Raw genomic sequence first — 104,175 nt, 5'->3', positions numbered from 1 at the left:
AAAAAAAAAAAAAAAAAAAAAAGACTTGGGGCTTTACTGTGAGTGAAATGGGAAGCTTTTGCAGTGGTTTAGGCGAAGGAGGAACATAATCCTTTTGATGTTTTTTAGACATCTGCCTGGCCCTGCTGGGGAGAGAAAGGACAAGAAAAGAAAGGTCAGATCAATAAGCTATCACAACAATCCAGGAGAGGCATGATGGAGTTTTGGAACATGGTGGCAGATGTGGAAGTCAGTTAACATTTAATTTAGTTGTGGTATTAAGTATGGCTTGCATCAAACGCATCGGTAATACGCTTCTGCAGTAATTTTTTTTTTTTTTTTTTCACATTGAATTTCAGGGAATGGTAGTTACAGGAGGAAGGTGAGGGAAGATTTGAGGTTGCCAAGGAGACAGAGCCGCATAGACTTGAAAACCTGAGAGGGTTCTAGGCCTGCAAGCCTCTGGCGCAGCAATAATTCTGCAGCTAAGCCCCCCAGTCGCTTTCCACTATCCATGCGCAACAGGCCAGGTGGGAGCCTATGGAAAACACAGGACTTTTGGAAAGTGGAACAAACGCACTCCGGGAAACGTAGTTCAGAGTCGCTGCGCAGGCGCAGTGACTTCCGCGGGCTTGCGCGCGCAGCCGCTGCGGGACAAGCTTCTGGAAGCTCATTGCGGTGGTGCTGGAGCTGGCTGCGGATGCTGGTGCAGGTACTGGTGGTCCTGGGACCCTAGTTTGGGAGCTGCGGCAAGTCACCGGCCGAGCGCGCACCTGGGGACAGAGTGGGGCTGAGAGCAGCCGGCGGACCTGGCTGTGCCCTGCGGCTGCCGCTGCTGCTCTTGCGGGACAGAGCCGTCCGCTTCCCTGCATCCCTCCCTGCGCCCAGGGGTTCGAAACTTCGGCACTGTTGGTATTTTGGGCGGGATAATTCCTTGGTGTGTGTGTGTGTGTGTGTGTGTGTCCCCGTGTGTCCGTGTCCCCGTTTTGCCAGCACCCCTGGCTTTACCCCCTAGATAACAGTTGTGGCATCCTTCCCCCCTGGTCCGGATAACCAAAAATGTGCCCAGGCATTGCCAAATAACCCTTTTAGGGCAAAATAGTCTCTTCCTTTCTCCTCCTTGGCTGAGAATCTCTGCCTGCGTCACATTTTCACCCAGCTCTATTGTAACCTCCAGGGAGATGAAGTCGAGCGTCTTAGTCACAGCGGAGTCCCAGGTGGCCAGCACGGCGCCGGTGGTAGATAGGTGGGCGCCTAGTATTTGGCAAAGGAATAAATGACGTTATGCGTGCTGCGTTCTGTGCCCAGAGATGAGTACGGAATTGGGTGCGCGAAATTGTTAATGGTATGGTAATTGCAGGAGGAGACGCACATCCTCTCCCTTACCTCACAGTGGTTCATCCTTAGGTTGTGTTGTTTATTTCCTGAACCCTCCGGAGAGTGGGGTCTCCCGCCTGACCTATTCATGCCTGTCTCTACAATGCCTATTCCCAGCTCATTGTGGATGCTCAGTCATTTGTAGAATGAATGAATGAATGCAACACAGCAGGCTGTGTGCGTTTGGGGATCAAAGAGAATTTCACACAACAGGTGACAATTGAAAGGAGTCAGTTTTTAAAGAAAGAATTAAAGTTTGGTAGGAGACTTGAAGGAGGAAGAACTCCAAGGAGAGGGAATAACCGAGATGCCTAGGATAGTAAAGCATAAACTGGGAATGGGGGACTATTTCTTTATGAGTGCTTTGTCAATCTGGTAGCTAGAGCTGGAGAGATGAGGTCAGCCAGGCATGTTTCTAGGTGGTTGTGTGCACCCTCTGCATTGAACTTTATCTGAGACAGCTGGCCAGCGAGGGAGTATAAAGGGGGAGTGACAGGATCAACTTCTGTGTATTAGAAGAAATCCCTTGGCTATGGTGTGAGACTAGACTGAAGAAGCCTGTTCTTGGGCAGTTCCAATGCAATTGAATGGAAAGGATCTTAGCAAATAAAGTTACCAGGACTTGTTTATTAGTGGATGTAAAAAGTAAAGAGGAAGAGAGATTTGGTAGTCAAATGTGAGATCAGCCTTCTGAGTTAGGCAACTGGTGGGAAACGGGTCTCTGCTCACTGGGAGAGGGCAGGAGTAGTTAGGTTTGTGACGTCATCCCCTTGGCACAGTGAGCCTTCTCTGATAAATTTTGTTTATGAGGAGTATTAAGAAGTCTGAAGTTGGGGCTCAGATTGTGGCTCAGTGCTAGCATTTGCCTAGCGTGTGTGAGGCACTGAGTTCGATTCTCAGCACCACATACAAATAAAGATTCATCAACAACTAATAAAATATTTAAAAAAAAAAAGTCTGAAGTTGGAGGGTATCTTTAATTATCCTTAAGTAAATCCTCAGCTTTTGACCGATAAAGAAAATTGTCCTTTTTTTTTTTTTTTTGGGTGCTGGGGATCGAACCCAGGGCCTTATGCTTGCAAGGCAAGCACTCTACCGACTGAGCTATCTCCCCAGCCCCAAGAAAATTGTCCTTTTAATAGAATAGTTGGGCACGACTGTTCTAGACCTCTCAGGGTATGTATATGACTGTATGTCTTTGAACCAAACCAATGTTTTCAGGATTAACAACAATTCATTTTTTTTATGTCTTATGTTTCTTCTTGGCAGTTTCTGCAAGACTGTCAACTGGATCCCTGGAGTCCTTGATATTTTGCTGTGTACAGTGCCTGTTGGTGGACTGTGCTGATACTTAAATAGTCCAAAGGGGACTGGATTCCTGCTTGTGATTCACTATGCAAACTGTAGTGCCCCTGAACAAGATGACAGCCATCTCCCCAGACCCTGTGACTCTGGCCTCAAGTGAACACGACAAAGTCCCAGGAGCAGAAACTCCTGAGGACCAAGAAGCTATCTCAAAAGGAGACAGGGCTGACCTAGAGTCTTTCAGACAGAAGTTCAGGTGGTTTTGTTACTCAGAAGAGGCTGGACCAAGGAAAACCCTGAATCAGCTCTGGGAGCTCTGCCTTCAGTGGCTAAGACCTGACATTCACACAAAGGAACAGATTTTAGAGCTATTAGTATTTGAGCAGTTCTTTGCCATTTTGCCTGGGGAGATCAGGATTTGGGTAAAGTCACAACGTCCTGGGAGTAGTGAGGAGATGGTGACCCTGATAGAAGATTTGGCCCAAGTACTTGGAGAAAAGGAAGATGAGATTCTTGAAGAAAAGGAAGGTGAGATTTATAGATGGAGGGAGGAAGTGGGGAATTTCCTCAAGGTATGATAATAAACTCCTCAAAGGAGGCAATTTACTGCTAAGGAGAAGTGTTAAGACAAAAAATTAAGAATTAGAACCATGTAATCAAAGGTGAGGGCTTAACATCAGGAACCCTTTAAACCTTACAGAATGTGGGCAATCAGTTCTTTGTGCAGAGACCTTCCCTTAGGGGCCCTAATTTTGAAAATATACTGTGTTGCAGTAACAGACAAATCAGAAGTCAGGAAACCCACATTTTGGACACACCAGTTAGCTGCATGACAATAAATAGGTCTGTGGTGGTAAACACTATTTCCTTAAGTATCTCAGAACTCACGGTAGGATAAATTCTACCTGTCTGTCACTGCAGCACAGTGCTTCTCCAAAATTAGGGCCGCTCTGTGGAGGCCCCTGAAACAAAGAATTGATTGCTGGCATTTCATAAGGAAGAACAATTTCCTTAAATTACAACTACCTCTTTTGATTTCATAATTCTAATTCTTAATTTTTTTTTTCTGGCTGTCTAATCGGTAAAGCTGCTGAAAAAAATCTTTTCACAAGAAGAGAAGGGTATGATTTGAAAAAATACATCAAATGTGAAAAATACTGTTGACACCTGAAGGCAGTTTAATACACTTGGTTCCTGTGAGTTCAGTTTCCTCTTTTCAGTCTGTAGGAATCTGCTGGGGATTCCACAGGTGGAATCCGTTCTTGAGACCAGTTTGCTGCCTTCACTCAATAAACAGCTTTGGGACACACTTGCGCCATGCGCATTGTGCTTGGATTATGAAGTAAACACAGTAGCAGAAAAAAAGGAAAATGCCCTTTACCTTAATACATCTTTCAGTTTAAAACTATTCAGAGACTCATTATTGTGCAAATTAAATATTTTGAAACTGAGGGTTTGTGGAACAAAGGAAATCAGTTTTTGTGGAATTAAGAATTGAAAGGATATTTTGATAAGGTAGGGGAAAAAGCCGGGGTTCTTATAAGGTACTATAAGAACCTGTCTCTAACTATTTGTTAAATAACTTGTTTAAACTTGTTTCAAGAGTGGGAAAACGTTCATTCCTTTTTTCTAGAGAGAATTGAAACCTTGTAATATTATGAAATATATTTATGAGTTTTCATCCACAGTCCCTGGCTCACAGTTCCTATAACCTTGTCATTTCCTAAGTGACTGGCACAGTAAGTATCTTTTGTTAAAATATTTGTCCTTTGTTCCTGGGTTCCTGAAACTTGTTCCCTGTTCCGGAACAACTGCAGAGCTCTCGAGGTAAAATGCAGTCTTTTTGTTATTTATAACAAGCACCTTTCAGTCACACCTGAGTTTGTCAATGAAGTGATTTTTGCAAAGTCCCTAAGTAACAGATTACCAACCTGCCCCCCGGAGGGGGAGGGGGCAGGGGAGGGTTGGAACTCGGGGCCTCATCCTCCACCCCTGGAGAGGAGCTGAAGGTTGAACCAGTCATCAGCAACTGGTGATTTGATCAGTGATGCCTGTATGATGTAGCCTCCTGAAAACCCCTAGGGGCCTGGATTCTCAGCCTTTGGTAAGCTAAACATGTGGACATTCCTGGGGGTAATACACCTGAAGAGGGCATAGAAATTTGGGCATGTCCAGGCCTTAGCTGCTCTCATAGGCCACGAGCCTCTTAGTGCTTGACCCGAAGCATCTCTTCTATCTGGGTGTTCATTTATATCCTTTGTAATATCCTAAGTGGTAATTGGGATTACCCTAAGTTCTGTGAGCCATTCTAACAAGCAGGGGGTTGTGGGAACTCTGAATTATTGTTATTGGTCAGAAGTACCCAGAGGCTAAGACTGGCATCTGAAGTGGGGGACAGTGTCATGGGACTGAGTCTTCAACCTGTGGAATCTGGTGCCATCTCCAGGTAGATAGTGTCAGATTGAATTGAATTAAAGGACACTGAGCTGATGTCCACTGGAGTATGCACAACAGAACTGCGTGGTTGGTGTGGGGAACCCTCCTCCCCATACACACACCTCTGGGGTCACAGACGAGTTCTGTGTTGTATAGTAGGAGAAATGGACCTGCCCCCCACCCCCCGCCACAACCCTTGGGAACATATAAGAATGTTTAATCTGAAGAATCCACTAGAAAGACCAGATGTTTTTCCCCCTTCCTAGATCCAGTTACTCAAGATTCGGCTCTTTGCCAAGAGGAAAACTCAGGAGAAGATAAAATGGTTGCAGTTCTTTCAAATACTGAGTCATGTGTAAGTTTCCTTTCACTGGTTTTCATTCTTAAGTGAATACCTAACTGGACTCTTAAGTGGTATAAATATACAAAAATAATTCAGATAAAAAAAAATTCAGACAAGGAACTTAAAATTCACTTTTCACATGCTATTTATTTGAGTTCACAGATTGTGACTCTAAATAAAAACATTTACTAACATTCAACAGTTAATCCTGTAGAAATGAGTCAGGTGGAAATAGAATTGTATTTCCTTTATATGCTCAAGAGGATCTCCAGTGAGTAATGTTGAAAAGTAGAAAGCAATCTTCACAATATCAATAAAAGGTAAGGAATCACTACTGGTGCACTCCTGTAATCCCAGCTACTCATGAAGCTGAGGCAAGGGGATCATGGATTCAAGGTTAGCCTTGACAACTTAGCAAGATGCTGTCTCAAAAAGTAAAGCCAGGTCTGGGGTTGTAGCTCAGTGGTAGAGCACTTACCTAGCATGTGTAGGGCCCTGGGTTGTATCCTCAGCACCACACAAAGATAAATAAATTCAAAATAAAGGTATTGTGTCCATCTGCAACTACAAAAAAAAAAAAAAAAGTAAAGCCAGGCAACTCAGGAATCTTAAGGCAGGAGAATTGCAAGTTCGAGACCAATTTCAGCAACTTAGGGAGACCCTTGCCTCAAAATTAAAAGAAAAAAAGGTGGGGATCGGAGGTGGGGATGTTGCTCAGCATGCACAAGGCTCTAGATTCAGTCCCCATTACCAAAAAGAAAAGAAATCACTGCTATTAACCAGTGTTTTCTGAATATTCTAGCCAAGGCAGCAAGCACTGGTATTAAAGAGGCAAATGTGTATTCTCAGACATTATCTATTTTCAAAACCCCAAATAAACAACTGAAAAAGTATTGAAACTCGTAATATCTGGAAAAGTAGCTGGTTACAAATCATTAAGTTTCCTATAAAGCAGTAATCACCAGTTAGGAGGAAAAATCCCTTTATATTTTATTTTTCTAGTACTGGGTATTACCCAGAGGGGCTTAACCTCTAAGCCACATCCCTAGTTCTTTTTTTATTTTGAGATAGTCTTTCCAAGTTGCTTAGGACCTTGCAGAGTTGCTGACGCTGGCTTTGAACTTAAGATCTTCATGCCTGTCTTTCAGGTCACACCACCACACCCAGCGGTGGGCGGGAGGGGGGGCGGGGGGATTCTCATTCACAAGAATGAATTAACAGTGCTGTAGTAGGCCAGTGATAACTTCAAAATGTATGTCTGCTTTCCAATTCCTGGAACTTGTGAATGTTGCTTCCTTTGGAGGAAGATCTTTGCAGGTGTGATTAAATTAAAGATTTTAAAATGAGTTAATCCTGGATTATATGAGCAGGCCCTAAATGCCATTGTAAGTGTCCTAATAGAGTCTGAGGGAGATTAAATATACTAGAAGATGATGATATAAAAAGGGAGGTGGTTTCAGCTGACAGAGCCACAAGCCAAGGAATGCTGGCATCCACCAAAAACTAGAAGAGATAAGGAACAAGCGCTCCCCTAGAGCCTCTCAAGAGAGTGCAGTCCTGTGAACACTGTGAACTCTGATTTCTGGCTCCAGCACTGTGAGAGAATACATTTCTGTTGTTCAAAGCCACCAAAGTCATGGTAATTGGTTACATGGTATTACATCAGCAGGAAGCTGATACAAGTGATAATAGGCCCTCTGTTATACTGCCTCTCAAAGTGTCATGCAAAGGTTGCTATAGAAAATGAATTTAGTGAGTCAGTACACTTGTTTATAAATGTGGAGCAATTAGAGGTGTGAGTGTGTTATTGAATACAGATTCTGTAAGAGGATATAGAAAACAGTTACTGCATATAACTGGAAGTTAAAATTTGACATGCAATTGCTAGTACTGTTATTATGTATTTAATTACTACCTATAGTTAGCTTACATTAATTCTGCATATTTGGGGTTTGGAAATGTAAATCATAACCTTTACTCATAATTTTCCTTTTTTTTCCTAGGAATCAGTGTTAGAATTAACCTGACTAATCTTAGACATTCTAGAGAATTCTCATACAGCATTTAACAACAGGCTGGATGGGAGAGGCAGGGGTTATGCAATACTGTCACTCGTATTAATCATATAATAGCTAATCCACATAAAAACTTGAATACTGTCAAAGCCATTTCTTTATATGCTATATGCTAACTACTTCTCTGAATCCTTAGAGTCTGGCTGGGAATAATACAGTGCAAAATGACTATCTTTGGTGTTCTAGGAAACCATAACATTCAAGGATGTGACTGTGAACTTTTCCAGAGGAGAATGGAAGAAGCTGGAGCCCTTTCAGAAGGAGCTATATAAGGATGTGCTACTGGAAAACTTACATAACCTAGAGTTTCTGGGTAAACACATTCTCTTTATGATTTGGCATCTAAGCTAGGTGTCTTTTGTCCCCTGTTACAGAAAAATAAATACTGTACTTATGTAAAATATGTTAATTTTGTTGTGACTGAGCAGTCAGGGATTAATATGACTAATCCTAAAAATGGATTACAATATTATACTTTTATGCAAAATTATCTCCAAAAGAAGGTCTTCGCTTCATTGAATTGGAAATGGGGAGCATCATTTTGCTATAAGTGCACTCCCTTCCCCCATTTTCTCCTTGATTTCTAATATTGATGTCTGTATTTTATAGCATCGTTTATCTTTCTAGACAAAAGAACCAGAGGTTTGAGAATGAATGTTGGAATGTCTTTCTTCTATGCATAAGGTCATTTTCTATTCTTTTCTCTGTGAGCAGGCTATTCAGTTTCCCAGTTAGATTTGATTTCCCAGCTAAAGTGGATTGAATTGCCAAGGCTGCTGGAAAAAGAAATCTCAAAAGACTCCAGACCTGGTGAGTTGGTGAAAGGTAGGTAAAAACCTTAAATACAGTTGCTCACCAAGTCAGTTGGGAAGAGCCTTTGAAATGCTGGGCAGCCTATATACTAAAACGTAAAGATGCAAAGATGTAGAAGAGAGCCCTTGCCTTCCTGGAATGTTCTTTTTAGTGGGAGAAACTGTTGGTTTGGGTCCTTTGAGATACAGATGCCAAGAATGATTTGCCATGCAAGAGATTTATGTTGGGAAATTCCAGTGAACACAAATGGAAAGGGAGCTGGAAGAAGCCAGAGAGCCCTTAGAGCATAATGCACGTTGAACCTCTGTGAATGAGGCGGGGAAGGGCGGGGAGGTTGGGGAGGAAGAATCTTGAACTGAAAAGAAGTTCTGAGAAAGTTTAGGGAGGGCCAAAAGGGAATCTTATGTCTCACAGAAATGGGTCTAGCTATCTCTGTCCTTCGTCACTGTTGGGGAATAGCCTGTGGGCAGGTGGCCTTGCTGTGCAGGTGGCCTTGCTGTGAGTACAGTGGTGGATCTCAGCATCAGTAGGGGCCATCAGGCAGTCTCCCCACAGGAAGAGATCTGAGAGACATATCTTCATAATCCTGAAAAGATGTGGTATGGGGTATAGCTTATTGATGGAGCACTTGCCTAGCATGCTCAAGGCCTTGGGTTTTATCCCCAGCACTGCCAAAAAAAAAGTGTTAGTAATGTGATAAATGCTATAATGAGGGCACATACAAGAAGCTGTGGGAATGGAGATCATCCTGGATCTTACAGTGGCTTGTCTTATGACTTTTGACTTGTTTTTTTTTTTTTTTTTTTTTTTTTTTTTTTCCTATCAGGGATTGAATGCAGGGATGCTTAACCATTGAGCTACATCCCCAGCCCTTTTTATTTTTTATTGTGAGACAGGGTCTCACTAAGTTGCTTAGGGCCTCACTAAGTTGCTGAGGCTAGCCTTATGCTTGTGATCCTGAGTCACTGGGATTACAGGCATACGCCACCATGCCTGGTACTTTTTGACTTTACCATTTTGCAGAAATGATACACACTCAGTAGAAATCCTACTTTGAATTCTAAATTTCTCTTTTCCCTGACTAGCAATATGAGGCCCGGTACTCTTGCAACGCTGGGTGGTGGCAGTAAGCCGTAACTTTCCATCAGCCAAACAGTCATGCAGGGAAACAACTGACGTTTCAGTGTGTGTTGCTGAGCTGTGATGTTCAGTAGGTCAGGTGTATTAAGTGCCTTTTCACCTTAATGATATTTACAGCTTATAATGGGATGTAACCCCATTTTAAGTCAGGGAGCATCAGTCTAAAGGAGCAAGGACTTGTTTAGCATTTGAAGTAAATCTTGAAGGAGACATAGGAATTCATCCAGTAGACAGCATGTTAAAGGGGAAAAAATGTACATATATACATACATGTCAAATATATAGCTACATGTAGATTTTTTAATATTTAGAAAACATGTTACCTCTGGTTATGTTTAGGGGGTTAGCTTTTTTCCCCTTTATCTTTCCCTAGCTCTTCCTAAAATTTACTAAATTTGCATTTTAAAAAATTAGAAAAAAGGAGCTGGGGATATAGCACAGTTGGTAGAGTGCTTACCTTACAAGCACAATCCCCAGCACTGCAAAAAAAAAAAAAAAAAAAAAAAAAAAAAAAAGACCTAGAAATCAGACCAGAGACCCTGCATCTTATAGAAGAAAAAGTAGTTTCAAATCTTCAACCTGTTGACTGAGGATCAGACTTCCTTAACAGGACTCCCAAAGCATAAGAAATAAAAGCAAGAATCAATAACTGGGATAGATTCAAACTAAATAGCTTTCTCTCAGCAAAGGAAACTATCAGCAATGCGAAGAGAGAGCCTACAGAGTGGGAGAATATCTTTGCCACTCATACTTCAGATAGAGCACTAATTTCCAGAATATATAAAGAACTCAAAAAACTCTACACCAAGAATACAAATAATCCAATCAACAAATGGGCTAAAGAAATGAACAGACACTTCACAGAAGATCTACAAGCAATCAACAGATATATGAAAAAATGTTCACCATCTTTAGTAATAAGAGAAATGCAAATCAAAACTACACTAAGATTCCATCTCATCCCAGTTTAGAATGGTGATTATCAAGAATACAAGCAACAATAGGTGTTGGAGAGGATGTGGGGAAAAAGGTACACTCATACATTGCTGGTGGGGCTGCAAATTCGTGCAGCCACTCTGGAAAGCAGTGTGGAGATTCCTTAGAAAACTTGGAATGGACCCACCATTTGACCCAGCTATCCCACTCCTCGGCCTATACCCAAAGGACTTAAAATCAGCATACTACAGAGATACAGCCACATCAGTGTTCATGGCTGCTCAATTCACAATAGCCAGACTGTGGAACCAACTTAGATGTCCTTCAATTGATGAATGGATAAAGAAACTGTGGTATATATATACAATGGAATATTACTCAGCCATAAAGAATAATAAAATTATGGCATTTGCAGGCAAATGGATGAAATTGGAGAATATCATGCCAAGTGAGATAAGCCAATCTCAAAAAACCAAAGGATGATTGATCTTGCTGATAAGCGGATGATGACACATAATGGGGCATGGGGGGGGCAAGAATGGAGGAAGGAAGGACTGTATAGAGGGAAAAGAGGGGTGGGAGGAAGGAAAAAATAACAATCAAAAAAAAAAAAAAAGAATCATGTATCAATACTTCCATTTGTTTTAAAGAAGAAAAACAGTACTCCATCTCATACTGTTCTATCTCCTAGACCACACATTTTATTTTACTGAGGGTTGAATCTGGGAGCATTCTACCACTGAGCTACATTTCCAGCCCTGTTTTTATTTATTATTTGAGACAGGGTCTCATCAAGTTGCCAAGGCTTGGCTTGAACTAGCAGTCCTCCTGCTTTAGCCCTCTAGCTGCTGGGATTGCAGGTATGCACCACCGTGCCTGACTTCCAGGTAGTAGGAAGTTTTAAGACCAAACAAATAGGGTTGAAAGATGTCTGATTAGAGCGTCCTTAAGGTTGATGAGGTCAACCTTTGAGAGTCTAGCACACATGGTACTGCTTATCTGTGATATGATTAACATTTTCTATAAAATTAGTGCTATGTGTCTGTCTTGAGGAGTCTATGGATTAGGGATCCAAAGCATGGGCCTTGGTGTCAGATTGAAATTTTTGACTTTACCACTTATAATACACGTGACCTTCAGCAAGCTGCGTATGTTTTACGTACCCATTTGTCACATTCATGAAACGGGGATATGAGTAGGGCCTGCTTCATTGGGTTGTTGTGAAGATTAATTGAAATAATGCAACTAAAGTGTTCAGTGTGGCACGTGGTACTTGGTATTAGGCAATAAATATTTGTGTTCTTATTATTCGAAAAGAGAGAGAGAAGTTTGGATGTAGGAAGGATAGGTGTAAGCCTGTTAGAGAAATGTGGGTAAGAATTTGCATCTCTATGCATAATGCACTGACTTTTCATCTTCCTCCATATTTGTCCTAACCCTTATTTTCATCTTGCTTTGGTAAATTGCCTTTCTCCTTCCTGTTTTATGACTCTGTTTGAGAATTATCCAAGCCAGATTCCTTATTATTACTGTCTGTGTTCCTATTTTTATTCCAAATACAGTAGCTTCCTTTATTGCAAACAGAAAATATTCTATTTGTGATCTGTTTTAGAGAGTGAGCCTAGGGATGAATCGGAGTCATCTGTTCGAAAGCACGATGTTCTTATGGAAGGATCAACTTTAGAAGAAGTAATAGAAAAATGCTTCAAGGATGATGGTTATGATTTAACAGTAGAATTAAGGAAACGTTATGGCAGACCTGATGAGGGTCACGGCAAACGACATTCAAAAGGAACACACAAGAAAGGTCATCGGCGAGGCAGTAAGGGTGAAGAATTTGACTCAGAAAGGGGCTCTGGTGCAAAGCACTTCAAACGAACTTCTGACTTAATGAAACATCTGAGAGCATACTTAAGGAAGAAGTCTCGGCGGTATAATGAATCCAAGAAACCCTTCAGTTTTCACTCAGATCTTGTTCTGAACCGTAAAGAACATTCTTCAGAGAAGTCACGGAAATGCGGAGAAGGTGGGAAGGGCCTGAGTCATTCTTCATCTCTTAGTGAACATCACAAACATCAGAAAATGCATTTGGGAGGTAAGTCCCAGAAGTGCAGTAAATGTGGGGTGGCCTTTACCCAAAGCTCATCCCATTCTGAGAGAGAAAACTCAACGTGTGAAAAATGTCGGAAGGATTCACGTCAAGATACAACCGTAAATAAAAACGAGGGAACTGAGACTGGAGGAAAAACTCATAAATGTAGTAAATGTGGAAAAACCTTTAGCTATAATGCCTCACTCACCAAACCTCATAGAGTTCACACTGGAGAGAAACCCCACATGTGTAATGAATGTGAAAAAGCTTTCGGTGATAGTTCATCGGTCAAACCACGTCACAGAACTCACAATAGAGAAAAGCCCTACAAATGTGATGATTGTGGAAAAGGTTTCACCCTGAGCGCTCACCTCATCAAACATCAGCGAATTCATACTGGAGAAAAACCCTATATATGTAAAGACTGTGGGAGACCCTTCAGTGACAGTTCTTCTCTTGTTCAACATCAGCGAATTCATACTGGAGAAAAACCCTATAAATGTAATGATTGTGGGAAGTCCTTTAGTCATAGCTCTTCCCTTTCCAAACATCAGAGGATTCACACTGGAGAGAAACCCTACAAATGTGACGAATGTGGAAAAGCCTTTAGACAGAATTCTTGCCTTACTCGACATCAGAGAATTCACACTGGAGAAAAACCATATTTGTGTAATGATTGTGGAATGACTTTTAGCCATTTTACATCTGTCATTTATCATCAAAGACTTCATTCAGGAGAGAAACCCTACAAATGTAACCAGTGTGAGAAAGCCTTTCCTACCCATTCCCTCCTCAGTCGTCATCAGAGAATTCATACTGGTGTGAAACCTTACAAATGTAAAGACTGTGGGAAATCCTTCAGTCAGAGTTCATCTCTTAATGAACATCACCGAATTCACACTGGAGAGAAACCTTATGAATGTGACTTTTGTGGCGCAACCTTTAGTCGGAGCTCAATCCTCGTAGAGCACGTAAAAATTCATACTGGCAGTAGAGAATATGAATGCAACAAATGTGATAAGATATTTAAAAGTAATTCTGGCCTTATCAGACATCGGTTGTTTCACTCTGCAGAGTAATTCTGGGAATATAGTAAGGCAGGGGAAATTCATTCCAAAATGTCCCCTTATAATATCCCCTTATCTACACCTGGATTTCAACTACCATAACATTTATGAGTAGCTGCAACGTGAATGGGTTTGCAGCTATAAAGAATGTGCACCTTCATTCATCCCTCTTTTCAGTTGCTGGTTGGTAAAGTTATGTGGAAAGAGAAGAAGACATGTGATGTGAAATGCTTCTAAAAAGCCAAACTTAAGTTTGAAAAGTTCTTTTCTTTAGTGTATTTCTCTTTCTTTTGCTCTTCTTCCACTGCCATGTAGCATCATGGAAAGAGAACTTGACTGGACTCAGATAACTTGGGTTCTGTCCCCATTTGCCAACAGCTCACCATATAACTTTGCACTAATCATTTGACCCTTCTGATGCTTCTTTGTTTCTTTGCCCGTGAAATGAAGAGATGGGACTATTGATTTCTAAGTTTCACTTTGTATCTATGATATTCTCTGATGCTATGGGAATAATTTAAACATTTTTTTCATCCACTATAATTTTCTCATTTGTCTAGTAGAAAACTACTCAGTTGCAGGATACTGGACGTACGATAATGTGATATACTTTTTGAATACTTGATGCAGGAATCCCTAGAATGTGATAAATAGGAACAGATCAGGGAAGCTCAAATAAGTTTGCCTTCAGGGAATGTTCTAATCACACAATGCACCCCAACCTTTTTTCTTTTGGGTATTGGCTAAAGGAGTTGAGAATGTAAGAACTTGCACCTGAGCCAATTTAGCCACAAATCCTAGGAAAATAGATTGAGGGTGATGGAAAAGAAACACATGCTTAAAACAGCTATTCTGGATGGATTTTCTTTTGCAAAATAGAATTATATTTTTAAAAAACTTTGTAGCAAGCACAGCCTACTGCAATTACAGTGTAAGCATTCTGTGTAGCAAAGGTTACAAGCAGTTAGATTGGGTCAGATTGGGCCCTTGGACATGTTTTTGGTGTACATGATGGTAGTCTGTGTGTGTGTGTGTGTGTGTGTGTGTGTGTGTGTGTGTGTGTGACTATTTTAAAATTAGGGAATTCCACGTTGAATAAGGAAAACCAATAGTCTGTCTTAAAAAATTATAAGGGTGGATCACACTGGGCCCTGCCCTTATTTCTGGGGAGCACTCAGCTGGTTCTGAGTAACAGCTGCCACCTTTAGATAGGAAACCTACTGTTATTTGCCATGTTCTCTCATGTATATAACCTGACTTTCCCTCTGAAGGAATTTGATATTTTGATCCCGTTTCCCTCTGGAAAATACATATCCTAAAATCTAAAGCTAGTAAAATTTAGGAAAAGAATGTAGAGTTGATAAGAATTATTATTATATTTTCTGTTGTGAGATTAGACCTTAAAGGAAGGGACTATACGGGTATTGGTGGATATTCTTTAAAAATTTCATTAAGGAGTCTGAATAATAATTTCTAACTGAAAAAGGAACTAAAGATCCTGAGTGAGTTAGATTTGGGTGTCAGGTCACTAGGTTGCGGAGGAGCCCCACTAACTCAACAGTGGTACACAATTGAGTTCCTAACGTTGGAATTTGAAGCGGTTCCAGTAAAAAGAGAACTGAACGAGAAAACTCCACATTTACGGAAATAAAGAGATCTTAATGCTGATCAGAGACTCAGGAACGTTTGCTGTAATGTAATGCATTTAGGTTTGAAATGCTACCTCTGGATATAGGGTTCGCGTTTTCTTCTGGTGCCTCCTTCATCCCGCACCCTCACAGCCTGCAGTATAGGTTCTGCCGTGTGACAGCTGGATCTGCATAGTTACTGCTTATTGGACTGGCCAGATGTGTTCCAGCCATGAACGGAATGTGACCTAAGAATCATCCACATTGATGTAAGGTTTTTTTTTGTTCTCATAAGATATAATTTATGGAAAGAATTAAACATGTAACTCTTAAAGAAAGTTGTTATAGGATGTTTACTGCTTAGACTCCCTAACTTGCATTAGAGGATGTTTTATCTTGGTGTCAGTTGGGAATCTAGAGCACAAACTTTGTTTTTCAACTTTTTGAGGTATAAATTACATGTGGTTTAAAACACAGAAGAAAACAAAATAAAACACTTTACACATACAGTTTTAGTAAATTTACTGAGTGTGCAGTCATTACCACAATCTGTTTTTTAGAAATATCACCTTAATCAGATCCCTTACACCCTGTTACAGTTCCTCTCCCTTTCTTGCCCCTTCTCCCAGGCAGTACTAGTTGATCTGCCTTCTGTCTGTGGAGTTGCCTGTTCTGGACATTTTATATGAATGGAGTCATACGTGGTCTTTTGTGTCTGACTTTTTTCATTATCATGTATTTAAGTTTGTCTGTGTCAGCATGTCTGTACTTTCATTCTTATGTTAAACATATTCCATCTTATGGATACTTTGTCCATTAACCACTTGAATTTTTTTCCAGTTTTGTACTCTTATAAATAACGTTGCTTTGAACATTAGTCTGCAAGTCCGTGTAAATATTTACTTTCATTTTTCTTAAGTAGATGTCTATGAGTGGAGTTGCTAGGTCATACAGTAAATGTTTGCTTAATTTTTAAGGAAACTGCTAAATTGTTTTTCAAAGTGACTATATTGTTTTACATTTTGACTAGCAGTGTATAGAGGTTCCTTTTTCTTTATATTCTTACCTGAATTGTTACTGTCTGGTTTTTGTTTGTTTGTTTTGCTTCTTTTTTATAGTAGCCACTATAAAAGTGGCTCAAGTGGTATTTCTTTGTGGTTTTAATTTGAATTTGCCTGATGACTGACAATGTTGATTCATCTTTCATGTACTCTTTAGCCATTCATATAAATCTTCTTTGGTAAAATGCCTACTCAAATCCATTCTATTTAAAATTGAATTGCTGTTAATTGAGTTACAACAGATCCTTTACCTGGATACAAGTTCTTTGTCCAATACAACTTTCTAAATACTGGGCCGCTGCTGAGGGAAACCACAGACCCTACTGCACAATATTTATCAGTAACTAAGTACATATAATTGCCTGAATGACTTTCAGTCTGAGCCATCACCATGTACTTAATTTTCATTATTGGAATAAGTCAGATCAAGAGCAGTTTTTAAACTACTCACTCCTTATAGAATTGATTTTATTAAGCTTTATTTAGAATTGTTATTCTTACTTACATTGATGAGTATTAAAGTTAGCCCTGTGACAAATTTTATTTTATAATGAAGCTTTTGCTTTTAAAAATATTTCCTTGTAATGAGTTTCTTTTGAAGAAATTTCTTTTAGGTCACAGGACAAGACAAGATTTCTGTATATGAATTCACTTTTTTTTTTTTTTTGCGGTGCTGGGGATTGAACCCAAGGCCTCATACGTGCTGGACACTCTACCACTGAGCCACATCCCCAGCCCTTGAATTCACTCTTATTTTATGTATTTTAAAATTCTTCTTTAATGTAATAAAATATACATAATGTAAAATTAGCTGTTTGGGTCCTTTTGGGGTTGTATAATTCAGTAGCTTTAATTACATTCACATGTTTATATAATCATCACCATTTATCTCCAGAACTTTTCCATCATCCTGAACTGAAATTCTGTACTCATTAAAGAATAACTCACCATTTCCCCTCCATGCTTATTGTGACCACTATTCTAATTTCTCTACATATCTGAATTTTAGACATTTCACAAAAATGAGCACATGCAACATCTATTCTTTTGTATCTACCTTATTTCACTTTGTGCAATGTTTGGCAAACATTCTTTTTGTTTTAAGGAAATGTTGAATTGGATTTTCTAGTACAGGTAATCTTTATAAAATTCTTTTGTAAGTCATCCAGACAACATTGGTAAAGAACACAAGATCATTATGTGTATTGTCTGTCTTGTGTTTCACTGATTCCATAACTAGCAGTGAGTACTCTATAGCATTTGCACATGTCTTGAAGAATTTTAGTGTCTGTATCCATGCCTCTTATCTTAGAATCTACTTCAGAAAAATGAACAAGAATATCTTCAATATGAATTGTACACTGGAACAAAACAACGAGAGGTTATTTTGCTTTTGAATTCTGATATATCTGGTCTTTGACTTAGCATAGCTAGAATTTCATCTTCACAATACAAATTAATCTCTCGTTGAAATTCCTTGACAGATGGAAATTTGTCAAAGATATCTGTCATGAATTTGAAATTTTAGGAAATTTCTTTGTAAATTGGATGTTCTTTGAAAACAGAATATACCCAAAGTTTTCCTAGAGCGGTGGTGTCTTAACATCATACAATTCCTCTAAAACTAAATACTTGAAAAATTTTCAAATTTTGAATCAATTGATCTTTGATATTATTAGAAACATATGCCTATATCTTCTATGAGCAAAATATAATTCTCTCATGTATATATATTCTATGAGCAAAATTGTTTAATGGTACAATTGAAAATTTCAGGTTTTTTGTGTTTTTAAGAGATCTTAAAATTTTCTAAGTGATTGGCATACATAAAATAATTTCTTCTTTTTTGTGGCAGTGCTGGGGATTAAATGTAGGGCCTTGCGCATGCTAGACAAGCGCTCTACCACTGAGCTACACCTCCAGCCTGATTCTTTGTATCTCACCATGTAAAGTTCTTTTTTGTGTGTGGTCATGCAAGAATTAAACTTCTTTAATAGCTGGCCGTGTTTACAGTCTGTTAAAATTTCTTAAAATTGTTTTTGTTTTTTAGAAATTTAATTTCCACTTCATATGACTAATTTTGTGAATTCTTTTTTGACTAATTTGTAAAAAATTAGCAAATCTTAAATATCGTCTTAAGTGTTGCCTACTATATTATTTTCAACACTTGAAGTCAACAACCTTTTCATTTTGTTCTGCTGTAAATTGCAATCAGCATTTATCTTTGAATGTGCACTATATTCTCCTAGTCTCTTTTTTACTGGTTATAGTACTAGCTTCTGTATCTGCACTGAATTTTGCCTCAGTAATATACCTTTGTTTAAAATTCAAATATTTTCCATATTTTTTGCCTAGAAAATAATTGAAATAGCAAATGTCTCAACTTAATGATTATGATTTACATGCAAAACACTGTAACTTGTGCTGTCCGCATAGGTATATTCTAACTTGTGCTACTTGCATACAATATCCAAGTAAACCCATCATAATATTCCATCTGTGCATAGAAAAAAGTCATCTGAACTGAATCAATCTGTTGATACTGACTAGATTGGTGATATGTTTGTATGTAACACTAAAAACAATGCACGTTCTATACCAGTGTTAGAAGACCAGTTAGAAAACCAGTATCCTATGCGATGCAATGGTTAAAGTGAATTGTAGTTTTGTCAAGACAATAAAGTTGTGTTTAATGATAAAATATTTCACTGTGCTTCTGTTTTTAATTTTGTTTTGGTGCTGGGGATTGAACCTAGAGGCACTTACCACTGAGCTACATTCCCAACCCTTTTTATTTTTTGAGACAGGACCTTGCTAAGTTGCTTAGGTCCTTGCTAAGTTGCTGAGGCTGACTTTGAACTTACAATCCTCCTGCCTCAGCCTTCTGCTGTTTTAAAACTTTTGATATGTGCCACTATTTGCATTTTTAGTTTTTAATATCTCAAGTGACCACCATATCAAACTGTATAGAATTAGAGAAAGCAGTGCTAGTTACAGACAAACCAACAAATCACAAAAGTTTAATGCAATCAAAGTTTATTTTCCAGGCAGACTTATAACATTTTGCTGCTTACCAACATTTTGTAGCCATGCCATCTGGGACATGTGACCTCCAAGGTCCCAGAGGCAAGGAAGGGGAGAACTGCTGCATGGTACAGTGTATTTAAGCACTGGCCTAAAAAGAGATCTGTGGGTCACAACTGGGTTCCAAGGGCACTGCAGAGAACTCTCAGGGGCTTCTCAGGATATTTTAATGTTTAGTGATAGCACATCTCCTACTGGTAGAGACATCAACTAACTGCTACTGTGTTGTTGGAACTAACTAGCAATTGGAATTGGAGGTATTTCTTTTAGCCTAGGGGCACTATGGAAAAAATGATTATGGTACTGAGGATGCTATAACCAAGAAAGTTTGGGAACACCTGGCTTAGAAATCACTTATATTCTCTTCTTTTGGCCAGAAATCAGTCACGTGGCCCTAGCCGAATTCCAAGGAAGGCCAGGAAATAGTCTTCATGTGAGCACATGGATTATTTCTACCCGTCTCTTGTTCATCACTTCTTTTCATTCTTCCTGCATGCAGTACATACTTTCCTCAAGGAGACAATCCAAAGTCTGATGAGATCAGTGTTTCCAACTCAGAATCCAGAGTCTGAATTAGAGGCTTTTGAGTTTCACGTAGGTTTTGCTGTTGGAACCCTTAACGTCAGTGGCTGTTAATTTTTCTTAATGTAATTTCTCCAGCAGGATGTATATTTTTGTCCATAGAAATGTCTTCTAATAAATCAGGGCATATAAGCCTGGCTACTGTTATTCTGGAGTAGACAGAAGCAAGCTGTGTGGCAGGTGGGAAGTTGGGAGTTCCTTTCTTGTTATAGAGGCTTCCCCTTCATGTGTTTTTTGCCTCATATCTCATTTCTGCAGATCTGGGGTATCCAAATTAATAGATTTTCAAGTTATGTTTGGTGAAATATAATACTTGGGAGGATTATCACCTGACCAAATAAGGTCAAGAGCTCAAATTTCTCTTTTTGCATATTTTGAAGCACTATCTTTTTAGCCTCTGATTTCTTTCCCATTTCAAGAGAACCTGAAGTCTCCACATCCTAAATCCTCAGATTTCATCAGGAACACATCAGAAGACAGTATGCCTATTTTGGAACTCGAATTTCCCATGATTTTGTCTAGTGGGAATTTGAATTTTTTTGGCATGACCTCATCATTCCTTGAATACTTCCTTGTTTTCTGGTGTAAGATGTTCCAGGCTCATCTTGGTGATTTTTTTTTTTTTTTAATACATGGGATTGATCCCAGGGCCTTAGCATGATAGGCAGGTGCCTTCCTACTGAGCTCCACTCCAGCCATCCTGTACCTTCCCTCCCCAGCCCTAGGTTAAGCCACTTCTCCAAGGAGCTTTAGTTCCTTTTTGTAGAAAATGGTATGTAAAAGCCATATTCTGAGGTTTTGGTGTTTTTATCACTATTGGGATGTCACTACTAAATCCACTTAGTGGACAGAATTAGGGAATCTATGTATGCATACATAATTTTGTATGCAGTATGTGTGTATATAGTACATACAACTTACAACCATATTTTGTCTCATGCATTGAAATTCATGAGTTCACACTAATACTTCCAATTCTGATCAAACACTACAAGGTCCTTTCCATGTTTGTAACCCTATTCTGGCATACACTGGCTTCCATTGTCTTTATTTCCTTGCTCAAACCTTCAACATGTTGGTCTTCTGTCACCACCCTTCCATCTCTCATGCAAATACTCCCTCATTCCACTCAAGCTCTGACATCCTGCACCTGGCCACCACTCTTGCTTCCCCTTGAGGATGTTCTTTCCCTGTGTGGGGACCCATTGCCACACAGAAGCTCCTCTTGGGCTCTGACCCCAATGCCAGGCTATCCCATGCATGAGCACCTCTTCAGCCTACTTGGGATTCACCTGCCTATACTGGGTCACTCACTCCCATGTGGATACCATCCTTCCCTCATTTGGGATCACATGCCCCAGGCCGGCCCCCCGCTCCATGCCCACATCCATCTTACTCAACCTGAGCTCTTACAGCCCTTGTGGGGCTGTTGCCATGCATGATGTTCTTGCTCTGCTTGCACTTGGAGTCCTCACACCAGGCAGCCCTCCTGTTCAAATGCCTTCCTCACCCTGTTTGAGCCCTTGACATGGTTCATGGGACCATGACACTGATGAACTCTTCACTCCTTTTGGACTTTTTTTTTTTTTTTGGTACTGGGTATTGAACCCAAGGGCCCTTAATCACTGAGCCACATTTTGAGACAGAGTTTGGCTAAGCTGCTGAGGCTGGCTTTCACCTTGCTATCCTCTGCCTCAGCTTCCTTAGTCACTGGGACACAGGCATGTGCTACTGCCTCTGGCTCCTCTGGACTTTGATGCATGAAGTTGGGGAGCCCTACTGTGACTCAAGCTATATTCATTTTGTTTGGGTTTCAAATCCCCCACCAGTCTACAACACACCACCCAATACTTCCCACTCCCTTTCTGCTCCTGGTGTACACACACACACACACACACACACACACACACACACAAAACATTGGGCTTTGACTTTCCATGTCAGGCAGCCAGGCTTCATGCATGAGCTCATCCTGCTCTGGGTCATGGAGTTTCCCCCTCCAAACCCCAAAAGGCAGTTACCTTGTTCAGTCCTGCTGATAACTTTAGGATTGAACAGATTGGTGAAAGGAGCACACAAAAAAGCAGGGAGTTTTATTTTTTAATTTTATTTTTGAGTAAATTGTAAGGCTCAGATTTTAAAAAGTACAGAATGTTATACAGTGCATTTTTTGTCCTATCCCTCTTTTCCACACTCAGTTTTCTTCCTTGAAAACAGATGACTATTAGTAGTTTATCTTTCCAGAGTTTTCATAGTTTTTGCCTCATTGTTTCTTTGTACTACAATTTTCTTTTACTTCTCCTCTTGATGATGACAGAATTGATCAACAAATTGACATCTTTCTGACACTGAATCTTCCTGTCCAAAAGCATGTTACTTTTTCCATATGTTCAAATCTTTTGTGTTCTTCAGTAATTTTTAAAGGTTTTTTTTTTTTTCATATAAATCTTGAAAAATTGTAAAGATATATAAATATTCCTAGGTGTTATCTTTTTTACACCTGTTGTGAATGAACAGATTGCCTTTCTTGGTTCATATTAGATTTTCCTAGACAGTGCCAATGTGGGCTGGCCCTGAGACCCCTGGATTCTGCATGATTACTACTTCTTATTATAATCAATAGGGTTAAGGATCTTATTACTTCAGTTTCACCAATTTCTGGAAGGAAGTAACAATCCTCAATTTAAAAATGAAGAATGAGAAGCCTAAAGCCACAGAGGTAATAAACTCTTAGACTCTGCTTTGGTTTGGATGACTGGCACTATTGGGAGTGGAATCTTTAAGAGATGGGACCTAGTGGGAGGAAATTAGGTCATTGGGAGCATGCATCTGAAGAGGATATTGGGCCCAGGTTCCTTTCTGTCCTTTTTGTTTCCTGACTGCCATAAGGTGAGCAGCTTCTCCCAACCCTGCTTCCATTATGATGGACTGCCTCACCAGTTAGGCCCAAAGAAGTGGGGCCAATAGAACATGGATTGAAACCTCCAAAACAGTCAAAATAAACCTTTCCTTCTTTCAAGGTGATTATTCAGACATTTTGTCACAGTAATGGAAAGCTAACACACAGACTTCAAAGTCATCATTTTCTGCCATAACCCAGGAGGAGCAGTAGTAGGTAGGAAGGTGATTGGTTATTCTTAACTATGAAAATTTCATTCTCTGTCATTAACTACAAACCACTTAAATGCATTTTATTAGGTAGGTCAAACTCATCACAGTTAGATAATTAAGGCAGTATATGTTTTTACTAAATGGTGAAAAACTAAGTAATCATCTAAATTGTCCAGTGGTGGTTCATGTGTCATTTTCCTCTCATGCTTTCACTATGGCTTTCCCCAAATTCTCTCCTTTCAGCATTCCCATAAATGCAGACGGCATGTTTTCAAATCCTTCAATAACGTATTCATGATACTGGATTTTACCCTGTATCAAAACAACAAATATAATAGGTTGGCTTCTGATGCCAAATGATACTCTCATCCCCACAATAACTTTATCAAGTATATCATGGGGACCTTGCAAACATGAAATGGAGACCCTGTTTTCTGTGAACTTAAAGTCAATTTGGGAGCAAGAGCCACTTACCTGGTATACACAACAGGTTACAAAGGACACAAAAGAAGCATTTAATAGCATCATCAGTGTAACAAGAGGAGAAAAGTCACAGACAGTATTAAGCAATCTCTAAGTAGATCATACAGAAAAGTTAATTATGTAATGATCTCAGAAGAGGAGGAAGTAGATGGAGAAAGGAGCCAGGTACTACTGTCTTAGTCACCTCCAGTGGCCAGAGGATGCGGATTCAACCCTCCTTTGGCCTTTGCAGAGGTGGGGCATAAACACCTCAGCAGTCTTAATTATTTGTCTCCTCTTCAAGCCCAGGCTTATCCAATTTGTGTTAACATTTATTTAGGAGGTTTAGTAAAGGAGGTTTTTCATTTCTTTTTCTACTACAAGGCCCAAAGTCTACTAAGTAGAACTAATTTATATTTTCGAGATTTTTAGAAAGGGGTCTTAGGTAGAGACCCGAGTTACCTGATATCATTTCCCCCTAATGTATTGTATTGATGACTAGGCACCCTTATGAATTTGTGGACAAAATTATTTGCTTTAAGTCACTAAGAAAGTAAGGAAGCTAGATTATTTTATTGGTTCTTTTTAGTTATATATATCATTAGGGCTTCATTTTGACATAATTGTAAAAGCATAGAATATAATTTGCTCTAATTCAGTCCCAGGTACTTCCCTTTTCTCTCTCCTTCTCCCTTCCCTTGTGAATATACATAATGGTGAGATTGTGATATATTCACATATGCACATAGGAAAACTAGGTCAGATTTATTCCACTGTTGGGAAGCTGGAATTTGAACCCTTGACTTGAAAGCCCTTGCTCATTCCTGCTCTTAAAGAGGCAGAGAAACTGGCTAGGATGGAAAGCTAGAATCTAGTTTAAAGATTAAAAATAGAGAATGAATACTGTTATGGACTCATGGACTGAGTTGTGCCCCCTACTCCCAATTCTCTGTTGAAGTCCTAACCCCCAATACCTAAGAACGTGACTGTATTTGAAAACAGGGCCTTTAAAGGAGTAATTAAGATACACTGAGGTCATACGGGTAGGCCCTAATCCAATAGGACTGGTGTCATAAGACATTAGGACATACACATACACACAGAGTGTGAGGATGCAAGGAGAGGCCTCCGAAGAAACAACCTTGCTGACACATTGGTCTCGGACTTCCAGCCCCAGGACTGTGAGAAAATACATTTTTGCTGTTTAAGCCACTCATTCTGTGGTATTTTGTTACGGTAGTCCTAGAAAATTAATACAAACACTGATGTAAGATGTTAATAATAGGGGAAATTATGGTATAGGATTCAGGGCATATGGGAGCTCTCTGTACTATCTTCCTATTATTTTCTTCAAATTTAAAACTGTTCTAAAACAAAAAGTAGATTTAAAAAAATAGAAGATGGGGGGAGGATTAGGCAGAAACTAAGTCAACTCATTAAATAGCTTAAAATGCAACTGTCATCAGCTTCGCTTTGTTAGAAGGAAGCATCAGGGACACCAGCACAATGGTTTCTTGTTGTCAGCTGTGATCACAGAGGAGCTAGATTCAATTTCACCAACTAGGATAAAGAGGCTGCATGCTGAGAACTTGCAATGATTCAGCTCCTCCCTGCTCTCTGGAGAGAACCCAGCCCAGCACTCCAGGTGTGAGGCTGGGAAGATCGCCAAGCTCCAGTGGCTGCCAGAGGAGCTATCTATTTCTTTGAACCAGGAAATGATCTTAGGCCAGGAATTAGGAAGCATTATATCACTTTTCCTCTCTAACCCTAGAATAACCCTAGAATAATGCACCTTGGTCCTTCGGATTTCTGTTGACTCAAACTCCAAATGGTAAGGTGGGAAAATGGTCACTGGCACAAGACAAAGGGAATGGCTTCTTCCTCTGGATCAAAAGGCGTGGCTGTAAGAAGGCTTTTTCCAATCCAGGACCTGGAGAGCCGTGGCCCATTGATGTGCCCCTCCAACAACTATTCATTCAAACAACTGTGTCTAGTGCCTGCATTCATTTCCTGTTAGTGCCCACATTGACTCAGACGCTGTTCTGGGTGCTGGGGACACACCACAAGGCAAAATGTGTGAACAGTGCCCCTCCTCATGCAGGCTATAGTCTCATGGAAGGGAGATGGGCAATACATATAAATCGGCAGGTGAATTATAGTATTTACTAAACCTTAGTAATTTCTGTGGATGAAAAGATAAGGAGGATCAGAAAAAAAAGGAGGTTGGAACATAAGGTCATTTTAACACATATTCACTGAGATAAAATTAACAAATAGTGAAATGTGCAGATGTTAACTTGAACTTAGCTGTGTTTTATAAATGTACATTCACAACTCGAACATTTCCATTGTCCAGGAAAGTTCCTTTGTGTTCCCTTTTGTTAATTTCCATTACCATGGGCAATGATGGTTCTGATTTTTATCACTTAATGTTCATATAAAGGAGATAATACAGTGTTTCGTGTCAGATTTTACTGTTCAACATGTTTTTGAGATTCAATCAAGTTATTGCATGTATCAGTAGTCTGTTCTTTTTATGAAAGAACAGTGTTGCACTGTATGTATTTATTACAATTTGTTTTATCTGTTCTACTGTTGATAGTCCTTTGGATTATTTCTAGTCTTCAGCTTTTTCATTATAGCTGCTATTATCATTTTTAACCCCCCAAGAAAATGATCTTTTAAAAGTTGGTTCATTCATTCTAATGTTCTATAGCATACTATGGTTCCCTACAATTAATTGTGTATTTCAAAATAGCTACCAGAAAAGATTTGGAATGTTCCAACCAAAGAAATGATAAATGTTTGATGTACTAGAGATCCCAGTTATCCCTATCTAATCATTATACACTGTATACATGTATTGAAATACTAGACTGTATCTCATAAATTGTATGTCAATTAAAACTTTCTAAAAAATTTAAAAATTGCTTCATCCACAGGGTACTGTTTAGAAAAGATATGAAGGGGAGAAAATTAAGCAAGCAGTTATGGACGGTTGATGAGGAGTTGGGAGAGCAAGCCAGGGAGTGAACACTAAGAAATGAAACCAGAGAAGCATCAGGGGCCACTGCGTACAGCCTTGTAGGTTATTATAAGCACTTTGGATTTATTCTAAGTGAAATGGGCAACTTGCAGGGTTTTGAGCATAAGAATCACAATTTGATTTATGCCTTAAAAGATTACTCTGGCTGCTGTGTTGGGAATTATCAATAGGGATGCAAAAGTGGGAGACCAGCTAGAGGCTGCTTCAAACATCCAGGTTAGACAGGGTGTATTCTGCACCAGAATGGTAGCAGAGGAAGTGGAAGAAGTGGTCAGATTCTGCACATATTTGAAGACTGAGCCACCAGAATCTACTGACAGATTAGACATGGGTATGAGAGAAAGAGAGAAATCAAAGATGATTTCAAGATTTTGGGATTGAGCCATCAGGAAGGTAGAATTGTCATAACTGAGATGGCAAAGTCTGAATATGGAGCAGGCCTAGTGGGAAAGATTCGTTTTTGACATGTTAACTTGGAGATGTGTATTGGGAATCCAGGTGCAGCTGTTGAGCAGCTGGACAAACCAGTTTGGACTTCAGGGGAGAGGTCCAGCATAGAGATAGAAATTTGGGGGCTGTCAGCATACTGATGGTATTTAAAACCATGAGCCTGGATGAGCTAATGAAGGGATAGATAGAGTGTGGGTAGGAGGGAAAGAGACCCAGTGATCATGCCCTGGACACTCTATTATTAATCTGGAGAGAAGAAGCTAGAAGAGAAATCTGAGGAAGACTAATCAGTGAGGAAAACCTAGAAATAAGGGAAGCCAGGAAAAGAAAGCAGATCAACAAGAGAGATCACTGTCAGATCCTGGCAACGCTCAGAATCAGCCACTGGATCTCCCAAGGTGAGGAACATCGATGACCTTGATGAAAGCAATTTTGGTAGAATTGTGGCCAAGCCAAAGCCTGATGTGTGGGTTCGAGTGAGAATGGAAAGAGAGGAACTGTGCGTGAGGGCAGACAACACTTGCAGGTACTTTGTTATCAAAGGGGGAATGGTGACATGGACCTATATTTGCAGGGAAATGAAATTTAAAGAGGGTTGTATCGTGTTCCTTTTCAGGTTGGGAAAAGCAAGGTTAATATTTGAAAAACAATGATCCACAAGACAGGGAGAACTGGACCGGGCAGCAGAGAGAGGGAAGAATTGCTGGACGGATGGTCCTGAGTGGCAGAAGCCAACGGGAGCCAGTGTACATGTGGAGGCTCTGGATCCCCTTACCGCAGAGGTCCATGTCATCAGGTCTCTCAGAGCCTTCTGGCGGACATCTCCTTGCCAGCGGGTGACGATGAACCCTTCCATGCGGAGCTGCTGATAGATAACAGCCTCTGGGGGTGGGCCTGAAAGAGGAGGGCACATTTGGGCAAAAGGGTCCACACGGTGCTCTTCAGGGTGAGAATACGAGAAGGACAAGTCACTGTCACTGTTCCCCCTTCCATTCTCTCCACTCTTTCTGATCCATTGAGTTGCTGACTGGTAGGCAGAATAATGGCCCCAGAGACATCCACATCCAAATCCCCAGAACCTGCGAATATATTACTTTATGTGGCAAAAAGGATTTTGTAGACATGATTACATGAAGAATCTTGAGATCAGGAGATTATTCTAGATCATACAATGGTTTCAATAAAATCACAAGTATCCTTGTGAAGGAAAGAGAGACTCTAGGAAATTAGGAAAAAATGAGTGATGATGGAAGCAGGGATGAGAGAGAGAGAGACAGAGACAGACAGAGAGTAAGGTACTGTAGATCTGGAGTTGATCAAAGTGTGTTTCTTTCTTTCTTTTGTAATAGGTATTGGACCCAGATGTACTTTACCACTGGGCTACACTCCCACTCCTTTTTATTTTTTATTTTGAGACAGGGTCTCACTGAGTTGCTTAGGGCCTCATTAAGCTGCTGAGATTGGTCTCAAACTTGCAATCCTCTTGCCTCAGCCTTCTAAGTCACTGGGATTACAGGAATGCACCACTCCATGTGGCAAGTATTTGTATTTCTAACAAATTCCTTGGAGATGGTTAGGCTGCTGGTCCTGGGTCTACACTTTGAGAACCATCAGCCTAGAAAGAGCACGGGGTCCTCCTTCAGCCTATAAAGAAGGAACTGTTTTCTGTGAGAGAAAAAATTGTAGTGGTTGCTTGGTTCATTTTCCCAGGAATCCTAAGTGTCCAGAAACTGAGAGAATGGTACCTAAGCAAAGTCTTACAAATTCCAAGAAGCCAGATAAAGATGCCTAGGGAATGTCAGAGCCAGAAAAGATGAGACAAGTGGCAGAATCTTTCCTCCACATTCTGGATATCTGGCATCACTCAAGTCTAATGTCCCCACTCACTATTTTGAAAAAAGTAGCATCAGCAGAAAAATGGAGCTTTGTTTTGAACCAACAGAAACTGATGCATGATGAGCAACACTTCCACATGCTAGACTGAATGAAAAGCAGAAAGAAATGGATTAGAGGCAGAAAGAATGCTTCTTCAGAAGACCCACATCAACTATAGTTGTTGTTGTTGTTGTTGTTGTTTTTGTTTTTTGTTTTTTAGTTAAAGATTGGAACCTCTAGTTTTAATCTGGGAAATACTGTTGCTGGCCTAGTCCATCCTGATGGGAACATTAGTTTCTTTTTTGAGATCAAAAAAAGCAAATGTGGCAGTAAGTTTTGGTGGAAATAATTACTTGCCCCTGAGCTATCCTAGTAGTGGAATATGTTGGAATTTCTGGGAATCAGACGCAAGACAGAATCTCATCTGGTTAAAATGGAATGCACAAAGTCAGCTGACATGTCCCAGATCTACCTGAGTAGCTGAACTTCCTAAGACTAATCACTAAAAAGACAAGGGCAAATTACTGTAGCTAAAATATTTGGCTAAGCCTAATTAGATGTGTCTAAGCAAAAGCATCCCGAAACTCTGCTCAGTTGGCAAGCAGATGATTTCCCACGATTCTAGCTCAGCAGCAATTAGAAAAATAAAGGTGAAAAAAAAAAAAAAAAAAAAAGTCCCTAAAAATAAAGTTGCCAAGTAAACCTGGAATTTCCTTCTTGGAGAAGGTAGTGTCTTGGATTTTTTTCACAGCCCAAGAGGGAATCTGCAAGTTGTCCCCCTCAGCCCCTTCCATTCTAAGCCACCTTCCCCATGCAGTTGTGTTGTTAGTTATAAAACTTCATTCCCATTAGTCAAGCCCATCATAGAATGAGTAAACAATTTATGGTTGCCTAGATCTTGATTATAGTCTAGAAGAGTCCTTTTTGGGGGGACTATAGTAAATCTGTAATCTTGGTAACAGCACAGAATCATTGCAGTAGAAAAGGATTTTATTGCTTGCAATATGAGGAGCTCAGAAGACTGGTCTGTTTTATGTCCGTTGCCAATAGGATTTAAGGAGTCTCTAGGTGTGTAGGCCATTCTTCCCATCTGAGATATGAGGACTGTACAAGACCTTTCATAGAACTGGGAGAAATGAATACAGTTTTCTGTTGATACTGCTTTTGAACCTCTGTGGAGTGTGGAGGGGAGGGAAGGTCAATATAAGAAAGTGGAGAGTGGAGAATGCTGGGCACAGCAGGGTAGCAAAGAAACAAAACAGAGACAGTCAAGTATTGCCACAGAAATGCCTCCATGCTGGACTGAACCCAGGGCCTTGTGCTTGTGAGATGAGCACTCTACCAACTGAGCTACATCCCCAGCCCCGCTTTCCCTTTTAGAGGGAATTGTCAGCCTGGTCAAGCCAACTGTCTTGCTGCTCTAGGAAGCACTGCCCAGGACTGAAGGACATGGCAGCCTGCCCTTCCCTTGACCCATATCAAGTCACCCTCCATCCACAGCACACCTCCACCACCTAGGGATCTCATACTCATGAAGAGCCAAAGTGTTCTAAAGTCAAATCATGGCTCTCTTTTCACAAATTGGCAGAAAGTGATGGGTAAAAAACTAGAACTTGTTATAAGTGTTTCTTCCGTGCTTTTGGATCCTGCTCTTCTTCTATATCGTAATCTAATATAAGGCAGGTGTGGTGGTGCATGCCTATAATAGCTACTCAGGAGGCTGAGGCAGGAGGAGTACAAGTTCAAGCCCAGCTGTGGTAACTTAGGAAGATCCTGTCTCAAAATAAAATATAAAAAAAGGGCTGGTGGGTGCAGGGGAAGGGTTGGAGATGTAGCTCACTGGTAAAGTGTCCCTGGGTTTAAATGCTGCAAAATAAATAAATAAAAGAAATCTAAGCTGATTTAGCACAAAATACATTATATGTCTCATTTTAATAAATGCTATGTCCTCACATTTCATCAAGAACATCAGGAATTCGTTCTAATATTTCAATAGTCACTGATTCTCCCATGTCTGTGAAGCTCCCTAAGCCTGTGATCACAGAATGAGCTTGTTACCTGGGGGAGGCAGGCCAGTCCTGTTGTATGTAGAGATGGCCCCACAGATCGCAATTCTTCCAAATGTCTTCATCTGGGGTATAACAATATTTGAAAACTCTCCACCTACCTAAACAGGGGAAACAACAACACCTTAAATAATCTATACAATGGAATTAGGAGAAATCATTAAGTCCCAACCACTATTTCATAATATTGTTTTAGCAGAAATAAAGTGGATTGAATTAGCACAACAGTGAAGAAAGCTGCAACTGAAAAAAAAAAAATTAGAAATGAACATTTCTATTTGACTCTAAGAGCATACCTTATAATCAAATAAATTTTAATGTATTAAATAAAATAAAATTTAATGATCAGTCCAATAGTCTTATTGCTCTCCAATCTAAAAGTACGGAAAAATATTCAAAGACATAGGAAAAACAAAGTTGGAGACTCACACTTTCTGATTTCAAAACTTACTACAAATCTAAATTAATCAAGATGGTGTGAAACTAGAAATAAAGATCAGTGGGACTGGATTGGGAGTCCAAAAATAAACCCTACATTTATGATGAATTGATTTCCTATACAAATGCCAAAATAATTCTACAGAGGGAAAAAGAATCCATCCTTTAGGAAAGGAATGGAATTGAACCTCTTTCTTGTACCATGCAGGAACTAACTTAAAAAATGAAATACAGGGCTGGGGCTGTAGCTCAGTGGTAGAGCACTTGCGTCCCATGTGTAAGGCACTGGCTTCAATCCTCAGCACCACATAAAAAATAATTAATGAATAAATAAAATGAAATTCATTTAAAAAAATGAAATACAGACCTGAATGTAAGAACTCAATCTATGGGACTCATAGAAGAAAACAGGAATAAATCTTGATGATGCTGAGTAAGGCAAAACCTTCCTAGACATGATACCAAAAACCCAAAGAACAACAACACAAAAATTTTTGAATTACAATTCATCAAGATTTAAAACTTTTGTGCTGTAAAGGATACTATACAGAATGTGACGACAAGTCACAGAATAGGAGAAAATATTTGCAAGCCATATACGGTTGACCCTCATTATTAGTAGATTTCATCCTATGTCCTAAAATTTGTAACTTTCAAATCAAAACTCAGAGCTTTCCCTGGTCATTTGCAGACATGCACAGAGCAGTGAAAAAGACACAGATGTCCCGGGCAGAGGCTGAACAACCAGGAATGTTCAACTCTTGCACAGAGATTCAAGGAAGAGACAGTAGGGGGCAGTGCAGTGTAGTTCAAGAAATTCTCCAGGGGTATGAATGCCAACCTCCGGGATTAGTAGGTACAACAGCCACAGGCAAGTTAACCTAACACTTTCGAACCTCATTTTCTTTTCTGTAAAGAAAATAGAAGCTATCATAAAGAGGTACTTTTAAAATTTAAGATTATAATTTATGCCAGGCGTGGTGGTGCGTGCCTGTAATCCCAGCAGCTCAGGAGGTGAGGCAGGAGGAATGAGGACTCAAAGCCAGCTTAAGCAAAAGTGAGGCGCTAAGCCACTCAGTGAGACCCTGTCTCTAAATAACATACAAAATAGGGCTGGGGGTGTGGCTTAGTGGTTAAGTGCCTCTGGGTTCAATCCTTGGTACAAAAAAAAAAAAAAATTAATGTGAGAAATGTACATATGTGTACATAGTTATTTTAGAAGCAATGGTTCAATGTGCCTGTGATTCAACAGAATATACCTACTGCGAATAAGGAAAAGTCAGCTGAATCTGATAAGGGACTTGTAACCAGATCCATAAAGAACTCTTTTAAGCCCAGAAATAACCCATCAGAAAACAGGCAAAATATTTGAAGACACATTTCTCCAAAGAAGATACACAAAGGTATATGAAAAGGTCCTCAATATCATTAGCCATAGGGGAAATGTAAATCAAAACCACAATGAAACATCACTTCAAACTCAGATGGATATAACTAGAAGATGGACCATTACAAGTTTTGTTGAGGGTATGGAGAAAATGTAGCTCTCACAGACTGCTGGTAGGGAAGTGGAAGATAGTGTAGCCACTTTGTGAAATAGTCTGGTAGTCTCTCAAAGTGTTAAACATGAAGTTAACACGTGACCTAGCAATTCTACTCATAGGCGAACACCCAAGAGAAATGAAAACATTCACACAAGAATGTGTCTATGAATGTTCACAGCAACATCATACATGATAGCCAAAAACTATAAACAAATCAGATGTGCATCAATTGCTGAATGTGGTATATCCATATAGTGAGATATTTAGCCACAAAAGGAACAAGGTACTAATAAATGCTACAATATGGATGAAGCTTGAAAACATTTTGCTAAGTGAAAGAAGCCAGTCCCAAAAGATCACTTTTTAGGGAAAACAAAGGGGTGACAGCTGACGAGTGTTTCTTATCTAAAACTGTGATAACAGTTGTACAATTTTGTGAATGTACTAGAAATGATTAATTCTATACATTTTGTGTGTGTGTGTGTGTGTGTGTGTGTGTGTGTGTGTGGTACTGGGGATTGAACAGGGGACCTCACGTGTACTAGGCCAAGTGCTCCACTACTGAGCAACCCAGCCCAAAATTTCATATTTTAAACAAATGAATTATATGATATATGAATTCTGTCTCAATAAAGATATCTTGAAAAGAGGTATTCTTTATACAGTCTAGAAGGAAACTAGTATATTCCTTTATATCGTGCTTTATTAATATATCAGATATTAAGTCCAGTTTGCACTTACATTATCAAAATAGCAATCATAACCATCAGGAGATGCTTTTTTCAAAGTTTCTTCCAAAGACTCTACTGTCTTGTAGTTAAAGGCAACATCAAATCCAACCTTTTTAAGATAGGCAATCTTTTCATCAGACCCTGCTGCTCCAACAACTTTGCAGCCCTAAATGGGGAGAGAAATAGGAACCATTCATGAGCCAAAAGCATGGACCAACTCCACATTCCTGGTCTAGTACGGTCAGGTTCCCCAAGCACACATTTCCTACATGAGGAATACGATCATGGAAAAGCAGACCTCAGGGGTGGAACTGGTCCCAGAAACAGCTTACAACTCAGCTTCAGCTTGTCTGACCTCTCAGCAGATCCTTCCTATGTTTCTTTGCTTTGCGGCCTGTTTCAACCTGTCTCTTTAACAACCTATTCATTTGACTTCCTGGGTTCTCCATTTTGAGGCTTCTCTTCCCTTGTAATGATGTATAAGCTATTTCTTGGTGCACTGGTTCTTCAACTCAGGCTCATATGATGGACAGCACTCTGGAGAGCAGTGCCCTTAGTCTTTGATTTGGTCCAAAGCACTGTACTAGATGCTGCCTAAGCACAGAGGAACTGGAGAGCATTCTGGAAAGCACTCTCAGAACGAGAGCTACAAGGTAAAGGGATCAGGTCTTTGGGAATCTAGTCCTAGCAAAATTAGAAGGCATTTTCAGATGTTATAACCAACAAATTTTAATAATACAGAATTTTTAAATTAGATTGTTGCTGGGCACAATGGCACACACCTATTAATAATCCCTGTCCCTCCCCCCAAAAATTTAAAAATAAAATTAGATTGTTGAAAACAAAATCTAAAATATGGGAGTAGAATAAAAGGGTGTAATATACTACATTAGAAGTTTCTAGACATATAGATTTGGTTTTTGTAAAGAAAAAATGCACATAGAAACTAGCCAAATATAAATAAAACAAATTTTATTTTTCTATTTATTGGTACTGGCAATTGAACCCAGGGGCCCTCTACCACTGAGTTACATCCCCAATCCTTTTTATTTTCATTTGTATATTTATATCTGTACCAGGGATTAAACCCAGGGGCACTTAACCACTGAGTCACATCCGTAGTCCTTTTTTTTATATTTTATTTAGAAACAGGGTCTCACGAAGTTGCCTAGCCTCTCAAGTTACTGGGATTACAGGTGTGTACTGCTATTCCTGGCTTATTGATACAGGGTCCTGCTAAATTGCTGAAGCTGGCCTCAAACTTACAATCTTCCTGCCTCAGCCTCCTGAGTCACTGGGATTACAGGTGGGTACCATCACACCTGGGATAAGACAGACTTTAAATAAAAGTTAAACACAAGTAGATTCTAAACAAAACTTAGATTTTTAAATAAAGGGAAGAAATAAATACAGAAACAATAATCAATAAACAAAATAAAATGGAATGACTTTGACAAAATATTCCAGCATTGTTTTGTTTTGTGATGGGGATTGAACACAGAGCCTCATGCATGTTAGGCAAGTGCTCTACCATTGAGCTATATCTCCAGCCCCAACATTCCAGTTTTGATACCTGATGAGTGCCTTAAATTTACCTGTTAATACACTGAGACTTTTAGATGGGGTAAAAAGATAAAATGCAGCTATCTGCTACTTCCATGAAATATACATAAAATGAACAGAAGAGTTGAATATAAAAGTATAAGGTTAAGGACAAATCCTACCAAACTTTTGGAATAAAAATCCCTTGGGTTTTGAATAAAACACTTGAAATTGAAGTATTGGAAATATTCCTTATTTATTTTGTAAGTCTAATAAACTAAGTCTAGCTAGACACTCTAAGTTTGGGGCCGGGGTGGGGAACAAAACTTTAAACTAACCTCATCTATAAACATTCCCTCTAAAATGTTATTGAATCACAGCTGGGGTGTAGTTCAGTGGTAGAACATGTTCTTAGCATGCGTGAGGTCCTAGGTTCAACCCTCAGCACCAAAACCAAAAAGTTACCAAGTTAACTCAAAAGTATAAATGTATAATATATCATATGTAAATAAAACTTATTCTGTAAATGCTAAAATGGTTCCATATTGGAAAATTAGTAAAACTCACTCTGCAAAATTAATGTGATAAATGCTAAAAGGGCATTTATAAAACTCAACTTCTATTCTTATTTATTTACCTACTTATTTATTTATTTATTTATTTATTTTTAACCTACTTATTTAAATAAACAATTTCTGCCATCTCTAAGGCAGCCTCGTATTTATATTCCATGCCCCCATTAGCACTGGAAACCAGCCCTTATTCCCTGGCTGTTGGGTGTAACCCTGAACTCATCAGCATTCCATTTCCTCACCCCCTAGGAACTAGGTCCTGAGTCCTGCATCCCAGCCTCTGGCAAAGCTAGGTTAGCTAAACTTACGCAGCCTGGAACATTTCAACCCACAAATCCTGACAAGGTCCAAGCTGCCTATTGCCCTGTATACCATCATCAGATTGGATCCCTTGAGCAGAGACCTGCCCACATCAGGGTCAGAATTTCTGTGCCCTGAATGCCTTCCAGGAATTAGTTCCCAGGACAGGGCCCCAGGCTCACTGCCCATTTCTTGCTGGTGCAATAGACTGCAATGGGGCCACGTGGGTGATGACTCTTGTCTCGGCTGATCTCAAGCTCTTCTTTCTGTTGCAGGATGCAGTCATGAAAAAAGGAGGCTAAGCTGTGACCAAAGAATATCTAGTAAAAAAATAATTAGTGCTTACAAAATCCCACTCTGGCTGGAGGCCGCTCCTGACTTGATACTGCAATGTTATCAAATAATAACATTCAGCAAACACTGTTTTCCCCTCCCCCTACTTCTCAATCTCTAACTTCTAAGCAAGATCCACTGTCTATACAGTAAACTCCTTGAGGCCAGGGAAGGGCTCTGTGTTCACTGTCGCATTCCCAATGCGCTCTGTGGTCTTGGCTAAAAGTTACTGGAGGAAGACACTTACCTTGAGCTTGGCTATCTGCCCCACAACAGAGCCCACTGCTCCTGCCGCAGCATTAACTATCACTGTTTCTCCACCTTTCACACCACAGATGTCAAGCAGGCCAAAGTAGGCAGTTAGGCTAAGGAAAGAAAACAGGATATGTGAATAGATTTGTTCCTTTCCTTGTGGCTTTTTTATATAAACCCTGACGACCTTCTCAGCAGCCCAGTGCCATGGGGCCCAGTCAAAGACTAGAAATATAGGGAATGATCCTTGGTCCATCTTCTTCTCTACCCCCAGGTAAGAATCAAGATGATTTTAACTTGGAAGGGAATGGAGAATTGTCTGGAAAGGGACTACATCCTGTCCATGTTCAGGTCAAGTCTCAGGGGTGAAAGAAGACTGATTCTCCTTAAACTTCGGGATCCAAGAATGGAGAACTCATGCCTCGCCTCCATGTAAGTCCTAAGGAGATGGTGAGCTTCACAGAGAAGGCCTCTGGGTTAACATGGTGCCCTAGCTGCAGTGTGGGTACTATGCTGTGATAGGCATGAGAGGCTCAAAGACAGCATCCTAAGTTTTCCATAGCTCCAAAGAGGTATGGAAGAACTTCTGAATTTCCCCATGTCACCTCAAGGGGTATGTGAAGTTAGCTTGCCAAGAAAGAACTACTGGACCTACAGAGATGCAGTGTAGATAGTAATGGTGGGACATGGGTGAAGACACCACCACACCTCAGTGGATTGAAGCTGGAAGGGGATTGGATTGAAGACTTTGAGAGGGAACCAGCATAAGGCCAACACAGATCAAGATCAAGAAGCTATCCCCATGATGCCAGTAAGAAATCACTGAAGTTTTCTTTTACTAAACCAGCCAAATTGAGGGCTTGAGAAAGATATGCAGTTTCATTATAGAAAATTTTTAAGTTGTATTTTTGCATCCTTAGTCTGTGCCAAAGAATTAGATTACATAGAGGGAAACGAGAGGGAGGGGGTATGAAAAATGGTGGAATGAGACAGACATCATTACCCTGTGTACATGTATGATTACACGAATGGTATGAATGTACATCATGCACAACCATAGAAAAGAAATGATGTACTCTATTTGTGTACAATAAATCAAAATGCACTCTGTAAAAAAAAAAAAAAAATCTATAAGATTCCATTTCTTGATCTGGCTGGAAACCTCATAAGTGTGATGTGTTAAAATTCATTAAATTATATAGATTTATTAAAAAATGCAAAGAATTTCATTTAGAAATTCTGTATTAAGCACCTACTGACATGTTAATTAAAAATTTTGATGCTACCCATGAAAAATTTTTAAAAAAAAGAAATTGATATGCATTATGGTGACTGTTCAGTGACCTGCAGAATTTCAGACAAATTCACCTGGAGTTATTTCTGTATAAAACAGAACCTACATGTTAGCATAACTTTGTTTTATTCAGCCTTTGCTTATATTTGGGGCCCATGACAGTTGGACCCTTAAGGGGAAGACAGTGACAGGCACAGGAAATATTTTTTTTCTGAGGATTCAAATACATTTCAGATATGATGTGTATCTTCAATGTTCCTCAGAAGACCAATGTTTGGTCAATGACAGACTGCATATACAATAGTGGTCTGTAAGATTACATGCCTAGTGACACTGCAGCTAACTTAGTTTGTGGAAATATAATCTCTGGTTCACCTAATGATGAAAGCAACTAATGACTGACTTCTCAGATCATATCCCTATCATTAAGCCATGAATGGTTGTGCTTGAGGTTCCTTTAACCCCATGTTTTTCAATAGATGGATTGAATATCACCTACCTACCTCAGCATTACCTGCAGTGTTTGTTAAAATTTTAAATTCTGAAGTTCTATCCTAGATCCACTGATTGAGAAATACTAGGCCGTGGAAATTTAAATTTTAACAAGAGCCCAGGTAACTTACGAATTCTAGTAACTGAGAACCACTGCCTAATGAATGCTGATACCAGAGTTTTCTGGGCAAATTAGCTTAGTCCCCAAAGAGAAGCAGAGGATACATTTGCTGATTGTGTCATTATACCCATGGCACCCAGCATCTGGCATCTCTGAATCCACCTTCTTGGTATTTCCAGTCCACTTATGCATTGACCTAAGATATACAAGGCCTTTTCCTAGCTTTATTTCCTTTTGAAAATAAAATGGAGATAAGATGGAGACATCAATAAAAAAATGAATTTCTAGGCAAAATTAAAGGTGAACTTTGGACAAAGGGGGACTTAACAGAAGAACAGCCTGGAGAGTAAAACGTAGTTTGTATCTGAAATGTTCCTCAAGGCCCATGTGTTAAGGCTCATTCCCGAGTTGGTAGGCACTATTGAGAGGTGGCAGAAGCTTTAGGAAGTGGGCCCTTGGGGGAAGTCTTCAGTCACTGGGCGTATGTTTTGAAGGGGACAGTAGAACCCTGGTCTCTTTCTCTCTCTCTCTTTCACTAACTGGCCAACGGGTGAGTGGTTTTGTTCTATCATGTACTGCTGCCATTATGTGCTGCCTCACCACAGGCCCAAAAGCAACAGAAACAATCTGTCATGGACAGGTATCTCTAAAATCATGAACCAAAATAAAACTTTTCTCTTTATAAGTTGGTTATTTTAGGCATTTTGTTATAGTGATGGAAAGCTGACTAAGGAATGGAGATAAGATGGAGTAGTCAGCTATAAAGAAATCCTAAGGGGGAAATTAAGGTGCACTTTAGACTAAGATTGGACAACAACAACATGATGACAAAACACATGGGGTCTTTCAACTAAATTGAAGGGAATGACACAAAACTCAGTGGGAGGGATGTTAAATCTGTGGAGTGTGGGTGCTGAAATACACTGATTTCAAAGTTTAACATCATTTATAGTTATTAGCAATGGTCCCAGCATTCTTAAAAATTGACCTATCTCATTGGTAAGTGATCCACAATGGCAGGGAGTCTCAATGAGTGGGTGACATGTGGCTACAGAATGCTTAGAAACAGGCATGATGTAACTTTTCCCCTCAATCACTGAGAACCACTGGTAGAAAGTTGATTGAAGGGGCTGGGGAGATAGCTCAGTCGGTAGAGTGCTTGCCTTGTAAGCACAAGGCCCTGGGTTCAATCCCCAGCACCCCCCCCAAAAAAAAAAAATGTTGATTGAAGAGAGTAGAAGTGCATTCCTAAGAGATGTGGAAGAGATGAATAAGAAATACACGCAGATTCTCTTTGAGGAGTCAAGATCTCATTTTAGCTTACAAATAACTTTCTCCCCTGCTAAGTCAGCGGGGGACGTGCTCCCAAGTTTCCTCAGGTCTACCTTCACCTCTGTTCTCCTCCACCAGACTCACAGTGCAGCGAGAAGGATGGGTGAGAAGACAGGGCAGGAGGAAGAGCTGTCACTGGCAGAGGTTGAAGGGCAGGCAGGAAAACCAGGACGTGCTATAATTCTGGTTAATGTCCACTAATGGAAAGTGAGAAGGTATTAAGCAGTCTCTAAGTTCATTCTTTTCGCAGTGGTGACTCCGAGCTCAAATTCTAACTGGAATGTGAACTTGGGATATATGGAAGTTGTTTTTGTAACAGGCCGATTTGGGGGCATATAGTTCCATTTCATTCTTTAGAAGCCCTTCAAAGAAGGAGAGGGGAGAGGGGGAAAGAAAAGATCACACCACTTAGAGAAAAGAAAGAAGTGAATTCCAGGCTGGAAAGGTTTAGGGACACTAAAGGCAATGACCCTGCTTCTCCAGGGCATGAGAGGAAACCTCAAGGTTCAAAGTTCAGCGGGGAACTAGAGTCTTCCTGAGGATACAGCCAGGAGCCAGGCTGAGTGACTGAACAATGCTGTCATTCATCTCACCTAACTAAACCTCAGAGCCTGTTATGCCCCAGGAAACAGATGCATACAGAGAGAGGTGAGGAGGAAGCAGACTGCAGAAAAGCCAGGTTGACTGAACTCCCTTTCCCTTTTAAACTCTGACTAAAGGCAGAGATGAGTGGCTGATGCTAAGAGCCTCCCAGGGCCAGGAGGAGCTGGTTCCTTTGTGTTGCCATTTTGCCGCTGCTGGAGGGGCTCACTCACTGTTGCTTCTCACCGGAGCTTCCTCTACACCTGGGAGGCGGCCTGATTCCCATTGCTTTCCTTCAGCATCGAGGCTGATTCCAGCCCACCCTTTCCTTCTCTTTATTTATTTATTTGTATTTGACAAGGGAAAATTGTGTGTGTGTGTATATGTATATATGTGTGTATGTGTGTGTGTGTGTATGGTACATGTTGTTTTGAAACATATATATGAAAGACTAAATCAAGCTAATTAACATACACATTATCTCACATAGAAAGACCATTTTACATCTCCCTTCTTAGCAATTTTCAAGTATACCATATATTGTTAACTATAGGCACTATATTGTATATCTCTTGAACTCATGTCTCCTTCTAACTGAAATTTTGTACCTTTTGATAAGCATTTCCCCAGGTCCCTAGCCCCTCAGCCCCTGCTAACTACCATTCTCCTGTCTGCTGAGTTCAACTTTTTTAGATTCTACATATAAGTGAGATCATGTAGTATTTGTCCTTCTCTGCCTGGATTATTTTGTTTAATGTCTTTCAGGTTTGTCCATATTGTCATAAATGTCAGAAATTCCTTCTTTTTAAAGGCTATATAGTACTTGATTGTGTATATATCTATCCATCCATTCATCTATCCATTCTTTGTCCTTTCATTCTACTGATCAACTCTTAGATAGATCTCCTTCCCTTCTTTGTCCAACCATCTTTTCTAATCAGCCACTAGGCCTATAATGCCTCAAGTCTCTTTTTGTGGACCAAGTTCTGGACAAACCAACTTGGAAAACCAGAGGGTCAGGCATTCAAACAAATGAAAAATACCCATGAAACTCACCCTGGCATACCGACTGTCCCCAGAGCCAAAGAAAGTGGTAATGAATCTGGCCATTCTGCAGGCAGCTTTTCCAGTCTTTTCCCATCAGAAATGGAGTGTGATGTCCAGCCAGAAAAAGTCACTACAATAGTTCCTATTGGGAAGGCTGAGTTTTTACTTTCTATAACTCTGAAAGACAAAGCACATTAAGATGTGTGACACCTCTCCCCTTTTGTGGGGGTCGGGAAGCTGCGAGGTTAGTCTTGTTAGTGCTCAGGACAGGACGCTGAGGCTGCCTTTCCATGACTGGTATCCTGTCACCTCTTCATGGTTACCCCTAACCATTGCACAGGGTCGTACAGAGAAGTCCATCCCTGCCTCGCCTACTCCTCTCCTTTTTAAGCAAGAAGCCTCCTTCCCTGGCTCCAGGTGGCTAGGACAGCAGCCTCCTCTCCTCTTCAGGGGCTAGCCTTTACCTTTGGCCCTCCCTTCTCCTGGATGCTTCCCTCTCTGGTCTCTGCTTCCTCGGGTGCGCATGCTCACTCTGTCACCGCATCAGCCCCTCCGCCTCTTCCCACCTTCCTCCCTCTGGCTGCTCTTGCAGCCCATCCCCCTCACTTCCCATTTACAATAACCTGCTGCAAACTGCCTTCCGCCCCACTGCTCCACGATGGTCTCCTCAACGTCCTGGTTGCAAAATCCAGTGCCTAGTCTTTAAGCACTACCTGATTTTACCTTTGTACGCCAATCAACACCGAAGCTCCCCACAAACGCTTCCCCTGTGGTTGTGCAGGACACGGGCTGCTCCTGGCTTTTCTGCCTCCCTCTCCAAGCTGCCCCATTTCTGTCTCATTTACAGATTCCCTTTCTTTTATTTTCTCCCACTTTGATTATTCTTTACTTTCTTTCCCCATATCATAAAGTTATATGACACATTTTATTCTAGAAAATGTAAAATAGGTAAAATAAAAATATTATTCATAATACCACAAACACAAAGATAATTGCTAATATTTTGGTGTATTTTATGGAAATCTTAATGACATATTTTAAGATGTATATACACATATTTACACTTTTTTTTTTTTTTTTTTTTTTGTACCCGGGATTGAGCCCAGGGTTTTTTGTTTTGTTTTGTTTTGTTTTTGTTTTTTACTACTACACTACATCCCCAGCCCTTTTTATTTTTACTTTGAGACAGATTCTTGCTACATTGCTTAGGTCCTCGCTAAGCTGCTGAGGCTGGCCCCGAACTTGCAATCCTTCAACTTCAGCCTCATGAATTGCTGGGATTACAGGTTTGTCACTGTGCTCAGATGAAATAATGTTTGTAACCAAATTTTACTGTCAACATTACATTAGTCTATATAATTTTTACTTTTTTCCACGTCAGTTAGCATCTTTAAAAAGACACTATAACAAGCAGCAGACAGTGGTGTATGCCTGTAATCTCATGACTTGGGAGGCTAACGCAGGAGGGTCACAAGTTTGAGGTCAACTTCAGTAACTTAGGGAGACCCTGTCTCAAAAGGGATGGGGGTGTAGCTCAGTGATAATGTACCTTTGGGTTCAATCCCCAGCAACCCCACACACAAAAGCTATAATGAATTTAATTATTCCCCATGATTAGTTTATTCCCAGTATCCTTTCTAATGTAAATTACATTTTAATTAATATTTATAAATATGGACTTACTATTTCCTTAGACAACATTTTTACAAGTAAAATTACTAGGTCAAAGAGTATGAAAACATTTGTAACTCTTGATGCATGTTGCTAAATTGCTTTCTAGAAGATTGTGCCAATTTCTTGACTGATAATGTATCTCATTCATCAATAGCTATCATCCAATGAGTGGAAGTATCATCACTTCCATCTCCATTAATGGCTATTATGTTTTCAAAGTCCACCAATTCAGCAAACACAATACATGTTCATTCTTTGATTATTAACAAGAAATGTATAAAATCTATGGGAAGCCAGGTTCGGTGGCGTGTGCCTATAATCTCGGAAACTTGGGAGGCTGAAGCAGGAGGATTGCAAGTTTGAGGTTATCCTCAGCAACTTAACAAGTTCCTATGCAATTTAGTGAGATTCTGTTTCAAAATTTTTTAAAAAATTAAAAGGGAAGGGGATTTGGTTCCTGTGGTTAAATGCCTCTGGGTTCAATCCTCTGTACCTCCCCTCAAAACTGTGGGAAGAACCTTGCTACTGGGATATAAGACAAAATGGATTAATGGAAAAGCATATCCTGTGCTTGGAAAGAAAGACTATAAAGATGTCTGTTTCCTTTAAATCAATCTACAAGGTCATTGAAATATCAATAAAAATTCAAATAGGATTTCAACAAATGGATTATGCTAATTGGTTAGTCATTTAAGATACAAACACCTCACTCCTCATTCCAACATAAAAAGTAAATGACTAACAAATTTAAATGTAAAACAATTAAACTAGGGCTGGGGTTGTGGCTCAGTGGCAGAGTGCTTGCCTAGCATGTGTGAGGCACTGGGTTCAATTCTCAGCACCACATATGAATAAATAATATAAAAGTTCTTTGCCAATTAAAAAAAAAAGGAAGAAGAAAACCTTTAAAAAATTAAACAAAATATAGAAGAAACATGAATGAATATTTTAACAATTTTTTTTTTTTTTTTTTTTGCGGTGCTGGGGATTGAACCCAGTGCCTTTTACTTGTGAGGCAAGCACTCTACCAACTGAGCTATATCCCCAGCCCTTAATAATTTTTTGAAAAAGCTTTTCTAAGCATAATATGAAACAAAAAGGCCATAATTACAAATTTTTAAAAATTTAAATTATGATTGTATACTGTAGAAAGATAAAGAGACCCAATACTTGCAACACTAATGCCCCTGACATACAGACAGTATTTGCAAATCAATAAAACAGATGAAGAGTCCTAAAGGAAACAGCACAGGACATAAATAACTCAGAGAAGAAAACTGATAATTAACTTCAAAATTAAGGTCAACATCACTAGTAACGAAAGAAATGCAACTAAACTAAACTAAACATGAAGTATCAAAAATTGGGGTTGGAGTTGTAACTCGTGGTAGAACACTTTTCTAGCACATGTGAGGCACTGGGTTAGATCCTTAGCAACACAAAAATAAATAAAGGTATTGTATCCATCTACAACTAAAAAAAATATTTTGGGAAAAAAAGTATCAACAAATCCATCTCAGATTGCCAACACCAACGGAAGGGACTCAGAATATATCTCAATGGTGGAGTGCTTGCCTAGCATGCACAAGGTCCTGGGTTCAATTCCCAGGGCAGCACAATAACCAAAAACAAAAATAGAAACAAAACCCAAAAACGAACAAACAAGAACAACAACAACAACAAAAACAAACAAGAAAACACTAAGATGAAATGGAAAAGAATGGGCATAGATTTAAGGAAAGAGGTTCTTTAATACTGCTGGTGGGGATAGACACTCAGACCATCTCCTCTCCCCACCCCCCCAGTACTGGGATTGAACCCAGGACCTGTGTATGCTAGGCAGCCATTCTCCCACTGACCTATATCCCCAGCCCTTGGTATTCTATTTTTTAAAAAAGTGTTTTTTTTTTTTTTTTTAATCATTGATGAACCTTTATTTTATTCATTTATATGCAATGCTGAGAATCAAATCCACTGCCTCACACATGTGAGGCAAGTGCTCTACCACTGAGCCATGACCCCAGCTGTGTATTCTATTTTGAAATAGGGTCCCCCTAACTTACCCGGATGGCCTCAAATTTGCAATCCTCCTGCCTCGGCAACCCCAGAAGCTGGGATTACAAGAGTGCACCACCACGTCCAGACTCATACTATCTTTTGGAAGGACATTTGTCATGGTCTTTTCAATTAAAAATATGTATCTACTTTGAGCTAGAATTTATATTTCTGGGAATTTAATGTAAGTCATTCTCATTCAGGTGAACAAAGAATACACAGATATCCGAAGATAAATACAAGTTCTCCAAAGAATTATTTGTAGTAGAAGCAACAATTATCAGTAGATTTGATAAATGTCAGAATATAATGGAAAAATTTACAACTTCAATAAAGGTAGATTATATATTTATATACTGTCAACAAAAGGTATCTGTGACATATTAAATAAGAAAAAAAGCAATTTGTTGAATGGCATTTATTCCCACTTACAACTATATAAAAGTATGTGCACTAAATAATTTTTAAAATAACAATACATTAACAACAGACTCTAATGTTCAGAGGGAATTTTAGTTTCGAGATTAAATTTTGGTTTTATTTGAAGTTTTACAATAATTACGAACTGGATGAATACTTTTGTTTAAAAAAGTAATTCAAAGTGCAGAGTGAGGCAAGATGACAATTTCACATCTTCCCTCCCTCTCAGTTGGTCAGGAAGTGGGCAGAATCTCCCAAGTTGCTTCTAAAATCAAAAAGCGAGTGAACCACACAGGCTGAAGCAGGCTCAATGGACAGAGACAGGACCCAGCAGGAGGTCAAGAGGAGGCGTATTTCCCAAGCACTGGGACAAATGGAGATAATTACCTGGCCACTTGTTCCCCCATCATCACATCGCCTTCCTTCAACTTTTTGGACGCCACTCTGAAAAAAATAAAATTCCATTCTTAGTACTTAAGAGCATCTGGGGAAAACGGTCTTGAATTTCAAGCCAAATGAACAAACCACTGGGGAAGTATGTGCAGAAACGAAACCCAGATACAATCAGGTGAAGCAGTTAGGGGTGGTTCTGCTCTGTGACCCCCAGGATGCACTCCAGCAGTAGCTTTCTGTGACTGGACAGAAACTGTGACTTTCAAAGTACTCGGTATTTTAGGTAGGGATGCTAGTTAACATTTTAAACTGCATTTTACATTTGAGATTTTAATCTTTTTTTTTTTTTTTTTTTTTTTTTTGCGGTGCTGGGGATTGAACCCAGGGCCTTGTGCTTGCGAGGCAAGCACTCTACCAACTGAGCTATCTCCCCAGCCCTGAGATTTTAATCTTTATCAATAGGCTATGGATTTATTTATTTATTTATTTATTCATTTATATTTCTGGTATTGAGAATTGAATCCAGGGGCACTTTACTACTGCTACATCCCCAGCCCTTTTTATTTTTTACTTTGAGACAGGGACTCACTAAGTTGCTGAGGCTGGCCTCAAACTTGTGATTCTCGGGCTGGGGATATAGCTCAGTTGGTTGAGTGCTTGCCTTGCACAAGGCCCTGGGTTCAAATCTCCAGTACCGCAAAAAAAAAAAAAAAAAAAAAAAAAAAAATTGTGATTCTCCTGCCTCCACCTCCTGAGTTGCTGGGATTACAGGCATGCACCACCATGCTCAGCATGAAAAAAAATATATTTAAATGAAGGAGAATACATTACTTATCTAGGCAAAAATTACTGGGCATTCATTACCTCAAAAGCTTTTTATTCCCTGCTTCCTTGAGTCGTTTACTAGTATATAAATTTGAGTCAATTATAGATTACCTGAATTAAAACAACACAGGTCAACGAAGGCAAGAATATCTGGCTTTAGTCTCAGCAACTTCTGGGAAATTATTTCATCTTAGCAACTTCTGCCCAAATTATTTCCCAAAATGAAATGGATGAGTTTGGGGTTAGCATGTTTTTTCTTTTCAATTTTTTTTCCAGAAGCAATTCTGGTGAATAATAAAAGGCAAACTGTGCAGAGTAGGTAGAAGATGATCATAAAAGAAAGAAAGCATGGTAATCCCTCATCGCACCTCTCAGATGAGCACCAGTGTATCCATCACTGAAATAACACTGGGAGAAACGTGGAAATGACAGCATTTTGAGTCAGGTGGCTATTTTAAAAGGTGCATTTCAGTCATTCAGAATAGGGTCCAACACACAGCATAAGAATTTTTAGAAGGAAGATAATACCTCATGTAAGGATCCACAGAGAGGAACAAAGCTTCAAGCAGGACCTCTACAAAATAAAATATTCCACAGGCAGTTAGAAACTCAAGGCCTGGTGCCCATGCTGTTTGGGGCATTCTGAATAAATGCAGATAATTTTTCTGCCTCAGGGTTGCCCCCTCTTCTGTGCTTCCCCACCACTTTGGGGATCAAATCCAGAGCCTTCTGCAAGCTAGGCAAGTGCTCTACCACTAAGCTCCACCCTCGTCTGTGCTTTCTACTGAAGAGACAAGAAGGGGTCTCATGTTTGGCCCAGCCTAGTTGATGATGATGGTGATGGTGACGATAACAATGATGATGGTGACAACGTGGTTATTTACTCAGCACTCACTCCTTGCTTTATAGGGATTATTTCATTTGATATTCTCGACTATTGTCTCTGTTTTATTTAAGGTTAAGTAACTTGCCCAGGGCCTTATCTGTAACCACTATGCTACAGTGCTCACATAGGATTTTATTACCTGTCCCAATTATCATGAGAGAATGTGTATTGTGCTGGAATCACCCTCATGCACGATTCCTGGAATTCTGCATCTGAGTCCTGGCCATCACAACTTAACTGGGACAGGTAACTCTGTCATGCTACTTGATTGCATCCTCTTTTCTCAAAAACTTACCTACCTATAAACACTCCTTAGAGCCATCTCTTAATCCATGCTCTGCACAGAGCTGCTGGCAGTGCCCACCACTGTCATCATCAGGCTCACCGGAGAGGACATCCTCCCCATAGTCTGTCAGAGCCACGAAGAGCAATGCACCCAAGAATGAGTTTCAATTATTAAAGAAAACTGAGGGATCCTCCAACATGACATCGAGACTTCATATATAAGACCCCAAAAAGGCCTTTGTGGCAGATTGCAAAATGGCTACAAATACCTCCTTACTCTTTTGTGCTGGCCTTCTGGCCACTCTTCCCATCAGGAAATCTATTTCGAGGGACTGAGAATATAGCTTAGTGGTAGAGTGCTTGTGTAATGAATGCCCTGGGTTTGATCTCTAGCACCACAAACAAACATAAACATGAAAAAGAATTCATTTCCCACCCCTTGAATTTGGTCTTGGCTACGTAACTTACTTTGACCAGTGGGATATTAGCAACCAAGATATAAGTAGGGGCTTGAAAAGCAACTGCATGCTGAAATTTTGCCAAATTCAGCTACTCTAGTTCCACAAGACCACTGAAACAGAGATCCAACTAGCCTACTAGAAAGGCCTCAAAGAGGAGACATGAGGCCTGCACCCCAGCAGAAAGCCTGCTAACCATCAAACAAGAGCGAGAACCATCCTAAAATAACCACATAACCCAGATGAGGCCAACAGAATCACTCAGCTTAACTCAGCCCCAATTGCCAACCCTCAGAACTGTGAATTAATAATTATTACTTGGCATCACTGAGGTTTGGGGTAGTTTGTTATGCAGCAAAGCCTAACTGATACAACCAAAATCTTAGAAGTCTGACTTACCTCCATTTTTTAAGGGTGGGAGCTCAGCAGTCTTCAACTCAAAGTCACTATTAGTAGGGTGGCCCTTGAAGTGCTGCTTCAGTGTCCAGCTCTTAGCAAGAACCATCCTGAAGCTCCTAGAACAAAGTAAATATGTAGTCAGCTCCCATTAAGTGACTGGATTCTTACAGTTCCCTAGCCATTGCACTGAGGCCAGACAGCACAACCACACATATTACTTCTCATATTATCAGGTAACATCAGCCAAGTTTATTTACTGTTTCTGGTGTTGTGCTAAGCTTCATATATGTCATATATATATCATATATAACTTCATATATATACGATATCATTTTATCCCAAAAACTTCCCTATAAGACAGGCATTGTTATCATGGCCAGTGTACCTTAAAGAAACCTTCAAAGCAAGGAAAAATATAAACCAACACAGAGTTTTCCCAGGAACCACTAGGATGAGTTTCTCTAAGACAGTGACCACCTACTGGGCATGAAAATACTGCCAGTTTCTCACTTTTCATGAATTAAATCCTCAGAAAAAGCATCGAACACAAAACCAAATTGATTCACCTCTTTCAGATGGACAGAGCCATCGTCCTAAGGCAGTCTCAGGAACGCCTGCATGCCACTGGGGGGCGCCACCGCTATGCCCCATTTTCAGAATTTTCTTTAGTTTGGTTCCAATGGGGAAATCAAGGATTTGAGTTTAAACTTCCTCCACCCAAAAGCAAGAGGCAGTTAGACCTGCTCTGAGCTCTGGAGTCAGGCCTTTGGGCTCTGAACTAGCCTGCTTCACGTGGGAGCCACCCCTTCTCCGCGACAGACAACCAGACCAGCCTGTAGGGTTGGGGATCTCACTGGGTCTCCCTGCCAGGGCCGGGGAATGGAGACGCTGTAACCTGGAGGGGACGCTTCCGCTTTGCAGAGCGAGCGGTGAGGACGGTCCAGTCCGAAGCCCAACTCTGCCTTCATTTTGAACAAATTAACATTATTTGACAACTAATAATTGGTGGGGTACAGTGATATACTGAACCAAGCAAGAGAAACCATAAAGTGCTGAAACCCGGGATGTGATGTTTTGATATGTGTGATACAATGTACAGTGATTGAATCAAGCTAATTAGCATATCCCCCACTTCACTTACCTATCATTTTTATGGTGAAACATTCGAAATTTACTTAGTGATTTCGAAATATACATTATTAATTGACTATCATTAATTGCACCCTGCTGTGCAGCCGCCCTCGGAACTTACTCCTCCTATCTGGCCCTTTGTGACCTTTCACCAATAAGTCCTCAGGACCTCCCCAAGTCACTCCCAGACACTGGTAAACAACATTCTCTCTCCTTCTGAGTCCTCCGGTTTTTTGTTCATTTATTTTAATAATTATTTATTTATTTATTTTTGGCACCAGGGATTGAACCCAGGGGGCTTAACCATCAAGCCACATCCCTGGTCTTTTTTTTTTTTTTTTTTTTTTTTTTAATATTGTTTTAGTTGTCAGTGGATCTTTCATTTTATTTAAATGTGATGCTGAGTATCAAATCCAGGGCCTCACACATGCCAGGCAAGTTCTCTACCACTGAGCCACAACCCCAGCCCCTGTTTGTTTATTTTTAATTCCACAGTTTCTTGTCTTTCTTTACAAAAAGGCAATTGCTGGTAATTCTGAACTCGCCATAAGTCTAGAAAGCGCCCCCTGGAAAGAGCCTGGCCACAGAAGCAGGCGCGCTGGGAGGAAAAAGGCCTGGTTCGTACCAGGGGTGCGGGGTGCGGGGTGCGGGGTGCGGGGTGCGGTGTGCGGTGTGCGGTGTGCGGTGTGCGGTGTGCGGTGGATGCACCTCCCTGCAGGCTCGCATCCTGCTGCTTCTCGTTCACACCTTCCCGGGTTTTGCAGTCCAGGAAGTTCCCTGACAGCCCCTTTCCAGTGCGTACGACTAAGGGGCACAAAGGAAATGCAGCCAGACTTTGCCCCTTCCTCCAGCACCTGTTCCGAACGCCCCCAAGAACCTGCCTGGACCTGAGGAATTGGGACCTCCGACTCTCCGACTCCCTCGTTTCCCCAAGTGCCAAGACCCCCAGATTACTCAGCACCAGGAGAGGAAAGGGTAAGCGCAAACGCTCAACAGGCGCGTCTCCGCAGGAAGAGAGGGTGGAGGACCGGCAGGAGAAGAAGTGGGAGAAAAGAGAAAGCAGGAAGCTTACTCACCAGACTCCGCAGAGTCCACTAGCTTGCGAAGACGCTACCAGGCACAGCTGGGAGCCCAGGACTTGAATTTATGGCGGCTGGCAAGGAAGGTGGGGCTTCTCCAGGGAGGAGCTATTTCTGGAAGCCGGAGACCTCTGGCCGGGAGAGGAACTCCAGGGGGAACTCGGGAACTGAGGGACGTGCGTGCACGCGCTCTTTTTTATTTTTGTTTTATTTTTCAGTTGTAGATGGACTCAACACCTCTATTTGTTTGTTTGTTTGTTTGTTTGTTTTCATGTGGTGCTGAGGCTGGAACCCAGTGCCTCACACGTGCTGGGCGAGTGCTCTGCCACTGAGCCACAACCAAGCGCTCTTGCTTCCAATAGTAGTAGCCCCGCACCGGAGCTCTGCCCAGGTGATTCTGTGCCTGCTGCTCCCGCGCCCTAGCCCGCGAAAAGATGCCGGGTGAGAGAAAAGCCCTGGCCTCCGCCGCTCAGGCAGGAAGGGCCCAAGGACAGGGGCTGTGAGCAGCCGCTGCAGCCGCCTCTGGCCCCCCGCAGTGCTGGCTCTGACGTCCCGCCCTTCTTCAGTCCGGCTCCTTGCCTACATTCCAGGCCTTCACTCCAGAGCCGCGGTGCGACCCCTGCCTGCCTGTCCCAGTGTGCCTGATGAATACCTGCTCAGCTTTCAAGAAAAGGGTTACCTCTTCCGTGTATCCTTCCCAGGCTATTCCAGATAGGAGTGAGCGCCTCTGCCTTTGAAGGGCCCCCAGTACACACCCACCACACCCCATAAGTGTAAGCATTTGACTTGGCCTTTCCCTGCCTCTAGGAGGAGAGATGGTCTAAGGCAGAGGTTGGGCACAAAGTCAACTCGCTGATCTTAGGAGTGCTCTGCTTGGAAACCTGGGTCTGCCACTTACTAGTGGCGTAGCTTTGATCCAGTTACTTCTTGCTTCAGTTCACCCATCTGTAAGATGGGGGTAAAACTAGTCCTTACCCCCAGAATAATTTTGAAAATTACATATGTCATAGCTGGGGGAGTGTAACTCATTGGTAGGGGACTTGCCTAACATGCATGAGGCCCTGGATTAGATATCTAGTGATAGGGGAGATGGGTGTTAAGAAAATTAAATAACTCTGGGAGGTTGAAGAAGGAAGACAACAAGTTCCAAACCAGCCTCACCAACTTAGGGAGACTCTGTCTCAAGATAAAAAAAATTAAAAAGGACTGGGTATGTTACTCAGTGGTAAAGTGCCCCTGGATTCAGTGCCCAATATAAAACAAAACAAAACAAACATCCCCCCAAAACAGAAAAAAATTAAATGTCTTTGCAAAAGAATAAACTGAGTCAAATATCAAGTGTTTAGATTAGTACAGGCGTGTGGTTAATATTCAGTAATCTCTAGATCCCAGTAACAGTCTTCTGACTTCTTCACAGGTGGTAAGTAAATCCCAGACAACCCATACCATAATCACATACTGTCAGACTGTAGCCCAGACTTTGCCAGTCATGTAATATAAATAAACCATGCAGGACTGGGGTTGTGGCTCGGTGATAAAGCCCCTGCCTAGCACGTGTGAGGTACTGGTTCCATCCTTAGCACCACATAAAAGTAAATAAACAAAATAAAGGTATTGTGTCCATCTACAACTAAAAAGGAAAAAAAAAATGCAAAGACAGTAAAGGAACTTTAAAAAACCCTCGCATGCACAAGGCCTTGGGTTCAATCCCCAGCACACCCCCCCCAAAAAAAAGAACTTTAAGAACTTTTTCTTACTATCCTCTGTTCCCCGCTCCTTGAAGTGACTGATGTTATTACTGCAGTGTTTACTCTTCACTCTCTTTCCACAATCATCAGAGAGGGCTTCCCTTTCCAGTTTTATAAAAATAGGATTTTTATTTTCTTTTTTTTTGTTGTTGTGCTGAGGATTGAACCCAGGTTCTTGTGCATGTGAGGCAAGCACTCTACCAACTGAGCTATATTGCCAGTCCTTTTTTTAAAAAAAAAAAATAGGATCTTTCTAAAGATGGTACTCTGCCTCTTTTTTTTTTCTGACTTAACATCATGGGACATCCCTCTAAATAAACAGACATAGATGTAGCTCATTACTTAAATAGCTCTCAGGTAATATTCCATAATTTGGGTTTACAGTAATTTATTCCCTAATGTTGTATTTTGCTTTGTCCCTGTCAACAATGCTCCAAATCAGTAGAGGAAAGGGACCAGGGGGTGGCAGGGGGAATGTGTTAAGGAGTGATGCTGGCCTAAGTATATTGTTATATTGTGTGCATGTACAAACATGTTACAATGAATCCCATCATTCTGTACAACTGTAATGCACCAATAAAAAATGTGAAAAGAAGAAAGCAAAAACAGTGCTCCAGGAAGCATCCAGTAAGGCCCTGTATGAAGGGCCTTAAAATTCTATACTTTTATTTCTATAGGCGAGATTCCCAAACATCAGATTATTGAGTCAAAAATATGTATTTTAATGTATTAGTTTGAATCAAATGACTCTGATCATATTCAATCCCATTGACCTAAAGAAACAGCAATTTCATAAGGTTAGCCCTTATGAAATGTTGCCAAATTATTTTCCAAAAATACTGTGACAAATTACATAGTACATTGCTACCAGCCATGTTTGAGAGTTCCTGTTAACTCAAGCTCACATCAGGAGTGAGGATGTTGTGTTTAACCTTTTGCCAATCCAGTGAACACAAATTAATTTATGACCTGGGTTACCTAAAACAATAATGTGTCCTTGAGCATAGGATTTGACTTCTTACCAGGATTTCAATTAACAAGGTGCTAAATGAAAGATTTAGAGCTCCAAGAGACAGAATTCCCAATTTTCCACATAAGATAGCATTAAGTGGTTTTCAGATGTTAGCTGTACAACTTTGTCAGTTTCACAGTCAAAGTGGTTTGTTGACTACAAAAGCTTTTCAATAGAAGAGTTGAAAGAAATCTGGGTGTTTCTGAGAGTGTATTTTGGTTTGATAGGGCTGCCATAACAAAATACTATAAGCTGGAGATTTAAACAACAGAAATTTATTTTCTCAAATTGTGGAGGCTGGAGTCCAGGATCAGGGTGTAGGTCTGGTTTCTCTTGAGGCCTCATTCCTTGGCTTATTGATAGTCACCTTCTCCCTATGTCCTCATATGACTTTTCTCTGTGTATCTCTGGTGTCTCTCTTCTTCTTTTTTTTTTTGGGGGGGGGGGTGCTGGGGATCAAACCCAGGGCCTTGTGCTTACAAGGCAAGCACTCTACCGACTGAGCTATCTCCCCAGCCCCTGGTGTCTCTCTTCTAATGAAGTCACCAGTCATATTGGATTACAGTCCAACCCAAAGGCCTCAGTTTAATTTAATCATCCTCTGAAGGCCCACTTTCAAATGCAGTCACATGGATTAGGACCCACTTATATGGCCTCATTTAACTTTAGTTGCCTCTTTAAAACCCTGTCTTCAAATATGGTTGCATTTTGAGGTACTAGGGATTGGGACTTTAACATATGAATTTTCTTTGGTGGCGGAGGGGGACACACAATTCAGCCTATACCTATAGGGTAGAATATGGTTAATACACTCTGTGGACTAGAATACAGCAATCAGAAGCACTGGGTTTGCTGTATATAAGCAACTTGCTTGGATCCTCAAAACACAATTCTGCAGTAAAAAAGAACAGAATGAGGTATATAAATTCCATTTCTATAAATTAAAGTATATGCCCACAATGCACCTTAAATAAGAACATTTAAAAAAAAAATAAAAAGAAACTACACACACATTAAACACATCACAATAATTACCATCAGTAAAAAGAAAAGAAATGGTGATTTTTTTAAATGCACATAAATTATCGAGAGGGAGAGAATTCAGCAGAACAATAGCAATAACAGCCATAAACTCTGAGTATGAAGAACTCAAACCTCTGCCCCCAAGGTCCAAAATCAAATATGAACAGTGAAGAAACTACAGCACCTCTCCCTCACCTTAACAGGCTAGACAATGAAATATTTGGTCATGGTTGAGCTACATGGACACAAAACAATTTGCCTACCTCTGACCCTTGGCCCAAGTGGTAACGTCCAATTGCAACATGTCTTTTCCCATTTGGGATTTCCTTTATTCCCTAACAAATGTTGCAAAGTAACCAACTTAGGTTTAATGGCAAAGAGCCAGATACGAAGTCTTCTTTAAAAATATTTTTTAGTTGTAGATGGACACAATATTTTTATTTTATTTATTTATTTTTATGTGGTGCTGAGGATTGAACCCAGTGCCTCACATGTGCTAGGCAAGCGCTCTACCACTGAGCCACAACCCCAACTCTGGATATGAAGAATTTTAAAAAGGTCTCATGCTTGGTATATCCAGTGGTGGACCATGCTGGTTGTCTGTCCACTATTCACTCTCCCTTTTGTCTTTACTACACAATACCCCACTTTTGTTTAGCATAGCAGTGTGCCAAGTTAAAGAACTCTACTCTCCAGTCTTTGCAGCTGAGGTTGTTACACAGTTCTGACCAATAAGACGTAAGTAGAAATGTAATAAACAGGAAAATTATTGTCTTCCTGATTAAAACAAAAAGGGAGATTTTTCTCTGCAAACATGCTTCTTTTTACCTTGTGTCCTTCTTCCTGCCTGGAATGTAGAGGTGCTGCTTGGTGGTGCAACACATTTCTTGTGTCCATGGAGAAGAAAGTCACCCACTGGAGATGGCAGTAAAGGAAGAGAAAAGTCATCTGGGTCAATGAGCAGTTGTGCCAGCCCTGAATTTTCTACTTTGGACTTCTTGTTCCATGAAAGGAAAAAAAAAAAAACAACTGCTTTTTAGACCACTGCAGCTTTGGTTTCTAGAACCACATACTGCAGGCCTGACCTAGGAATGGAACAGGTGTGACCTGTGCCACCACGTTTCTTGGGTAAGAATTTATCAAGTCCGTCTTTCCTCTAGATGAGAGAAGAACTATTTGGCAATTGATCAAGAAGCCACCTCTGCCTGTGAGGAGAGAATTTTCAAAGCTTACCTGGCACATATGGATTGGATTTTAGGGAAACAATCCCAGACCTCCAGCCCCAATACATTATTAAACTGAATTGGTGTAAAGATTGTGTTGTGGTTCAGATGTGTGGTGTCCCCTCAAAAAACTTGTGTGAGAATGAAGAATGATCAAAGATGAAATGATTAGGTCATAAAAGCTGTAACTGAATCTGTGGATTAATCCAAGTGGGTGGATTAAGTGGCTGGTAACTGTAGGCAGGTAGGGTGTGGCTAGAGGAAACAGGTCACTGGGGGTGTTACTTTTGGGTTTATATTTTATCTTCTGCTTCCTGACTGTCATGTCCCGAGCTGCTTTCCTCTGCCACACCCTTCTGCCCTGATGTTCTACCTCACCTTGGATCCATAGCTATAGAGTCAGCCAACCATGGACTGAACCTCTGAGCCATGAGCCAAAATAAATTTTTCCTATTCTAAGTTGTTCTTGCCAAGTCTTAGGGTCAGAGAGCCTAATGCAGATTGTGACATGGGATATGTAGTACTAGCAAGTAGCAAGGCCCTCAAACATCATTATTTTCCTCCCCACTTCCATATCTTGTTTTATTTTTATTTTTGGGGGGTGGCGGTACTGGGGATTGAACTCAGGGGCACTCAACCACTGAGCCACATCCCAGCCCTATTTTGTATTTTATTTAGAGACAGGGTCTCACTGAGTTGCTTAGCACTTTGCCATTGCTGAGGCTGGCTTTGAACTCGAGATCCTCCTGCCTCAGCCTCCCGAGCCACTGGGATTACAGGTGTGCGCCACCGCCCTGAGCTTGTTTTATATTTAACATTTAACAATATACTTATTCAATACCTATTAAGAACAAAGCATGTTTCAAGTATATCAGATAATCAAAACACTTTCTGCTTTTTGATATTGAAGGCACTAACAAAGCTGCAGGTGTGAAAAACTTCTGGAAAGTAAGTATTAGAGAAATAAAATGCCAGAAATACAGGCTGCCTCAAATATGTATCTGCTTGACATGAAATGGAAGGCATAGATAAGATCTGGCTACACATGTTCCAACAGGATCTCTCTACCAGTCATTATGACTCAGCCTTAATTATTGCAGCGAGTCAAGTCATGGTGATTAGGTTAAGTCATGGCTGATATATACTCATACACAGAATCACCATATAGAACAAAGGACAAAGGGGAAAGATTATCTTTGCTTTGCTCTGAGAAAGAAATCTTATTCAACTTCGTCTTCTGACATTAGGTTTCAAAGAACTCTGATCTAGCTCTCTGAGGGAACAATTCATTTAAAAGCAATAAGATCATGGAATTAATAAAAGAAGTCTTTGCATCAAATAATTCAGGCAATACAGATGTGCAGATTAAAAAGCAAAAGTCATTGTTAACCTGTTTGGTAGGAATTCTTCCTGGATGTCTATGACAATGCATTTAAAAACTAGGCAGGGGACTGGAGTTGTGGCTCCATGGTAGAACGCTTGCCTGGCATGTGTGAGGCCATGGGTTTGATCCTCAGCCACACATATAAATAAACAAATAAAATAAAAGATCCATTAACAACTGAAAAATATTTAAAAAAAAAAAAAAAAGCCAGACTCAATGGCACATACCTGTAATCTCAGTGAGAGGCTGAGACAGGAGAATTGCAAGTTCAAAGCCAGCCTCAGTAACTTAGAGAGGTCCTAACCAACTTAGTGACACCCTGTCTCAAAAAAAAAAAAAAAATTAAAAGGGCTGGGGATGGGACTCAGTGGTTAAGCACCCCTGTGTTCAATTCCTTGTACCAAAAAAAAAAAAAAAAAAAGAAAGAAAGAAAAAGAAAAAACCTAGACAGATGTATGTGTCCCCTTTTTTCTTCTTTACAACTTCCATTTCGCTGGTCTGGTGAGATGCTTATGATTTGTAATCTCAATCCTGCTAGTGACTAACTTTGTGATCTTGTTTAAGCTAAGTGGGGTTGAGATTGGAAACCTAGTTAGTCTGCTCCAACACCCTGCACTTTTCTCTGTTCCATTCTACCTTCCAATATAGGCAAGGTGGATGACTCTTGCAGGTAAGACAAACTTAGAGAAGGTCATAAATGTGGGATTTCTCCATGTTACTATCTGTATGTTATTTCTGATATGCAAATATGCTAAATGTCTCTTTCATCCTGGTTTTCCCTTTAGTCCCTCCTCCCACACTCCTATCCATTTGGCTAGTGTCTGATGTAATGCTCTTTCAGGGCATCTTTTTCCTCCTGATGGCCTAGGCTTGGGTTAGGCCATAGAGAGTACTAGAGGAACCTAAAACATGTTTTTCTATCAGTAAGCAAGAAAGTATGCAAAATAAAGTTTACAAAACATGATAGGAACAAAAAAGAATGGGGTCATGTCAAAAGGACACAAAAGACACCTTATAGGAACTTCTATTGGCCAAATCTAAGACAATTTGAACATCAAAATAAATAATGAAATTAAGATGTCAGCACCCACATAATTAGCAGTAATAGTTAATACATTGACTTATAAATAAATTACCATGGATTCATAAATGTAGAGATAAAGAAAAACTCTTCCTGACTGTTGAATGCCAACTACTGAAGATAGATGGAATGACTGAATTAAAATGTCACCATTTTGTAATCATTTTATTAATAATTGATTGAGGTAATCAATCATGGCAACTGATATTAGTAGGTAAAAGTTTGATGAGGAATAGAATATTTTCATAGTACATATTTACAAGTATAATGGATTATTCATTAAAAGGAGAAAAGGTCACTTTACGGTGTGCAAACCTTGGCAGACAAGTGACTAAGGCCAACATTGCCAATCATAAGATAAGTGGATATTGTCTCTACTTTATAATATTATGCCTGGAGAACACAACATTATTCTGTGATATCCTGATGGAAATGCATAAACTGGATTGAAACATGAGGAAGTAATAGACAAATTCAAATTGGGGGAACTTCTACAAATTAACTAACTTGTAATATAGTCTTTAAAAGTGTCAAGGTCATGGAAGTCAAAGAAAGACTGAGGAATTGTTCTAGATCAAAGGAGGCAAAAGAGACAGGGCAGCCAGATGGTCCTGAATTAGATTTGTAGTGGGTGGAAGGATAACTATAACAGACACAATTGAAATAAGTGGTGAAATCTAAATATGAACTGTACATTAGAGCGATAATTAACCAACTATGGCCTTCAGGCCAAATCCAGTCTATTGATTATTTTTGTGCATACTACAACATAAAATGGTTTTTATACATTTAAAAAATTGTTGTAAAAACCATAAAACTTACCATCTTCACCATGTTTAAGTTTATTGTACAGTAGTAACTGTGTTCACATAGTTTCATAACAGAGCTCTGGAAATTTTTCATCTTGTGAAACTCTGTACCCACTGAATAATTCCTACTTTCACCCTCCTCCCAGCCCAAGGCAACCACAATTTGACTTCTTGTTTCTGAATCTGATTACTTTAGATACATCATACAAGTGGAATTATTCAGTATTTGTCCATGACTGGCTTCTTTCACTAAGCATAATGTCCTCCAAGTTCATCCGTATCATGGTATTTGATAGAATTTTCTTCTTTTTGGAGACTGAATAATTTTCTATGGTATGTATATACTACAGTTTCTATATCTGTTTATTCATCCAATGACATTTCGGTTGCTTCTACTGTTTGGCAATTGTGAATAATGCTGCAATGGTCATGAGTGTGCAAATATCTTTTATTATTATTATTATTTTATTTAAAAAATTTTTAGTTGTCAATGGACCTTTATTTTACTTACTTATATGCAGTACTTAGAATTGAACCCAGTGCCTCACACATGATAGGCAAGTGCTCAACCACTGAACCACAACCCCAGTCCCTGCAAATATCTTTTGAAACCTGTTTTTAATTCTTTTGGATATATGCCCAGAAGTGGGATTGCTTAATGTTATGGCAGTTTATCAGTTTTTGGGCTACTTTTCCACAGAGACTGCATCATTTTACATCCCCACCAACAGCACGAGACCGTTCCAATTTCCCCAAACCCTTGCCAACACTTGCTAGTTCGTGACCGTGGTCACGGTAACTGGTGTGAATTGATAGTTTTGATTTCCATTTGCCTAATGATAGTGATCTTGAACATTTCCAAATGCTTTTTGGCCATTTGTGTATTTTCTTTGGAGAAGAACCTAGTCAAATCCTTTGGTCATATTTAAATGGAATTGGGAAGATACTGGTCACAGGACATAAAATTCTCATTTAGGAAGAATAAGTTCAAGAGGTCTATTTTATGTAATGATGAGCACAGTTAATAACATATTATTAAAATTGTTGATAGTGAATTTTAACTGTTCTTATCAGACACAAAAGAATGATAAGCATATGAGGTAAGCAGGAGGCAGAACTCCATCCTCTTAGGGTCCCTGCTGAGTCCAAGAATTAAATTAACAAACTAGATTAACAGGATTAACAGGAGAGAAGCATACCAGCTTATTTAATGCAGCTTATTTTATTTGTCACAGGAGTCCCAATATGAAAATGAAGACCCAAAGAAGCAGAGTCAGTTATTTATGTACTGAATTGGACAGAGAATAGTAAGTTATAAAGAAGCAACTAAATTTCATGAGCAACTACATTAACAAGGTCCGTGGAATTTTCTTGGTCTTGGCTTCTCTTTCTTGAGGATAATAAGGAGGTTGTATCTTTCACAGGGGAATTTCATCTGCTTTTAAGAAATACCAGGAAGATCAGAGTGATTATCTTGCATCTGCTATCTTTCAAGTGCCTTTAATTTAAATAGTCAAAGTCCTAGAATGACATTCATCCATTCATAGGTAATGTATGTTAAGTAGCTTGATTGAACCCTTCCACAATGTACACATAAATTAAAATAACATGTTGTATTCTCTCTCTATATATGTATATATGTGTGTGTGTAAATATTATATATTAATTAAAAATAAAATAAAAACAATAACTAGGTGCAGTGTCACTGTAACTAAGTATTTGTTGAATGAAAGGAAGGTAAACTTATAGTTCTAATCAAGTTCAGGTAAAATGTCTCTGAAGTAGCCTCTGACTTGTCAATTTTCTATGAAAGAAACTCATCATGTAGGGAATGAATCCGGAGTCAGATTAAGCAAAGTTTTTTTTCTTTTTTTACAGTTCACCTTTACCTTCTCAATTTGTTTATTTTAAATTATGAGTATGTGAAAATAATATTGACTTTTCTTATCAAAGACTGTGTGGAAAAACCAATAGGTATTCATATATGAGGTGGGAAGAGCAGAAAAACCGAACTTGAATTCTGGCCTACCCTTTTACCTGCTATGTACCTCTGGGTAGAGTCACTAAGAGAAGAAAGAGAATTTGGAACTCCTTATTTTAGAAGAAAAAAGTAAGGGAAGAATGGAGGCTGGGTCTGTGTTACATGCAGGAACCCCTCCCATGATCCTTAATCACTAGCAAAATTATAAATAAGATTTATTTTTTTATTTTTTATTTTTTATTATTGTACACAAATGGGATACATGTTGTTTCTCTGTTTGTACATGGCGTAAAGGCATACCATTTGTGTAATCATAAATTTACATAGGGTAATGTTTGATTCATTCTGTTATTTTTTCCCTTATAAATAAGATTTTTAAATGTTGGGATGAATCAGTGTTTGTAGGTGCAGGGACTAAATAGACTATCAAACATTCCCACAGATAAAAGTAGAGGAATGTAGGAGGAGATAAGCCCAGAAGGTCACAGATATTGCGGGTGGACTTTGGATGATCAGGGAACACAAAATCAGGCTTAATGCCAGGTTAATCACATCTCTGAAGGGCAGAAGAGGCTCCCACCGCTGACTCTGGATTGTATTTGGATTTTATTTACCAGGTGGGGGCATTGTTTCGATACCAGTTTGTAGTTATGCAGAACTGGCAAAGCGGAGCCATTCCTTTATTAGGGTTTTTTCACTTTGGATTTTAAGCTATGTGGGAGGAGCAAAGATAAGGAGGAATTACTGACAGGAGTCACTCATAGTAGTCCCACCTTCTGAGGGGATTATATTCCGAGACCTTTAGTGGATGCTTGAAACCACAAATAGGACTGAACCCTACATATGCTATGTTTTTTCCTATATGTACATACCTATAATAAAGCTTAACTTAAAATTAGGCACACTGAGAGATGAACAACAATAAGAAAAAAATAAAAGAACAATTATACAATATATATAATAAAAATTTGTGCTTTGGGGTCATTACTAAGTAGAATAAAATTTGTTTTTTTAAATAGTTCAATATATATAATATATAATAATTTAAACAAATACACATATATGCACATTTTATTACATACATATTATATATTCTTATATCTGTTATATATTATATATTCTTATATCTTATATAGGTATTGTTTACATATAATAAAATTTCACTGTTTAAAGCATAAAGTTTGATGAAATCTAATAACTGACATAATTAAGATTTAGTTGGCATTCTGTTTGTGAATTCCACATTCATGGACTGAAAATATTTGGAAAAAAATATACATCTGTAGTGAACATATACAGACTTTTTTCTTGTTGTTATTCCTTAAACAATACTGTGTAACAGCTGTTTACATAGCATTTGTCTTGTACTAGGTATTATAAGTAATCTAGAGATAATTTAAAGTGTATAGGAGGGTGTGCATGGGTTATATGCAAATACTATGCCATTTTACAGAAGGGACATCTGTAGATTTTAGTATCCTCATGGGTCCTGGAACTGCCCCACAATACCAAGGAATGACCTTATAGAATATATGTAGCTCATTTGGTGCTTCCTCTCCTCTTCAAGTAAGCTTCCCACCCCCTGAATCTGCTTGTGTTCACGTTTCTGTGTCTTCAGATCATTGCGCTTTACATTACGGTTTCTTCATGGGAGCCACAATGTCTGGTAGGATATTACTTGGTCACACAGTTTCAGAGGTCTTAGTCCATAGAAGGCCAGTTCCAATCCTTGGGGCTCGAGATGAGGCAGAACATCATGGCCCGAGAGGGTGGCAGAAGGAAGCGGCTTGCATCATCAGGAAGCAGAGAGGGAATAAATGTTATTTGAACACAAGCACAGCTACACTGCAATAAATTGATCATCTAACCAAGATGGCTACTAAATGACTAATGGGCAGGTAGTATATACAGCCTGGATACGATGGAAAAGGGATGATTCATGTCTTGGGTAGGGTAGAGTAGGTGCCACAAGATTTCATCATGCTACTCAAAGCAGTGTGCAATTTAACCCTCATGAATGGTTTCTTTCTGGAATTTTCTACTTAAAATTTTGAGCTGTGGTTGACGGTAGTAACTGAAACCATGGAGAGCAAAATTGTAGATAAGGGTTGGGAGTACTATTGTACCTGGATTTCTATCTAGAAGGTTGAGGGAGGTTCAGAGAGAGCTTTTTAGAAACTCTCAGTGAAGTCCTAATATTTTCATTCAAATAATTTCAAAATGATATGACAAGCAGAGAAATTGTAGGGAAAAAATGCTTTCAATGAAAGAGAGTCAAGTATCACAAACAACAGTGAGTAGTTCACAGTCAAGGGGAAAAAACAGGAGCTGGGTGTTGGTTACCTTTAGTTTCTTCAGCCTGGACTCTTGGTCTCATGTCTGAGTTACAGCACAGGGGACACTAACAAAGAAAAAGTGAAAACTTAAACAAGTGGCATCACTAAACTTTCTGTAACATACTGAGTAGCCTTGCTAGTAAGTAGCTTCAACATGAATGTGAGACGGCACCGCCAACTTTGACCATATTAGACACACTGAGATTAATCGACCTCACTACTTGTGTTAAGAATGTCCAAGATAACTGCCATGTTTGGAGGACTACTAGAGGGATTCACAAGATTGACACTGTTTCATTTCAAAGATTTATTACAGCAATGTAGTAAGGAGGGAAAAGACTCAGAAGAGTCTGGAGACACCCACAGGCAAGTATCCTTAAACTCTCTCCCCATGAGAGATGACACAGCACATTCTTCCCTCAGCAATGAAAGTGTCCCCTCAGCAATAAGCATTGAGGAAGAGCCTGAACTGCAGGTTAGATTATCAGCTAATATTTTGGTTTGGAAAGTCAAGGGGAATGAGAATCAGATTATGTAGAGTTTCAAAGTGGGACTCTATGGAACAATGCCAGAAGCTCTGTCACTTGTGCTTAAATGAAGACTACTTTTTTTTTTTTTTTTTTTTTTTTTTTTTTTTTTTCAGTACTGGGGATTGAACCCAGGGCCTTGTACTTGTGAGGCAAGCACTCTACCAACTGAGCTATATCCCCAGCCCAAATGAAGACATTTCTGAGCAAGGTTTCATCAGGGTAGGAACTGCTGAGGAAGCATGAGTTGAGCCTCTGTGAATGGACTGACAGGGCAGTAGCTATGGGTAGGCGTGGGTGGTATGGCTGGATGAGGTGGGTCTCTGGGGCGCGCCCTGGAAGGGTGTATCTTCCCTATGGCCCTCCCCTCCCCATTTCCTGATACAGGCCAAGAGCTGAACTGCTTTCTTCTGCTGGGTCCTTACCCCATGGTAGCCTGCCTCACCTTGGGTCCAGAGTAATGGAGTCAGTAGGGACTGAGAACTTGGAACCGTGTGCCCCATATAAACTTTTTCTCCTTCAAGTCGTTCTTATTTGGTATTTTGGTTACAGTGATGCAAAAGCTAACTAAAGTACCTTTAGCAAGTATAATTCCCCTTATTAATTATATGTAGTGTTGGGGGTTACAACTTTTGTGATTAGACCATCACTAACTCTACTTAGCAAATATTTACAAAGTGCTTTAGTTGTTAACAAGAGATAGAGATGTATGAATTTAAACTAGACAAGTTTTTTTTTTTTTTTTTTTTTTTTTTTGATTCTACAGATTCTTTGTCATTGATGCTGCTGAAATCCTGAAATATAAGCAGTTCTCATTTCAGTAAACCACTGCATTCATAAGTCACACTGGCATGCATGTTGGCACTTCAATCCAACCAAGACAGGAGTACCCTCAATACTGAGAAGTGGCCACATCTGCAGTATGCAGTATATAGTATGGTAACAGTGACACCTGCAATGGGTATGGTGGTATGTAAAATCTTATCATAGAATATGACTGTTTGCCTATTTTCAAATTATTTAGACAAAATGAAAATGGGTGTCAGCCTTCACATTGGAGATCTTTCTTTGAAAATTCTTTATTTCTCCCTTAAAAAGAGTCAACTGCCAGGGTTTGACTTCATCCTGATAGGAAAAGTGCAGGGAATGTTTATTGGAACTGTTTTTTAGCATTCTTCTTTTATTTGCACATCCAATACTGTAGGTTTATTTTCCCCTTCTTAAAGATGATTGGCTTCAAAAAATGTTTCTTTCATGAATTCTGAGGAAAGTTAGGGGAAATATATGCCATTATGAATTCTGGAATGGAGACATCTGCAACGGGACTGTGCAGTAGTGGATAGCACCTTCTAGTGGACAGTTTTGGAGCCAGCATGGTCTCTGATGGGTCCATTGGGACCAGTTGGGGAGACACAGAAGAAAGATGAGTCCTCTATTCAGCAGTATTTTTCTTTGGCTCACTAGTGGTCAGCAAGTAAACATCTGGCTTTTTTATCCCTAATGACCTAGCAGGTCCAGGATATAGACCCACTAGGAGTGGGTTGTGTTAGCTGTGTGATTTTTCTGCTTGTCCCAAATTAGAATGCTGGAAGAGTGTGAGAACTGAAAAATGAGTTTCTTTACAAAAATGACTGAATGGACTGAACAGTGAAGGGCAGTGAATGTGAGAAAAACTGGAGCTAATACAGGCAAAATTTCGCCCCATATTTAAAGTGGATGGATTTTAGGACAGATAAGAAATAGGTATTAATTCTTTTTAAAAAGTAGGCATATATTGAGAAGGCAGAAGAGAAGTTATATTCATACAAGCTTGACCAAGAAATCGGTGAAATTTGCCATAAAATTGGTGAAGTTCCAACACCACTAACCACCTACCTTACACTAGCAGACTAGTGGACTAGCAATCTACTTGCACTGAGATGGACAGATTTATAAACTGCACCAAAGGGAAATTTAAGTGCAATGCTGATTTTGAGATAGTTTTCTAAAAAATAAATGTTTTTAAATATGTGTATTGAAACATTTCTCCACTTTGAAGGGAAAGGTTTTAATTGTGGAACTTCTTCCAATATATGTGAATTAATTGTGCTGTAAATTAAGTTGCAAGTTTGCAATATGACTATTAATAGACTTCTTTGGAATAAGTATTTGTACTTGACCCATCTCAAATTAACATCATCAAATGAAATAATTAAGGTTAAATTTATGTTTATGGAAGTCTCAAGTACATGTTTATACTAGAAAAGGTTAAGTATTCCATATGAATACTTATTATACTTAGTATTATGAATACTTATGATTATTATCAAAATAATGCCTGTACTGACCAATGCCAATTACTAGAATCCTAATACTGCTGTGATCAAGTTGCTCGTCAAAAACTATTATTGTATAATAGTCACATGCAATATTTGGGACATGTTTATTCTAAAAATTATTTGCTGTTTATCTGAAATTAAAATTTAATGGAGCATCCTGTGTTTTTTCTTGTAACCCTTCCTGAGGAGTCCTTAGGCAAGATCTAGAGACATGTTTGTCACGACTGTTATGGTGGTACTACTTACTGACATCTAGTGTCGAGAGGCCAGGGATGCTGCTGAACATCTTAAAATGACTACGACAGCCCTTCCAAGGCAAAGAATATTTGATCCAAAATGTCAATAATGGGAAGACGGAGAAGGTCATGGGGTTCCTGGTAGGTGGCGCCCAGAATTTTCTAAGTTCATCTTCCGTTTTGGAAAAGGGTTAGAGAGAAAAGGGGTCGGGAACTGGAGACCTGGCTTTAAAACCCCATGCACGTTTCTTCTTCTCTTTTCTTCCTTTTTGTTGTTGATTTCTTATTTGTTTTTCCCCAACTTTTCACATTTTTGGGGGTGCACTATTTGGAGAATTGTTGCAACATACTAGTACCTGCACACAATATAAAATCACTTGGCCAATATCACTCACGTTATCTTCTTGTCGCTAACGGGATGCAAAGAACCCTAGTACCTACTGCAGTAGATGAATCACGAAGTGGAAAAGGTTGCCTGTGATGGTTGCTGTGCACCGTGGACCGCAGAGCGCTCCGCACACACCAGCTGAGTGCGCCTGGGACCCAGAGCCCCCTTCCAGGTCCAGCCGGGATCAGGCCCTTCGCCTGCGGAGGCTGGGAAGGGAGCTCGGTTGCAGACCGGAAGCGGCCAGGCGGCTGAGGCTTCCTCTCCCCTAGCAACCGGTCGTGAAGGAAGTGGATGCCGCAGCCGCAGCGTGTGCGCATGCGCGGAGGCACCGCCTGCTGACACGTCGGGGCCCGGGCGGCAGAGCCGGGCGCGTCGCGGAGTGCGGGAACAGCTGGGGTGGCGGAGCCGGGATGGCAGCGCCGCAAGCTCGGCGCTGGGGAGCCGGGGCTGCCGGCCGGCGCCGGTTGGTGCTGCTGTCGCCCCTGCTGCTGGTGCCGCTGCTGGCGCGGCCCGCGGGGGCCCTGGTGGAGGGGCTCTACTGCGGCACGCGGGACTGCTACGCCGTGCTGGGCGTGAGCCGCTCGGCCAGCAAGGCGGAGATCGCACGGGCCTACCGCCAGCTGGCCCGGCGCTACCACCCGGACCGCTACCGGCCGGAGCCCGGTGACGAGGGCCCCGGGCGGACGCCGCGGAGCGCCGAGGAGGCTTTCCTGCTGGTGGCGACCGCCTACGAGACTCTCAAGGTGAGGCCTGCTAGGACCCGCCGCGGGGAGCGGCTGGCCTGCCCTTCCGCCCCCCGCCCGCGTGGTGGGGTCCTCCGTGACCCCGGCCCGGAGTGTGGCCGCCACCTCAACCTTTAGGAGGCTCATGTTTCCCACGTGGCCCGTGAAAGAGGCCGCTGACCAGGGTGGGAAATGGGAAGAACCTCCGGCCTTTGGAGGATAACAGGTCACCTCCTCTTTTTAAACAGTCCTTGTTGTGGAAAGCACTGGGCTTTTTATGATGGTGAAAACATTCTGATAATATACTGTTCAGAAAGCATATTGGCAATGATCATGCCAATTTGATATCACAAAGTCTCGCTTCTCATGCCAGTTTGATATGACAGAAGTTTGGTTTCTAGGGATGGTATTAATGATGACACTTAGCTTGGGTTTAGGGAACTAAAAGAACTCCAAGAACAACAATGAACAATCGGTCAGAAGACCAGATATTTGACTCTTGGCTCTGATATCCCTGCGTGACCTTGGATAACTGTTTCTTCATAGCACAATAAAGTCCGTGCATGATACTGCCACAGGGTTATTATGGGGGTTTAATGGTAAGTGTGAGAAACCCTCCAGGTAGAACCCCTAAATAGGTACTTAATGACTTAGGCTACAAGACTGAGAATTTCTAGCAGGAAATATTTTTCATATATGCGTTTAGTTATTTGACAAAGGTTTTATTGTGTGCTGTGGGGCTGAGGGTGGGTGAGATTTAACCTGACACCGTTTTTTTCTATTACTGCAAAAATCAGACCATATGAGAAATCACCAGTGTAAGTCATATTTGATGGAGGTATTCCTGCTTCAATAGCCCATCATGCTAATTCAAAGCAATATAGTTGTAAGTTTTTGTTTTTTTTTTTAAAGATTGCTTTCAGTGTTGCTCTTTAGTCTGCTTTTTGGGGGAGCCAGTACTGGGAATTGAACCCAGAGTCTCTTGTGCTAGGCAAGTGCTCTGTCAATGAGCTACATCTTCATCCCTATTTTAAAAATTTTATTTTGAGGTAGGATCTGGCTAAATTGCGTAGTCTGGCCTCAAACTTGCTCTTCTCCTTCCTTAGTCTCTCATGTAGCTGCTATTACTCGTGTGCATGCCTTGCCCAGCTTATAGTCTATTTTTAATGACTACTTCAAGTGGATACTCTATAATATAACCATGGATCATTTCTCCAAGTTAGCTTTATGGGGTCGAAAATACTGAATCAGAGTTAGAGATTCTTCCTTCATGCTCCCCAGTACAGTTTGGGTAATTTAGAATTAAAAAAAAAAAAAAATGTGCCTGGTTCACTAAATTCTCACTAGCTTTAGTTTGTAACTTTTATGGGTAATTAACTGAGGTGTGGGTGAAGAGCTATGAATGTGTTTAGTTAGTGGACTGAGTTGCCCATTATTTAGGTAAAGAGTGATTGATGACAGACTTCAGAAAAAAGGGACGTCTTTCCACTCAGGGTAACTTAGCTGTGAAGCCTCAACCTGTTTTTGTAGAGGAAAGATAGTAGTGCAGCCAGCCACCCAGTCGCTGGTGGAGCTCCAGATCTCTGATGGTGCCCCGGAGCTTTGGACAGATGGCGAACTTCCAAAAGAGAGTGCAGCAACTGTTATGCTGGCAACTCTTGTCTTCTGCTGGATTTTGTGGGGTTGGAGATGGGTACGTTTGGCATGAGAATGGTGAGCATTTTGGTAAGAACATTAAAAACAAATGCCATGGTTGGGGGGAGAAATTTGTACTGGGAGGTCCCTCAGGACTCATAATATTCTTGACATTTTTTTTTAAAAAGCCAGTTTCAGAGGACTGATCTGGTGGAGCTATGTGGTTGCTTCTATAGGTTTCTACCCCTAAAGTTTTAACTAATAAAAACCTAGATAAAATAATTTGTCCACTCAATAACAAGAAACTTTCAGGCTGTTAAAACCAGTATTTCTGAAGGAAAACACTTCTACTGGACTCTAATAGGATATTTGTGGTGGTTACAAATACCTCCCAACAAAAATGAAGTTGTACTGTTGGAGGAGGGAGGCCTGGGAGTGTTCTGTAGATCCCCAACTGTCTTATTCCAAGAAGATGGAAATTATTTGTGAGAGAAAGGGAATGTCTTGACATAGTTTGGACCTTTGAAAATCAGACTCAGTATAACTCTTTTAAAACTCATGTTTAGAATTTGTAGAGGTGAACAAAGATTCAGATTCCAAGTGGAACATCTCCCAAGATCTGTTTTCCTCTTTGCAGATGAGGAAATAAAGAAAAGGACTGTGCTGTGTATGGGAGAAGCTATTGAAAACAAACAGGGTGGACTGATTTTATTTCTGTCATGATGGAATAAGTTGCCAGAGAATATCATTTCTGGGTCACACAAAGATTTAATTAACTGGGGTCATCCAATTTAGAGGACCTCAGGTTTTTAAATTATCCCATTGACGCACCGGGTGTGCAATCACTATTTGCTTGGAATTGTCTCCTCATGCTGGCTTATGAGGGATATGTGGTCCCAATGACTTTTGCTAAGAGCAGGTCAAGAATAGTGGGAGAATTTGAGCTCCATAGGCTCTAGAATAAAAGTGGCATTCATAAGCCTGTCTCTGAATGTTAATAATAAATGTATCACCAAATTGGCAACTATTTGTGTAAGGCATGACTCTGAAGTTGTTTTGGTTAGATAAATTATTATTATTACTATTTTTTTTTTTTTTTCAGCACTGGGAATTGAACCCAGGGATGCTCTACCACTGAGACATACCCCCAGACTTTTTTATTTTTTATTTTGAGGCTGAGTCTTGATAAGTTGCTGGGGCTGGCTTCAAAATTGAGATCCTTCTGCTACAGCCACTGAGTTACTGGGATGCACCCCTGTGCCTGGCTCAAGAGATTTTTTTAGATGATGGTTATTGACAAATAAGTATACTAACATGATTTAAGTGTACTTGCTAAGACAAGAAAATAAGACACTTAGATATTACTATATCAGCAACTAGAGATTCAGCTCATGCAGGGAGCGGTTGAGGAAAACCAGAAAAAGAAAAATGTGTAATAATGGAAGGATGCTTTTGCCCAGTCATGCTTCGTTCACATTCCAAATAATTTAAAATTCCAGATCTCAGCAAGACCGTAATGATTTCACACAATGCTGTGTAAGTTAAGACAATGCAATAGTACTTAGAATATTTGACTATGGGGTTTCAGGGGATTCATGGACTTTGGAAGTTAAGTAAACTCTCACTCACTGTGTCAACAGTGAATCTCACAAGGTAGAACTCTCTCGTCCTGCTTACCGCTTACATTTTCTTATGCAACTATAGCACTTATCACACTGCACTGTGAATATTGAGTAGCCTGTCCCCTCTCCACTAAACCGGGCCTCCTTGTTTTTGTGTGTGTATATCCGTAGAGCCTAGCACAGTGTCTGGCACATCAGATAATGAGTATTATTTAATTAAACACAATTGGAAGAAGATTCAAATAGAATGGAAATTGAAAGTGAATTTCTGGCATCTCGACATTGTTATGTGCAATCTATTTTGCTGTTTCACCCAAATTAATTGTAATGTTAAAGAGTGACATAGATGTGTAAATTGGATGGTTATGAATGAAAAATTCCTGCATGAGAGAAAGATTGCATTTCTTCTTTTAGTGCTATAGGGGTTTTTCAGTGAGAATTATAATCATTTTTTTAAAAATCATTTTTGAATGTGGATAAAAATTGAATGAAATGGATGAAACATGAAAAGTGGTGTAGAAATAAGCAGATGCAGGAACAACTAGAAAGGATGCACCTGATTGATATAGGAAATGGGAAAGTAGTAGAATTTGACAGTATTTTGCAAGATCACAAGAGGAGAGCACAGAATAGGTCTTGGGAGTATTGCTGGAATGAAGCTTGTCTGGTAAGTTGAAAGGATATGCAGAGTATGTTCTATTGCAGCCTTGACTTTGAAAGGAGGGAGATTTCACTTCAGTTTCTTTTTATCAATCTGATTGAGTGCCAGGGCTTTAACACCTATGAAGAATTTGGCAAAAAGGGGATTCTGAACTCCCTCCCCTGTTGTGTTATTGTTTTTGTTAATATCTTAGTATGTTCTTTTACTTAACCCTTTTCTCTAACTAGCACTGACGTGGGTGCTGAGGAGGTGACAAGGACAATGGATGGAAAATGCACAGTTACTGACTTTAAGCTTTTAACCCATTTTGTCCCATTGCCCCAGATGTGGAACACCTATAAAAACTTAAATTGAGCAATAAATATACCATTTATGATAACTTTGAAATACTATTAAAATAATTGAAATTCTTTAATAAGAATTGAAAACTTGGGACTTAATGGGTTACCCCCTTAACAGAGGCAGATACTTATTGTTTGGTTATTTATTTAAGTTATATAACAAAAGTCTGTACAGATTATATTGTGGCATGGAGAGGAAGCAATTATTTCTTCTTAGGGGATTAGAGAAGAATGCACTCTTTGAGCTGGATGAATCTAGAAAAAAGTCACCAAGGTTGATGGTGAAGGGACATTTCCGAGTGAAGGAAAACAATCAGCAAAAGTGTGAAGAGATGTTGAAGGTTTGGGAGGTATAGTTATGAGAATTTTCTCCACTAAGGATTGCTTATATTTCTCCCAGGGACTCTTCATTTTGTGTTTTGGGGAAAATATTATGCACTTATTAGCATTCCTTTTCTGTTTCAACCAACTGCAAATGGAAAATACTTGCAAAACAATTGTGTCTGTACTGAACACATACAGACTTTTTTTGGGTCTTTATTCCTGAACAATACAGTGTAGCACCTTTTACATAGCATTTACTATGTGTTGGGTATTATAAGTAATCTACCAGTAATTTAAAGTATACATCAGGGAGGATATGCATAGGTTACATACAAATACTATGCTAATTTGTTTAATGGACTTGAGCTTGTGAGGATTTTGGTTTCCATGGTAGTCCTAGAACAGTCCCCCGCAAATAACAAGAATCACTATATTCATGAAGATATTATAGTATGTAAATTCCAGTATAGTTGTGATGATGATAAACAACCAGATTAAGAAAATTTGCAGATTATAGATTACAGATAGTTTTTATTTTACACATCTACTCTGATTGGGCATGACTACCTAGAAGACTTGAGATCTTTCTGTTTAGCAGGAAGGTGTAACACATTTGAGAGTGATTTCTCCCATGGCACCAATGCTGTGGTAGCATGTGTACCACATTTACTTTCAACTGTGAAACCACAAATGTTGTTTATTTTTTAACTGATTCCTTAATTTCAGCTGTTATGTCCTACTTATGACTGAGGTTGATTACATATCAGATATGTTTAATTCTGGTGCTGACCACCTGACATATGATGTCATCTGCAACCAATCAGAGCTCTTGATCAATCTGAAAACTACTCAGTTGATATAATTCTAGCCTGGAACTGACTAGTTGGCATTTCAATTTAGGTTAGATTTGTAATGGATAAATGGAACATTTCAAGTTATACATAAGTGCATAACTTTATTGCATTTTTCATTGACTTCTTTTCATGCTGTTTCCAGGTTGGAAGCCTGTGAACTGCATGGGAGGGAATCAGTTTCAGGAGACCAGAACATAGTTTGAGATCAGATGATGATTGACCCCTAAGTTCTTTTCAGGAATTTGAATTTTACATTTTGAGTAGTTACCAGAAATTTTAAAGTGAAGAAATGACACAATCTTAAGTTTGTTACAGAAAGAAAACTCTGAGAGCAATATAAAGAAGGTATTCTTGACTGAACTCATTTTATTTCCATAGCCTTCCTTTGGAATCTCATCTTTCCTCTTTTGTAACTTGAGAATCTTTTAGTTGATTCATTGCTCACTCTTTTCACTTAATTTTGCTTCTTTTAAAGCTATGCTTACATTTTTCTTCTTTCTCCACTCTTCATTGTATTTACTTCATCCCCCTTTTATTCAGGCTGTCAGACTGACACATCTGCTGGTACACATACTGTGACTGTTCTTTCAACAGGTGGGCAGTGGCACTCTGATTGTCAGGTCTGATGACTGCTCTTCATTTCTTCTTGCTGGAACTTTTTGTGCCTTTTGGTATTGTTGACCATTAAGTTCAAAGTGTCCTGTCTTGACTGCCTTGATGTAATTCACTATTATTATTATTTTGTGATTCTGGAGATTGAATCCAGGGCTTTGCACATGCTAGCCCTCTACCTCCAAATTATAGTCTCAGCCCTCTTTTCAGTCTTTAAAGCCTTTTTTTCTGCCTAATCCTTAAACATTGCTTTTCCTTAGAGTACTGGCCTCTGTGTCTTTTCTATTTCCTAAACTTTTCCTGACAAAGCTCTTCTACATTTTAGACTTCAGTTACTGCTCTTAAGCTGACCACTCTAAAACCTGCATGCTCTCCAGAGTCATGTTCTAGCTGCCTCTTGTCTGTCACACAGTTATCATATCTGAAATCAATCTTGTTACCTTTGTTAAATGTAAACTTTAGAAGATGTTATAATCATGACTCATACAAAAACAAAACGAACATAGAGCAGAGATTTTTCTAACTCATTAATTAATGAGGAAATCAGTAAGGTATTAAAACTAGTTCAAAAGAAAAAGTGTTACACATTCGTAGTCATATAGGGAGTTTTGGAATACCTGTAAAACTAACAAGACAGTAATCAGCTGCATTCTACTAGACAGAGTTTGCCTTCCTGAGAACAGGAGTTATTTGCATTATTTCCAGTTTTCTAAAAGTTACTTCTCAACAGAGTTAAAGTAGGTTAGTCATACACAAACAAAGGTGCACCCCTCCTATAGGAATAGGTAATCCTTGGAGGCTCTAGGGATTAAAAGGATATCTAGTCATTTTTTTACTCTCCAATTTTAAAATCTTCCCCCTGCATCTTCTCTACACTTGATGTCCTCTTCTCCATTCTTTATCTTAGTCAGTTACATGGTCACTGTAATTGGAAACATCAGTGTCATGCTCAACATCTCCTTTGAGTCTTGTGTGCCCTTTTAATCATGAAGTCCTATTTATTCTACTTCTTAACTATTAGAAACCATTTCTCCCTTATTCCATTTTTAATAATGTTACTGGAATTGTCTTTCACGATTACATCCTTCTAGTCAATCCATTTGTTCTCATATTTTCAAACATTTCATCTTTGAATATCACAAATGATAACACCCTGACTCAGGCATACCCCATAAAATCCTCTATGGTAAGAACCATACTTATCTTCCTAGATATATTTACTATTCCTTCCTAGATTTCCTTGATGCTTCTGTACCCCAACACTTGCTGTTCCCTTTGCTTGGAACAAGTTTCATATCTTACTTGTTTCAGAATCCAGCTCTCCTTTCATCTCTTCTGTGAATTCCATTGCCAGTGGGCCCAGGCAGTTAGTTGGTCCTTCGTTCCATAGCAAATCAATTTGTGCTTTTGTTGCTTGCTAGATTATTCTTCTAGATGGGAGGGTTCTTAAGGCCAAGACCTTGTCTTTGTGTTTTTGTCTTGTTTGTTTTTAACACCAGGCTTATAACCTGTGTCATTATTTACTGAGTTGAAATGACAAAGGTTTTTCAAAGTTCAGATGACCAAGTAGATGGTAATACTATCTGAAACAGGGAAACAAACTTGATTTTTGAACATGTTAAATTGTAGGTATTTATATATGCTTAGAAAATATTCAGGATATTGGGCTGGGGAGATAGCTCAGTTGGTAAAGTACTTGCCTTACAAGCACAGGGCCCTGGGTTTGATCCCCAGCACTGCAAAAAAAAAAAAAAAAAAAACAAATAAATAAAATAAAAAAATTCAGAATATAATTGAAAGTAGGAGGCAGGAAAATCAGATTTGTCACTCAAATATCAGTAACAATCCAAATCACAGAAGTTGTTGAGAATGAAGACATGAGAAGATAGTTGCACTAGTGACTCTTGGGTAGGGAACAAGAAAGTAAATGAAACTGATAGTTAATTTTCTTCCCGTTCAGTAGGATGTAATGCTTAAAAAAAAATTCAACAGAACATAGATTATATTTCCTAAATATTGTGTGTGTATGTGAGAGTGAGATTCTTTTAAAATTAATATATTTTAAGAACTCATAAAATGATTGTTTTCATATATTATTGATTCCTAGCCTTTACCATCCCCAAATGGTTTCTACACTCTGTATAATAGAAAATTTTAATGTAAAACTGGCTGCAATATTATATTATTGCAACTTATATTTATTGAGATCAAGCAATTCATTATTTCTTGCAAGGGCAGGAACATCTTGTTTTTGCCTCTGGGGAAGGGATGATCATTTTCATAAGAAAAGGAAGGATTCAGTGCTTTCTTTGCTTGTGGGTTTCCTCTTGTTCACTTTTGATCTAGATATTGGTGGTTATGTTCCAGTCCTCCTGCATATGCCCAAGAGGATTGGGAGTGGATGGACACCAGCAGAAGCACCATTTATTCCTGTAGAGATTAGAAACAAGGAGTTTATTACCCTGCTTATCAAGGATCAGGACAGAGAGGAGGAAGATACAAGTATAAAGTTTTTGGTTTTGGAAAGAAGTTGGAATCTCCTGACTCTGGGACCTTAAGATCCACAAAATTGCTGAAAGAAAAAGTACTACCTTATTGAAAGGTAAGATATTAAACTGTTTTAAGGTTTAAGCTATTTTAGGCACATTAGCATATTTTTGTAAGCAGTGAATTCAAGTAGTCGTTTCCACCAACCTGAAGTTTTTGTGACATAATCACCCATCCAGCCTTGTTGGTGCATGGAGACCTGTGTGGCTGGAGAGATGTAAATAGTGAGGGGGAACCTTTCCAACATTTCACTCATTTTTGAAATGACAGTTACTGAATGCCAGGCACTGTGGTAGGTCTTGGATATACAGAGATCAATGAATCACTTTACCTCTCTTCTAAAAAATTTCAAGGAGCAGAAAAAACTGATGCTTACAATGTGATAAGTGCTATAATTAATAGATACTAAATGTATTGAGAGTGGTACATGGGCTAGGGTGTAGCTTAGTGGTAAAGTGCTTGCCTAGCATGTGTAAAGCTCTGGGTTCAATTTCCAGCACTGCAAAAAGGGAAAAAAAGAGAGAGTGGTGTGTGTCAGGGGAGGCCCTGTCTGAGGCATGTCCACAAAGTTGGAAGAAAGGATGGGAGTCTCAAGTTAGTGAGATTTATATGTTCAGAAACATAGGTCTGAAAAAGGAAGTTGTGTTGGAAGAACACACAAAATGCCAGAAATTGCTGTTTGAATGTTTGCTATGGGTAAAAGAGGGGAGAATGATAAGAGATGTTTGTTAAGCAGTAAATTTGGGCCAGTTGTGCAGGACTCGTTGCATGCCAAGGAAGTTTTTAACTTTAGCTATCAGGAAGCATTGGAGATAAATAACCAAAAATTGTGGGACTACCTTAGTTCTAAGATGGGTAGGAGGAAAAACTATGGTGTTATAGTAAGCTCTCTAATTGGGTCCCCCCCAAAAGAAGCTCTTATTGTCTTTTTTTTCCTTTCTTGCTCTCTTCTATTCCTGGTATCCTTGTGTTCTAAACTTTGTAGGTTACTAAAGCATAGAATTTTGCCTTAGGCTGTTGAGATCTAACTTTTACCAATTTGTGTTAACTTTGAATACCTTCTAAATTGTATACATGCCTCAGATTAAATATTGTTTTCTTCATTTTGAAGAGAAAACTTTAGGTGAAAATTAAATAAATTTTAATAAATGCTATAACAAAGAGGTGACCAACTTTCTAGTTTCTTAATCATGGCCAAAAGAGGGTCATAAATTTATTGGGTCCCCCTGCCCCAAGAAAAGAAACCATCCTAAGAGAAGTCAGACTTGATCCTAAGACCTTTTGAAGTAGTTAGGTAGTTTGAGAACTTATTAGGGGCCCCTGAATAGACCACACAGACTCTGCTTTCAGTAGAGAACTAGTCACATGGTATAGATTTTGGAGTTGCTGGTCTGGATATTTAGTTAACCATTTTGTTGGAGTATCTCAGGGCTTGGTGAAGTCACAAATCTGGAAAGAGTGAGAAGATGGTACCCAAGGGGGACAATCTGGGTGAAATGCTTGAAGAGGGATGGCATCTGCAGTCTATGGAATGTGACTGTCAAGAGAACAAAGAAGGGAGGATAGTTACAGGACACATGCCATCCACCACTAGGTTTCAGTGACACTTGAAGTCTTTGCTGTGTGTATACTGGAATAAGCCACCAAAGGTGGGCAAATGGCTGTGTACAGACAGCACTGCTGGAAACTTTTAAGAATTTGATCTCAGGCCTGTCAGTAAGTTGTAAAATACATGAATCTAGTTGGAGCAAGAAGAATCATGTTTGAAGTAAAACATTTCAAAAGGCATCTGCTGGGATTAAAAGGCTGAGTTAAAAATCAAGAATTTCAAGCAGGGCATTTCTATAAAGTTAGCCTAAAAACTCAAAAAATGAAGGGAAAACGGAAAAATTCCAAAAGGATACTTTGAAGTACTCAAAAATGAGACACAGGAAGAGATGTGGGCTTTAGTTTTCAGGATTGTTACCTCTATAGATTTGCCCTTTGAACTGGGCATGGCGGCACATGCCTATAATCCCAGCTATATAGGAGGCTGAGGCAGGAAGATTGCAAGTTCATAGCCAGTGTCAGCAACTTAGTGAGACCTTAAGCAGCACAGCAAGACCCTGTATCAAAAAATAAAAAGGACTGGGAATGTGACTCAGTGGTGAAGTACCCCAGGGTTCCATCCCTATTACTAAAACAAACTAATTAATTAATTAATTAAATATTTTTTCATAGCTGATTGATAACGATCCAAATCTCAAGTGTAAAATGCAGTTTAAAAATGTTAACTAGCATCCCTTTTTGTTTGACTAGTATTTTAGGTGTATTTTAAAGTTTTCAGTAGGAACTTACCTCTGCAGCGCCAACGCACTAGATTAGTTATTGAAGTGCTTTTAGCTCAGAAAAAAAGATGCAGCTTTATGAACGATGAATAGTTTAACCAAGAAGGAAATCCTCTAAGCTAAAAGAGGTTTTTGATTTTGTAATGATTTCTATTATACTCACATATAGAGCTTAAAGAACTCGTTTTGGTCTTAGTCCTTATCTTTGACATTTTTTTAAAAACGGGACATGTTGAACTTTATATTCTATTGGATATAAAGCAAATCATAACCTACTTTAATAGCTCCTCAACTTGGGTAACTGAGTAAACACTGGCATTTATCTCCTCTGTTAGAAATAGATTCGAATTAGAGATTTCAGGAAATTTTTATTTGTGAATATTTGGCACAGCTTTTCAGAGTGCTACAGTTCAGTGAGTTTATTTGTGAACTGGGCTGTGACAATGTATTATGATAGTGAAGTGCTACGTATTTGTCACATGTTTTTATACAATGTATGTAATGTGATATTTAAAATAATCATGTAAAAAATATTAGGGCAGGTAGTATTATATCCTTTTACAAATGAAGAATAAGGCTCACAGAAGCTTAATATTTTACCCAGGTTTACAAAGCTAAACCTTAACCCTTGTACTACATCGATGTCTCAATGTTTTTTTGAGATAAGCATTGTTTTGTAGACCCAGACTAACCTCATCCACTTTTTGCTATCTTAATCATTGCTGTCAACAGAAGACTTTCTATACAAGGCTGGAATGTGATTATGAATATATGTAAGAGATAAGCATTTTATCTGTCAACAGTAGTTGAATAGGTGTCAATATTCTCTTACATTATATTATTATGCTTATTAGCATCACAGCATTAGTGAAAAAGGCATGATTAATTCTTGTTAAAGTGTGTGTGTGTTTTCCAGGAAGACTAATAATAAAAATTTGGAACATCTTTATATTATAGTTATTTTATAACTAATATTAAAGTTCTGGAAACAAATTTATGTATGCCTTTGAAGAGTAGTGGAAAGTTTTTGATTTTGACGATTTTAATTCTTTTGTTTGGAATAATCTTTCATAATTATAAAATTCTAGATTTGATTTAAATTATAAACTAAGACCATTTAATGAAATGCCCTATGAAATTGGAAATCTTGTCATTTTGCAGGATGAAGAAACACGAAAAGATTATGACTATATGCTGGATCATCCAGAAGAATACTACAGCCATTACTACCATTACTACAGCAGGCGCTTAACCCCCAAAGTGGATGTTAGGGTAGTGATTTTGGTTAGTGTGTGTGCTATTTCAGTGTTTCAGGTGTGTATCTATGGATGTAATTCTGCATATGTGAGTGCACATTGCCTAGTCTTAAAAACAGCACTACAAGTACCTTTTTGTAATATTTGACTTCTAGTTGAGATTAAAATTGTTTTTGAGATTTAAGTTTTGACACTAGAAAAATATCCATTTGTTCTAGCAACCAACAGTATTAGAATCTGTCAGTAGGAAATCTAAGAAACTGATAAGTATAGTTATGTAACTATAAAACCCCCACAAAATCCAGATCTTTTCTCATGTATTTGCCACACAACAGCTACATTATATCATTTGCCTCTCTAGAACTATTCAGTGATTTCCCATAAACTTGGGAGAAATAAGAGCTCCTAATTATGGCATAGCAAGTCCTGGCTCCCATCCACTGATGCCAGTAGTACTCACCATATTGTGATTGTCAGAAATGTCCTGCATGGTTCTACACGCCCCCATAGGTGCTTCTGCTCAGTTTGAAAACCACTGACGCAGATCAAAAAGAGGTATAGTAACTTTTTATGTTGCTTTAAAATATCACAAAAATTTAACTTTGCCCATAGCAGTTTTCCCTATTTTTATTCTTACTACCCACACCTGTCATGTGCTCCTTTAAAGGAAAAGAACAAGTGCGGTGACTAGAATAGAGCATGTTACTAGTTTGAGAATGACTTCTTCAGGTTAATTTCCAGAAATAATTCCTGTAGTAAGAGAATTCGATATTCATCTTTGGTCAAGGGAAGAGGAGCAGGAATATCTGGGGGAAGGGTCAATAACTGCTGTATTCATTTAGTACAATGGAAACTGAAATGTGTAGAGATCCTGAGGAGCAAGCCTTTTTCTGACAGTAAAACCCTTTGTGGTTGAATTTATTTATGAAGTTAATGTTTTCCTCTCCAAATACATGGAGTTAATAGGTATTTGAATCTTCCAGTTCAGAATAGAATAAGCATCACTAATGATATATGTAAATGGTTTAGGAACGGGATAAAAATGAACATAGTTGCCTGCATCTACTGCACTCCAGGAATTTTAGAAACAAATTTCTTACCAGCTAGTTTTGGCCCTTTAACTTTTCCTCTAGTTAGTAGATGGTTGCAGTTAGAGAGAAAGAGGGGGCTGGGGTTGTAGTTCAGTGGTAGAGCGCTTGCCTAGCATGCGCAAGATCCTAGGTTTAAACTTCAATACTGCAAAAACAAATAGGAGAGAGAAAGGGAGAGGGCGTACTTGTGTGCATTTATGAAGTAAGATCTTGGAGATCCCTGATTTTAATCAGAATGGAATTTTTTGGATGATGGTATTCACCAAGACTCTACTATTGCTTTAGTATAAATGAATTTTGTTCATAAAAGTGACTCATTTTTCTTTGTTAAATATCCTAGTTTTTCAGCTGGTGGAATAGCTACAATAAGGCAATTAGCTACCTCGCCACAGTGCCCAAGTACCGTATCCAAGCAACAGAGATCGCAAAGCAGCAGGGACTGCTCAAGAAAGCCAAAGAAAAAGGCAGAAATAAAAAGTCCAAAGAGGAAATTCGTGATGAGGAGGAGAACATCATAAAGAACATTATAAAAAGTAAAATAGATATAAAGGGAGGTTACCAGAAACCCCAAATACGTGATCTTCTCCTGTTTCAAATTATCTTAGCTCCTTTTCACCTGTGCTCATATATCGCCTGGTATTGCCGGTGGATTTATAATTTTAACATCAAAGGTAAAGAATATGGCGAGGAAGAGAGACTGTATATCATACGTAAATCTATGAAGATGTCAAAGTCTCAGTTTGATAGTCTAGAAGATCATCAGAAAGAAATCTTTCTTAAACGGGAGCTCTGGATAAAGGAGAACTATGAGGTGAGTAGTGACACTACTGGGGCTTTAGTGTCACCCTCTTCACCAGGTCTCAGTGGTGATAGGTATGGTGGGGTACAGAAGTGCATGAAATCCAAGAGTTGAATAATGAAAAAAGTTATTTTATTAATAAAGGTGTGACTATGTTTTGTAACTGGACAGTGGGAGTTTAACCTGTAATTTGCTTTTTTATTAGCTGAACTTCAGATTCAGCCAACTCTGAGAAAAGGCCTAATTCATTGTATTAAACTGCAGCGTAATGATGTGTGTGTTTGCAGGGATGTTAAACAACTTTCTGTTAATTGCACTAACTAAAATTTGGTCCTTCCCAAGTTTTCTTGCAGAGATTTTAAAAAAGCAAAACAGACAGAATAAGAGATGGAAATTTTGTTGAAATAACTCTGAAAATTATTGAGCCAAGAATCTTCTGTATAATAACTAATATATGTATGGAAGGTTTTATTTTACTTTTTTTTTTTCCAGTACCAGGAATTGAATCAGGAACCCAGGGTCACTTAACCACTGAGCCACATCCCCAGCCCATTTTTATATTTTATTTAGAGGCAGGGTCTTGCTGAGTTTCTTAGGACCTCGCTTAGTAGCTGAGGCTGGTTTTGAATTAACAATCCTACCTTTGCTTCTCCAGGTCCTGGGATTACAGGTGTGCCCAGGATATTTTACTTTTAAATTGATTTACTATAATGGCTTTAAACTTCATTCATTTTATTAAATGGTTTATTCTGTACTTGTCAGCTACAAAAGTTACTTTGAAGTCATCACCTGCTTCCCTATAGTACAAAGGACTAGTAGTCTCATTATCATAATGGTCCTCTTTTAAGTTCTGGATACAGTTAATTCATTAATAGGTTAAATGTAAAATAGAGCACACCAAAACGGTCTTCAGAAATTTGAGAGATATTAGCTTTTTTCCCCATATGTGGTGAAACTACATGAGGTCCAAAATAGATTTTATTGAAAAGTAAAGTTTTGGTCTGAATTATATTTAACTATTAACTTATTAAAAGTTGCCAGATGTTCTGGCAAGAATATATATTCAGCCTGTTTATAAATAACATATAAATGGAAGGTAAGATAATGTTTATCTCTCAAACTATTTGAAAAGTTTTCTCTTAAACATAATACTATCTTTCTTAGATTGCTGTACTGGGCTGAATTATTATATCAGGTTATTTTAGTCATTGCTTCCTAAAATTTGGAAATAATATTTATTTCTAAAATTGATGTAGCTATGAAACTGGACATGGCACCTTGTTCATTTAGCTTCCATTTGTCCTTAATCTGTATGACTTATTTAACCTTTAGAGACTTCAATAATTTTTTTAAACTAATAATTATCTTTGAAGATAAAAAGTAGGTGTAAGGTCTGTTTGTAGACAAATGTATATTTAAGGTCAATTTGTTCCTTGGTTAAGGTCAACAAATCAGAAAGTCATCAATCAAATTTACAACATATCATGTTAAAAAAAGTATTGATGCTTTAATATTGGACATTAGTTGTAGAAAATAAATGTTAAGCCATTTAAACTCAGCTTATGCATGATTTCAATATGGAAAAGAATGCATTCCTAAGTTACAGAATTCATGACAAAAAAAGTAGTAGTTCTTGTACAGTTTGTTCTTTTTTATTTAACATTGACTTGAAATACTTAGTTGCTTAGCATTTGTAGATGAATGGTCTTCAAAAGACAAATCAGTCAATACTTTCTTTGGAATCTTTTGCCTAAGTTATATTTGAAAAGTGTAAAAATGCAATAAAGCTAGTGGCAAATGTTTCTCTTTGTGTTGCAAAGTCAGTTTATGTTTTTTATACTTACAGGTTTACAAACAAGAACAAGAGGAAGAATTAAAGAAAAAATTGGCAAACGACCCTAGATGGAAAAGATACAGGAGATGGATGAAGAATGAAGGACCTGGGCGGTTAACCTTTGTGGATGACTGAAGATTGATGGAGTGCTACTGTGCCAAACCTTAATTGTGATATTATTTTCATAACTATTTTAGAAATGTATCAACTGCTCCTCAACAGTGACTCAAGTTCCTTCAGCATTTGATTAAACAGAATAATGTAGAAATTTCAACTTTCCTGTAAAACTTTATACATAAGACATGATTGTTCAATTTTTATAATCTATTTGTGGATTTTGTTAAAAGATTTGACATGAAAATTTATTAGTTGCCATTTAAAATTTTTATATGTTTAGTTAAGAGATTTGACATGAAAATTTATTAGATACCCTGTAAAATTTTTGTGTGTTAAGTGTTTGTTCTTCAACAGTGCTTCCTTATTCTTTGCCATAGTGCCACATTTTTCTGCTTTCATGGCTTCTATATTTTCACAAACCATAAAAAAATTATTATATTGTAATATAATTATAGCATTTAATTATATTACTGTGTCTTTCTGGACACAAATTTCTTCAAATGATTCAACTGTTATGTTGTCTTCATTATAGGATTGAAATATGTTCAGTGTAATCTCTCTAGGAGAGTCTTCCAGAATGTCTTTATGATCTACACTCTACCCCCAGTCGTTATCGTACTCTTAATAAGATTGGAAACTCTCCAGGAGAGTGGGTCTGCCTCACGTCCTTGTAGGATGATCTTTATTACAGTCTCATTGTAGGACTATAATTACTCAAACATTTCTGCGGAAGGGGATCTTGTACAAAGATCTTTTGTACCACAGCATTGTTTGCTCACTTTCTTTCTTCCTTTCTCTTCAATTAAAACAAAATGGCAGGACAAATAGTACTGAAAAGTTGTTCGTATTTTATGAAGTCCTTGAGCAGTGAGAAATCCATTATACATGAGAGTGTTTACATGAATTTAAACTAGAAAGAAGATATGCATGACTGTGTGCTGTTTTCTCAACCACTGAAATATTAATGTTTTTATAATGTGGAAGCTAAAGTAAATGACACATAATTTTACTGAATCAAGCATGATACTATACCAGAGTATCAGTACATATTTACAATAGTGAACCAGTATTCCTGTTAAAGGATTTATGCCATTGCTTCATATTAATAAAATGGTTGCAATATATCATGTTTGTTGATATGACATTTTACAGATTAATACACTGCTTTTGTATTATATAATTTCAAAAAACTAGTGTAGCATAGTAGATATGCAAGGTCTGTTTCTAGCTAACCTAAATTAGTCCTCTTAAAAACTCAGCCCAAATACATGATGTCTGTAGAGTTTCATCCTTGCTAATTTAGCTAAAGACCTGAGACCAGTTATTTAATCTGTACGTGATAGCTTCAGTTGCCTCAGTTATAAAATTAGGTAAGGACTATCATTAGGGTTCTTTTGTAGCTCTAAAATTCTGAAATGATATAGTTATTTATATCTTTGTAAACTTTGGATAAAAATGCTTTATGTATCCATTATTATTATTTTTTTTTGGAGTGTGGAGAAAGTACACAACTAAATTATAGATAGCTGTCTCCATCCTCAGGCTGCCCAACTCTTAAATGTAGATGAATGCCTTTCAAAGGTGTTCTGATTGTAGAATCCCTGTGTTGGGAAATGAACTATACGGTTAACACACATAGGTATTTATCATCTAAGAACATAATTATGTGCCATATGAGGACAACAAAGAAATGTAGGTACTTGCTTCTCTTTTAAATTTGAAAAAAAATTCTGATTGTGCCTATATTTTTTACCTAGTGGCAAGGGAAATTAAGAGGACAGGTGATGTTAGCATTTATAAAGGTGGGCTAATGAAGATAATATATCTTTGGATATTCTTTTACCTATCTGCTAGATTACTGTGTTTCTTTCTGTCATTCTAGAAATCTGATTTGTAGAATTGTCTCCAGCAGCCTGTTCCCTTGATAATGTTTGAAGTCACAGTCAGTGCATGAATCAAGATGTATGGACTCTCCTTAACAGAAGGGCTATGATTCTTCCTTCCCCTTCCCTCAACACACACAACCCTGGGCTTCAGAATCCTAGAGCAAAGGAAGTGCTATTAATTATCACAAATGTCATTCAAGTACTCTGAGTATTTTTATGGTCATCATACTCTGCCCATCCCCCACCAAAACAACAAAAACCCTCCTCTCCATTTTAGAAACATCTGAAGAATCCTTGCTAGAAGATCTCCCACAACTCTAGTAGTTACGACGGAGTCTCCTCTACTCTAGAAAATCTTCTCTGCTTAATTTTTGGGCTAATCACCGTTTCCTTTTTGTTTGATATTCAGGGACTGAGAGCATGATTGCTATCTATTCATCATCATGTAATTGAGGGCTGCAAAATTTACCCTTCTGCTTATATTCTTTTCAGATATTCTTATAACAGTTCCATTGCTATCCCTTTTCTTATTGGTCTTATTTCTTTATGAATTCTGCAAGTTCTGTATGGTACAGTTTGCAATTTCATAACACATCTATTAGGTAGGTATCAGGCCTGGAATCTTAAACACCATAATCAGTATATAAAATTTTTAAAATGTTAAATGAAAAAATAGCCAAGTTTAGAGAACTGTTTTAACACTATTGAATTTATGTTTAGAAAATCATAATTTGTTTCCTTCAAGATTTTGAGGGAGATGTTTTATTTGCATGGAGGCCAACTACTATGCTAATACTCAGTGTTATCCAGACTGCTGGCCATAAACAAAGTTATATGCAAATTGGAGGGAAATTGCTTCTATTAGACATGGGCATATGTAGGATGTAGCTATTATAAGACATTTATGAGTTAAACGTGGTCTCTGTTGAGATATAATTGTACTTTTGAGGCAGATAAATGTTGGTAGTGATACCAACTGCATATGGATGAATTATTAATCTTATGAGCAAAATATGGTACTCTTTACATTTAAATATGGGATAAGGCCAAACATAGAACCTAATAATCTAGTTATTAATAACCTAATTATTGGGCTGGGGTTGTGGCTCAGTGGCAGAGCGCTTGCCCAGCATGTGTGAGGCACTGGGTTTGATTCTTAGCACCACATATGAATAAATAAAATAAAGGTTCTTTGCCAATTAAAAAAAGAAGAAGAAGAAAACCTTAAAAAAAACAACCTAATATTTAACCTCTTTGGTTTCCTCATCTGTGAAATGATGGGATCTCTTTAGATAATGGAGATTTAAAATTCCATAATCAAAACCTTCCTAATTCACATAGGTCTAAAGTAGATACATTATCTGTAATCAAGAAGTGTTATGAGTATTTAAAAAGTCTGTATAATTAGTTGTAAACTTTAATCAACTCCTTAATTTTTAAAGGATCTGGGATATTGTAAAAAATTGTGTATGGAATGTATCCTGGATCATATGGTGTCAGATCAGTGTCATACACATTTATCAGAAGTTCCTCCTTTAAGAGCAGGATGGAGTAGAGTAACTCTTGACTTTGTAACCAGATATACCAAGGTTGTCTTTGGGGGCATTATTCTGATCTCTGAATTTCCTTTTCTTTAGTATGAGGATCCTAACTATTCCACACAATTCTTGTAAGAATCAGATAACAAGGGTGAAGTCCCGGGTATATATTAAGTGCTCAGTAAATGTGTGTTCCCTTGCCTTCATAGTGAGTTGGAAAGAGTCTTATTTGTTAAACTTCATGGTGAGGAGAGTATTTTAGTGATGATCACAAACTCGTTCCTTTTTTCTTTTAATAGGTATTAGAATTTATTACCTTGTGCAAGTTACAGAGCTAGAGTGAAAAAGTGATGCTCCTTAGGGTTGGAATTGGCAGTTTTAAAAGCAGCTGCCTACACTTGTTGACTTTGGGGTGCAACATGAAGCAGCCAAGATGACAACTCAGGAGAGGAAGGAGAACTTTCAGAATGAGGCTGACTAGCAGTGCCATAGTCTAAGTTTGTTTACTGAAGGGACACTTGAGAAAATCAGCAGCAGAACCATTAGTTGCTCAAGAAGACGTGGTAGCTGTAAGTTCCACCACCTCACAGAGACCAAGATGCCTGTGGACATCTCCAGATTCTTTTAACTCCTGATTCATTATTCTAAGGTTCTAAAAACGCAATAGGTAAAGGAAGTGAACTTTTAAAATTGTTTTGTTTGGGGGAACAAGGCTGCCCAGGCTGGTCCTGGACTTACGGGCTTAAGCAACCCTCTTGACCTCAGCATCCTGAGTAGCTAGCAATACAGATGTGTGCCATTGTGCCCAGCTGAATATATTTCACTATTATTACTTTAGGGAGCTACCAAAGTACACATTATTGCAATTTTGGGATAACTTTGGTAGAAGGAAATACCTTCCTACTGTATCATTTTTATGGAGAAGAATAATTCATAGACCTTTTCTGGTAAAATAAGTCACTATTAGAATAGTGACAAAATACAAGTCAGGAGTGAAGAACTGCAGATCAGAGCAGAAACAAATGAAGCACTTGTCTTTATAAGGGAATTGACATTTCTAAAAAGTACTGATGTTCTTGGAAACGGGATTTTTTAAGTTTTTAGCTTAATCAACCAAGAAAAAAATAAGTAACATTTAAAAAACAATATACTGGAGACCTGTACATTTTAGCTGCAGAGAGGAGGAACGTCCCCATACCTCACCTCCTTTCAGAGTTCTGGAAGTCATTGTACACCTGGGAAGGGTCTCTAGTCCTCCAGGTGGGTGGTGATTTCTCTTGAAAGCTAAGATGGATGTTCTTGTCCCCACTCATTCAGTGGGTATGGGTATGAAGCAGGGAGATGGGCCACACACCCCAGACTTTTTTGCTACTCCATGGCTGACATGAGTCAGTCTCTGAGAAGCATTTTTAATAGCCTAGAGGACTCATGTAACTGAAGGGGCTTAATTTCTCCTAAACCAAACTGTACATTATTCTTTACTCTTGTTTCCTAAGTTCTGATATTGGCATCAGTTCTGGCCTACTCCACTTCAGAATCCTTTGTCCCCCTTTTCTTTGCATTTCATAACCACCTGGAGTCTTCTGAATTTCTCTCCTCACCTTCCTACCTGAGAGTCCTAGCCAGGGTCATTGTTCCCACTGAAAAGACAAAATTTGTCCTTTTGTTTGTTTGTTTTTAGGTTCCCCATGACCCTGTCCTTAGCAGCTTTGTGAGACACCTTTCATTCTTCTTGTCTGTATCTTTGTGCTGAGTTCTTTGCCAATGCCTTATTTTTTAAACACAGAAACATTCTATTCTGTCCCATTCATCATTCTAGTAATGTTTGCATCTCTACTGGAATACATGTCTTTTGAGGCAAGGAAACTTGCCAGCGGAGAAGGCTTTCAAAATGTGCAAATCTCTTGTTACTAGGTAGGATTTTACCACTCCAAAGACCATGGACAAAATTGGAAAACAAAACAACAAAAGACCATCGATATGTGATTCACAAAATGAACCAAATAAATGTTGACTCATAATAGTTAAGGTATTTAAAAAGTCCTGATACAATTTTTCACCTATTAGATTGGTAAAGAATTACAGTGTGGAGTTGTGCAATACAATGGCACAGAAATAGGCAGTCTCATTATCTTCCAGTGGGAAAATTGTTACCACCGTCAAGAAGATAAAGTAGGAAAGTTCCAAGTATTTGACTCATTGGTTCCCTCAGGAGTGCATCCTAAGGAAATATATGAACAGAGCTATATGTTTATGGTGACAGTGTTAAATAGAAGGGTAGTAGGTAAATGAACTATGATCCAGTTGTACAGTGAAATATGCAGTCATTAAAAATAGTTGTAGTCTTGTTTTTCTCTCTACCTCTTACCCGCTTCTGACATCATCATCCTGATTTTCCTTTAGGAAACCACTCATCCCCCATCTTGGTTCATGTGTTTGGGTGCTTAGTCTGAATTCCTAATAGAAACACTGTGGTGGAGATTTTCACGTTGAAAGTTGGAGAATGCCTTAAAATCAGCACTTGGCAGAGAAGTTCAGAAAGTGAGGACTGGATAGAGGGAGGAGTTGCCCTGTGTTTCAGAATACTTTAGATGATCAGGAGCTTCAGAGCTGGGATGATGGTCAGTGTGGTGTAACTTGAGGCCAATGGTTGTGCTATATATTCTGTAGCACACAGTGAACCATGAGATTCTTGCCTGAGCCCCTGTGCACACCTGCGAAGGCTTCCACAGGATTCTCACCTAGAATCTTGGAGTTGCAGAGAAATCACATCTTCCACTCTAGACTGCAGTGCCCTGGTTGGTTTCAAAAGATGACACACATGTATACACATATAAGTATGTGCGTATGTACATATATCTTCCCTACATCAACCAATGGATGTGGGCTAACACTGGAAGGGGTGTGACCCTGGCCTTGGTGTTCTCTGACTAAATGCAGTTCCCAGACCAGACTCAGCTGAGAATCATCTACCGCCACCGCTTCCAGCAACTGGAGGAATGAGTGCCTCGGTCCTGAAGCAGGAATTGGGGTGGTGCAACTTGGCCCACTATGGGCAGGGCTGACTCAGATCTTCATCTTGCTCTTGGTCCAGGCAGCATATCTGAGCATTCCAACAGATCCCTCCCTTCAAGTAGTGACTGGTTCAGGGTTTGAGCCCACCACTGATTACCAGTCAGTGAGATCCACTGTGGGGACTTTTGCTGAAACTAGTTGAAAGAGTTACACCTGCTACTGGGCTTCTTAGGCTTGGCTAATGAAAGCATGAAGCTTTCCTTCATCGCACTGAGAACCGATCTACCACTGAAGAAAACAAAGCCCACGCTCAGAAAAAGCAAAGCCAGGAGATGGAGCATTAGAGTCTAAAGTTATCATTTAGGTAATTAAAGCCACTAAAGTCCATGGACTTTTCAGTTACACAAGTCAATATATTACATTTTGCATCACTCAGTTTGTGGGTTCTGACATGCTTATGATACATTAGGTGGAAAAAACTCTACATTTACATATAGTAATGATCCCAGTCTTATAAAAGAATGTACACATTAAAACAAGGAAAATGCAGGAGAACGGAAACTGGTCATAGATAAATGGTGAGGGAGGCTAATTTAATTTTATTCTGTTTCACAAAGACACCAGGGACTGGGACTTTTTACCCTACGTCCCTGACCCTGTCAGACCGACTGGTAGGGTTTACGACGCAGGAACAGGTTTATAAGTAGCCTGTTACTATTTCATGAAATCCTACAAACTGCCCTCGGGACGGTCTTCTCATGGCCCCTCATTTCTCCGATTCATTGCACACCTCGGCTCCAGCCACCGGGAATCAGCTCCGAAGGACCAGGAATGCGTATTTGCCGCTTGACTGGGGCATCCCCACACGACCCTTGCTCCTCCCAGGAGCCCCAGCTTCGCTGCCCAGATGGGCGCTGCTCTGCGCGCCCTGCGACGGGCCCGCGGGTCTCCCCAGGTCGCAGGCGTCGACGCGCGCAGGTGTCGCGCGGGTTTGGACTGCAGGAGTCCAGCGCCCTGCCCGCCGGCCGGGTCCCCCTAACTGCCCTTCCCTGCGGCTGCGGAACCCCAAGCGAGCGGGGCCGCGCGGCGGGGCGGGCGCAGCTGCTTCCCCGCCCCGGGGCGGCGCCCGCTCGGGGCTGGCGGCTCAGCCCAGCCCGGCTCAGCCGCCCTCGGAGCCAGCGCCGCCGCCGCCATGTCTTCCGGGGCCAGCGTGAGCGCCCTGCAGCGCCTGGTGGAGCAGCTCAAGCTGGAGGCCGGCGTGGAGCGGATCAAGGTGCGGCCCGCCCGGACGCGCGCTCCCCTCGGCGCCCCGAGACCAGGGCTCCTGTCCTCTTCCGAGGGGCGAGAGGAGGCGGCTGAGGCCGCAGCGGAAATGGCTGCTGACCCGGGCCCAGGCGCGAGCTGGGCGGGCGCCGGGGGCGGCTGCGGCCTCGGGAGACGCGGGGCTGCGGCCGCGAGTGCGCGCAGGGCCCCGCCGGACCCAGTGGCCCGAGAAGGAGGCCGGGTCGGTGGGACACTGCGACTCGGGCTTGTCCCCGCGAGCGTGGCACGGCTCCGGCGATCCCCGTGGGCGTTCCCCATCTGCGAGGCTCGCCCTGGTCCTTACAGCGTGGACAGTGACTTGGCGGGGACCAGCGATGCAGGCGACACGTTGGCGGCCTGGACCCGGCTGGTGCAGGAAGATGGAGTCTAGAGATGGGGAGGCCGCGGAATGAATAGGACTTAGCGATGGATGAATAGGATGAGAGCGAGAGGGAGGGAAAGGGTGCTCAGGTTTCTGACGCGGTGACAGGACGGATGGCGCTGCCGTAGCCGAGGTGGAGAGGAAGGACAGGGAGTTTGGAAGAAATGCATTCCGGTTTGGATGTGCGGACTTTGCGGGGATGGCCAAGAGGTATTAGCTGGGGACTGAATCGCAGAGCGCAAGGCTGAAAGAGGTCATTAAACTGTATGGGAATGAGAGAAAAAAAAAAAAAAATGCATTACATGAAGAGCAGAGATCAGAGCTTGCGGCCCAGGGTCCAAAGACAACTGAGAGGAGGAAGCAAAAGAAAGCAAGAAAGGGATTTTCAAACACGTAGGACTAGTTAGGTGCGCAATGTTTAGTTGGCTAATTAGTGTCTGTTGTGTGTGTTTAGCAACCTTCTTCGCTGGACCTAGGGATGTGTTTGAACCAGCACTATTTTGATAGTCCATTATCTCAGTAGCGTCTGTTCTCGGCACCTGACGCCATTCCAGGGAGTAGGGTGATTCTAGTGGGGATGATAAACAATAAACATTAATAAATAAAATGATTTCAGATAAGAAGTCTACTTGAAAATAAATTTGAACTTGGTTCAACCATATGGTTCTACTTATCTTTGCTGAACTCTCTCCTGTATCTGCAATCAGATGGAAGGTGGCTGCTGTTTGCATGCTCTTGGGTGGCCACGTTCATGTCCTGAGGTGGGCCGCTGGGGTGTCTGGAGGGTTCTTTTAGCGAAGATTTCCAACAGGGCTGGGTTGGGCCCATCCAAGATGATGATAGTCTCAAGGGCTTCAACTGTTGCAAAAGTGGTAACCGCAAAGATTCTTGAGGCCTTGGTTTGGAACTTGCCAGTTATTTCTGTCACATGGCTGTTGGTCAAAGCAAGTCACAAGGCCAGCCCAGATTTAAGGGTGAGTAAGTAGATTCTCCCTGTTTGTGGGAGGAGCTGTAAATTATTGTAACTATTTTTGCTATTTGCTACAAATGTTTTACTAATTGTTTACACTACTCTAAGTGCTTTACCCAACCATCACATCAACCCAAGGAAGTGGGTACTGTTACTAAGTATATTTCACAAATGAGAACCTAAGTACTGAAAAACGAAGTAACTTGCCCAAGATCACATGGGTAGTGACAGAGCTGATTTTGAGTCCAGGCAGTCTAGTTTTAGAGACTGAATTCTTAACCAATAACCTATATTCCCTCTAAAATCCTGGCAGAAAAACATTATCACTTTTCTGGAGTAGACTGGAGAAGGGTCCAGCCTTGCAAACATTAAAATAGTTTGCTCACATGGCAAACTTGGATTATAGTATATATATATGCTTTACATAATTAAAATTTTTACAAGGAACACTAGCAAGGGCTATTTATTTACCAATTCAATTTCTGTTAAGAATAGAATTAGAATTCTAAATGAACCCACAGGTACAGCCTTTTCTTACCTCTGCTGAATAAGCAACTAAGTAAAAAATATTCTAAATTGAAGTTCATAGAAATCGTGACCTTTCCTCTTTGGAATTCAGTTATTAGAATCAGCAAAAAAGAGACTTGAAGATTGCAAAAAGCATGGCCTTTATCAGCTTGTGTGATCATACTCTGGATATCAGATGACTGTTGGATGGGTCTGGCTGTGAGCAGTGTGTCATGTTGTGCCTTTGTGTCAGGTCTCTCAGGCTGCTGCAGAGCTTCAGCAGTACTGCATGCAGAACGCCTGCAAGGATGCTCTGCTGGTCGGTGTTCCAGCTGGAAGCAACCCCTTCCGAGAGCCCAGGTCCTGCGCTTTACTCTGAAGACCGGTAAGTAATGATGCCATCTTGGGGCCACAGCATTATCACAGGGCTTCCCAAAGGATCTAGGCAACTGGGGTTTGAATATCTACTATTCTTGGGGGAACGAACATAAAAGATCAGCAAAATGCACAACTTTCCCTGAAGAGTGACTCTAGTTTGTAGTTACCCCGCCTGTAGACTATATCTAATTAAGACAAACTCAATTCTCTTTGGCACTAATTCATGAGATGCCAGTGTCCTTGTATAGTGGAGCTCTTTAATTGAGTTGACTGGTAGTGATTTCTTGACCTTAATCACACTCTCTGTCCTTACATCATCCCAGAGTTGTGATTTGCTACTTGTTGATTTGCTACCAACAGACTTACAATTCTTGGAACTAAGGACTCTTCAGATGGAGAGAGTTGTGCCTACCATGAGCTGTGATCTCTTTCCTAAAAACTCTTATAGCTTTGTGGTTTTTTTTTTTTTTTTTTTCCGTACCAGGGATCGAACTCAGGGCCTTGTACTTGTAAGGCAAGCACTCTACCAGCTGAGCTATCTCCCCAGCCCTAGCTTTGTGTTTTAATGGAGGAAGGAATGTAGATACTGGGGGAAAGTGTGAATAGAGTTAAAAGAGCTTTAAAAATTGAGAATGAAATGAAAACATCTCTCTGGTAGCGTATTAGAGATTTCATGAGTTTGAATTCTTTGTATTGAGGTCTTATTCACATTTTCATTATTATTTTTTTAAGAGAAAAGGGACATAGATTTAGTCTTTTGGGGCCAACATATTTCTAGTGATGTGTTCTGTATGGTGTTTATACAGTAAGTAATGATCTTAAGTTTTTTTTCATATATTTGCAAAAGGAAATTGTTCACATGTAAAAGAAGGAGGTAACGGTAATGGTAGTATTACTTATACATGGGTAGAATTATATGTGCAGAAAATATACATATTTAGGATATTAAAATCATTGTCTTGTGTTGGCCTAGTTTTCATTTTACAGAGTAGTTGTATAGGTTCTCTTCATTCAGTGGTGTGGTTAGGATGTTTGATTGTGTTAACCTGTTACTTTCTACTTTGTGAATACTAAATTGCCCTATAAAACGATGAATAGTTATGAATAAATCTTACTAAAGTGAAAACCAATCAAACTCTCTTTCTAATAGGTAAGAAGTTTGTTGAGGAATGCCTTCAAGCACAAAGTAATGAATGACTGACTCCAAGTCTCAAGAAAACACTTATTTAGCCAAATGACTGAGATATTTCAGACCTTTCCTGTGGCCTGGTCTTACAGCCAAAATTCTACAGAAATTAATGATTTTCTACTCAAATAAGGAAACTGAAGAAATAGAATTGTTTTAAATAATAATAATGTTCTCATGGTGAAGTGCTTTGTATCAAGATAAACAAAACCTTACCACCAAATATACCAAAATACCACCTCTTTAATAAGTGAGTTACTGGCATTGCTATACGTAGAATATCATGTATGTTTTATTTACTGGATGTTTACATTTTAGGAAGGAAAACACTTTTGTTTATCAAAAGAAGGAAATATTTGTAATTTGTTGTTCCTAAGATTTTTATACTATAATAAAATTTGTTCTCCTATCATAAATTTACAATTACTAAATGAAGACAAGAAAGTATAAAATTGGGGGGAAAGAAGAGTCTTCACTAATCAAATGATGCCTTGATTTTTTTCTAAATGAGAAGCTTTTTTTATTTTTAACACTAAACACAGGAGATGTTTCTTAGTAAACTTGTTTAGAAAGACTCATGTTATGATGTATATTAGGTTGCCCCACCTTGTGTATGAAGCAGTTTTGATCTCTTTTTAAGTTCCTTTACTGTATAGTTGTGGTTGCACTTTTAAAAAGATCCTCCATTATTTCATGCCTTTAAAAAAATGTTTAAAATGTTTTAAATATGACCTACATACAGAACTTTGCAAATAGTTAAAAACAAAATAATGTGAAAATATTACGACTTAAAAGAATTCTTCATGTCACAAGTATTTTACTTTGGTGATGTGCCTTTGATTTAATTTTAGAAGGATACTTTGTGTTTGTAATAATGTTTGAAGAGTTTGGGAATAAATTCTGTTTAATTCATCGTTTTCTATGATGGCAACATTTTGTGTCTGATATTTTTCTTTTAAGACTTCTTGGGTTTCTATTTGTTTGTGAGAACAGTGCTTGAAGTGGGAGGTAAAAGTTTTAAGTCCTTGTAGAATTTTATAAACTTCTGAAAAGTATATGTGTCTAATATGAAAAATATCTTTTTATAAAATTACAAATTTTTAAAAAAATGTTTTAATTCATTCTAATCTTTTATGCATGACAATAGAATGTATTTTGACACACAAATGGAGTATAACTTCTTATTCTTTTGGTTGTACATGATGTAAACTTAGAAAAATAATTACTAACAACATTTGCTCTTTGAAATAGCTGCGTATAAACCCATAAATAAATAAATGGAAATATCTTTTGGCATAGGTAGTGTTACAGTAGAGAAGGTAGAAGCCATTAGATGGGATCTCCCTTAACTTTTAGCCACTAAACTTTCAGACCCAAGTGGTCTGAATCCCTTCTGCTGCATCGTATTCAGATATCCCATGGTCCCCTCCCCTGGTTTTCCTCTAGATCTGCCTTGCCCTCTTTAAAATTTAATACTGTTGATTTTCCTTTCTCTCCTTCATCTTCAACTATTTCATCCTTTCTATCATCATTTAAACATTCTTCCTTAAGAAAGAGAATAGAAAACTCTCCATTAAAAAAAAAAAAAAATTCTCTTGATTCTACTTTCCCCTTCAGTGAAAACTTGATGCTATATACATCTCCCTTATGTACATAGATGAAAATGTTCTATAAATATAAATATAAATAAATCAAATTAGTAGTATATCAAGAAACAGCATCTGACAAAGCTAGTTTAACATAAGAAAATCTATCAATGTAATTCATTTCATGAACAGTATAAAGAAGGGAATTCATGCTAGAAAGTTTTTGATAAAATTCAGTATTTGTTCTGAACAATAAGTAAATGGTTGAGGGAAATAGGAGTAAAAAGAAATTACTTAAAGATGATAGTTTATAAAAAATCAACAACAAATATATTACATGGTAAAATGTTACATTCAGCACATCAGAAGCAAGACAAGGATATCTTTAATCACCATTGTTTATTATCATTGCTTTTGAAATTTTAATATGATAAAATGAAAAGGTGGAATGGTTGGGGCTGGATTTGTGGCTCAGTGGGAAAGTGCTTGCCTACCATGTGGGCACTGGGTTCGATCCTCAGCACCACATAGAAATAAATGAATAAAATAAAGGCATGGTGTTCAACTAAACTAAAGTTTTTTAAAAAGAAAAAAAAAAAGGTGGAATTGTATAAACATGTCAGAAAAATATCTATATGGTTATATAGTTGTATACCTTGGAAATTCTTGAGAAAGCAAAATAAATACCTAAATTTGTAGAATTTGGGACAATGATGAGGTACAAAATACAAAAAAAAAAATCAGTTTCTAACTGGCAATAGCTAGTTAAAAACAAAAATGGAAACTATATCCCATTTTTACTTTCCTGATAAGACTATAAAAATACTTGTAATAAACATAGCAATAGTACAAGAGTTGGGGTAAAATAAAGTGTATGGTCTGGGTGTGGTATGTACCTAATAGTCCCAGCTACTGAGGAGGCTGAGGCAGGAGATTGGAGCCCAGGAGTTCACGGTCAGCCTGGGCAACATGGTGAGGCTTTGTGTGGAGTAGGAGGTATTAATGTGTATAGAGCACAGTAAATACATGGAGGGACATATCAAAGTTCAGGATATTAAGTCAATTTCATTAAAATGCCAATCTTACTAAAATTCTTATATAAATGGTAGAATTCCTTTTTTTTTTTTTTTTTAGGGATGATAGTTAAAATTAAAGTGTATATAGAAAATCATGTGTTCAAGAATAGCTTTTTTTTTTTTTTTTTTTTTTGGTAGTTGTAGATGAACAGCATGCTTTTATTTGTTTTTGTTTTTTTTTAATGTGGTGCTAAAGATTGAACCCAGTGCCTCACATGTGCGAGGCAAGTGCTCTGCCACTGAGCTACAGTACCAATCCCCCAAGAATAGTTTTTAAAAACTGTATATGTGTGTGTGTGTGTGTAAAACATGGGAGAGTGAAATTTGCCTTACTGGATATTAAAAGTTATTTTGAAGCTGCTGAATCAAAATATGATTTAAAAGAGAAAATTAAAGACAACAAAAACCCTAATATAAATAGCATTATTGTGGTACAGGAAAAGGGAAATAGATGATTGTATCATGATAGTATGGAAATAGTTTTTTTTTCAATGGGGAAGTATGGTTTACTTAATAAATGATATTGCCTTTATTAGCTTTCCATTTAAAAGAGAATAAAATTGGGCCTGTATTACCTTATATATAAAGTTCCACGTGGATTAATTACAGAAAGATAAAGCATTAGAAAGAATATTAGTAGAATAATATATAACTTTAGGGTAAAGGGGGACTTCCTAAGCAAGACAGTCAAAGTGAAAATCAAAAAGATGTGTATATTGACTGTATTAATTTAAATGATCTAAATAAGCAATTTGATTAAATAATTAAATATTAAAATAAATGGCCAAAATCATTACAAACCAAATAAAAAAGCAAAAGACAGAAATACATCTGCCATGTATATGAGGTAATGGCAATATCTCTAGTACGCTGAAGATTCTGATGATTCGATAAGGAATAAATGAATAAAGGATGTGAAGAAGCAAATCAGAGAAATCCACACTAAAAAGGGTTTAACTCCAGGAAGCAGGGGAAATGTACATGAGATGAAAATAAAATGTCATTTATCAGTCTATCAGGTTAGAAAATAAAAACAGATCACACTTATTGAGTGCATATATGACATATTCTAAGTATTCATATATACATATTGATTTATTCCTTATCTGTATGACCTTGAGCAAATTAAATCCAGTCATCTGGGTATGTTTTATCACAATTATTTTAAAAATTTACATAACAATATCTACCAGCCTAGGCGTCCATTAACAGATGCCTGGGTAAAGAAAATGTGGTATATATGCACAATGGAGTTTTATTCAACCATAAAGAAAAATGAAATGTCACTTGCAGGAAAATGAGTGGAACTAGAGACCATTATGTTAAGTTAAATAAGTCAAACTCAGAAGGTCAAGGGCTGTATGTTTTCTCTCATGTGGAAGCTAGAGAAGGAAGAGGAAAAGAAAGGGGGAGGATACCTCATGAAAATCAAAGATCAGTGGAGAAAAGGGACAAAGGGGTGGGGGCAGGGATGGAAGAGAGAGTGCTGGGAAGTGATATTGGCCTAATTAAATTGTTATATTGTGTGTATGTAACAACAAATCCTATCATGCACCAATAAAAATGTGGGGGGAAATTCACATAAGAATATCTCCCTTATCTCTTTTTTACACATATGGAAAGTGAGGCATAGATAAGCTGAATGTTGTCCATAATCAAACAGTCATGAGTGACAGAAACAATATCCAGCGCCAAGCAGGGTAGTTCCAGAGCCCTCACCCCTAAGTGCTGTGCTACTACCACTACTGCTGAGGATAAAGGAACCCGGGGATTTTATACTTTACTAGTGAAACTGCGAAATGCCACAAGCTTTGGGGAGAAAATTGGGCAAAATCCCTATACATCCCACTGAGAAAGAGGTAAAATGGAGGGGTTCGAGATCAAATTAAACATGTGCCCGCCTTACCAAGCTCAAATTCACTGTCATTAAGTTTTGAGAGAGGCATGAGGCAAAAAATTAAGGCATTGAGGATTATGTCTAGGAAAGAACACTAGGCACAGTGACTAGTACATGGACCTCACTGCAAGCAAATACATCAGAAACTACCAATTTTTGAGATGATTTGAGAAGTAATTGGCCAATAATTTCTCAAGCTGAATGAACCTAACTTCAGGTCCCTAAACTTGCGTGGCAGCAAGCAGGTTGAGAGAGCCTCAGAGTCCTGTAGTCTTGTCTGGCCCATGTCCAGCCTATGTCTGTCTGACCACACTCTGGCACTGGGTGCCTGACCTTGTGTTTTCAACATCTTGTGGGAAAACCCGGCCTGGAGTTCAGAGGGCAGGTGCAAATTTCATCCTTTCCCACAATAGCAAATAACTGTAAACATTTATTACTTACAGATCCTGGCAGGGAGGGCACATTGAGCGCAGAGAGCAGTCCTCAAAGAATCAGGCAAAAAATCAGACAGAGAAGAGCGAGCACAATACAAAGGAAGCAGGGAAAATAGGGAACCCGTCTGCTACATAGGAGAGATGCCTCTTCAGTTCTTCTGCCTACCTCTGGTGCCTAGGCAGCCTTTGTTGTGTTGCTCCCCTAACAGAAGGCCACTGTCCATGGGAGAAGGCAAGGGAAAATCCTATGTGGATTTTAGTTTTGGCCTCAGGGGCTTGAACATGGCTTATAGAAAGCTCTGCCTGCAGGCTGAATGCACAGCTCACTATAGCACAATGCATTTGTGTCTCATTTGCCATGTTAACTCTGTCACATTATCCTTATCATTATATTCACTCCCTCAACTCCCTTGCCCTGTTCTCACTTTTGCTTCCTTCCTTGTTGCAACTTCTTACCTGCAATTCTACTGTCCTTCCTTTCTCCTGAGCACGGTTCTTCCTATCTGTGACCTTATTAATGTTCTCACTAACTTCAAAGGTGACTCTTCCTAATTTCTTTGTCCTCAAAGCTCCAATATTACCTCTTCCATCTGCAGTCTCAGCTTCCTCACTTTTATTTATTGCAGTCCTGGGGATTGAACCCAGGGGTACTCTTTCACTGAGCTACGTGTTCAGCCCTTTTTCATCCTATTTTGATACAGGGTCTCACTAAATTACTCAAACTGGGCTTACTTTTGGTTCTTCTGTCTCGAGCTGCTGAGTCTCTGGGATTCCGAGGGTGTGCCATGGTGCCTGGTGGCTTTCTCACATATTGAAGTTGAGAAATAGACATGAGTTCTGATTTTTCCTTGCGGGTTCTAGGTCATACTGGCAAGCTCAAGTTTATCTTGTTTCCCCCCGACTTTGCTTCCATCTCTCCTGTGATCACTCACCGCCTGCGGGGACAATCACAATGCGTATGCTCTTCTTGATCACAGGAACCAAAAAGGAGTTTATTCCGCAAGTCTCAGACTTATATTGAGAACATCAGCCTATCAGAGAGTAGACTACCAGGAAAGTCAGCCTATCAAGGAACAGTCTCCAGGCAGATACCAGGATCGCCTCATGTACAACAGCCAACCAGAGTTACTTCCTAAAACTTGTTTATGAGTGCAACTATGTCTGGCAAGCTGCCAGGTGCCATCTTAGAGATTAGGCCACGGTGCGGCTCTGGGGCCCTCAGAGCTCGCCCCTGACATCTCCCCCTTATTCTTTAAATAAAGAAAAGATGACTTGGGACCATGCCTGTCTTAGGTTGTCCATGGCAAATTACATCCTTACCCGTCATTGGAATTCTGACTTCCAGGTGTCAGAACCCTGTCTTAGGTTGGTATGCATTTCCACGGATCTTACCCGTCTTTGACTACTGGTCCAGCATGCTTAGCCATACTCGGGGGGATGTGCCTGTCTCAATGGCTGTCAAAGCCTGTACTATAGCCCGTCGATGACGTTGGGCATCTTGGCGAGCTCTGATTTGGCTGCGTATAACATAGGCTATCCCTAAGCAGATAATAATCAGAACAGCTACTGTTCCAGCCCACTCTTTTGTCAATCCCAGGGCTTTAGATAACAAAGAGAACATCTCGGATACCGATGCAACTTGAACCCTGGTGGCATTGACTCTGAGTATTTCAGCTCGTAGCTGACTGGTTAAATTACCAAACGTAGATGACCAATTGCCAATAAGGTAGACAGAGAGATTTTTAGATAACATAGCCGCAGAGCTAAGGTTATTATAAGCAGTAGGGGTGACACACACTGCTCTTAAAGGATAAACACATCCCAGTCCCAAAAGTTCTTGCAAGATATCCACTTGTTCTTGTAGTAAGTCCACTCTTTGATTTACAAGGAGTATGCCTGCCTTAAAATGGTTGTTTAGAGCTTCTTGAGTCTGTAAGGCTGTAGCTGTATTTTTGGCCAAGTGATTGACTGCTGTTGCTGTAGGTATGGCAGTTGCTAGTGCTGCTGTTGCAGAAACCACTATTGCAGTGACCACAGCCGCTGTGATGCCAAAATCTCTCTTGTCTCTAGATAGTAGTACTGGCAGTTCTGTATCTGTAACAGAGACTGGAACAGGTAGGAAGGTAGGAATATGCATTTGCTTGAGGTGCAATTGAGAAGAGAAGAAGTTAAAAACATAAAAAAGGGGGGGACACACAGACTGGGGTAGGTGGAAAGGTAATATTTCTGGTACACATAGATTGTGAGGCAGCACCAGTGAACCTAGAACTGTTTGTCCATGTAGAGGAGTTCCAAGTACATAGCCGAAATGCCCCTCCTAAGAGACTGAAAAAAGATTGTAAGTTAGTATATCCTGAAGCTGCAGTGAAAAACATCCAATTGTCAAAGGGGTTGACACGTTTCATGCCTAATTGAACATTATTATTAGTGAAGTTATCATTAGCAGTGAAAGAAGTGAAATTGAGAGTGAAAAAAAAATCCATTTTGCACAGGAGTCGCTGGTCCTGCATGTTGACAACCTGTCCATATAGGAGGTGAACTGTGTTTAAGATTACAAGGAGGGAAGATTCTAGGGGTTTTGAAAGTAGTTCCTATAGCATTATGTCTGTGAGGTACCCATCCTGAAAGTAAAACAGTAGCTCCTGTTAAGTTTTTTATGTATTCTTGAAATGTAGAACCATTTTCACCCGGGCGAAAAGAAAGCGTGACTAAGGGGTGAAAGACTGTCAACAGCATGATCGTCAGGAGTGTCTTTGGTGTCTTCATTTTGTTGATCCGAATTACTTGTTGGTAGGGTTACCACTGGTTGAGTCAGCCGTTCAGGAACCCAGATAGGTGACGTTTTATCCTGATCAGTTCCTTCTTTGTAACTCGAGTTCCCGGGTTTCGGCACCACTTATGATCGCCCACCGCCCGAGGGGACAATCACAACGCGTATGCTCTTCTTGATCACAGGAACCAAAAAGGAGTTTATTCCGCAAGTCTCAGACTTATATTGAGAACATCAACCTATCAGAGAGTAGACTACCAGGAAAGTCAGCCTATCAAGGAACAGTCTCCAGGCAGATACCAGGATCGCCTCATGTACAACAGCCAACCAGAGTTACTTCCTAAAACTTGTTTATGAGTGCAACTATGTCTGGCAAGCTGCCAGGTGCCATCTTAGAGATCAGGCCATGGTGCGTCTCTGGGGCCCTCAGAGCCCGCCCCTGACATCTCCTTTCTGATGAGCAGCTGTGCTGATACCAAATGACTTGAGTCAACACCAGATGCAAAGGCAACAACAGTCTTTGTAGACTTTTAAACCAGTTCTCAACATTGTGTTAGTTCTAATCCTTTTAATAAATTCTTTAGTTTATATCTCTCAGTGGTTCTGCTTCCTGATAAAATCTAATACAGAAAACAGAAGAATTCACAGGAAAAAAAAAATAGAAGCAATCAGAAGAGAATGTTTAGATTCTCCCACCACATCTACCTGTTTCCCTCTCCTTCTCCATTTGCTTCTAAACCCCACTGTTGGATTTCCCCTATCAGCCAATAAACATGGTGAGGTAACTCTATCTTAAGAATATGCTCTTGACTTCTTTCTCTAATGAGATACCTAGACAGCAAAAGTTCCAGAAAAAGCTGTATAAACTCCTCATCTCCTTTTTCCTGTCTGTGCTTTCTTGAATCTATTCTATTCAGGCTTTCGCCCCACCAGTCCTCCAAACACTGCTCTTACTAAGATCACCAATGATTCCCACTTTGGTAAACCCAATGGTTCATTCTCATTCAACCTGTCAGCAGCAATTGACACAATCCCTGATTCCATCTGAAAACATCTTCTTCATTTGACTTCCATGACATCACACTCTCCTAACTTTTCTCCTACTTCACTGGTTGCTCCTTCTCAATCTTCCTTCCTTTTTCCTCCATTTCTCTTTAATATTTTCCCAGGGCTTAGTCCTTGAACTTTTTCTATTTTTAAAAAATCTGGGAGACCCAAGATGGTGGACTAGAGAGAGGCTGCATTCCTTGTCACTCCGTAACTCGGGTTTCAAGCAGAGGAAAATCTGTTTCTCTGTGCGGCAGTTTTTGCTGCTCATGAATCCCCT

At 39.5% G+C, this 104,175-nt stretch overlaps 4 protein-coding genes across 6 annotated transcripts; 3 read left to right on the top strand and 1 right to left on the bottom strand.

The window, feature by feature from the left end:
- The first annotated feature begins 606 nt into the window (after positions 1 to 606).
- Znf483 (zinc finger protein 483) lies at positions 607 to 18,949 on the top strand. Of its 3 annotated transcripts, none has more exons than XM_047525045.1 (6): positions 607 to 691; positions 2,626 to 3,189; positions 5,364 to 5,452; positions 7,702 to 7,828; positions 8,230 to 8,325; positions 12,017 to 18,949. In XM_047525045.1, exons 2-6 carry the CDS (start codon positions 2,751 to 2,753, stop codon positions 13,573 to 13,575), a joined length of 2,310 nt encoding a protein of 769 aa, XP_047381001.1. In that variant the 5' UTR covers positions 607 to 691; positions 2,626 to 2,750; the 3' UTR covers positions 13,576 to 18,949. The 3 variants fall into 3 exon arrangements, with proteins under 3 accessions (XP_047381001.1, XP_047380999.1, XP_047381000.1); XM_047525043.1 differs by having other exon boundaries at positions 8,230 to 8,340; XM_047525044.1 differs by lacking the exon at positions 607 to 691 and adding an exon at positions 722 to 891 and having other exon boundaries at positions 8,230 to 8,340.
- A 3,320-nt stretch (positions 18,950 to 22,269) lies between these two features.
- Ptgr1 (prostaglandin reductase 1) lies at positions 22,270 to 51,258 on the bottom strand. The gene is made up of 10 exons (XM_047525863.1): positions 51,111 to 51,258; positions 48,904 to 49,019; positions 47,404 to 47,449; positions 46,045 to 46,101; positions 41,518 to 41,685; positions 36,636 to 36,753; positions 33,652 to 33,807; positions 30,921 to 31,029; positions 27,763 to 27,881; positions 22,270 to 23,341 (listed from the first exon to the last, which is right to left on the bottom strand). The coding sequence occupies exons 2-10, from the start codon at positions 49,007 to 49,009 to the stop codon at positions 23,231 to 23,233; spliced, it is 990 nt and encodes a 329-aa protein (XP_047381819.1). The 5' UTR covers positions 49,010 to 49,019; positions 51,111 to 51,258; the 3' UTR covers positions 22,270 to 23,230.
- Positions 51,259 to 67,526: 16,268 nt separating this feature from the next.
- Positions 67,527 to 85,043, top strand: Dnajc25 (DnaJ heat shock protein family (Hsp40) member C25). Its single transcript, XM_047524934.1, has 4 exons — positions 67,527 to 67,922; positions 79,986 to 80,138; positions 81,512 to 81,982; positions 83,817 to 85,043. Exons 1-4 carry the CDS (start codon positions 67,590 to 67,592, stop codon positions 83,937 to 83,939), a joined length of 1,080 nt encoding a protein of 359 aa, XP_047380890.1. The 5' UTR covers positions 67,527 to 67,589; the 3' UTR covers positions 83,940 to 85,043.
- A 6,325-nt stretch (positions 85,044 to 91,368) lies between these two features.
- On the top strand, positions 91,369 to 96,002 carry Gng10 (G protein subunit gamma 10). Its single transcript, XM_047524935.1, has 3 exons — positions 91,369 to 91,633; positions 93,775 to 93,906; positions 95,050 to 96,002. The coding sequence occupies exons 1-2, from the start codon at positions 91,553 to 91,555 to the stop codon at positions 93,898 to 93,900; spliced, it is 207 nt and encodes a 68-aa protein (XP_047380891.1). The 5' UTR covers positions 91,369 to 91,552; the 3' UTR covers positions 93,901 to 93,906; positions 95,050 to 96,002.
- Positions 96,003 to 104,175: the final 8,173 nt, after the last annotated feature.

Source organism: Sciurus carolinensis, chromosome 14 (assembly GCF_902686445.1).
Source record: "Sciurus carolinensis chromosome 14, mSciCar1.2, whole genome shotgun sequence".
NCBI classification, from domain to species: domain Eukaryota; kingdom Metazoa; phylum Chordata; class Mammalia; order Rodentia; family Sciuridae; genus Sciurus; species Sciurus carolinensis.
The sequence above is the reverse complement of the archived record's forward strand: the minus strand, read 5'-3'. Positions and strand labels throughout refer to the sequence as shown.

Bases quoted from the DNA above. Each gene is read 5' to 3' on its own strand.
- Gng10 (XM_047524935.1), top strand. From the start codon at position 91,553: ATGTCTTCCGGGGCCAGCGTGAGCGCCCTGCAGCGCCTGGTGGAGCAG. The intron at 91,634-93,774 runs GTGCGGCCCGCC...CCTTTGTGTCAG, and splicing joins CCGGCGTGGAGCGGATCAAG to GTCTCTCAGGCTGCTGCAGA.
- Znf483 (XM_047525043.1), top strand. From the start codon at position 2,751: ATGCAAACTGTAGTGCCCCTGAACAAGATGACAGCCATCTCCCCAGAC. The intron at 5,453-7,701 runs GTAAGTTTCCTT...TTGGTGTTCTAG, and splicing joins TTTCAAATACTGAGTCATGT to GAAACCATAACATTCAAGGA. The intron at 7,829-8,229 runs GTAAACACATTC...CTCTGTGAGCAG, and splicing joins ACATAACCTAGAGTTTCTGG to GCTATTCAGTTTCCCAGTTA.
- Dnajc25 (XM_047524934.1), top strand. From the start codon at position 67,590: ATGGCAGCGCCGCAAGCTCGGCGCTGGGGAGCCGGGGCTGCCGGCCGG. The intron at 67,923-79,985 runs GTGAGGCCTGCT...GTCATTTTGCAG, and splicing joins CCGCCTACGAGACTCTCAAG to GATGAAGAAACACGAAAAGA. The intron at 81,983-83,816 runs GTGAGTAGTGAC...TTATACTTACAG, and splicing joins GGATAAAGGAGAACTATGAG to GTTTACAAACAAGAACAAGA.
- Ptgr1 (XM_047525863.1), bottom strand. From the start codon at position 49,009: ATGGTTCTTGCTAAGAGCTGGACACTGAAGCAGCACTTCAAGGGCCAC. The intron at 46,102-47,403 runs GTATTATCTTCC...TATTTTTTTCAG, and splicing joins TCTGTGGATCCTTACATGAG to AGTGGCGTCCAAAAAGTTGA. The intron at 23,342-27,762 runs GTAAGGGGATCC...GTTTTGATACAG, and splicing joins TGATGACATGGACCTCTGCG to GGTAAAATCCAGTATCATGA.